The 144,179-nt window shown below is 48.1% G+C and overlaps 2 protein-coding genes across 2 annotated transcripts; one reads left to right on the top strand and one right to left on the bottom strand.

Annotated features, from left to right (window-relative positions):
- Positions 1 to 38,432: 38,432 nt before the first annotated feature.
- Positions 38,433 to 103,379, bottom strand: SEPTIN10 (septin 10). Its single transcript, XM_070068664.2, is given in 12 exon segments — positions 38,433 to 39,433; positions 41,162 to 41,178; positions 41,180 to 41,349; positions 44,689 to 44,821; positions 51,265 to 51,433; positions 52,944 to 53,040; positions 56,705 to 56,866; positions 59,005 to 59,191; positions 68,008 to 68,203; positions 68,577 to 68,694; positions 74,721 to 74,789; positions 103,284 to 103,379. Coding segments are annotated over 12 exon segments (1,404 nt in total). The 5' UTR covers positions 103,314 to 103,379; the 3' UTR covers positions 38,433 to 39,377.
- A 336-nt stretch (positions 103,380 to 103,715) lies between these two features.
- Positions 103,716 to 108,184, top strand: SOWAHC (sosondowah ankyrin repeat domain family member C). The gene has a single exon (XM_051834455.3). The coding sequence runs from the start codon at positions 103,847 to 103,849 to the stop codon at positions 105,557 to 105,559; it is 1,713 nt and encodes a 570-aa protein (XP_051690415.2). The 5' UTR covers positions 103,716 to 103,846; the 3' UTR covers positions 105,560 to 108,184.
- Positions 108,185 to 144,179: the final 35,995 nt, after the last annotated feature.

Raw genomic sequence — 144,179 nt, 5'->3', positions numbered from 1 at the left:
TTTGGGGAGTGTACTAGCAGATGGAAGAGTCTGCTTGTCTCTCCCTCTCTGTCACTCTGCCTTTCAAATAAGTAAGTCTTATTAAAAAGAGAGAGAGAGGGAGGGAGGGAGACAACAGTCCTCACCCCACAGTCGATTCTGTCTAGGGAGGCTTGGCTTTGTGTTGTTGCCACTGTCCCCCTCTGTCTTCTGATGGACAGTGACAGTGCTCCCTGAAGGCTTAGTTGGAAGCCTCCACAGGCACAGTGGACTCTCAGCTGTCCCTCTGTGGCCTTAACCACAGTGCCCTAGGTCAACAACTGTGCTCGGAGCAGCAGGCTGGAGCTGGGTGGCCCTGGGGGCCTTGTTTTCACAGCCCGGCTGGGGGAACCTGCTTGCCCTGCCTGGAGCTGCAGACACAAGTCACAAGCAAAGGCCAGTGGCTGCTGCATGGGGCTCAGGGCTGAGCTGCCCTCCCGCAATGGTGGGGGAGGAAGGAACAGAAGCCCAGAGTCAGGGGTCTGCTCTGCTGGCTTTGTGACCCCTGAATGAGGCTGGGGCTGGAGCTGCCCCCTCTGCTGTTGAGTTATCTTCCACCAAGTTGCCCAACAAATCAACATCTGATGGCGGCTGCCCCCGACGCGTAAGGAATCTCAAATGAGGAGGTAGTCAGAGAGAGTGAGGGTCCTGAGAGGGCAGGCCCCTCCCCTGCACCCATGGGAAGGCCACACTCAGCACCAGGGCAGAGTCATGACCGTGTGCTGGAGAATGCCCAGCCTGCTGCATACATGCCTTGGTGCCCCGAGGCTAGATCTGCACGGAGACACAGCCCATCATAGTTGTGTGGGCTTGTCTTGCGGGGTGGGGCGATGGTGTTCTTCGACAAGAAGTACTGGAGACAGTTTCAGTGAATATGTCCGATTATTAGGAGTTAGGCACAAGCTTTTATAGGGCAGGCAAAGGGGAGTAGCTATCTCAGAGTAGCAGCACTAATTCTAAAGGATAAAGCCAATACTGGCACCTCTAGGCTTCTCCAATCAGCTTGAAGGTCACGTAGCCCACATAGGCTTCCAGGTAATCTTATGGGTCTGGGCCACACCTGGGATCTGTTTACCTAATTGACAATCACAAGGTCCCTCAACAGGAAGTAGGGGTGGGGGAAATGTGCCTGGGGTTCCTGTCGCCTGCCAGCAGTCAGGTCATATATGGGGGGAGGGGAGTCTCAATGTGCTGATCCCTCTACCAGGGTTTTTCCAGGGAGGCATGGTGTGCCATGCCCTCTTAACCTCCTGCATGGGCTAGGCAGGCAGTCTCCCCACCAGGCACAGGGCAACCCATGAGCCTGAACACTGCACAGAGAGAGAGCAGCTGGCCCTGGCCCCTCCGTGCTGAGTGTGTTGAACACCGCATCACTGGGTATGAGACAGGTGTTCTTCCCACAGTCACCCAGGACCTTGCTGGCTGGGGAGGCCTCATTGAGGGCACAGCCACCAAGGGCCAAGCAAAGAGCTAGGCGTATTCCAGGTAGCATGGCCACATCTGGGGCCCAACTCAGGGAGCAGTGCCCCTGGCCACATAGACAGGCCCACTGCTGCCAAGGCCAGCCCTAAGAAGAGGAAGTCTCCAGGGTCCTCTGGCATCTAACCACACACTGAGTGCCCGTGAGAGAGGCCTCTCCCAGCAAGAGTGGAGCTGGGCACTGACCCTGTTCCAGGCCACACAGGAACCCCATCGAATGTGGCACAAACCTTCTTCATGGCTCCTGGGCACGTGGGCAACATCTCTCTAACACCAGACTCACTCTGGTGGAGTGTCCCACCCTCATCTCAGCTCTGGTCTGCAATGGGCCCTACTCCTTCTCCCCGAGGTGGGGTGGAGGAAGCAAAGAGAGTGGGAAGCCAGGAGGCAGGCAGGGTGAGATTCTGACTTTTCTACTCCAAGGGGCTTCCAGCTCTGAGTGACTCTGCCCAGGTTGCTAGGAGACCCCCCTAATGGTACCTGACCCCTCTCCTGCTTCCCCTGAGCCAGCAGGGGGTGGCTATGGCAACCAGCACTGTGATAGCCCCTGGTGCCGTGGTGTCCTGTGTCCTGTCCCCTGGTGTCCTTCTTGATAGCCTCTGGCCTTAGAGTCCTGGAGCCTCTTGGCCACCTCCCGGAGGGAAGCCCACAGAAACCCACGTGGCCCTCTCACCTGCAAAACGCCCGAGATTAAAGGACCCCTGTGGGGCCAATGCTGAGACGTCCCACACCACTGCTGCCTCTGTCTCCTCCCCTGGCCTCCCCCCTCCACCTGGGTCCCTGGGTCACTTCCCAAAAGTGAGCACTGACATAGTACACTCAACACTAAGCTCTGACTGTTCACGCCTGACTAAAGCACACACAGGTGCCACTCACACACACACCCCATGCATCCATGCACGCACCATCCCCCCGACTTGCACACATGCTGCGTGCATGCACACGCTACGTGCACATATACTGCACATGCACACACACACACTCACATGTACACTTCTTCTCTCCTTGTAGCACATCTAATAGATGGGGCTTAACAGGACAAGGCCGTGAGAGAGGGGGAGAAGCTGTGGTTATGCCCCTCCCCAGCCAGGGCCAGCCAGGTTTGGGGGGTCACTAGCAGATGGCGCTCTCCCCTATAGCCACCTCCTGAGGTCACTTCCTCCTGCATCCAGTGACCTGAGCACCCAATACAGGGCTCCAAGGGCCCAGAACACCACTACTGGGGGTGCAGGACACCACGGCATGTGAGTCAACCCTGGAGGATCAAGTGACCCAGGCTGAAGCCAGGCAGCCTCCCGGCCCATGTCTAGAACTCCACGGTGCCCAGTGGAGAGCAGAGCAGAGGCCTGCGATGAACCTTTATGCCCTTCCCCCAGGAAGGCAGCAGCCAGCTCTGTCTCCTCTGTCGAGGGCTTCGTGATGCTGATTCATTTGGAGCCTGAAAGCCTGGGCCAGGTTCCCAGCTCGCATAGCTCCACAGGAATTCCCGCGTGTGGGGCTGGCTGTTCCTAAAGTCTTTCATGGTAAATACAGAGTTTCCGTTTTGGAGGCAGAAAACCACATTTCCAAGGACAAGATCAGGGCTGCTGGAAACACAGGGGCCGCTCGACTTTTGCAGCTCCAATGCCGCCATGAACAGCTCAGACCTGCCCCCTGGGAAAAGGCAAAAGCTGGACCGTGTGACAGCTCCAGCCGTCAGGACTGTGCGTGAGGACTGGACAGCCGCCAGGCAGTTGCTGGGAAGGTGCAGGCTCCGGGCCGTCTGTCCCTGGTGGCAGGTGCAGTGAGAGCTCTGTCCAGCTCATCCCACACACGTCCTGGCTGCCAGCGCCCCTCCCTCCCTACCTGGAGCAGAGAGGCCACTGCAACCCACGTGGTCTTGTGTGCGGCTGCAGCCGGGCTAGAAGGCCTGTCTCAGCCCGCTGGTCTCTGAAACCCTTCTTGCACTTTTTTTTTTTTTTTGACAGGCAGAGTGGACAGTGAGAGAGAGAGACAGAGATAAAGGTCTTCCTTTAGCTGTTGGTTCACCCTCCAATGGCTGCCGCGGCCGGCGCACCGCGCTGATCCGATGGCAGGAGCCAGGTAATTATCCTGGTCTCCCATGGGGTGCAGGGTCCAAGCACTTGGGCCATCCTCCACTGCACTCCCTGGCCACAGCAGAGAGCTGCCTGGAAGAGGGGCAACCGGGACAGAATCCGGCGCCCCGACTGGGACTAGAACCCGGTGTGCCGGCGCCGCAAGGCGGAGGATTAGCCTAGTGAGCCGCGGCGCCGGCCCTTTGCACTTTTAATCACTATGTGATGTCGACAGCCTGGCCATTTTAGGGGTCTGGACGTGTGGGAGGGAGGCTGCCCAGTTCTTGGACACCATGGTCACTTCCTCGCCTGCCTCCCCTACTCCCTCTCACACACACTCTTCTCCCTAAAACCCCCACTGCTTTTAGCCAGGGGACCCCTGGAATGCAGAGCCTGGGCCTCAACTTCTTCTCCGTGTCCAGTGCCCTGCCTCGTGGTCTGAACGTGAGACAGGCAATGACCTTCAGCCGTGGCCAGGGGTTGCTGTGCTCACGGGGCCTGGATCCTGAGCCGCTGTGGGCCTGAGAGTGTGGCCCAGCAGGTGTGGGACCCGAGGTGGGAGGTGTCTCCTCGGCAGCACCAGGAAACACAGCTGCGTGTGAGGGGCGGGGGGGCAGTGACTGAGAGAAGGGAGCCTGCACAGCAGGCGGGCGAGGAGATCCAGGGGGTTTCTGAGCAGCCCGCTGGGGACAGGGACAGCCGCCTGTTGCTAACTTGCTCCAGTTATCAGAAGCCACAGTAGAGCCAAGAGTTCCCCTTCACAGCCCTCAAACCCCCCACCCCAGGATCTCTGACCTCAGGCCACCTACCCCCACCCAGGGACTCCGCGGAGGCTGCTCACTCCTCCAGCCAGGTCCGCACACCCTGGCCGTGGCAATGACCCAGGACGGGGGCACTGTGTCCTTGTTACTCCCTTAGCTGTCAGCACTCAGCTCCCAGATCCCCAGCTGAATGGGGTGGGCACTATTTAGGCGCCTGCCCCAGGCAGAGGGGTTTAGGAGCAGCCCTCTGAGCCCCCTGGTGCCTCTGATGACCTCAGAGCAGGGTGCCGGTCCCACCAGGTCTCCCACACCATCTCGCATACAGCCTGGGCCAGCCTTGTCGGATCTCCCTTCGTGGCTTCTGGGCATGGACTTGCTGGGTTAAAAGGACCCAAGCTCCAGGCCACAGACACGTCAACTAGAAAATGCGGCTCTGACAGCCGCTGCTCTCTCTCAGGCTATGAAGGAAGCAACGCCATCTTTGCAAAATGCCGGGTACAGGAGACTCCTCGGCAGCTGCCGTCCGAGGTGGACAGGGGGGCTTCCAGGCTGCAGCCACTGGGTGCGCAGAGAGCCGTGTGCAGGGGCCAAGGCCAGGAGGTGCATATTTGCAACGGTGAGTGGCGGTCACCCCAGGCCTGGTCCAGGCAGCCTGGAGGGCGAGTCTGCAACCCTGTGGACTCAGGAAAGAGGTAGACATCACGTAAGGTCAGCCTCCAAGCCTCCACCACAAAGCAGGGCTGAGAGCGAGGCACAGCTCACGGCAGCCTGGCCTGAGTCGCACGGCTCACCAACTAATTAGGATTAATCGAAATTCCCTGACTATTGCCTTTAACTGAAGATCTCTTGAACAATGCTTGCATTATCCAGCACAGAAGGTTCAGTTTTTTCCCACAGTAATTTTTTTCTCAATGCAAAATCTAGCCCATCACTGCTTTCCATCAGGTCCTAGTGTGAGGCTGTCCCCTCTTCCCCCCAACCAGCCCTGAGTCCCTGGCCTGAGCCAGTGACCCACAGCTTGGGCCCTGGAGCACACAACGCAGTAAACAGTGGTGCACACTCACCCCCTGTCATGCACCACTGAGCTTCCCTTCCCAGCCAGCCGCCTCGCAGCAGTGCTAACCACCCCTTACCTCATAGTCCCAGAACTGGCCAGAACTGCTGAGTCCTTCGGAGTTGGTTTCCCTGGGTTGGAGCCTTGGAAAAGGTGGCCTAAAATGTGCAAAGACCCAAAAGGCCCCGAGCCCATCCCCCAAGTGGAGCCATGGCTGCCGCAGCCCACCGCCCTTCCACCCAAGTGTTGGACACCCACCCTACCCCACTCCCTCACTTGTACCACCCACCTCTTGTACACCTGTTAGCAGGGAAATGCATGGTGCCTGGAACTTAGCAGCTGTTCAATAAAACGTGATAAGTTCACTGCTCATTAGCAGGTCAACCTAAGGTCTCTTGGGGCCTCTGCTGGATGCGTCTTCCTGAGGCTGCCGTGAGACCATGGCGAGGAAGATGGACAAGTCACTGGCACTGAACGCTGCAGGTGTGGTGCCCTCTGGGTGCTGTGAGTTGTTCAAGTCCTCCTGCCCTGGGGTTATTGCTGGCAATGACAGTGGAGCCCTGGGAGGCAGCCAGCTCCAACAAGACGAGGGCCCCCGGACCCCAGCGCCTGCCTCTTCACTCGCATGCTCCTCCACCTTGGCCACACCCTGGAATCCACTGAGCTGGGTTGAGCCCCTGCCTGAGATTCTGACTCAGGGGGTCTGCAGTGGAGGCTGGGGCATTTGACCTATTTGATTTAATTTTGCAAATGCCCTCTGTCATGGCCACCGTGCAGGTGAGAAGCTCAGGGAGGTTGGGTGGCTTCCTTGAGGGTCACAGGCCAACCACGGGCCCGGCTTTGGAGTCTGCACTCACAGCTCAGCCCCATGGAGGGTCAGCCACGAACCTCACCTCTCGCCTTTTCTGATGGACAGTCTGTAACTACCAAGACAGTTGGGTCAGCCAAGTTGTGTGCAAGGCAAATACGGACGAGGCTACTTCAAAAACTTGTAGGAAATGAAATTAAACTAGAAGCCTATTTTGGGAGATGGCGCTGTGGCGCAGCAGGTTAAGCTGCCGTCTGCGGTACCTGCATCCCACATGGGTGACAGTTCAAGTACTGGCTGCTCCACTTCCAATCCAGCTCCGTGCTAATGTGCCTGGGAAAGCAGTGGAAGACGGTCCAAGTCCTTGGGCCCCTGCACCTACGTGAGAGACCCAGAAAAATCTCCTGGTTCCTGGTTTTGGCCTGGCCCAGCTCCGGCCATTGTGGCCATTTGGGAGAGTTAACCAACGGATGGAAGGTCTCTCTCTCTCTCTCTCTTTCTCTCTCTCTCTCTGTAACTCTGCCTTTCAAATAAATAAATAAATAAATATTTTTACAAAGATAAGCTTATTTGGGCACAAAGAATTTTGAAGTCCATAGGCAGTTTTTTCATAATATGCTATTTCCATAAGCATTTTAAAGACCCTTCGTATGTATTACCGCACACTTCACCCAAACTTGCATCTCTAAGACCGCTGGGCCACACGCCATTCTCCACCCCTGAGCAGCCCAGGCCCACAGAGCTGCGGGAGGGGCCTCCTAAACCTGGCCCTGACTTAGTGCCCATTGGTTCTCTGCTGGGGTGGCAGAGATTGCACGGGGTTCCAGGCCACTTGTGACCTGAAAATGCTACATTTATAGCCTTGTTTTAAAAAAGAGCAGACATGAGGCCAGTGCTATGGCACAGTGGCTTGACGTCCTGGCCTGAAGTGCCAGCATCCCATATGGATGCCAGTTCTAGTCCCAGCTGCTCCACTTCCGATCCAGCTCTCTGCTGTGGCCTGGGGAAGCAGTAGAAGATGGCCCAAGTCCTTGGGCCCTACACCCACGGGAAGACCCAGAAGAAGCTCCTGACTCCTGGCTCCGGATCAGTGCAGCTCCAGCCGTTGTGGCCATCTGGGGAGTGAACCAGTGCAAGGAAGAACTTTCTCTCTCTCTCTCTCTCTCTCTCTCTCTCTCTCTGTAACTCTTTCAAATAAATAAAAATAAATCTTTAAAAAAAGAGCAAACATGTGTTGAAAAAAGCATATCCATATGTGCACAGATGCTATTGGGCTGGACACCACCCCTTAGACAGCTGACTTACCTAAAGTAAACAGCAACCAGCTGTTCACAGTTTCTGTCAAGGGTGTGTGATGGTGCTGCCCCCGAGGCCTGTTCTTGCTGCTGCTCCCTTCATGTAACATTCTTTTTAAAAAAAAAAAAAAAAAAGATTTATTTATTTATTTGAAAGTTAGAGTTACACAGAGAGGAGAGAGAGAGAGAGAGAGGTCTTCCATCCGCTGGTTCACTCCCCAATTGGCCGCAATGGCCAGGAGCCAGGAGCTTCTTCCAGGTCTCCCACACAGGTGCAGGGATCCAAGGACTTGGGCCATCTTCCACTGCTATCCCAGGCCACAGCAGGGAGCTGGATGAGAACTGGAGCTGCAGGGACTCAAACCGGCGCCTGTATGGGATGCCGGCACTGCAGGTGGAAGCTTAGCTCACTACCTCACAGCACCTGCCCCTTCATGCAACATTCTTGAAATTAAAAGTTTCAGTGATAGTTGCAGATGAATGGCTGGGGCTGGGAAGGGAGAGTAGGGTCAGTAGTGGCTATGAAAGGCTGTTCTCTGAGCTATGCTGGCGACAGCCGCCAGAACCAACACATGTGATAAGATCACATATAGCTAAATGCTCTCACGCACACACACGTGCATGAAAAACACGAGCTGCATAACGCCAATGGATCGCACCAATGTGTGGTTTCATAAGGTGTTGTCCCTGGGGGAAACGTGAAGATTACAGGGGCTCTGTGTTGTGTATTTCTTTACACCACAATGTTCTCAAAAGAGAAAGTTTTAAAAAGAGAAAGAGGAGTCGGGGACTGAGTTTCAGGCAAAAATGCACACAGCCAGTGGGGCTAAGAGCTGTGCCGAAGAATGAGGCCGTGGAAGATGCTAAGGGCATGGCAAGGACGAAGACCTTGAGGTGGGCAGGGAGGCGCACGGGGCTGCGGGTGGCCTGGGGAGGCTCTTGCACCCCTGACTGCTGACCGCTCTCCCGGGGATGGCTGAGAACATAGCCTGACAGTGCAGGCTTTCCACAGCGGCTTCGGCAGTGCAGTGCAGCTGGGGCGGGGCTGAGACGCTCCTACCCTGGGAAGCAAGTCTCCGCAGAGAGCCGGGGCGGCTGCAGGCTGAACGGGACACGGAGACAGCACCTGCCACGTTGCGCCAGTCTGTTCTGTTCCACTCTATTCTGTGTATTTCTGGCCCCCTGTTATTTGAGACTCGGCATTTTTGAAAATAACTGAAAAGAATTCCTGCGGGGGGTCCTCCTTTCCTACAGGAAGGAAACAGGGGGTATCCCCCGAGCAGATGCTGGAAGCGGCTTTTCTCCTTAGGGAACCCGCTTTGGGCTCTTTAATTACAGATTTAATCAGCTCATTACCTAAGTACCTCTTAGTAGGACCTGGTGCAGTAGGTGTTAATTGAAGGCAAGGCTTTGAAGATTACTCTTCTGCAGGGACAGGGCAAGGAGGCAGCTGCAGCCAGGTCCCCTGGCGGCATGGCCGTGACCAGCTCGGCACGGCCGGTTCAGACAGTCACCACCCTCTGCGAAGGCAGCACTTTGTGTAGTGTTTACAGTTTTGGTGGAAATACTCTTCAGTATTTCATTTTTAAAAAGAAGTTGTGGGGACTGCACTGTGGCGTGGCAGGTTAAGCGCCAGCATCCCATATGGGTGCCGTTCAAGTCCCGGCTGCTCCTCTTCTGATCTCGCTCCCTGCTGATGGTCTGGGAAAGCAGTGGAAGATGGCCCAAGTGCTTGGGCCGCTGCACCTGCGTGGGAAACATGGAAGGAGCTCCTGGCTCCTGGCTCCTGGCTTTGGATTGGCCCAGCTCTGGCCATTGCAGCCATTTGGGAAGTAAACCAGCAGGTGCAAGCTCGCTCTCTCTCTCTCTCTCTCTCTCTCGGTCTTCCCCTTTCTCTGCCTGTAACTCTAAAATAAATAAATAAATCTTTTAGAAAAATTGTACAATGGACACGTGCGAACTGAAGCTCCAGTAGTTGCAATCTGTCCAACATTAGAACATGAGTTTTGAGGGGGCATCTTTGTGTTTCCAAGCGGTCTGTCACGTGGTTCTCAGCCACAGCCACTTGTTAGCCATCTTTAAGAAAAACAAACAAACACCAGTGTCCAGCCCACCCGGAAGATTCTGTCTCGTGGACCCAGGTGGCAGCATTTCCCAGAGGCTCCTAGGACCACTAACAATCGCCAGGACTAAGAACCGATGCTCAAGGTCCTCCCTGCCACGAAAGCAGCGTAGTGGGCAGCGGCACCCACTGGGGCGGCTGCACAGCACGCCAGACTCACGCTGATGGGAACGATGGAGGAGAGAGGTTGTGCCGCAGGACCACTGAGAGTTCAGAAGGAGCTGTGTGGGTTCCAGCCCCCTCACACCTGCAGGTTGCATCGTTAAGAGCAGGTTCTACAAGGTGCGAACCCCCAGGTCTGGTCAGGAAGTGGGCCCTTCACCTCCCTCATTTTGGGACCTGTGCTGGTCCACACCGTCTCTCTGACAACAGCCCGGGGTCCTCTCGCAGTTGCTCACTTGTTCTCCTCCAGCCTCTGTGCTTAGCGGGCATCGTGTAGCATCTCTGAGGGCAGGCCTGGGGACACCAGTGTGCAGGACACGTCTCTAGTGCCTGCTCTCTGAGCCTGGGCTCTGGCACTCTGCTCTGGGACCCTGAGGACAACACCAAGCATGGCGAGTGCCAAGCTGAGCTCACGCCATCTGAGTAGCTACATGGCAGGTGTTTTTAGCTACCGAGTCCCAGGGTGGTCTGCTATGAAGTGTTAGGTGACTGCATCAAGGATCTTGGCCTGACCCCAATCCCTGGGTTGAGGCTCGACCTCTCTGTGCCAGAGAGAGGGGACAGCAGGTGCAATACCGGCTGACTTCCGGGGTAAGCCGGGGACAGGGTGGAGAGCCGCGCTGCCTCGTTTCGGAATTCTTCAAATTTACCTTCTTGCACATCTCTTCAATGCCAGCTGATCCTAGTCCTTAGAGGCCGGATGCACTATCAGAAATAAGCAAATGTCAGCAGAAGCCGGGCCCACACACACAAAGCACAGAGACCCATGCTGTGTTCTTCAGCCGCTGTCCTTGAAGTTGATTCCCCGAGAAAAGTCCCAAATGCATTTTGAGCTGGGGCTGCACCCCCCTGGAATGTTTGTGTCTTCCTTGGAACCTAAGAGCGTAGAGAAATTCTGGAGAATTCCCTAAAACCACAGCTTTTTGCCTTGCACGCGGAAGATCGACCGTCAGAATCAACACTCACAGTGTGTGTATGTTGTGCCATGGCGCTCACACCGACTGGCACAGGGGCGCTGCAGCCGGGAGGAGGCGGAGCCTGTGCTTGGCCAGCCCTCAGGGGACCAAAGAGCTTCCCACCATTGCCCTCACCCACCACGTGCCCCGCTCTCCCTCTGAGCTGGGATCCTGAGATGCCCAGTTCTCAACGAGCCACAGACCCCAGGCAGCGCTGGCAAGGGCGGCAAGGAGCCTGAGGTCTCAGACGGAAGCGTCCACAGGGAGACCTCGGTGCCTCTCAAGGGTAGGCCAGGGCCAGCCGCCTGGGGCCCACGGGCCTCAGAGGCCAGAGAGGAGCTGCCGGATTCAGCGTGCTCTGCCGACTCCAGCCTGGGAAACCCCTGTGGGTGTCTGTGTGTTTCCCGCTCGCTGCATGTCCCGGGTGCTGGCTCCACTTTCCCCTCTCCCTTCAGTTTTCGGGGTCTCCCTGTCCTCCCACTGGCATCTGGAGCACACAGAGGGAGCCACTTCCTTTTGCTCTTTGTTCTCCGAGTGGGGTCAGACGCCTTGGTGTGGACAGCCCCTAAGACCCGGTGTGCCGGGACGTGGGCTCAGCACACGGCAGCTGCAAAACTCCTTTTCTGGCTGGGGCTCCAACCCGCACGGGACCCACAGCCCTGCCCCTCAGCCTTTATTCCTAGCACAGTGGGTCACTTCCTCTAGGAAGCCCTCCCTGATGCCCTCAGCCAGCAAGCATTGCTTCCCTGGTAGGACAGGAGCTTCCCCGGGGTGTGGAATGTGCCTTGTGGATTTGCTGGTGGTTTCTCCAGGACTTGGTACACTATCTGTGCAGTGTAGTATGTGCCACAGAGTCCACCATTAAGTGGTTTCATGTGGCATACAGAAATACCTGCTGGGGGCGGGCTCTGTGGCACAGTGGGTTAAACCACCACTGGCAACACCAGCATCCCACATGGGTGACGGTTCCAATCCCTGCTGCTCCACTTCCAAGTCCTTGGGCCCCTGCACCCATATAGGAGACCTGGAGGAGGCTCCTGGCTCCTGGCCCAGCCCTGGCCATTTGCAGAGTGAACCTGCAGACGGAAGATTTCTCTCCTCTCTCTCTCCCTCTCAGTAACTCAGCTAAATAAAATAAAATACATACATACAAAGAAAAGAAATATCTTCAGTCCAAAAGCTGTCCCTGCATAGAAGAGCCTACACACATTCACACGTGTGTACACCCGCTCCTACAAATGCTCACAGGCACGTGTGACACACCACGTAACCCCTCGCTGCCACCCAACCTGCTTACACACCTGAGCTCAAGTAGGCCGGTACGTACTGAATCAACTGGCACGTGCCAGGTACTGCTGGTCCCAGGGAGGGCTTGGGACTTCAGGTGCGTCAGCTCTGCAGAAAAGCGGCCAGACCCCCAGGAAGGTGGACACTTGGCAGAAGCGACACATTTGGAGCAGGCTGGCGATGGCTTCCCTCCGCCCCTCTGTGGGGGAGAGGGTTTTGGCAGAGCTGGATGGGGCGGATGGGGAGACACTGTTGCCTGCCAAACTTTGCTTCTTCTGGAGCTGCCTCAGGGGAGGTTACACAGGGCAATGGGCAGATCCCAGCCCAGACAGGGTCACCAGCCACAGCCGGGGTCTCTGGGGAGGTGGAGGCTGGGCAGGGCCCCTGTGGTTGGGCAGGGGCAGGGCTCAGCAGGACACGACAAGGACACATTTGATGTACTGTGCTGTGTCAGCAGGTACCCTGCCCTCTCCTGTGGCTACACCAGGACCTGTATTGAACCCTGGGAACTGGAGCCACCCAAGGGGGCCTAGAGGGTCCTGGAAGGGAGCCAGGAAAGGTGGGGGGGTCTCCCTGTGCAGTGGCCGGCAGTGTCCCCAGGGACCAAGAGCCTCAGGCACGTGGAAGGACAGACCCTGATCAGTACAAAAGGTTGGTGCACCTGACTGTCCCTCCCCCGGGGTTCAGCCCACAGAGCGCCGGGGGCCACGGGGCCCTTCCTGGTGTCTGCTCTCCAGCGCCGCCCCTGCCCCACAGGGTGGCTTCTTCCATCTCAAGTTCCTCTGCAGTCTCTTGTTCATGGAATAAATCCCCTGTTGGTGGCCCCGAGGCTGTCTATCTTTTGGCCATCAGAACAGCTGTTTTCTTTTAGAAAAGAAAAATAAACAGCTCTTGCCTCTCTTAAGACTGGTGTTCCTGGGGCCACTGCCTGCAGCACTGGCATCCCATATGGGCGTCTGTTCTAGACCCTACTAGACTCTACTTCTGAACCAGCTCTCTGCTATAGCCTGGGAAAGCAGTGGAGGATGGCCCAAGTGCTTGGGCCCCTGCACCCACGTGGGAGACACAGAAGAATCTCCTGGCTCCTGGCTTCAGATCAACTCAGCTCCAGCCATTGAGGTCAGTTGGGGAGTGAACCAGTGGATGGAAGACCTCTCTCTCTCTTCCTCTTTCTGCCTGTAACTCTACCTCTCAAATAAATAAATAAAATTTTTTTAAAAAGCAGGATATTAAGAATGATGCACTACTGTAGTTCTAATGATCTGTGGTTATTTAAAAATTTTACTGCATATGAGTGAAATTGACATGTTTTCATTTGATTATTGTTTATAAACCTTGTCTATATTCCCACTGAACTATGTCTTTTAATAAAAACAAAGCAGCATAATCAATGTGTGCCTTTAGTTTTGTGTAAGAAATACTGGAATGGGAAGATTCTAACAAAATGGGGAGAGAAGAAAGAGCCGAGAGAGCGCTCTGAGACTCCTGTGGGCACGCCTCTGTCACATTTGCATCTTAACCACAAAAATACCTTAAAGATGCAAAAATAGTCAGCTTTGGACATCAAAGCTGACCACCCCACCCACTACTCTCTTCCTAATGGAGGTCACTGCACCTGTTCACCCTCGCAGACCTGCAGGAGGCAGGGCCAGGCCGGGCTGGTTGCGGGTTGCTGATGGAGGAGCTGCCAGGCCATCTGCGGAGAGGGAGGGAGGGAGGAGAAGAGGCACTGGGAGCCTGGGGATGGCTGGTGAGGGGGAGCTGCCCCGGTCCTTCCCGCAGCTCCTCCCAGCCCACACCCGCACTCACTGTAGGCCGACAGCCAGGAAACAGGGTGTAACCCCAGGGCGGAGCAGAGGGCAGAGCCACGCTTTGGAATCTCTCTGGCTTTGGTCTCGGAGCCTGCTGATGCTGCCGTGGGACCACCTCACGTTCCGCCTGGGGCCCTGCGTTTGATGCCAGCTGTGCAAGCAGCCCATACGCACTCTTTGCCCCTGCAGAGAGACACCAGCTCTGCACTCCTGGCCGCTTCTCTCTGCTCTGAGGACGGCTGCTTGGTGCGGCACTCACAAAAGGAAGCGCTGGCAGAGCCTGCATCACGGCTGAGTTATTCAGACCATGGCAAATCCCACGTCTCACCCTGAACTCAGCCCTGGAATGTGCCTCTTGGCTCCGAAGACTGCAAAGCAGTCTGGACATGACTTTTCAATTGTTCACTGGGAGCATGACTGATTTGTACTTTTTCAATTAACTCATCAAAGGACCTAGATGTTAATCAAACTTCCCATGGGGCCAAGTGGAATTACTGTCAATCTGAATGGGGGGAGCTCTCTGGCAGCCTGTCCCAGAGCTCTGTCAACAAAACAGTCTCACCGTTCATGTCAGGCATAAATATCCCATCTACCAGTTACCCAGGTACACGAAACAGCGGCAGAATCAAGGTCACGGTCGTCTCAAGGGGAGGGGCTCATGCAGCCTCATCCGTGAGCGATGGCTCCACTTGAGTAATGGGAAACCTTAAGCCAGCTATTTACAACAACTGCTGGAAGGTCGTTTGCAGAGTGGTCAGGGTTCCTCCAAGAGGATGGCACAGCTGTAACATGGCAGTAGGTGTCACTGCTCCCTACACTTGGCCGCACGTTCCGGAGGGAGTTCAGGGGTGGTGGCATGTGTGTGTGTGTGTGGGGGGGGGGTTGCTGAAGGACTCAGCTGGGGAGCCTACGGAAGGGCTCGGGGCTCAGGGACTGGACCCGCCTCTGATCACTGTCACAGGCGCATTCACCCATCAGAAGGGAGACGCTTTCTCTTCTGTGACAGGCTCTGGGACATCTATTGGCAAAAACATACAAGTGGCATCCGCCAAGCGAGTTGCCAAAGAGATGTTTTCATTCTTTAGATCTCAGACAAGATTTAGAAATCGCATGAAAGTGGGGTTATTCCTCCCGAAACCACAGGGGCCCCAGAAACCCATTTGCATGAGCCCAGCCACCACAGTCTGCATTTCTAAAGGGCTCCCGTGGAGCAGAGCTCGGAAAGCACTGTGATAAAAGACCCCTGGGTGCACCTGATTCTTTCCATTTCTCCCAGGCAAATGCAATACTTCTGTAATCCAGCCCTGACAAGGTGCCCCTGTGTCGGGTGTGACTAAACTCCTGGAGGATCTTGTGAGGATGTAGACTTCAGAAATACACCCCAGGACTGATAAGGCAAAGCTAAGCCGAGGAACAGTGGTTACGATGTGGCTCGGGACACCCAGAGCCCACATCAGAATGCCTGAGTTCGAGTCCCGACCCTGCTCCTGATTCCAGCTGCCTGCAATGCAGACCCCAGCAGGCAAAGGTGATGGCTCAAGTGACTGGTTCCTGCCACTCACGTGGGAGGCCTGGATTGAGCTCCCAGCTTTGGGGGAGTGCACCAGCAGATGGAAACTCTCTTTCTCTCTCTCTCTCTCTCCCCCCTCCCTCTCTCTTTCTCTCCCTCCCCTCCCTCCCCCCTCCTCCCTCCCCCCTCCTCCCTCCTGCCTTCCTCCCTCCCTCTCCCCTCCCTCTCTCGCTCTCTTCCCTCCCTCTCTCTCTTTCCTCTCTTCTTCTCTATGCCTCTCAACTAAATAAATGCTTTTTGTAAAAAGAGCTAAGTGTCAACCACTCAGCTGTCACACTTAGGCCTGCGTTCTATGTTCAGCCTCACGGACATTTCCCAGCATGCCCCAGGATCTGAATCGGGCCAGATCTCTCAGGATTACCCATCACTGCCTCCTGTTCTGCCACTTCCCCATCTCCTTTAGCCCCTGTGAGGCAGCTGGCAGGGCTGCATCCCCAAGCAGTCGCCACCGGCTGCCTCCACAGCGCCCACTGCTGGTGACAGCGCCTGGTGAGTTGAGCTGAGGGAGGTTTGCTCCTGCATTGCAGTGAGAAAGCCTCTCCCGGCTCAGCAGACTGCGACGCGCCCTCTGTGCCCTGCGCCCCTTTTTCCACGAGAAGAGAAGGGCCCTGCAGATGCAGGCCAGCCTGCCTGCCCCGAGGGCCGGACCAGGGTGCAGGCTGGAGTGTGGATGCACACACCCTGCCCAGGCTCTGCCCTTACCCAGGGAGTGGAGCTGGGGGAGCAGCAGGCCCTCTCTACTTTGAGCCTTTTCTTTCTTTTAAAGATTTTATTTATTTATTTGAGAGGTAGAGTTACAGACAGAAAGAGGGAGAGAGAGAGAGGTCTTCCATCCACTGGTTCACTCCCCAAATGGCCACAATGGCTGGAGCTGTGCTGATCCAAAGCCAGGAGCCACGAACTTCTTCTGGGTCTCCCATGTGGGTGCAGGGGCCCAAACCTTTGGGAAATCTTCTTTTTTATTTATTTATTTGACAGAGACAATGAAAGAGAGAGACAGAGAGAAAGGTCTTCCTTCCATTGGTTCACTCCCCAAATGGCTGCTATGGCCAGTGCTGCACCGATCTGAAGCCAGGAGCCAGGTGCTTCCTCCTGGTCTCCCATGCAGGTGCAGGGGCCCAAGGACTTGGGCCATCCTCCACTGCACTCCTGGGCCACAGCAGAGAGCTGGACTGGAAGAGGAGCAACCGGGACTAGAACCCGGCACCCATATGGGATGCTGGTGCCGCATGGCGCTGGCCCCTTTGGGCCATCTACTGCTTTCCCAGGCCACAGCAGAGAGCTGGATCGGAAGAGGAGCAGCTGGGACTGGAACCGGCGCCCAGATGGGATGCCTGCACCGCAGGCGGAGGATTAACCTGCTGCGCCACAGCGCTGGCCCCTCTACGTTGAGTCTGACCCAACAGTCTGGCCTTCCTCCTGGCACAGCAGTGCTTTCCAGTCTCCCGCAGGTGCTGTGTACTCTGAGGTTTTGTGCGGAGCCATCTGGCCTGGGCTCGGGGGCAGAGCGGGAGCAGATCTCCCCCAGAGACCGGAGCCAGTTCTGGACACGGGAAATAGCAGAGACCAGGTCTGTGCGCCCAATTTGTAGCAAAGTGCCACTGCCTGGCGGCCTCTCAGGGTTCTAGAAGACGGAAGTACAAAATGCAGGACTCGGTGGGCTGGGTCTCCCTGAGGCCACGCCCTCCTTGGCTGGCAGGTGGCACCTGCTCGCCATGTCACCGCACGCGCATTCTGTGTGCCTCTGTGTGTCTGAAGCTCTGATGCTTGGAATGACCCCAGGCGGACTGTATCGGGGCCCACTGAGATGACTTCATTTACTTGTCTCAGATACAGTCACTGGGCTTCACCAGGGACACAATTCAGGCCAGAGCATGAGGACATGCCCTGGCTGCAGCACGAGGAAGGGACCCCCAGCCAGAGCCTGAGGCTTGCTCCGCTACAGGGACAGACTTGATAGGGCACCAGGAAGCAGGGTGCTACCCAGACAGCAAGTGCCCGGGGCTCCCAGCAGCCAAGCCAGGAGTCACCCTGGAAAGGAAGGACTATCTAACTCTCAGCAGAGAGCAAATCAGCCCCAGCCTCTTTGCATAATGCTTAAACTTCAACAAAATTAAACTTTTCGGCCTGGCTCTGTGGCGTAATGGGTAAAGCCGCCACCTGCAAGTGCCGGCATCCCACATGGGCACTGGTTTGAGACCTGGCTGCTCCACATCCGATCCAGTTCTCTGCTGTGGCCTGGGAAAGCAGTAGAAGATGGCCCAAGTCCTTCAGGTCCTGCACCCACATGAAAGACCTGGAGGAAGCTCCTGGCTCCTGACTTTGGGTCGGCGCAGCTCCAGCTGTTTTGGTCATTTGGGGAATGAACCAGCGGAAGGAAGACCTCTCTCTCTGCCTCTGCCTCTCTATAACTCTGCCTTTCAAATAAATAAATAAATGTTTTTAAAGAAAGATTAAACTTTTTGAATCCAAAGAATTTAATACCTTCCAGAACAAAACTGAAAACTATTTGGAAAACAACAACAACAACAAACCAGAGTGCATTTGCGGTGGCACAGTGGGTTAAGCCTCTGCCTGCAATGCTGGCGTCTCTTATCAGAGTGCTAGTTCAAGTTCTGGCTGTTCTATTTGGATCCAACTCCCTGCTAATTCACCTAGGAGAGGGCGTCTGAAGATGGCCCAAGTACTGGGGCTCCTGCCACCCATGTGGGAGATCCCGGTGGAATTCCAGGTTCCTGACTTCAGCTGGGCCTAACCTCAGCTGTTGCAGTCATCTGGGGAGTGAGCTAGAGGATGGAAGATCTCTCTGTCTCTTCTTCTGTCTCTGTCACTCTGCCTTTCAAATAAATAAAATCAATCTTAAAAAAAAAAAGCACAGCATGTAATAAAATGTAAATTTCACAATGCCTGGCATCCAACAAGGAGTTATCAATCATACAAAGAAGTGGGAAGAAATGACTTACAATAAGAAAGATCGATCGATACAAATAGGCACAGAAAAGACACCATTTGTAGAATTTAGTAGATAAAAACATTAGAGCTGCTGTTATAGACAGATTCTATCAGTAGGGGAAAGCAGGGACACCATGGAAACAGAAACATATGGCTTTTTAAAGACAAAAATTGAACTCAGAATGATGAAAAATACGGCATCTGAAATAAAAAGTACACCGTAAAATTGTAAAATAGAATTTGAAGACTCATGCAGAAACTACTTAAAAGCAAATACAGAGAGAAAAATGACTGAGAGCAAAAATTATTGAGCTAAGACAATCTCAATTGGCCTAACACATAAATAAAGTTGAAAATAAGGGTGTAGTGGACAGAAACAGACTTTGAAAAAAATATTGACCCCCCCCAAACTTGATAAAAACTATAATGCACAGAAGTAAGAAGTGCAATAAACCCCAGGAGAAACAACATGAAACTCCAGGCCGGCGCCGTCGTGTGGCGGGTTAAAGCCCCATCCTGCAACGCCACCATTCCATATGAGCGCCAGTGCTAGTCCCAGCTGCTCCTCTTCTGATCCAGCTCTCTGCTGTGGCCTGGGAAAGCAGTAGATGATGGCCCAAGTCCTTGGGCCCCTGCACCCATGTAGGAGACCTGAAAGAAGCTCCTGGCTCCTGGCTTTGGATCAGCGCAGCTCCAGCCATTTAAGCCATCTGGAGAGTGAACCAGAGGATGGAAGATCTCTCTCTCTCTCTCTCTGTCTCTCTCTCTCTCTCTCTTTCTCTGCCTCTCCTTCTCTCTCTGTGTAGCTCTGACTTTCAAATAAATAAAATAATTCTTTAAAAACAGCATGAAACACACACACACTCTACACATCATAATCAAACTGCTAAAAACTGGTGACAAAGACACTCTAAAAGCAGACAGAAAAAAAGACACATTGGGTACAGAAGTTCAAAGTTAAGGATGAGAGCTGTCTCACCAAAAACAACACAGGCTGTAACACAGTGACCCTTATAAGTAAGACAGCAAAATACCCAAGGCTGGGTGCTGTGGAAAGAAAAGAGGTGCATTTAGCTCTCACTCTGGAGATTCGAGAGCACCACACCGGCATCAGCTCAGCTGACCCCTCAGTGATGGGAGTGTGTGTCACAGCCAAAGAGCCCACGGCCAGAGGAAGCCAGTGCCCGATTCAGAGGCGGGACTCGGGCTTTGCTAACAGCTCAGGGCTCCCATGAGAATCCCGGTAAACCCCTCTGAGGGCAGAGAGCCTGGTGACTAAGGCCCCGGCCCCAGCGCTCAGCGTCACCACGGGGACCCAGCCTGCCACTTGCAACCGCTAGGGGTCACACTCCAACCACAGCAGATAACACTGAAAGCACGGAATGAAAACAGATGCCAATGGCGTGGCATGCCAGTGACAAGGTCTTTCAGAAACAGACAAAACAGAGACCCTGAGACCAGACCCAAAAAAGCTGAGCTACGCGCTGCTGGCATGCCTGGATTAAGAAACAGGCGAAGGCGTTCTGTGGGATGAAGAAAGAGGGTACCCAGAGGCATCACACAAAGTGGGAAAGAACAGCAAGCAGTAACGAGGTGAGCAGCGGGAACACTGTTTTTCCCTTGTTTGAAAATTACTGCAGGAACGGGCATTTGGCCTGGAGGTGAATGCATTGGTTAAGAGGCCAGTGTCTCATATCACAGTGGCTGGGTTGGACCCCCAACTCTGGCTCCTGCCTCCAGCTTCCTATTTTATTTTATTTATTTGAGAGGTAGAGTTACAGACAGTGAGAGGAAGAGACAAAGAGAGAGGTCTTCCTTCCGTGGGTTCACTCCCCAAATGGCTGCAACAGCCGGAGCTGCGCCCATCCGAAGCCAGGAGCCAGGAGCTTCTTCTGGGTCTCCCACGTGGGTGCAGGGGCCCAAGCACATGGGCCATCTTCTACTGCTTTCCCAGGTCATAGCACAGAGATGGATTGAAGTGGAGCAGCCGGGACTCGAACCAGCGCCCATATGGGATGCCGGTGCCATAGGCAGAGGATTAACCTACTGCACCATGGCACCAGCCCCTCCAGTTTCCTATTAATGCAGACCCTGGAAGGCAGTAGTGATGGTTCAAATGATTGGGCTCCCTGCTCCCAGGGGAGATCTAGACTGGGTCCTTGGCTCCTGCCTCTGGCTTCAGCTGGGGGATGTTGTGGGCATTTGGGGAGTCAACCAGCATAGAGGAGCCTTCTGTCTTTCATAAGTAAATTAAAAAAAAAAAAACACATTTTAAAATACTTTAAAAAGGTAATCGGCTGGCGCCGTGGCTCATTAGGCTAATTCTCCGCCTTGCTGCGCCGGCACACCAGGTTCTAGTCCTGGTCGGGGCGCCGGATTCTGTCCCGGTTGCCCCTCTTCCAGGCCAGCTCTCTGCTGTGGCCAGGGAGTGCAGTGGAGGATGGCCCAAGTGCTTGGGCCCTGCACCCCTTGGGAGACCAGGAGAAGTACCTGGCTCCTGCCATCGGATCAGCATGGTGCGCCGGCCGCAGCACGCCAGCCGCGACGGCCATTGGAGGGTGAACCAACGGCAAAGGAAGACCTTTCTCTCTGCCTCTCTCTCTCACTGTCCACTCTGCCTGTCAAAAAAAAAAAAAAAAAACAAACCAAAAACAGGTAATCAACTGTTTAAAGGAAAAACACAATATATTATGGACTTTATAACAATGTAGAAGTAAAATGTAGCAAAATTAGCACAAAATCAGAAAATGGTCAAATGGAAATTGGAACTATACTATAATAAAATGCTTACAAAATGTGTGACTTGATATAATGTTTATTTACTTATCATGATCATTTAATTATCACACAATAATTAAAGATGGGGCTGGCACTGTGGCACAGTGGGTTAAGCTACCTTTTGCAGTGCCAGCATCCCATATGGGTGCCAGTTTGAGTCCTGGCTGCTCCATTTCGGATCCAGCTCTCTGCTAATGTGCCTTGGGAAATAGCAAAAGATGGCCCAATTCCTTGGGGTCCCTGCACCCATGTGGGAGACCTGGAAGAAGCTCTTGGTTCCTGGCTTTGGCCTGGTCCAGCCCTGGCTTTTGCAGCTATTTGGGGAGTGAACCAGCAAATGGGAGATCTTTCTCTTTGTCTCCTCCCTCCCCCTTTTTTATAAAAAGATTTATTTATTTATACAAAAGTCAGAATTACAAAGAGAGAGAGAGAGAGAGAGAGAGAGAGATCTCCCATCCATTGGTTCACTCCCCATATGGCCACAATGGCCAGGGTTGGGCCAGGCTTAAGCCAGGAGCCAGGCGTTTCATCTGGGTTTCCCATGTGGGTGCAGAAGCCCAAGCTTCTGGGCCATCTTCAGCTGGCTTCCGAGGTGCATTAGCAGAGAGCGGGATTGGAAGTGGAGCAACCAGGACTTGAACCGGCACCCGTATGGGACGCTGGTGCTGCAGACTGCAGCTTAACCTGCTACACCATGATGCTGGCCCCTGTCTCTCCTCCTCTCTCTCTCTCTGAAATTCTGACCATCAAATAAATAAATAAATAAATAAATCCTTTTAAAAAAATTAAAGATACACAGTGCAAAGCCCTAAAGCAATCACAAAATTTAAAAACAAAAAGGAGGTATGTTTCATAAGCTGACGAAGGAAGTAAAATGGAATATCAAAACTGCTACAATAAATAAAATCTTTTTTAAAAACTACTACAAACTACTTCAAAGAAGCCAAGAAGTGCCAGCGCCGTGGCTCACTTGGCTAATCCTCCGCCTGTGGTGCCGGCATCCCATATGGGCACCGGGTTCTAGTCCTGGCTGCTCCTCTTCCAGTCCAGCTCTCTGCTGTGGCCCGGGAGTGCAGTGGAGGATGGCCCAAGTGCTTGGGCCCTGCACCCGCATGGGAGACCAGGAGGAAGCACCTGGCTCCTGGCTTCGGATTGGCATAGCGCTGGCCATAGCGGCCATTTGGGGGGTGAACCACCAGAAAGAAGACCTTTCTCTCTGTCCTCTCTCTTACTTGTCTATAACTCTGTCAAATAAAAAAATGTTAAAAATAATTAAAAAGAAAAGAAGCCAAGAAAAGAAGAAAATCAGAAACAATCAATAGGTCCAACAAATTTTAAAAATCAAGATTTCATATTTGAGTCAATCACATTACTGTACTTGGTTTAAACACGCCAATATTAACAGGTAGAGATTACCAGATTAAATTTAAAAAGCAAGACTCAATGATAAGCTGTCAAAGAAGAACCTTCTTTAAATATAAAGACACATTATTGATGAAAGTATGGGGAAAAGATATGTAAGGAAAACTCAAATAAAAAGAAAACTGAAAGTGGTAATATTACTGATGGTTAGAATAGAGTTCAGAATAAGAAACTTTATCAGGGAAAAAAGATGTCATTCTTGCTTTTTTTTTTTTTTTTTTTTTTGAAAGGCAGAGAGGACAGTGAGAGAGAGAGACAGAGAGAAAGGTCTTCCTTTGACGTTGGTTCACCCTCCAATGGCCGCCGCGGCCGGCGCACTGCGGCCGACGCACCGCACTGATCCGATGGCAGGAGCCAGGTGCTTCTCCTGGTCTCCCATGGGGTGCAGGGCCCAAGCACTTGGGCCATCCTCCACTGCACTCCCAGGCCACAGCAGAGAGCTAAACTGGAAGAGGAGCAATGTGGACAGAATCCAGCGCCCCGACCGGGACTAGAACCCCGGGTGCTGGCGCCACAGGCGGAGGATTAGCCTAGTGAACCGCGGTGCCGGCAAGATGTCATTTCTTAATGAAAGGAGTCAATTAAGAGAATTTATCAATTTTAAATGTGTAGGGACCAAATAATTGAGTTTCAAGGCACATGAAGCAAAAAATGAGTAGAACTAAAAAGACAACAGTAAATTCTAGAGACATTGAAACTATCAACAATGCTTGCTCAGTAATCGACAGAATAAGTAGACAAAAGATCTATACAGATAGAGGAGATTCAACAAGGCTGTCAATCAATTTGACTGAATTGACATTTAAAGAACACTTTAACTAACAGCAGAATATACATTCTTTAAAAAAATTATTAATTTGAAAGTCAGAGTTACACACAGAGAGAAGGAGAGGCAGAGAGAGAGGTCTTCCATCTGCTGGTTCATTCCCCAATTGGCCACAACAGCTAGAGCTGTGCCGATCCGAAGGAGCCAGGAGCCTCTGCCAGGTCTCCCATGTGGGTGCAGGGGCCCAAGGACTTGGGCCATCTTCTGCTGCTTTCCCAGGCTACAGCAGAGAGCTGGATGGGAAGTGGAGCAGCCGGAACTCAAACCGACATCTACATGGGATGCCGGCACCGCAGGCGGCGGATTTACCCACTACACCACAGCGCCGGCCCCAGAATACACATTCTTTAAGTACACACCAAATATTCACAAAGATAGACCCCATTTTATTAGCCATAAAATAAACCTCAATAAAAAAGGAGGGTCGACATTGCACGGTGATCTTTCTGGATGAAACTAGCAATTGATAATGGGAAACTTTCTAAATACTTAGAAATTAAACAACACATTTATTTATAAAATGACTTCAAAAATTCTTAAATTCAGAAAACATTTTGAACTTAGTGAACATAAGAGCACCTGTCGCTCCCCCTCTTCGTGGAGGAACGACACTAAGCCCTGCCTAGGCTTCATATCCGAGTCACGGCACCATTATGTCGCTCCCCCTCTTCGTGGAGGAGCAACACAGGACCCTGCGCTGTTCTTTTTGTCTGCTCGGCCCTCCCCGGGTTTGCTGCTGGTTCTTCCCTGGTTGGCTACTATCCCTTCCACCTCCGTGGAAGGGCAGTTCCCCCTGGCCACATTCCCCACTTCCGCAGGGGAGCGGCACACCGCCGGCCGGCTCTCTCGGGGGCTGCACGGGTTCCCTTAGATGTTCCCCATAGATGTTTCTGGTGCATGCCGTCTCTCTCCTCCTTTATAGTCCTCCTCCGCCAATCCCAACTCGGCTGAGTACGCTGCTCTCCAATCAGGAGCAAGTCCTACAGTTAATTGGTTGAACTGGAGGCAGCTGTGCGGAAGCTGTTTACTTCTCTCCCAGCGCCATATTGTGGGAGAGCAGATGCATAGAATAAGTCTTAATTCCAGTAACAGTCCAGTCCGAGCTGCTCCCCACAAGCACCAATGGACAAAGATCTGCAAGACACAACTGAAGCAGTGGCTTGAGGGAAATGTACAGTGTGAAACACCTGTCATGGAACAAAAGAAATTTCTCAAGCTAACGATTTAAATTTCCACCTTTCCACCTTAGGAAACCAGAAAGAGATAGACCAAGGCCAAAGCTGGGAGCTAGGAACTCAGTCCAGAGCTCCCATGTCAGTGGCAGGAACCCAACTACTGGAGCCATCACCATTGTCTTCCAGGATCTGCACTGGTGGGAAGCTGGAGTCTGGAGCCAGAGTCAGGCACTCCACTGTGGGCTGCAAGCATCTTAGGCAGTATCTTGACTAGTAAGCTAAATGCTTGCCCCCAACTCATTCTATGAGGCTGGCACACTACTGATCCCAAGAACAGACAAAGGCACCAGGAAAAAAAAAAAAAACTACAGACTGGCACCTCTAATGAACAGACAGGAGTCTTCTCTCTAAAATGTAGCAAAGAAGTCTAATAATATAGTAAGTGGATAATATATCACAATCAGAGGCATTTATGCCAGGATTTCAAGATTTGTTTAACATTCAAAAAATCAATATAATGCACCATATTAATAAACTAAAAAGGAAAAGAAGTATTATCTCGGGTACAGACAAATCCCAACATCTTTTTTCCAGATTTTTAAAAAGCTCAAAAGATAATAACGGAAGGGAACTTCCTTGATCTGAGGAGGCAGCACCTGGGACAATCTACAGCTGACACCATGCTTAATGACGGACGTGAATGCGTTCCCCCTGAGGTCAGGGACAAGGCCAGGCTCGCCTCTCACATGTCCTGGAGACACCGAAAGGCAGGAGGCGTGAGGCAGTGGTTGCACACGGCGCTCTGGGCAAAGCTCAGCCCAGTCCACCGCCATCACCTGCAGATTCCTTCTGCTCTTGAACCAGACCGTGAGGTCCCACCATCCTGACGTTCAGTCTCTGGAAAGACAACGCACAGACATCGCCTGTAGCAACAGCTGACCCTTGGCAGGAGACCAGAGCAGCGCCGCCCAGCGCTGGGGAGAGCCCGCGGCCAAGGCAGCATGTCCTGGAGGCGTGGCATGCGTGCAGGCCAGCACGGGGCTGTGAAGGAAGCCAGGATGCTGCTAGTGCAGCTCCCTCGCTGCTGTGACATCCCAGCTCCATGTCCTCGCGCAGCCTCCGCACGGCTTCCCATGCAATGGCTTCATCTTCATCTGATCGGAAGTGGAGCAGCCGGGACTCGAACTGGGGCCCATAGAGGATGCCGGCACTGCAGGGAGTAGCTTTACCTGCTACGCCACAGCGCTGGCCCCAGCAGTTAAGTTGTCAAGCTGTTGGCACCTTGCTGTGCCCTGCCTCTTCCCTGCATGCCTCTGCCGTGCCTGGTCCTCCTCCCTCCCTGGCTGCGGCTCTCCTGTCTCCTCTTCCCTGGCTGGGGTCTTCAGCCTGCTACTCCTCTGGATTGATTCGGGGTGCAAGGCTCCTCCCCTTGTGAGTTCCCTGAGGGGCTCCCATGCTATCTCCGTCCTGACCTCGCTCATGAAGCCCCGACATGCAGTGCACAGCTCTCTGTCTCCCGCTCGGCTGCCTGTGCTCTGCACCTACCCCACCCTGCATCCCAAACTGCTCCTGCTCCTGCCTCTCTGGGGAGGACCCTCAGTGCTCTGTACCTCCTCACCCTCACGAGGCACCTCTCCCTGACCTCACTAATGTACACGATTCCCACTCTCTTCCAGGTCCAGCCCGTGTTATTCCCTCCCGGAGCACTCCTGCCACCCAGGCTCATGCCCCCTGCCCTCCCCCCACCTGGCTGCCCCTTACACAGTGGCCATAGGGATTGCTGGGAAACACAGACCTTGTCAAGACCTTGTCTCAAGCACTCTATCCAATGCCTTCTACTACCCTGCAGGTAAAATCCAGTCTCCTTTTTTCTCTTTTTAAGATTTATTTATTTATTTGAAAGGCAGAGTTACACAGAGAGAGGAGAGGCAGAGAAAGAAAGGTCTTCCATCCGCTGGTTCACTCCCCAGTTGACCACAGCGGCCGGAGCTGAGCTGATCCAAAGCCAGGAGCCAGGAGCTTCTTCCATGTCTCCCACACGGGTGCAGGGGCCCAAGGACTTGGGCCATCTTCCACTGCTTTCCCAGGCCACAGCGGAGAGCTGGATGGGAAGTGGAGCAGCCAGGACTGGAACTGACATCCATATGAGATGCCGGCACTGCAGGCAGTGGTTTTACCTGCTATGCCACAGCGCCGGCCCCAGCAGTTAAGCTTTTAAGCTGTCAGAAACCAGAGGAAGTCAGAAGACATAGTAGGACTTACGGATGAGCTAATTATTCTTACTAGGCTCTCCATTGAGCCCTGGACCACCGGTAACCAAAGCAAAGAAAGGACCACCTGGGAGAGGGCTACAGAGGAGTTCTCACTGGCTACTTAAGGAAGCAGTTCAGAGCTGGGTTACAGACAAGAAACAATCTGCTTATGAAGATCAAAAGAGGAATGGGGCTGGCGCGGGCCTGGCAGTTAAGATTCCAGTTTCAACATCCACATCCCATTTCAGCGTGCCTGGGTTCAGGTCCCAGCTCCACTCTCGATTCCAGCTTTCTGCTAATGCAGACCTTGGGAGGGAGTGGTGAGTTCTCAAGTAGACATGCTCCTGTCACCCACGAGAGAGACTTGGCTTGGATTTCCAGCTTTCAGCTTTGCCCAGCCAGTTCTGCTTACTGGGGGCAGTTGGGGTCATTTCTCTCTCTCTCTCTCTCTCTCTCTCTCTCTCTCTCTCTCTCTCTCGCCCATAACATCAAGCAACCACTACAGGCACCAGCATTGTGGTGCAGTGGGTAAAGCTGCCACTTAGGATGCCATCAACCCATAGGGAAGTGCGGGTTTGAGCCCCGGCTGCTCCACTCCCCATCCAGCTCTCAGCTAATGCACCTGGGAAGGAAGTGGAAGATGGCCCAAGTGCTTGGTCCCCTGACATACATGGTAGGAAACCAGGATGGAGTTCCTGGCTTCAGCCTGGCCTCTCTGTCACTCTGCCTTTCAGACAGATAAACCTATTTAAGAACAAGAAAAGAAGGAGAGGATTTGAAGACTACAGGGGTAGCAGCTCTATGGGGCAGCACCGCCCTGGGCCGACAGAATGCCACAGAGCCCAGCTCTGCCCCCGAGTTCTTGCTACCGGGCCCTTGGAATGGTGCAGGGCATCCACCCTGGAGAAGGCTGGCAAGCTGTGCAGAGAGAGAGAGAGGTGCCCCACGGCAGGCACTCTGCAGAGGCACCTGGGAGTCTGGACAGCCGCAGGGCCTGCTGGGAGAGTGGCTGCATCAGAGGAGGAAGCACTTTTCCCCAGGGCCCTCCATGGACAAAACTTGACATCACACCTGTGTCACATTCAGGGTGGTCTTGGAACCCACAGCGTGGGGATTCCTCGAGGGGCACTGGGTCATAGCTGCACGGCACAGGGAGAGCGGTTTGGGCAGAGTCCTCTCCTGGGATGCAAAGCGTGGGGGCTTCCTTGCCCTTTGCTGCTCCCCAGGAGCACGGCTGCGGGCGCAGTTGGACGTATCACAGCGTCCTCTCTCTCCACCTGTGCCACCCACGCCCCTTGTTTTCTCGAAAGTTCCCTCCTGTCTTCCTCACTGGTCCCAGCTGATCCAGGCGAAGCTGCCATCACATGCAGAGTTCCGGGCTCTTCCTCTACCCTCTGCACCGCTCCCCTCCCCCATGCCAAAGGTACTAACCTGCAGACTGAACTGGCTATGGTGACAAGACTATGTGAACCGGGATGGCAACTTTTGGTCAACATGACAGCAACAGGTGGAGCTGCAGTGCTTGGCACAGGCTGGGGGTGAGGTGCAATGGGGTTGAGGGAAGCAGATGGTGCCCCGGAGCACCATGGGAAGTAGATATCTTGGGCCCATTGAGCTTTATGATGCATGTGGACCACACTGGTGGAGATGTCTTACAGGTGGTTGGAAATATGGGCCTGGATCTGGGGAGAGAGATGAGGCTGCAGGTCCCTTGGCAGGTGCTGTGTGCTGAGGAGGGCAGGCCAGGGAAAGTGAAGGGGTGGGAGAGGGACTGGCAACTTCATCACCCCAGTGGCCATGGATCTGGACCACACAGGAAGTAGACAGTAGGTCTTCATGAACCTGAACCTATCTCATCATCTGCACAAGGCAGAACACCAGTTACCTTCGGGAGTATCTTGAGGATAAATGAACTAAAATAACGCACCCAGGTAGCGTCTCCCATCTAGTATGATAACCATCATGATAAAAATCCCTGTCTCCCCTGAAAACACCATGTAGAAAGTGGACACCAGAAATGCACAAGTGGACAAGGCCAGCCTTACTGGGCTGCGGGAGGTAGGGCACGCGGCAGACGTGCAGGTGGATGGTGATCTGCCCACACAAAAGCGTAAAAGAAACGTGTGGAAGAATAAGCTGGGGGCAGAGGTCCTTTTTGTAATTAATAGGCCTTTACTTTTGGTTACGAACCTCAGTCACTGTTTCAGCTTCTTCGTGATCCTCCAGCATAAAAGAACCGTGCATGTTTTTTATCTAAATGACAGATTTCTAAGAGACGGAGCTTTCCCTTATGTCAACCATCTCCAGGAATATGCCATCATTCTTTGTCGTACTCTTCAAAACCTCTCAGGGGTTTTCTGGGCAAATTCAAATGATTCGCTAAATCCTTATCTGTCTTATATGGCATTACCCACTTTGATGCTGGAGAAGCCTTATCTATGTCCAGAAATCCCCACAAAACCACTGCCACCGGCAAGGAGACAGCTCTCCTTAGAGCGGGGGTGTGACAGATGGCCCCATGTGACTCAGTGTGACTACTGAGCAGTATCTGCTGGTGACACCACCAACGGCCTGCTCTGAAAGGAAATTTGTTTCATTAGGGCAGGCCGTATGTTTTTTCATTGGGAAAAGTCTAGCACCACAGATTTTATTATTTTTTGCTATTGAATGGGAAGACAACAATGAAAGTAGTTCACACTTAAATGGATGGGTAAGAATTAAGCATCTGAAACAACGATGTTACCAGCTGACGGGAACAGAAGCTGCTGAGCCAGCCAGCAGTATTAAGAGCTGGCTCTCTGGGAGACGAGGCGGTGCCGGGAGCCAGAGTGACAGCCCATGTATGCCAGTGGGAGCCACACAGGGGACAGCAAGGCATTGACTGGTCCTTTCTGTTAGGTGCTTTGTGTCCTCACAAGGAATATTAGACACTATTTGTTTCTGTTGGAAACCACAGTCAGGTTTCACGTGCGTCTAGCAGAAATCTCCATGTGGGATTCCGTGGGCAACACTGATAGAGCTACGGGCTGTGGAGGCTGTGTTGCATTGTGTTCAGATGCAAATGTACACAGAGTAACTTTTGTAAGATTTTTTTAAAAATTTATTTGAAAGGTAAAGTTACAGAGAGAGAGAGAGAGAGAGAGAGAGAGAGAGAATGTCCTCCATCTGACTGTTCATTCCCCAAATGACCACAACAACAGAAGCTGGGCTGTTCTAAAGTCAGGAGCCAGGAGCTTCCTCACTTCTGGGTCTCCCACGTGGATGCAGGGGCCCAAGGACTTGGGCCATCCTCCACTGCTTTCCCAGGCCACAGCAGAGAGCTGGATCAGATGTGGAGCAGAGCCAGGACTCGAACCAGTGCCCATATAGGATGCCGGCACCAGAGGCGGAGGATTAACCTACTGCGCCACAGCACCGGCCCTCCTATCAGTACTTCCTGAATTACAAGCAGAAGCATGTGGCTTTTCTTTAATGTCCACGCTAGGAATGACATTAGTTAAGTGTAAGATAACCAGGTGTTGTGGCACAGGTCGAGCAGCTGCCCGGATGTCCGCATGCCCTACCACAGGGTCAGTCGAGTCCTGCTGGTCTGCTGATACTCCAGCTTCCTGATGAAGCGCACTGGGATGCAGTGGATGAGGCTCAAGTGCCCGGACCCCTGCCCCCACATGGAAGGCCTGCAAGGAGTTTCAGCCCTGGTTGTTATGGGCAGATGGGAAGTGAACCAGTGGAAGGAAAATCTCTCTCTGCCTTTCAAATAAATAAATCAATACAATTTTGTGTTTTGTAAATGTTATTTAGAGAGAGAGAAGAGAGATATCTTCCATTCTCTGGTTCACTCCCCCCCTGCCCACAACAGCTGGGGATGGGCCAGGCTGCAGTCAGAGATTAGGAACTGCATTCAAGTCTCCCATGTGGGTGGCAGGGACCCAACTACTTGGGCAGTTCCTGCTGCCTCCCCACGTGCACGTTAGCAGGAACCTGGGATCCGGAGTGCAGCTGGGACTTGAAACCAGGCACTCCAGCATGCGATGAGGATGTCTCAAGCAGAATCCTAACTAGTGCGCCAGATGCCTGCCACTGTTTAAACTACTCTTGGGGAACACGGTGGCTTTGTGTTGCTGTGTGAGCAAATTACCACAAACTCAGAGGCTTAAAGCAATGCAGACTTAGCGTTGAAGCCTCCACATCTGACTCTGGCCTCCCCGGCCTACAGTCCAGATGCTTGCAGGGCTGCTTCCCTGTGGAAGAGGCTCCAGGGGAGAATATGCTCCTCCAGCGTCTGTTGTCCCAGGTGTGTGGCCTTGCAGCTCTCTGGTTATCTTCTCTCTGCTCATAGCTGAGGATGGCTCCCAGCTTTCGAGGGCCTGAGCAGTCAGATTGGGCCCACCTAGCCATCTTAAGGTTTGCAACTGTAACATCTGCAAAAGGTCCCTAAGGCCACAGAAGGCAGCACAAGCACAGACCCAGCAATCCCGGCCGGATGTCTTTGGAAGCCTTTATTCTCCCATAGGCAGTTTATGAAAGCCTGGTTTTGCTCTTTGAAAGCTATCTTAGCCTGGGCCGGCGCCGCGGCTCACTAGGCTAATCCTCCGCCTTGTGGCGCCAGCACACTGGGTTCTAGTCCCGGTCGGGGCACCGGATTCTGTCCCGGTTGCCCCTCTTCCAGGCCAGCTCTCTGCTGTGGCCAGGGAGTGCAGTGGAGGATGGCCCAAGTGCTTGGGCCCTGCACCCCATGGGAGACCAGGAGAAGCACCTGGCTCCTGCCATCGGATTAGCGCGGTGTGCTGGCTGCAGCGGCCATTGGAGGGTGAACCAATGGCAAAAGGAAGACCTTTCTCTCTGTCTCTCTCTCTCACTGTCCACTCTGCCTGGTTAAAAAAAAAAAAAAAGTTATCTTAGCCTAACTTTACAAGATCATGATTACAGATTCTTTTGTGAAGATATTTTCTGTTTCTTCCATCAGCAAGTTAATCCTTTAAACAAGTTTGCCATTCCTTCCACATTGTCAACTTTGTTGACAAAGTTTCAATGTAAACCAACTTGTAGTGATACTTTAAATCCCCAGTTGTTTTTGGCCTTTTCACTTTTCAACAAAACCAGACTTAGGAGGGTATAACTTACACGTAGAAAGCAATGTTTTAGAGGTACAGTTCCACAGGATTTTTTTAAAAGATTTATTTATTTATTTGAAAGTCAGAGTTACTCAGAGAGAGAAGAACCAGAGAGAGAGAGAGAGAGAGAGAGAGAGAGAGAGGTCTCCCACCCGTTGGTTCACTCCCCAATTGGTCCCAACCGCCAGAGCTGCGCCAATCCGAAGCCAGGAGGCAGGAGCTCCTTCGAGGTCTCCCATGCAGGTTCAGGGGCCCATGGACTCAGACCATCTTCCACTGCTATCCCAGGCCATAGCAGAGAGCTGGATTGAAAGTGGAGCAGCTGAGACTTGAACCGGTGCCCATATGGGATGCCAGCAGTGCAGGTGGCAGCTCTACCCATTATGCCACAGTGCCGGCCCCTCCACGTTTTTACAGCTCCATGTGGTCACATGATCACCATGATGGTAAGGACTCCCTTCCCCCCACCCCAACTCCAAAAGGTTCATTGTGCACTTTCGATCCAACTGGCACACCCAGCATCCACACAACTGCTTTCTGTCCCTGCAGTTTTGTTATGTCATATAAGGAGCCATGTAGATGTCACTTGGCGTGTATGTGGGACTCAACCATGTTTCTGCATGTATTTTGCATGTTCCTTGCACATACTGGTTTGCTCCTTGTCATTGCACAGATGAAACACAACTGCTTATGGTTGGGTTGGTTCGGGGTTTGGCAGATGATGAAAAACGCTGCTGTAAATGTTTACATTGGTCCTTGTACAGCCACGTTTTTGTTCTCTTGAACACACTTCTATGCCCGGAGCTGCTGGGCTGCTGGTATTTTAGTAGGCGCAAGTTCCCCTGATCTGGATCTCTGATCCTGCGAATGGAGAATTAAGGTTGTTAGGGAGAGTACCCTGGAGGGCCCGATGTAATGAAGCCAGAAGCTGGACTGAGTGCAGGTTTGCCACGTGGGTGGCACAGACCCAACTACTTGAACCATCACCTGCTGCCTCCCAGGGTCTCCGAAAGGAAAGCAGGGAGGTCAGACTGATGCAACAGGGATACGGCTTGCCTTGCTGATTGTGGAGATGGGGAAGAGTCTTGAGACAGAGATGCAGGCAGTCTCTGCGGGTTGGGAATGTTCAGGACCTGGGTTCTCCCTGGGGACCTCCAGAGGAACAGAGAGGTCTATTAACCTTGATTTTAGCCCACGGAGATCCATGTCAGCCTTCTGACTTCCAAAACCCTAATATGGCATTGTGGGGTAGGCATTGAGGTGGAGCAGGCAAAGCCACGGCCTGCAGTGCTGCCATCCCACATGGGCGCAGGTTTGAGTCCCAGCTGCTCCACTTCTGATCCAGCTCTCTGGTAATTGCCTGGGAAAGCAAGTGGAGGATGGTCCAAATCCTTGGGCCGCTGCACCCACGTGGGAAATCTGGCTCCTGGCTACTGAATCCTTCATTTCCAGGATTTTTTTTCATTTCTCTTAAAATTCCAATTTTGGGAAAATTTTTCGTTCATGTCATGTACAAATTTCCTTTGTTCTTAGATTTGCTTCGGATTCCTTTTTGAATTCTGTTTCTGGCATCTCTTCAATCTCTCCATCTTCACATTCTAGTATTGAAGTGTTGTGCTCCTTTAGGGGTATCGTGTTGCCTTCCATATTCTTGTTTCTTGAATGGCTGTATTTTAGTCATTTGTGGAGATACTTTTTTTTTTTTTTACATTGTGATGGCTTTTTTTTTTTTTTTAAGATTTATTTACTTGAAAGTTACAGTTACACAGAGAGAGGAGAGGCAGAGAGAGAAAGAGAGGTCAGAGAGGTCCTCCATCTGCTGGTTCACTCCCCAGTTGGTGGCCATGGCCGAAGCTGCACCAATCCAAAGCAAGGAGCCAGGAGCCTCTTCCAGGTCTCCCACGTAGGTGCAGGGGCCCAAAGACCTGGGCCATCCTCCAATACTTTCCTAGGCCACAGCAGAGAGCTGCATTGTAAGCAGAGCAGCCGGGACTTGAACTGGCGCCCATATAGGATGCTGGCACCGCAGGCGGCGGCTGTACCCACCACGCCACAGCTCCCTCCCCAATGGCTTTCATCTTTGGACAATTCCTCTGTGGCTTAGTGGAGTGTCTGCTCTTTCAGTGAATACCCAGAAGCAAGTGCTGGGTGTGGTCCAAGGACTCTGTTCAGTGCTCCAGGGTGGGGGGAGTGTCCCAGGTGACACCCAAGTTGGGCATAGTATCTTTTTTTAATCAGAGGGAGGTTTGTTCTGCTGTTGATGTAGTCTCATGCTCACCTCCTCTCCTCCAAGGAGACCAATGTCTGGGTGCTAGCCCCAGTGGGTACAATATTTGTCCACATTGTGACAAGAACCACACAGAGGATCCATACAGTCCTCAGTGTGAGCATGGCTCCCACAGCAATGACCTTCACCATGGAACCAGGGAGCCCACGTGTGAGCTGCCCACAGTGGCTATCCAAAGTCCCAGCCCCACCGTGTGCCCTCCCACACAGCCAGTTTTCAGCGTCTCAGCACGAGCCTCCCACAGTCATGAGCACCCAGGCCCCTGTCAATTCTCCCAGCCAGACTAGGCATCTCCTCTCGGCTGGCTGCTGGCTGCGTGGACATGAGCTGGCACAGCTGTTACATATGTGCAAAATGGTGCTTGCCCTCTCTCCACCGGTTACAGGACACCAGTGCCAGGGGGTTGGGCAGAGAGACACATGCCCTCCCTTTTTTCTTCCCTCTAGGTTGGCAGGTACACTCCCTCACAGGGCTCCAAGCCAGACTCAGGCCAGGTTGGTCCTGCAGCTTTAAGGCCAGTGGCTTGGGCTGCTGCAGTGTCATCTCCTCACTCTCCAAAACTGGTGCTGAGGCTTTTGGCAGCTGAGTTGTGTGCATCCACACCCTCCACACAGGTCCACAGTGTCCTTCTAATTGGCATGGAGCTTCCTCTGGGGTCTTCTCCCTAACTCTTCCCTGAGAGTACACTCTCCACTTTTTTAAAACTATCTTCCCCTAGACTAGAGCAGTAAGCTCTCTCCCTTTTCCACCACCTCATGACAGTCTGGTCAGTGGTTTTCAAAATCTTGTATTTTCAAAATCAGTGCAGGAACCTGATTTTTCCTGACTGGCTGTGAAGAAATGAAAGCATTTATGATAAGGCAACCAAGGCTCAAGTCATAGCCACAAGTTAAAGGAAACCCCAAAAGGCATTTACATGGGGCTAAGTCTACATAGAAGACAAACACACACACACACACACACACACACACGGGAACTCCACTGCGATCATTTCAGAGGTGGAAAAATGCTCTTCTAAGTGCTGAGCTCTAAGGTCAGCTGGGAGGGCTTCACTGTGCGACACTCCCCGTGCCTGAGCCAGTTTCACAACCGCCCCATTTCCAATGGAGTAGCTACCTTTTTATTGGTTTCTGTTAATTGCCTTACGAACAGAAGACATAATCTGTTCTTTCAAAGGCTTGCTACGTTAGAGTTGAACGGAGCCAGTTCTGATTAATGTTCCGAGAACACTGAGACCAACTGCACCCAGCAGTTCTGGATCCACTGCTTCAGATGTGCTCACAGCGTCACGTGGTGAAATGTGTTCTTCACAACTCATAAATCATACTGAGTGGGATTTGTACATTTCTCCACGCATTCCCATCGACTTCTGCTCCAAATACACTGAGGCTACTATTCTGCATGCAGGGATTTATTTAGCTAATGTGAACTGTCCGTCTAGCAGTTTTTGCCTTCAGGTTTTCTTGACATACAGAAAATACAGCTACATATTAGCTTCTGGTTAAAATCTGCATATACCTTTTCCTATCTTCTTTTACCTTTGTGTGGAAAGATGGGAGTTATAAGACTGCTCTCAGCATTTCAGGCATGGAAAGCCAAGACACTGTGGCAAAAAATGACCTGTGAGTGAGATCCCGGTGGAAAGAATGGGCCATCAAAGAAGGAGGTACCTTTCTCTGAAGGAAGGAGAGAACTTCCACTTTGAGTATGGCCTTGTCCAAAAAGGTCGGAGTTTGTGAACTCAAGAGGCTTCCATAGCCTTGGCAGCTCGTGACAAGAGCCTCAGGTGATCACTGACATCATAAATTGTCAATTATTAAATCAACAGGAGTCACTGTGCACTTGCTCCCCACGTAGAACCTCTGTCCTTAATGAGTTGTATCGTCATTAATGAGAATTAATGGTAAAACTCGTCTTCAAACAGTATTTTATACTTTGTGTGGGTGCAAACTATTGAAATCTTTACTTAGAATAGAGTTGATCTTCTGTATATAAAGGTAATTAAAATGAACCTTAATGAAGAATGGGATGGGAGAGGGAGTAGGAGGTGGGATGGTTTGGGGTGGGAGGGTGGCTATGGGGGAAAGAACCGTTATAATCCAAAAGTTATACTTATGAAATTTTTATTAAATAAGAGCTTTCTATTAAAAATAAATAAAACAAAAAGACCATTCTCTTATAAGCTGCATATAGCTGATTCTTAACTTAAAAAAAATTAGAGCATGTAATTCTTGTAATTACTGATGTATCTGGGTGTGAATCCACTGTGTTGCTATGTGCTTCTGGTTGTCTACTACACCTGTCCTATTTTCTCCGTTTCCTCCCTCCTGTCATTTTGTTAGGCCAATTTCCCATCTACTGGCCTGGCAGTTGCACATCTCACCACACTTAGTGGCTACAATGAGCACCCCTGACTTAGCAAGTGAACTGGGACTTTGCTCCTCCCAGTCACGTAGGGCACTTACTTCACTTGGCTTACTCAGCCCTCTCAAGTTGTATGCTATTATTTTCCATTTTAATTATCTGTATATTTTTTAACTCCACAAGACATTACTGTTGCTTTATATAGACATTGCTGTTTGATTTACCCCTAGAGCTACCATTTTCATTACTGTAATTTTTTTCTATATTAGTATTATTTATTCATTTGAGGTGGGGGGGGGGATGAGAGAGAAGGAAAGAGAGGGAGAGACAGAGATAGTTCACTCTTCATATGCCCACAACGGCCAGACCGGGAATTCAATCCAGGTCTTCCTTGTGGGTGGCAGAGACCCAAGTACTTGAGTTATCACCGGCTGCCTCCCACGGCAGCAGGAAGCCAGAATGGGGGGCAGGGTGGAAACTTGAATGACCGCACTCCAATAAGATGTCCCAGCACTGCCTTAATTGGCTGGTCAAACACTTGCCCTCACACTGGTGTTTCCACAGCAGTGCTTAGGTGTCTCCATTCCCACCCCATGTTCCAACTACTAGACTGCAGTGTCTGCACAGAGTCCTCTGCCCACCCTCACCCCCCAACACCCAATACCTCTTTCCCATCAGCTCTGGAGGAACACCGCAACTTGAGAGGTCAAACCTCTCCACAGCTCCCACTGCCCGCCAGAGCAGTTTATAAATGTCCTAGTCAGTCCCTACCTGCTCCTAAACCCTAGCCCTCTGCCGTCCCTCCTCTGCTGTCTGAGCACATTTAGTTACTCCCCCAAGCACACAAGACGCTACTGAAGAAGTGCTATTTCTGTGCCTGCACTACCCTTCTTTCATACACTGGGCAAATGCTCTCGATCCCTCAAGACCCTTCACTCCTTGCCATGCTATCTCCTGCCCCGAGGGTAGACGACGTGGGCCCCTCCGAGTACAGGAGGCACACACCTGCTCACCTGGCCACACTGGCCCGACTTCCATGATGGCACGGCAGCCTGAATCCCAACTTCGTACAATATGAGAATGGAACCCAAACTGAGTAAATTTACAAAACAGGGATAATAATAATAATCCCTGAAATGCCTTATCATTTGTGTTGTTTTGAAATTCAAACCACAGTCTATGTGAAACAGCTTTTTATCATGCATATATACAGATGGCTGGCTGTTAGAGACAATTCTCTTTTACAAGCTTAATGGAAAAAAATTTAAACAAAACATGACTAGCTTTATTTTGTTTCCAGAAAATGTATAAATGCAAGCATCAGTGGCTAATACCTCATTTTCTAACCTAAATAGTCGTTTTGTAATACGTTAGGGAGTTGGGTTTTTTTTTAAGCAATGTGTTTAAATTTTATTTATCTGAAAGGCAGAGACAGAGATGGACAGAGATCTTTTACTCTGCTGCTTCACTCCCCAGATGTCCACAATACCTAGGGCCATGTCAGGCCAAAACCAGAGAGCTAGAATTCTGGGTCTCCCACATGAGTGGCAAGGACCCAAGAACTTGAGCCAGCACCCACTGTTTCCTTGCTCTGAATTTCAAATGCAAACCTGGAATTTCAAGTGTTTGTTCAGATAAACTGTGTATGAAATACAAGTCTTTATTTACAATTTTTACAACTTCATGAAAACAAAAAAAGAAGCACTGCTCAAAATCTCACATAAACTAAGTAAAATCTTTCTCTGCAAATATTGGTAAAATACCTCTGCATGCTTACATAATCTAAACACATAGTTAAATGAAGCAATGTCAGTAAAATACTGAAGATGACAGTTCACAAAAGGAGAAGTTAAATTTAAACACATTTTAGTAAATGCGTAGATAATATTTTATTTGTCAAGAGATGTCAGTTTCACTTAGAATATTCAAGTACAAAAAATGAAAATCTATATACGTATATGACTGTTCAAAAAAGTTAGTAACCATTCAAACACTCTGAGAATTCTACAAAGGCAATGAAGGCAAATATCCTTGAGATATAACATCTAAATTTTTATATCTTTAATATTTGGATGTTTATAGCTATTTTCTTTTATTTTAATAAAATAATTTGACCTTATTATTCTTCTCCTAGAAAACCATGTTTAACAGGCACACAACACATCCTAATGAAAGAGTGTGACGCACTCACGCTCAAAGACACTTTGCCACCAGGTGACAGGGCTAGGCAAGGCAGTGCTTCCACGTTTCAGCATACTGTGCCAATACACTGATGCAGTCAGGCTTCCTACAGCGCTCATGGTCACCACCTCATACCATCTGACAAGAAGCTCAGGACAGTAACAATTTGTAACTGTATCAAAAATTCAAAAAGTCCTATAAAACTATTGAGGTTAGAATTTTAGCTCTATAGTACATTCTGAAATATATTCTCAGAATTTTTCATCTAGCATATGCACAAAACCCAGCTCATCTTGGACTGTAACGTAACTGGACATCCGCAGTGTGCATGAGTTCTCTTTAACAGCACTACACTGCTCTTTGGTGCACTGCGCTGCAGAGTGACAGGAAGCTGGCAGCAGCAGAAAGATCTAGATCCACTACAAAAAGCAACCAGGAATTTCTACTAACGGTGACTGTGTCAGGAATCCTCCACTGCGGCTTCTCCTCTGACCTCCTTATATATCGACCTTACCCCGAAGGCACTTTTCCATAAACGTCAGATAACGGTGGCCATCTGCCAGCAAGAGAATGACACAGCAAATAAAAACAGCAAGAGAATCGAAGCATGCTGGTAACTTTTAATGACTTAGGCTTGTGAAGATCTTCTGTGCTCTGCAACTTCTGCATTACATAAAATTGGAGCTGGAGAGAGAGAGATAAAACCTTTTGATTAGTACAATAAAAATCCATACCAGAAATAAGAATTACTAGAATCACGTATTATAAAGTTTTTACAGAAAGACCAACCAAATATCCAATAGAGAGTACTTAGCTATGAGATTTGGAAAAAGGATAGAAAGAAACAAAAGTATCAAACCATATTTTCTTGAGGGTGAATTCTTCTAAGCTCTCAAAAAAATTTGGCTTGGTGAGTTTTTAAAAAGAAAACGTAAACCGTCTTTCACACGCTAAGAAGAACAAACAGGGCCCCTAACTGCTAGCACTCCGGGGTTAGGCTGAGGGTAGGAGGGTACAGCATCCCTCTGTTCCATCATTCACAGCAAGCTGCGAAGCAGTAATAAGCTCCAGTTCAGCTTCTGAAATCCAGTGCTTGAATACAACGTAGCTGTCATACTGGCGTATCATTCAACAAACAGCTGCAGGACTACTTTCACTCTAGGCTCTGGAGGAAGGATACATCACTGAACACGATGAAGGCCACACCCTTGTGGAGCTTCTGTTAGACAGTGGGGACCGTCTGGCCCAGCACACCGGAGGCTTGCAAAATCATCTTGCCTGGCCCTGCCACAGCCATGGCAGGTGGGCCTCGGAATTCATGAACTCTACAGTGGGCTAATTTTTAAGTTGATGAGTCTGTATGGCCTGCAGATGTTATAAATACCCAAATGGCTCTCAGCAGAAAAAAAGGCTCCCCATCCCTGCACTGAAAGATCACACATGAGAAACCTTCCTTTGTCCCCCTCAAAAATACAAAATGTATAGGCCAATTAAATCTACCCAAATAGCATGGGTTTGGTTTTCATATTTAAAAAACAAAGCCACCAAGGGCTGCTACTATCCTAACTCTGTGGAGCTGCGGTAGTCCGAACACGCTGGGCGTGAGACGGAAGCACTGAGAAATGGACCCGGGAGCGTTGCTCTGGGAAGCAGCACGGGAGGGCTTGACCGGAGGGGCCGGGGGAGGTGGAGCAAACAGACAAGGACCGGAGGAGCCTCCTCAACAGAGCCGTTCACACAGGAAAACGTCAGGACATTTTAATTAGGAGAAATGAAACGAGGGACACGAAGAACAGAAGCAGCAATTATCAACACGGAAAAATGAAACTTATTTTCTAAAACTTTGGTAACTTTAACACATACCCAAACCTACAAGCCTTGAGATTATCATCCAAATGCTACTCATGGCCGCCCCCTTGCACTGTGGCCCTCTCTACCTTCCTCTGCATCTTTACGTCCACCATTGGTTTCACAAGCTCTGACATCAAAGCACAGGAGTTCGAATCGATAGCCTGGTTCCCTTATTGAAATAAAAATTCTCACAGAATCAGTATCAGTAGAATTTGTTAAATGTTGCTTGTTAGATTTCTTATACAATACTAAGCCACGCCCACAGCACCCCAGCACGCACACACCTCCCATTCAATGACTCTCGGTGGGTCAGCGGGCACAGCTGCGTCCTGGAGCACCTACTGCCCCCTCCCACAGTGAGCAGACCCCTGACTTTCGCACTGGAATGCATTTTATTTTGCTCATTCATTCACTCATTCTTGCAAATATTCACTGAGCACCTAACACATGCGGGCTGGTGTTCCAGACGCTGGGCACAAGGAGCCGCGGGAGGCAATGCGGCAGGGTCCGGGTGGGGTGGGCTGGGCTGGGCCTCAGAGCGAGGGTGGGTGGGGGTCTTACTTCTTTCGGTCCTTGTCTTTCTTCAGGTTGCCACCCGACGCCACAAAGGACTGGTTCTGGTAAATCTCGGAGGTGGCTTTCCTCTTAGAGAAAGCGATTATTTCTTCTTCCAGAAACCTCCTCTTCTCCTCAAGCTTCATTCTCTCCTCTTGGTGAACTCTTTTAAGGTGCTCGAATTTGGCCTGCAGCTGTGAAACAGAAGTGCAATTCCTGCAGGTGACACAGTGTGGCAGCACACACACACACACACACACACACACTGAAGCTCACGGCTTAATTTTTAAGTGCGTTCCCATGCAAAAATGCTCCACTCAAATCCTATAAAAACCATACTTTTTAAAGCTTCTGAACAAGACTCAGTTTAGTTTTTAAAATATTTGATCTTTCTGTAGAGTATCTATTTTCTCTTTACATTCTCTCCACAAAGGCCCTTAAACTTCTTTGGTCCACACTCACTAAAAAGAAGGGACAGAAAATAAAGGGATGTCTCAAAAAGAAGACAAAACAAGCTCTTCTTTTCCAAATGAAGAAAACATGTGCCATGAAACAGGTTTTGAAAATTACGCTGGTGAACCCTACTGGAAAGCAGGTGCATTTATGTCAAGAACCCTGAGAAGCAGATTCAAGAAAGCGCTCTGATCTCTGCCTAAAAGCAGGACATAAATTTTACAAAGACAAAAGGTATCCTGGGGCTGGCACTGTGGCAAAGAGGGTTAAGCCACAGTCTGCGATGTCAACATCCCGCACGGTGCCAGTTTGGGTCCCAGCTGCTCCATTCCCATCCAGCTCCCTGCTAGTGCACCTGGGAAAGCAGCAGAAGCTGGCCCAAGTGCTTGGACCCCTGCACCCACATGGGAGACCCAGATGTAGCGCCACATTCCTGGCTAAGCCTGGCACAGCCCTGGCTGTTGTGGCCATGTGGGAGTGAACCAATGGGTGGACGATGTCTCTGTCTCTCCCTTTCTCTGTAATTCTGCCTTTCAAATATATAAATCTTAAAACAAACAAAGAAAAAACCAAAACAACAACAACAACCCACAAAGGCATCCTGCCCACCTCCGACCCAGGGAAAACACTTTAACACTGAGAACAACCTTGGACCCCTCTGGGCCTGGAGAAGGCACAGGAAGGACCAACTGTCAGTTATGGGCCTGATAACCTACTTAACACTTCCAATGCGCGGCTAGGAACACCAGTCACCCGGGAGCCCCACTGCCCCAACCACTGCCCCGGGGAGTTAAGGCCCCACCCCCAGTCCTCTGGCGTCCACAGGGAAACCCTCAGGACAGCACAGGACAGGGTAACTGGATGGTTCCACAGCCATGCTTGTCTATCCTCGAGTTCCCCTCCCCTGGCACAGCTCACAGAGAAGCCAGTAAGGAGATGAGACACTTGAAACACATGCCAAGTTCTGCATAGCAGATCAAACAGTCCAGGCACCAGGAAGTAGTAGGTGAACCTGGTTTAATTGTGGTTTACCTCAACACAACAACAAAAGCCTAGGGACCTGAGCAGACTTCATGTGAAATCAGCCACAGGCCACGTGTCCAACCACACACAGCATCTAGAGTCTGAGGCACGGCATCTGGAGTCTACAGCAACAAAGAGAACATTTTTTTTTTCCTGTTTTCTGGTTCAGTTAGATAAACCTCAGGTAGCATTTTCAGCTAAGGGCAACAACCTAGAAAAGATGGTATCTACTAGCTGAGGAATATTTCACTAAAAATCAGAGGTGAAACGTAGAAACCAGACAGCTAAACTCCAGCTAACGATGCAACAGATGATGGCTCAAACAGTTGAGTTCCTGCCACCCATGTGGGAGACACAGACAAGCTCCTGGCTTTGGCCTGGCCAAGTCCTGGCCATGGTGGGCATGTGGGGAGTGAAATAAATAAGTACAATCAGTTAACTTTGAAAACCTGCATGTTCCGAACATGGAACAATTATCCTTTGGGCCAGCGGGTCTCTGGGAAGTCTTCAGTGGGAGACCAGGCTGCGGGGGAACCTAAGACTGTTTTATTCCAGAGGACACCTTTTCAGAGAAGCACCCGTTTCCCAGTCTTTCCTTATTTAAACCGCTCTCCCTTTAAGACGGTAAATGTGTGCGTTTCAGGGCGGGCCTCCTGTAGCTGTCATTCAAAGAAATGGTAGCAATCCAAGGCAAGTCGGAGCTCTCTGAGAAGGTGCGCCCTGTAATCGGGGAGAGGCTGGATACTTCTTATGCATTATTCAAATACCCTGAAAGGCCTCTTCACACTTCATGCACCACGTTCACCCAAACTTCCTGCAAAACTAAAGAGGAAAAACATTTAAAAATGGCCACTTGGTGAGATTATGGTATCCCTATTAATTTTCTTAGGGTTGGGGAGGAACTCAGGTAGTCTACTTTCACTTTTCTGTTGTTTGAACCGTTTCAAAATAAAATATAAAAATTCAAATTATAAATAAAATGAGTAGACTTTTACTTTCACAAAACCATTTCCTGTGAGGTTTATTTAACAGCAAGCACTACAAAGATACTTGAAATTAAAAAGCCTGCAAAATTAAATTACAGGGACCTTTCCTGGCACGCACACCATCGAGTTCGTCTGTGGAACACTTCTGTCCTCTCTTGGGAACTCCCTTGGGCAGTCAGGTGATTCTCATCTGACGCAGCCCTTTACTCTAAGTCACCACTGCTGGTGCGTCTACAGGTCTACAGACAACAGCCTGACTCAGATGCACCTAGAAGCACTGCTTGAAGGACCTGGATAGGAGCAAACAAGCTGTGGAAGCTCACTGGTGATGTCTTCCTTGGCTGTGTCATCTAGACCGCACATCTGCATCCAAAGAGCCTGAGTTCAGCTGTGAAGACCAGCTGCTCCACAGCTCGCAGTCACCCAATCTCATGGCAAACGGCCCCAACAGTTCTCAACACAGGCTCCAACAAGCCACAGCTAAGGTTTTTCATTTACGGTATATTTAAAACATGTCTTAGTAACCTAGTTTATTTTAAGTTTCTGGCAAATGATTTTAGATGAAAGAATAGTTACTCAAAAGGCCAAGATTTTAACTTGATTCATTCACATCATGAATTTTTTAGTCTATATCCAAACACTACTTTTATATATATATATATATATATATATTAGAGGCAGAGGAACCGACAGAGAGATGAAGACAGAGACAGAGGTCTTCCATCCACTGGTTCACTCCCCAAATGGCTCTAACAGCCAGAGCCAGGCTGATGTGAAGCCAGGAGCCAGGAGCCAGAAGCTTTTTCTGGGCCTCCCGTGCGGGTGCAGGGACCCAAGCACTTGGGCCATCCTCTACTGCTTTCCCAGGCCACCAGCAGAGAGCTGGATTGGAGAGGAGCAGCCAGGACTTGAACCGATGCCCATGTGGGATGCTAGAGCCACAGGAGGAGGCTTAGCCTACTACGCCACAGTGCCAGGGCCCCCAAACACTACTTTTTTAAAGGACAAGGGCTTCCCAATGCATCTTCCACCTAAAGAACCAACGGAATCACAGCGGGCAGCCGCACTTGCCTCCTTCTCGGCCTCTTTCAGTATGGCCTCTTTCTCCTTCACTCGCTGCACAAACATCTGCTTCATCTCCTCTTCCTTCCTCTGGCGCTCACCATGCAGCTCGTGTCTTTTGGCTTCATAGGTCTCCTGAAGACTGAAGAGTTATCCGTGTTATTCTCAAGTTCGAAAGATCACGTAGCACACAGCTCGCAGCACACGGCATACATGTAAGTACTGGTGTTTTCTGACCTACAGCAACCCCAAACAGGCAATTTCCTGCAACACGAGATGAAACACTGCCAGTCCTACAGCTGACACTGACTATTACAATTGAAAAATATTGGTTTAACAGTTATTACACAAGGAATACCCCCATGCATTCAAACATGCTCCTTTTTCCATCTTTGTTAGCTGGCTTCCCTGTTATCTTGAAATCTTGAAGTGTTCCCTTGCCCTATCTAGTAATCTCATTGTGTTTCTAATCTCAATCACCTCTGGGCTGCTAGTTCCTTTCTTCCACTTGGTTCTTCTTGCCACTCCTAGATTTTACACCTACACAGAAAACAGACCTCATTTTTCCTCCTAACATTACCATTCCACTTCCTACAGAACAAGGTGCCACCTCCTTTAAGCAGGACTAAAATAATCCAACACTTTGCAATCTGGCTCTCACCAAATGCATCCAGCCCCTGCAGGTTCCAGCCACAACTTCCTCACTGCTCCAGAAGCACACCTCACCTTTCAGGCGTGATTACTGTTTCTCCCACTTCCTACACCCGTTCTCCCTTCCCACCCTCTTCTACTACTCTGCTCGATCCCTCAAGACCAAATTCAGATGCAACTGCTATAATGGCATCCTCATGCGCCCCAGTTGGAAGTAATTCCTTGTCTCACTGCCATGGCACTTACATCCTGCCCAACTCTACCTGCTAATGCGCCTGGGAAAGCAGTGGATGATATCCCAAGTGCATGGGCCCCTGCACTCATGTGGGACACGTGGAGGAGGCTCTGGGATCCTGGCTTTTGCCTGGCCCAGTCCTGGTCACGGAAGCCTTTTGGGGAGTGAATCAGTGAATGGAAGATTGTGCTCTCTCTCTCCTCCTCTCTGTAACTCTGCCTTTCAAATAAATTAAAAAATTATTTTTTAAAGTACAAGTGCTAGATTTTAATAAAACATTGTTATCATTTTTAACCCTTACTATCCTTTAAATGTACTCAAGTTAGTTTGCTCATCTGGACTTTTATTTATTTTTTTGTTTTGTAAGGCAGAGAGAAAGAGAAAGAGACACTTCTCATCTACTAGTTCACTCCTCAAGTGCCCGGGAACGAGAAACTCAACCTGGGTCTCCCACTGTGAGAAGCAGGGACCCAACTACTTGAGCCACCAGCTGATGCCTCCCGTGGTCCATTAGCAGGAAGCTGGAGCCAGAAAGCGGGCCCAGGCACTCCAATAGGGGACGTGGGTGTCCCACACAGCATCTTAACTGCTGCACCAAATGCCAGCCCCTCAAAAATTCTAAATGATAAAATATTTTTAAAGAGGTGATTATGTGTGGGAAAGAGATTAGTTATATTAATCTGAAATGATTAAACTTCAGTATTTAAAATATTATAAAACATGTTTTGTATAAACAACTAATATAAAACTTTAAGAGTAAAATGTCATTTACTCGGTCCTTATGACAAGCAATGATCAGTTCTGATGATGAGGACACCAACTCTGATTCCACAAAACCACACAGTGAAACAGGAATGGGCAACCAGCAGTGGGGAGAGCTGGGAAGTAAGGACAGATGACCGTCACCCTAACAAGGGTCAGTTTAGTTTCTTTAATTGCTAGTTAGACCTCATCCTGGGGCACAGATTTTATATGCAGACCAAATTATACTGACTAACAAAGTAAATGGCAAACAGTCCCCAGAATGTAACTTCTTGAAACTAGAAAAAAATAAAAGCTGCCTAACTTACCAGGCTATAATGATCAACAGAAGCCTTATCAAATCATTAATTCACAAATGAGAAAGCAGAGCAGGCGCCACCCTCACGATGAGATCTGGCCCCCACCCTTCTTGCTTGTCCTCTGCAAGTAACCTCAGGTACCACCCCTCCCAGTCTGCAGCCTAAATCGACAATCCCACTCCGCCTCTCTGGTTTCTACACTGCATCTCATCAGTGAGCAGATGCATCCCAAACTGAGGAAAGACTCAACAAACAGATGTGATGGGCAATCTATGATTCTTTTTAAAGATACATTTATTTATTTGAAAGGAAGATTAAGAGAGAGGCAGTGGCAGAGTGGAGAGGGTGGGGGGAGGGAGGGAGGGAGGGAGACAGAGGGAAAGGGAAAGGGAGAGGGAGAGGGAGAGGGAGAGGGAGAGGGAGAGAGAGAGAGAGAGAGAGAGGTCTTCCATCTGCTGATTCACTTCCCAAATGGCCTCAATGCCCAGAGTTGTGCCAGTCTGAAACCAGGAGCCAAGAGCTTCTTCTGGGTCTCCCACCTGGGTGCAGGGGCCCAAGGATTTGGGCCATCTTCTACTGCTTTCCCAGGCCACAGCAGAGAGCCGGATTGGAAGAAGAGCAGCTGAGACTCAAACCAGCGCCCATATGGGATGCCGGCCCTGCAGGTGGTGGCTTTACCTGCTATGCCACAGTGCTGGCCCCGATCTATGATTCTTGATTGACTTATCCCATCCTTTGGGATGCTGCCCAGTGGCACAATTCATCAGTTTCACTTCCACTCAAAAGAGACAAGGATGTGACCTAACTTGGGCCTACTGCATACTCCTGGCCTGGAGTATGAATCGTGAGCACAGAACAAAAGGGTGATTTCAGTTCATTCACTCCACTCCAGAGATACTGTCTGTTCTCAGTCTTCCCCTGAACCCACCCAGTCCTGGCCGTGTAGCCCGCCAACACTGCTCTTCTTGTTTAACACACCTCGACCTCCAGTATTTCCAAAGAACTTGAAGGCAGCATTTCTGCACTTGGGCAGCACACACCTTGTCTTCCAAGGTTTTCCTTCGCCTGCCCGACCCTCCTCATGCTCTCCTAGCTATCCACCCAGCTGACCAACACTAGGCTGTCTCAAGCCGTTACTGAGGACCTGTCTTTCCAACTGTGCTTCTCTGTCTAGGCAATCCTGTTCCTGCCCATATTTACCATCTGAACGCCCAGGACTTCTCCTGAGTACTTGATTCACAAGAAACTAAGCCAACAGACCCAAGGCAAGCTCACGCTCTCTACCATGCCTCCACTGCCACCCTTCACTGAGACCTAGCTAGCACTCCTTCAGCAATCTGCCTTGGCAGATGGGACCACCATCCTCCTCACCAACGAAACCACAAACCCAGAGGAGCAGCAGGCTCCTTCTAGCATCTTCTGGCATGTCCTGCTGTTTCCCCCATTTACTACAGCTGAAAATATCACTGCTTCAAGGATATCTAACCTAATTTTCTGGCTTACATTAGGACCCTCCCATGTCTACTTCTCTAGATGTACAGATCACAACTATAATTTACTATACAATTTGGTGTTTAATTTTGGTTTTCCAATAAGAATGTAAACTTCATGAGAGCCAGGGATATATTACATCCCCAGCACATAACTCAGAATCTTGCAAATAATAGAAACTTTAAAGATATTTATGGGCCTGTGCAGTGGCGTAGTGGGTAAAGCCACTGCCTACGACACCAGCATCCCATGTGGGTACTGCTTTGTCCCAGCTGCTCCACTTACTACCCAGTTTCCTGTTAACAGCCTGGGAACAGCAGCTGAAGATGGCCCCAGAGCCTGAGTTCCTGCCTCCTACGTGGGAGACCCGAATGGAGCTCTTGGCTCCACCCTGGCCCAGCACTGGCCGTTGTGGCCATCTAGGGAGTGAACCAGTGGAGAGAAGATCTCTCTCTCTCTGTAACTCTTTCAAATAAAACTTTTAAAAAAACTTTATGATTTTAGCAAATACTATTTACTACTGACTCCCAAATTACTATCTCACCCCTAACTTTCCTCCAAACTTCTGATTCATTTGTTATAACTTAGCCAAATTCCTTGCCAGAATTATTTAATAAACAGTTTAAACTTAACATTTCTGAGAACTATTGATTACCAGCCCAACCCCTAAAATCTCCCCTTTTCGTCTTGCTCATATCAATAAACGTTACCACCTTCACCTTGAACCTTGGGTCAAAATGGTGACTAAGGTCACCCTTGATTCCTCTTTTTCCTTTATATTCCATATCCAAAAGAATTCATCAGTAAGCCCTACAGATGACGGGTCCTAAACACACTCCACCCTCTAACTCTGCTCCCTTGTCTGACCTTCCATGTCTCATTCCTGGACCACTGCGGTGGCCTCCTGCTTGGCCTCCACACTTCCCCTTGTGAATGCCCCCTATACTCTCTTGTCCACATGGGGCTAGTTTCCTTTTCCCACCCTCACCCCAGAGGCTCTGTGTAAGCAGGTCTCTATCTACCTGAGCCATTGTACATACATACCCAGTTATTTGCATGCTGAGCAGATGGTAAACAAACAAGAATTATTTGTTGAATGAATGGGAATTTTCTTTTGCTTTTTAAATTTCTTATTTATTCGAAAGGCAGAAAGAAAGACAAGGGGGAGAGACAGAAACAGAGACAGAGAGAGCTTCCATCATGCAGTTCACTCTCCAAACACGTGGGCCTCCCAGGCTATGTAACAGTGGGAAGGAAGCTGCAATAGGAAGTGAGCTGGGACTTGAAGCCAGGCACTCTGATATGGGCATGTGGGGGTCCATGCAGCATTTTAAGCAATACACCAAATGCCCAATCTCTGAATGGAAATTTTAAAATGCAGACCCCCAGGGTGCACCCCTGAGAATTCTGCACCATTCTGAATTCTTCATGTTGGGGCAGCTGATGATGAACCTGCAAGGAAACCCAGATCCCTTTTCTTGGGGAGTCCCTCAAAGCTTTCCCACTTACTCTCAGTGTCTGCTTCAGGGCACAGGGAACCGAGAGCTGGAAGAAGGAAGTGAGGCCTCCCTGGGAAACCTCAGACCATCTTTAATGACTGAAAAAGCCGCCAAGTGACCAGAATTACTGGCCCACAACCTGCAGTATAACATGCCTGAATTTGGTAAAGGGGGTCAAGTACAAACAATTCTTAATGCACTGTACTATCAGAAATGAGAACACTAATTAAATTTGCAGCTTGAAAACATTAAAAAAAATGGACTTCATCCATGACTAAATCTTGCAACAGCAGCACTGATTCAATGCCCTTCTCCTCTTCCCTTTGTGTTGATGTCAGTGCAAACGCTAACAGCCTGGGAAATGACTGACAGCAAATAACAAAATGAAAGAAGTCTGCCTCCTGGAGTTCAAAAAAGTGTCCTGACGTTCTCATGCTTTCCTTCACGCAAAAACTGTTCTGGGACACTCTATTGAATCAAAGGTTTTTATTTTTATTTTTAAGGTTTCTTTATTTGAAAGGCAGAGAATCAGACAGTGAGGGAATGACAGAGGAGTGGGGGGAGAGAGAGACAGATCTATCTGCTGGTTCACTCTCCCCTCCCCAAAGGACTTTAACAGCCAGGACTGGATCAGGCCAAAGCCAGAAGCCAGGAACTCCATTGGATCTCACACATGACTGGTAGGGGCCCAAGCACTTGAACTATCATCCACTGCCTTCCCAGGTACATGCGCAGGAAGCTGGATCAGAAGCAGAACAGCCAGGCACTGAATGGGCACTCCGGTACGGGATGCAGTGTTGCCAAGTGGTGGCTTAACCCACTGCCCCACAACATCAGCCTCTCAACAGCAGAGACAAGAGTACAGTAAGAGAAGGCTTCTATCTGTTGGTTCATTCTCCAAACATCCACAATGGCCAAGGTTGAGCTGACGCCAAAGCTGGGAGCTAGGGACTACGCAGGTGACAGGAACACCTATCACCTCTGCCCCCCAGGGTGTACATTTACAGGAAGCTAGAATCAGGATCCAAATCTAAAAACTGAATGTGGGCTTAACTACAAGGTCAAAGGTTGAATGCCCTTTCTCACAAATCAGATTTGATTTAGTATATTAAAGACTGTAATTTCATGTATACATGTCTTAAAGTGACCAAAGGAGTTTATAACGATACTGAATGCTGTAATCACTGAGAGAGAAGGTCTTCAGGTTCTAAAATTCTTATAACCACATTGCACTGCTGCAAGATTCCCTTCAAGTGTTTTCATTCTTCAGCAAGACCTTTGGCTGAGTTCCAGGCATTCCAAAACTTCAAGAGGCTAGAAACCAACTGACAATGTTTTAATCTACTTAACATAATCTGCATTACAGTTAGCCTTGGTGGTAATAGCTAAACACACTTGCATCTATTTCAAATAAATACAAAATGAAACCTAACACAAGGGCTTTTTCTCCCTTCAGGTATGCATGCCGGCCAATACTGAAGCGGTGGGCTGCTGCCTTCTGTTCTTCCTTCTACTGTCCTCTTCTGGGCCAGACAAGGACTTCGAGACGACGGCAAGTGACTCAAGCAGCACGGCTCTTCACTGTCAGACGACTCCACTGCACGCTCTCCGCATCAGCGTGACCTTGCGGCCTTCCGCGCCGGCTTACCTGACGGGCTTGTTCCCGGGGCCGACGTCTGTAAAGCCCATCTCCTCCAGCTTGCAGCGCCGGTACAGCTCGTAGTGCCGGCTGTGCGTCTGCTCCCGCAGGTCCTCCATGTTTGTGCAGATGAGCATCTCCCGCAGCTTGACGAAGTCGCAGTGGTTCTCGTTTTCCACTAGCCAGAAGAAATGAAAAGAAAAACAAAACAAAACACTGGTTTTTATTTCCGGCACACAATCAGTGTTTGCTGAATGAACAGATAAATGAAAACACAGGTGAAATAACAAAGAATGATGGGGCCAGCGCTGTGGCGTAGTGGGTAAAGCCACCGCCTGCAGGGCCGGCATCCCATGTGGGCGCTGTTTCGAGTTCTGGCTGCTCCACTTCCAATCCAGCTCTCTGCTGTGGCCTGGGAAAGCTGTAGAAGATGGCCCAAGTCCTTGGGCCCCTGCACCCACGTGGGAGACCCAGAGGAAGCTCTGGCTCCTGGCTTTGGATGGGCGCAGCTCTGACCGTTGCAGCCAATTGGGGAGTGAACCAGCAGATGGAAGACTTCTCTCTATATACCTGCCTCTGCCTCTCTGTAACCTTGCCTTTCAAATAAATAAATCAATCTTAAAAAAAAGAGAGATTTATTTATTTATTTGAAAGGCAGGGTTACAGAGAGACAGAGATCTTCCATCTGCTGGTTCACTCTGCACATGGCTGCTATGCCGGACTGGGCCGGGCTAACAACAGGGCCAGGAGATTCTTCAGGGTCTTCCACATTACTGCAGAAGCCCAAGCACCTGGGCCATGTTCAGCTGCTTTCCCAGGTCATCAGCAGGGAACGGGATTGGCAGTGGAGAAGCCGGGACTGGAACCGGTGCCCACATCGGGTGCTGGTGTCACAGGCAGTGGCTTGATCCACTATCCCATGGCACAGCCCCAATTTAACTTTTTAAATTGGCTGACTGGTTTGTTCTGGGAAGAGTTGGCAAGACTTTGACCAATAAAAATATATACATTTACAAGACTGTCTATTCTGCCCTGTAGTTAGGTGCTTCTCACCTTCTGACATCACCAGAGACACAACTGAGTGTGGCACGACCCAGCCTCTACGACCCATTTATGTAAGACACAACCAGTCCTCCGACAAGGCGGACTCCCAAACAGCCAGCACTTTTTTTGCAGAATGTGTCACAGGCGAATTGAAACTCCCGGGCAACACAGAGACCGCCAGCCAGGGCCCGTGTGTCCCCTTTACCTTGCACAACGCCCCAGGGGTACAGGCCCATGTGTCTCCTTTACCTTGCACAACGCCCCAGGGTACAGGCCCATGTGTCTCCTTTACCTTGCACAACGCCCCAGGGGTACAGGCCCATGTGTCTCCTTTACCTTGCACAACGCCCCAGGGGTACAGGCCCATGTGTCTCCTTTACCTTGCACAACGCCCCAGGGGTACAGGGCCATGTGTCCCCTTTACCTTGCACAACGCCCCAGGGGTACTGGGCCATGTGTCCCCTTTACCTTACACAACGCCCCAGGGGTACAGGCCCGTGTGTGCCCTTTACCTTGCACAACGCCCCAGGGGTACAGGCCCGTGTGTCCCCTTTACCTTGCACAACGCCCCAGGGGTACAGGCCCGTGTGTCCCCTTTACCTTGCACAACGCCCCAGGGGTACAGGCCCATGTGTCCCCTTTACCTTGCACAATGCCCCAGGGGTACTGGCGAGCTTTGACCATCTTACTGCCGACTTTCACCTCGTCCATGCTTCCTACAACAGCAAAAGGCAAATGTCCCTGGAAGAGAACCACATCAGTCACATGTCTGCATGACAGCGTGACCGGAGACTAGCTAGAAGACAAGTAAACAGTAGAGGACACTTTATTAGGTGACAGACCAATGAAGGGCAAATGGTACGCTGTGCATTGGACTGTAAACCTCGGCAGTGAATCTGTGCTGACTGTGCTAGAACAGGCATTTTTGAGCTCTCTATTCCCTGAGCATCCCTTACATGCAAGGTCTTATCCTGCTGGGAATAGAGGAAAAAAGGAAGGATTTTAATAAATATCATTTCCCTCAGTATTTTCTTTGCACAAAGATAAAGTTGAGGAAATTACACAGAGCTTGAATGTACTTCAAAAAGTTCAAGATACTGCTTAGGAAGCCCGCATCCCACAGGGACCCTGGCTTTGCTCCCTATTCCAGTTTCCTGTTAATGCGTACCTGGCTTTGTCCTAGCCCAGCCCTGGCTCTTGCGGGCACTTGGGGAGCAAACCAGATTTGAGTTCTCTGTTAGTCTGTATGTCTCTCTCTGCCTTTCAAAATAAACAAACACGGGCAGGGGTTGAGGTGTAGTGAGTAAAGCTGCCACATCATCCCACATAGGTGCCGGCTGGAGACCCCGCTGCGCCCCTTCTGATCAGGCTCCCTACTAATGGCCCGGGAAAGGAAGCGAAAAATGGCCCAAGTGCCTGGGCTCCTGCCGCACGTGTGGGAGATATGAAGCCCCTGGCTCCTGGCTGTGGCCTGGCTCTGCCCTTACCACTGGGGCTACTTGGGGAGTGAACCGGCAGATGGAAGATCTTTGTCCTTCAATCTCAATCTCTCTTTCTCTCTACCTCTATCTCTGTAATTCTTACTTTCAAATAAATAAATAAACTTTAAAAAAAACTAAATTTATAAAGATACATTTTGGTATACAAAATTTTGAAATCCATGCATAATTTTTCATAATAGGCATTTTTCGTGAAGTTTTTTGAGAGCCCCTGTATGCATGGATTTCAAAATTTTCCACACCAAAATAAACTTACCTTTTAATTCCATCTTCTACCAACTTTTCCAAGTATTTTTGCATGTATAACCAAAATATACATTTAGTTGTGCACAGACATGCAGTACTGTTGGCATCATATTAGTACTAATAGTATGAGTCCCCAACTGGTGCTGCTGCGGGAACGGAGAGGCGAGATCACAAAGGCAGAAGGGCAGAAGCCCTGCTAGATCAGGAGGGATGGTGTAACGTGATCAGGAGCCGGAGAACGAGTGATAGGGGATAAACCGGCAGGCACAAGCCCTTTATGCAACTCTAACCTACCTGTCAAGCCACATGCCTTTCCCAGGATGCACCTGCTTCATCTGGGACCTAAGAGGGTCCTCCATGAAACTACGGATATTAAGCGTCACATGGAGCTAGTGGAAGTGTCCCATAATCCCCAGGCGGCTTCATACCTGCAGAAGCGCCATCCCTTACTCCCGACCTCATAAAAGAGGCGGACAGCAGGGGGACGCTCTCTCTCTTTGGACCAGAGCTGGAGTGCTGCACAGAGGTGCCTTCTGTCTCCTGCTCCCTTCAGGCAATCCTGTGGCTCACTCAGAATGAGTATTTCTCCATGTGTGGCAATTTAGACTCACGTGTGTATAGGTATATCCACTTTCTCACATTTTCAATACATTTTTTTAGATTTATTTATTTATTTCAAAAGCGGGGTTACAGAGAGGCAGAGGCAGTGATTCACTCAACAGATGGCCTGGGCCGATCTGAAGCCAGGAGCCAGGAGCTTCTTCCAGGTCTCCCACACAGGTGCAGGGACCCAAGGACTTGGGCCATCTTCTACTGCTTTCCCAGGCCACAGCAGAGAGCTGGATCAGAAGTGGAGCAGCTGGGACTTGAATCAACACCCAAACGGGATGCAGATACTGCAGGCAGTGGCCTTACATGCTACACCACAGTGCCGGCCCCTTGAATACATTTCGTTATCACTTTTGCACCTTCTTTGTGTCTGCTCTTAGAATGCTCATCTTTTTGCGAAACAAAAGCCTGAAGTAAAAATTAATACACCCAAGCCCACATTACTAGCCCAGAAGGAGACTGTGACCAAAATGCTAGATTAAAGGGCAGGGAACAGACAGGTCTGTCTACAGCTGGGGATTAATAACAGGGGGAAAGTATCATTAAAAGTAGCAAGTACCGGCCGGCGCCGCAGCTCACTAGGCTAATCCTCCACCTGCGGTGCCGGAACCCCAGGTTCTAGTCCCAGTTGGAGCTGTCCACATTGCTCCTCTTCCAGTCCAGCTCTCTGCTGTGGCCCGGGAGTGCAGTGGAGGATGGCCCAAGTGCTTGGGCCCTGCACCCCATGGGAGACCAGGAGGAAGCACCTGACGCCTGACTTCGGATCAGCGCAGTGCGCCGGCCGCAACGCACTGGCTGTAGCAGCCACTTGGAGTGTGAATCAACGGAAAAAGGAAGACCTTTCTCTCTGTCTGTCTCTCTCACTGTCTAACTCTGCCTGTCAAAAAAAAAAAAGTAGCAAGTACCATGCTTAAAATTTAATAATTGATATTATTTAGTTAATTATGCCTTCCTGAAAAAATTATTCCAGGTGAGCACAAGAAATAGAATTAGATGTAAAGACAATTTTAACATGTAGGAAATAAGACCATTTGGTTTACATTAGGTTTTTATACATTTAGTTTAGGCATAATAATATAAATGGCACGTGAAAAATTAGAAAAGGCATTTAACAAATGTTAGGCATTTAACAAAAGTTAAATCATTTCATCTTCACAACAACTCTTGGAAGAAGTATAATGAACTAATTTTGTAGTTAACAGCCTCAGGAAGGTTATAACGCCCACAGGACACATAGGCAAGTCTGCCGGACTTTAAAACCCACGGTCCGTCAAAATAGAACCAGATATGTAAGAAAAATGTTAGCTCAATAAAGTAAAATAAGGAACTGAGTGAGTCATCCCCAATGACATTAAACTAAAAGTAAGGCAAATGTTTATTTTTGTTAAAGAGATTTTAAAAAAAATTAAGTAATTTTTACAAAAATATTTGAACGGCATCTAAAAGAGAGAGAGACAGAGACAAATAGACTGATCTTCCATCTGCTGGTCCACTCCTCAAATTCACACAAGCACTAGGGCTGGGTCAGGCAGCAGCCAGGAGCCCAGAACTCAGTCAAGGTCCCTACTACGGGTGGCAGGGATCTAAGCGTCTGACCCATCACCTGCCGCCTCTCAGGGTGTACATTAGTAGGAAACTAGAAGCAGAGCTAAGGGAGAATGAGTATAAAAACCAGCTCTGAGAGATCTCTTCAAACACGTGAGAGTCTAAAGCATTCCAAGGAAAGCTACGTAGTTTCCTCTTGTTTCCAAAGACGGGATCAAAAGGCATTTTTCCAGGCAACTGTCCCATGAAAGGTGCATCCCCATCATAAATGTACCACTTTATGTAGGCCAAAGAACAGACGAAAAAAAAAAAAGATGCCTAAGAATATATTCTCATTATACCTTTCCCAATACACACACACAAATCGTTTTTCATTCTGAACTTTGGGAAAATTCACCTTGTATAAGGTCCTTTTGGAAAACAAACATGAGCAGCAACATTACACATACATCACAGTTTTATTTCCCCCGCAGAACAGAAGGATTAACATGCAGCTAGGAGCTCACATTCATCGCAGTGTTGACTTTGGCAATGGTGTCGTCGTCTGTCGGGAACTGGTATATCTGGACGCCATTGCTGACCAGCTCACTCATGAGCTTGATCTTAAACTTCTGCAATTCAGTTTTAGAAATCGCATCTGCTTTGGCAATCACTGGTATAATGTTCACCTGTTAAGAAAATAACAGGTTATGTTAACAAAATAACATCATTGAGGGTTTGTTTTTTAATCATGTAGTCATTTTTTTCCCCAATCATAAAACCATTCAGTCTCTAACAATGAATTTTATTAACCCAGAACAGGGGGTTGGCAAACTATGTGCATCTTGCTGTTTTTTTCTTAAATTTTATTTATTTATTTATTTGAGAGGCAGAGCTATGGACAGAGAGAGGGAGAGACAGAGAGAAAGGTCTTCCATCCACTGGTTCACTCCCCAAATGGCTGCAACGGCCAGAGCTGAGCCGATGCAAAGCCAGGAGCCAGGAGCCAGAGCTTCCTCTGGGTCTCCCATGTGGGTGCAGGGGCCCAAGGACTTGGACTCCCTTCCTCTCCTTTCCCAGGAGCATCACCAAGGAGCTGGTGCCCACATGAGATGGCAGTGCTGCAGACGACGTCTTTACCTGCTATGCCACAGCACAGGCCCCTATAAATAGATTTATTGGAACATTACTAGGCCTAGTCACTAAAGTATTGTCTGTGGTTGGTTTCATGCTACAAGAGATGAGTAGTTGTCAGAAAGACCTGTGGATGGTCTGCAAAGTCCAAAGTACTTACTCGGTGGCCCCCTGTGGGAGAGGCGTGCTGCTCACCGTAATCTACTCACTGGCTGTCACTCTCCTGTATATATCCCCATATGGGGACAATCATTCTTGCACAAGCTGGCTTACCACTCCACAACTATTCAAAAGTACACTGACCTACGTGTGAAGTGCTCTCCCAGACTTCACGCTTTCCACATGCATTTCTACAGAGGAAGCAGGGACATCCAAGATACCCTTGTATGCCGAATCTTACGTTATAAAGTTCGGAGCCATTGTTAGGAAAGCTGCGTTTCCCACATCACTAGCGGATACAGAATAAGTCTAGAGACTTTTTTTTGTATAATAGTAAGTAGTCTTTTTTAAGATTATTTATTTGAAAGGCAGAGTTAGAGAGGGAGAAGCAGAGAGACAGAGATTTTCCATCCTTTGATTCACTCCCCAAATGGCTGCAAAGACTAGGGTTGTGCCAGGAGCTTCATCTGGGTCTCCCACGTGGGTACAGGGGCCCAGGAACTTGGGCCATCTTCTGTTGCCTTCCCAGGTGCATTGGCAGGGCGCAGGATCAGAAGTGAAGCAACTGTTGCCCATATAGTATTGTAGGTGGCAGCTTAATCCCCTACATCACAGTGCTGGCCCCAGTAAGTAACCTTTAATCACCTTTTAAACAAATATAAAAACCTGTAGCAAGTTAATACAGATAACATTTTTTTACAGCTCTATGAATTTATACATAGCTCCCAGGCTTGGAAGTTTTAAATGTAAGTTTTCTTGGTACGGTCTACATTGAAATATAATGTACTTTAATATGTGAAGAAACATTAAACCTTAATCTCTGTGAACAAAGTTCTTCCTCTCATGAGTGTCAAAGTAAATTTAGTGTCAAATAAATTCAAAATACAAATGCACATAATACCGAAGTTTTGGCATACAAGTCAGTCACTCAGAAGGGAAATGAGGCCGGCGCCGCGGCTCACTAGGCTAATCCTCCGCCTAGCGGCGCCGGCACACCGGGTTCTAGTCCCGGTCGGGGCGCCGGATTCTGTCCCGGTTGCCCCTCTTCCAGGCCAGCCCTCTGCTGTGGCCAGGGAGTGCAGTGGAGGATGGCCCAGGTGCTTGGGCCCTGCACCCCATGGGAGACCAGGAAAAGCACCTGGCTCCTGGCTCCTGCCATCAGATCAGCGCGGTGCGCCGGCCGCATCGCGCTGGCCGCGGCGGCCATTGGAGGGTGAACCAACGGCAAAGGAAGACCTTTCTCTCTGTCTCTCTCTCTCACTGTCCACTCTGCCTGTCAAAAAATAAATAAAAATAAAAAAAAATAAAAAAAAAAAAAAGAAGGGAAATGAATCGTACTGTTATGTTTCTTCTTTGCACTCATCTTCCGGACTCCAAGCTGAGTTTCTCCAGAAAATAAGCTAAGCAGGAAACTTACCAAACGCTTTAAAGATTCACAGAGTAAAACTATGACACAGACACATACTGTAAAGATATTTTAAGAGTGCAATATAAATAATAAAGTTTGGTAAGTTGACTGTTTTCCTAAACACACCTTGCTGTCTAGGTTCTTCATGGTTAAGAGGTCAAGCGTCTTTAGTGAGTGGCCCGTGGGAGAGATGAAGTAGAGGCAGACATGGATGCGCGAGTCGTGGTAGTTGAAGAGAGAGCGCTTAATTTTCAGTTCTTCTTGGAGATAGGCTTCAAATTGAGCATCTATGTAGTCAACTATTGGTTGGTAGCTGGAAGAAAATAAGTAGTTAAATATTTAATGTCACATACGCATGCTACCTTACAAGATTTTCACGCAGTTCTGAAGGTGGAAGTCTATATGACTTCATAGACAAAACATACCGTGCAGAATGCGTACACACAAAGGGGGGACTTCAGAATCATCCGGACAACCTGCACTTGTCAAGCACTGAGCTTGTCACCTTGTTCCCACATCTATTCACACACTGGCTCTCTTTCTGACAAAGGTTCCCATTCTTGCGGCTTGCTCTAAGAGGCGAGGACTCTCGTTTGTAAGCAGAGTGGTACATGCACGTCACTGAACTGACAACAGGCACCGGTCACGACTTCCCGCTTCTCACGAGACTTGAAAGGCATGGACAGCACTGTCAGGTGCAGGGCACACGCCAGCTGCAAGCCTCAGCCCAGCAATGCTGGCACAGCCTCCTTCTCACTGAACTCTGAAGAAGGGAGGCCATCACCCCCTGCGCTCAGAGTTCCTGCTCAGGCCACTCCCCCTGGAACATCACCTTCCCTCTGGCCGAGCCTACTCCTCCTCCAAATCAAACAGTGCAGGTGCAGAGTGTGGGTGCTGACACTGTCTCATATGGTTTATAACACTCCACACCATTCTAATACACTGCCTATGCAATCTACTACTCCACTGTTACCTAGCTCCATTCAACAAAATGAGTTTTTGAGTGAAACAAATCACAGCAAAGAGCTCCCTGCCAAATGCCCTAGATGGCAATGAGATCATCTCTTCAGCCCTACTCAGCCGAGACCGCGCCTGAACGCGCACAGCCTCCTCTTCTTCCAGGAAGTTGCCCGAGTACTCCAGTCCTTGAGGACCGTCACCGCTTCTGCACTCTCAGAATGCCCTGTTCTCCCTGCCAGATGATGAACAATGTGAGGACAGGCACAGTACCTTACGCTTCCCGTGTTCCACAAGAACTAGCACAATACCTTGAACACTGTAAGAACTCAATCCATTATCAGAGCGATCACTATGAACATCAGTGAGTGATTCTGGAAAATAGGGTTCCCTGTCCAAACTAACAAAATAGTAAAGATTAACCCGTAAGTACAGACTATACAAAAATTTAAAACAAACTTTTAGTTATGACCTGTATTTTTTACTTCTATTTATTACCTATAAAATAGGTCAGTAATATGACTTATTACATGATCTGATTAACCTTAAGCGTTCCTCTGTCTGAATGCTTTTCATTTCTGAAAGCCCATACAAAATGTTTGCTAACTAAATAATATGCCATTAGGAATTCCTCCATAGTATTTTCCCTAGGTTTTCATTTCCAGTGAACAGCAGTCTGATCCTTCCAATGAAAAGAAAGACACTGACTTCAAATACAAAAATCACATCCTTAAAAATATCAGTGGAGGGGCCAGCACTATGGCATGGTGGGCTAAGCCCCTGCCTGTAGCGCCGGCATCCTATATGGGCACCAGTTCTAGTTCCAGCTGCTCCTCTTCTAAATCAGCTCTCTGCTTATGGCCTGGAAAAGCAGTAGAAGATGGACCAAGTTCCTGGGCCCCTGCACCCACATTAGAAACCTGGAAGAAGCTCCTGGCTCCTAGCTTTGGATTGTCTCAGCTCCGGTGGTTGCAGCCATCTGGGGAGTGAACCAATAGATGGAAGATCTCTCTCTGTCTCACCCTCTCCTTGTTTGTAGCTCTGCCTCTCAAATAAATAAATAAAACCTTTAAATAAAATATCAGTGGGCTCATAAGGTGGCAAGGAATTAACCGACAGGTAAGCAGAGGCCTAGGAGGGGTTAGCGCGCAAAGGCGGGATCCAGGCGGAGGCTTCTTTTCGCATGTAAATTTTTATTAAGACATAGCCAAGTTCATTTGTTTATGTACTGTCTGTGGCTGCTTTCCTGCTACAATGGCAGAGCTGAGCAATTCAGACAGACTGTATGTCTTGTAAAGCTTATTATCTGACCCTGGGCAGAAAGTTTGTTGACCTCTGCACTAACACCATCAGTTATCCTGAAGAATGGCCCACACAAACCAGGTGGGAGTGTACTGAGAGACCCCGCCCCACACAGAGCTGAGAGCCTAACAGCCTACACCTTTAGGGTTGGGGGAACCGAAGATAAACCTACAATTCTTCCCTTGCCCTCAAGGGTCTGTGAGAAGGGCAAATAGGGGAAATGTAGGAAAGGAGGGGCAAAAAATAACATTCTTGGTAACTACTGACCACAGCGTCAGCCCTGAACATATCAGCTAGACACACAAGTTCACTCCCCTTCTTGCTGCTGGGAACACAGGATCAATGCCCAGAAGGGCTTAGCATAAGGCAATCCACATCTGGCCAAACGAAGACCTCCTTCATCTTCAGCCTCAAAACATCCCAACAAGTAACTGTCAAAGATCATGTCAACTACGATAAAAAATAAATAAATAAACGATCAGGGCTGGCACTGTGGTGTAGTGAGTGGGTAAAGCCACTGCCTATGACACTGGCATCCCATACGGGCAGCAGTTCATGTCCTGGCTGCTCCACTTCTCTGCTAATAATCCTGGGAAAGCAGCAGAAGATGGCCCAAGTGCTTGGGCCCTGCACCTGCATGGGAGACCAGGAGGGAGCGCCTGGCTGCTGGCTTCAGATCGGCGCAGCTCAACAGCTGCAACGCACCAGCTGTAGCAGCCATTTGGCGGGTGAACCAATGGAAGGAAGACCTTTCTCTCTGTCTCTCTCTCTCACTAACTCTGCCTGTCCAAAAAAAAAAGGCATAATAAATGAGAATCAAAATAAAAAACAAGGGCCTGCACTGTGGTACGGAGGGCTAAGAGGCTGCCTGTGACACTAGAATCCCAAACTGGAGGGCCAGCGTGTCCTGGCTGCTGTTTCAGATCCAGCTCCTTGCTAACGTGCCTGGGAAAGCAGCAGAGGATGGCCCAAGCCTGTGGGTCCCTACCACACACATGAAAGACCCCTACAAGTAAGACCTGGATGCAGCTGTGGGCTCCTGGCTTCAGCCTGAACCAGCCCCGGCCATAGTGGCCATTTGGGGTATGAATCAGCTGATGGAAAATCTCTCCCTCTCTCTTTCCCTATTATTTACATAAATAAATCTTTAAGAAAGAAAAAAGAAAAAATAAACATTAGTAGAACATCTACAAAAATACTGTACACTGGAGTTACATAATTTAATTTTAAAATAGAAATAAAATACAAACTTGAATACATATTCTAAGACTAGAAAACTATATGATCCTGTGAACTTGAGGAAGCCACACACAATGCACAGATTTGAAAATATAGTAACCCAAGGGAAAAACTCAAAGGATAATTTCAATAGATTAGAAATAGACAGCTGAGGGGTGAAATGAGACACCAGGAGTTAGGTCAAAAATAATTATCCAGAATGCAATCTATGGCAAGGGTCAGGGGGAGGGTGATTAAGGGCATTTGGTGCCGTGATTGAGACACTGCTTGACCTGTATCAGACTTCCTGGGGCAGAGTCATGCCCCACTGCTGCCTGCTGTGTGTGCCCTGGAAGGCAGCAGGCAATGATTCAAGTACTTGGTGGTAAGACCTGGGTTCTCCTGGCTTCAGCCTGGCCGAGCCACGCTGTTGTAAGCATTGTGAGTGAACCAGCAGATGGCAGATATCTGCATCTGTTCCTCTCTTTGTTTCCCAAATAAAATGAATATAGACTTTTCTAATAAATTAAAAAATTTACAGGGAGACACAAAAGACTTGATGCGAAGGTTTAACAAAATGCACTGAAGTTCCAGAAGAGAAAGAAAAGGGGCCAGCGTTCATATTTAAACACGTGTCTGAAGAGTTTGTTTTTAAATATACATGTGTTAAATACAAAGTCCAAAAAGAACTAGAGCTTCATCCAAAGATTTCAAAACCAAAACAAACACAAAAATCCTGGCTTGATATCTTCTTCCAGGAAGATAAGAGTGTAAGTACACTCGTGGTTTAACAATTTTTTTTAAGATTTATTTATTTTTTAAATATTCATTTATTTATTTGAAAGAGTTACACAGAGAGAAGAGAAGCACAGAGAGAAAGAGAGAGAGAGAGGTCCTCCATCCACTGGTTCACTCCCCAATTGGCTGCAAAGGCTGGAGCTGCACCAATCTGAAGCCAGGAGCCAGGAGCTCCAGGTCTCTCATGTGGGTGCAGGGGTCCAGGGACTTGGGCCATCTTCTACTACTTTCCCAGGCCACAGCAGAGAGCCGGATCAGAAGTGGAATAGCTGGTGCCCGTATGGGATGCCAGCACTGCAGGCGGCGGCTTTACACACTATGCCACAGCACTGGTCCCAAGATTTATTTTATTTATTTGAAAGGCAGAGTTAGAGAGAGAGAGGGAAACAGGGAGAGGTTTTCCATCCCTTGGTTCATTCCAAATGGTCGTTGCAGCCATTTGCAGAGTGAACCAGAGGACCCAAGATCTCTCTGTATCGGCCTTTCAAATAAATAAATAAATCTTTAAAAAAGACTAACAACTCAATTTTAAAAAACAAACAGTATAGGGCTGGCGCTGTAGCGCAGCGGGTTAAAGCCCTGGCCTAAAGTGCCGGCATCCCATATGGGCGCTGGTTCTAGTCCTGGCTGCTCCGCTTCCGATCCAGCTCTCTGCTATGGCCTGGGAAAGCAGCAGAAGATGGCCCAAGTGCTTGGGCCCCTGCACCCTCATGGGAGATCCGGAAGAAGCTCCTGGCTCCTGGCCAATTGAGGCCAACTGGGGAGTGAACCAAAGGATGGAAGACTTCTCTCTCTTTCTCTCTCTCTCTCTCTCTCTCTCTCTGCCTCTCCTCTCTCTGTGTAACTCTGATTTCAAATAAATAAATACATCTTAAAAAAAAAACAGTCTAAGAGCAAAGTACAGGTAAAAACCTTACTTATGTACACAAATACAAAAATACTAAAAGAAAAAAATCCAATGTAGCATAAGATAAAAAGGATACTGTATTATGATCCCAGAACAGTATCCAAGATCCTTAGGTTACTTTATCAATAGAAAATAAGTTCCTGTAATTCATCTTATTAAAGATTAAACAATTTCTTCATAGGATGAAAAAAAATCTGACAAAATGACAGAAATTCCTTATTCTATCTAAAACAAAACCCCAAACCAACCAACCAAGAAAAAAACAAAGGAAGTGGAAGACACTAAAACAGAAAGCTTTCCCTCCGTGGTCAGGACACAGAGAGGATGTTCACCACCACCACTGGCCATCCAACAACACCCCAGTAACTGTCCTCAAAAACGAGGGAGGGAAATAAAGCCTGTTTCCAGCTGTGAGGGAGAAACGGGGACTGAATTCGCCCTCTCACCTCGAACAATAAGGAATCTGCACAAGACCGTTTCAGACACTGGAAAACAGGCAGTGCGGAACTGTGACTACTGGGAAGAGAAACAAATGAGGGGAGCCCTCTGATTCCCCGGCTTCTAACGCAGAGCCTGGCGTTCCTTACTGAGCTGAGAACAGAGCGACTGGAATCCGAGGGACAGAACCATGGAGAGAAAGGAGACGCTGATGTGCACGTGCAGTGCCATGGCCATGGCTGAACTACAGCCGTGGGAACTGCACTCAAATCAGTGAAATTATTTCCTGCAAATTACACACCTATGAAGTTTATTTAAAAAGAAAGAACAGAACTCAAAAAGGGTTTGGAAGACAGTTAATTCACAGGAGTGGCTCCTCTGAGGAAAGAAATGGGACTGGGCCCGAGGAGATGGCAAAAGAGGATTCCAACTGACTGGCACTTCTGGGTATTTTCATAGAAATATACCTATGCACTAACATGGTTACTGATAGAATACAACCCAATAAATAGATTAATGGAAAAAAGCAAGTTATAATTTGCTTTAGGGATAAATTTACATGGAAATTTACATCTATTGTGGGTCTTATTTTATAATACAATGAAATTTATTCAGTAGGTCAAGTATGGTGGTTAAGATGCTAGCTAATCAGAGTGGCTGGTTCCTAACTCCAGTTCCCAGCTAATGCAGACCCTGGGAGGCAGTAGTGGTCAGTCCAACATGGGACACCTGCGCTGACTCGCCAGCTCCCTGCTCAGCCCAGTTCCAGCTGTTGCAGAAACTTGGGGAATAAACGTGAGCGTGAACACTCTCAATCTCTCTCTCTCTCTTCTCAAACAAGTAAACAAAAATTTAAAAACCCCCTTTCTTTTATATTTATGTTAATTAATTCTAAGTTGATATCACCTTATAGGTGTCACTAACGTTTAAAGCAAGATGTCATAGGCCTCTACCCTTCCCACTAAGCTTCTCCTTCTAGAAGGCCCACAGAAATCATTTCTGACAAGGCTATCCACTACGGTTATGCCATGTGAAGAGGCAGGTTACTTATAATAATGAATCTACACAGGAATTTCAGAAGATTCATGGAAAATGGAATTGGAAGATGCCTGTTTTAGAGCAAACATACTTTGAAATTTATGCAGTTTTTTCACAATATGTACTTTCCATGAACATTTTGAAGACTCCACATATTATAAATAAAATTACTGTTCTACTCCAACTTATTCCCCCCTTTCATAGTTTAAATCTGACAGAGAGTCTACAGTCAATACACAGCAGAAATGCTGATAAGAAACAATGACATAGGTAAAATATAAGTTGCAATTTCATCATCAAACCTTTCCTGCAGGGGTGGGTGCCTAGTCTAGCGTTGACTCTGGTCAGATTGCTTGCCTGCCATACCCCACGAGTGCCTCGGTTCAATTCCCAGCTACAGCTCCTGACTTCCACTTCCTGCTGCTGCGGCCCCTGACAGGACGGAGGTGATGGCTCAAGTCCTTGCGTCCCTGCCACCTGCATGAGAGACCTGGGTTCAGTTTCTGACCCCTGACCCCTGTGGCAGGCCAAACCCTAACCACTGCAGGCATCAGGGGAGTGAATTAACACATGAGAGCTCTATTTGTCTCTCTTTTTTTTTTTTAATTAGCCTGCTTAGGTTTATTGAGTTTGGTTTTTTTTTTGTTTTTTTTGGACAGGCAGAGTGGACAGTGAGAGAGAGAGAGAGAGAGAAAGGTCTTCCTTTGCCGTTGGTTCACCCTCCAATGGCCGCCGCGGCCGGCGCGCTGCGGCTGGCGCACCGCGCTGATCAGATGGCTGGAGCCAGGAGCCAGGTGCTTTTTCTGGTCTCCCATGGGGTGCAGGGCCCAAGCACTTGGGCCATCCTCCACTGCATTCCTGGGCCACAGCAGAGAGCTGGCCTGGAAGAGGGGCAACCGGGACAGAATCCGGCGCCCCGACCGGGACTAGAACCCGGTGTGCCAGCGCTGCTAGGCGGAGGATTAGCCTAGTGAGCCGCGGCGCCGGCCTCTATTTGTCTCTTGATCCGCTTCTTGAATACATTTGAAAAAAGAAAGTTCTTTAACAAAAAAAGAAAGAAAGAAAAAAGAAAAATAAGCTCCAAAGCTTTTCTGCAATTTAATGATGTAACTAGCTTTAAAAAAAAAAAAGATTGTATTTATTTGAAAGGTAGAGTTACAGAGAGAGGAAGAGACAGAAAGAGAGGTCTTCTTCCATCCATTGGTTTAACCCTCAAATGGCTGCAATTGGAGCTGTGCCGATCTGAAGCCAGGAGCCAGGACCTTCTTCTGGGTCTCCCACGTGGGTGCAGGAGCCCAAGCACTTGGACCATCTTCTACTGCTTTCCCAGACCATAGTAGAGAGCTGCATCAGAAGAGGAGCAGCCAGGACTTGAACCAGTGTCCATCAGGGACGCTGCTGTCACAGGTTAGCCTACTATGCCACAGTGCCAGCCCCATAACTAGCTTTTAATGTTAGAATTTTACAAAAAAAAAAAAAAAGCAGGCCGGCACCGCAGCTCACTAGGCTAATCCTCCACCTGCGGCTCTGGAACCCCGGGTTCTAGTCCCGGTCGGGGCACTGGATTCTGTCCCGGTTGCTCCTCTTCCAGTCCAGCTCTCTGCTGTGGCCCGGGAGGACAGTGGAGGATGGCCCAGGTCCTTGGGCCCTGCACCCGCATGGGAGACCAGGAGAAGCACCTGGCACCTGGCTTCGGATCAGCGTGGTGCGCCGGCTGCAGCAGCCATTGCGGGGAGAACCAACGGCAAAGGAAGACCTTTTTCTCTGTCTCTCTCTCACTGTCCACTCTGCCTGCAAAAAAAAAAAAAAAAAAAAAATATGCATGGTGATATTTTACACACACACACACACACACACACATCTTGTATTTGTTTCTCTCAGTAACTCTTGCCTGAAAATTAGTACCAATAATTTACTGTATACTTAATCTGCATACCAGGAAATAACTGAAATCTATGCTGAAATAATGTACTTCAAATTATTATAAAGAAATCAGACAAGTGGATAGAAAATTTTAACAAAAACTAAAATACTGCTTAAATATTCTGGGAGTAAAGATTTACTTATTTATTTGAGGGCCAGAGTTAGAGAGAGAGGAAGAGACAGAGAATTCCTCCATCTACTGGTTTACTCCCTAAATAGCCACAAAAGCCAGTGCTGAACTAGGCCAAAGTAGGAGCCTGGAACTCCATCCTGGTCTCCCATGTGGGTGCAGGTGCCCAAGTACCTTACACGGCTTTCCCAGGTACATTATCAAGGAGCTGCATCAGAAGTGCAGTAGCCAGGACTTAAACTGGCTCTAATGTGGGATGTCCAGGTGGCAGCTTAACCTGTTACACCATAACACAGGCCCCAACACCCTTTAATTACTAAAAACTTAACGTCTGTCAACAAAAGTATGGATTATCTTATTAGAAAATCAAGTCATAGCTCATAAGACAAGTAGGCAAATGTTTTGAAAAAACACTTACCTCTCTTCTTTATTTATTTGGTCACCGAATCCCACCGTATTCACAATGGTCAATTTCAATCGAACATTACTTTCCTGGAGTTCATACGTCTGAGCCTTAAGTTTAACATGTGGGTAAAAATGGGAGGATTCACAGTCTTCAAAATTAGTATTAAACAACGTGTCAATCAGTGTTGATTTTCCAATTCCAGTCTCCCCTAAAAGAAACAGAAGTACCGTCTTCACTGGTGCCCGGGATGGCTGAGGAGAAAGACGAGGTCAGCTCCCAGGAGGGTTTCAAGGACCCAGATGCTTTAAAGGCACCTTGTCCATGAAAGAAGGCATGCTGAGGCTGGTCCCGGGTCATTAGCAGAGCGCAGAAGTGAGTGTGCATGTTAAGTTGCGAGGACTCTGCAGGGAGCACTGACGAAGTTAAAGGTTTAAAGCTAAGGAAAAGGAAACAGAAGTTAGATAACAGAAACCCTGGGATCACGATCTCAAAGTGACAACACAGCACCGCTCAGCGGATGACCGGAACAGAGTGAGCAGAAAGAAATACGAAGGTGCATTTGGAGGAGGAACGGCCCTTACCCACGCACAGAATATTAAAACAGAAGCCTTGCTGAATGGATCTATTGACCAGCTGATCAGGCAAACTCTCAAAACCAACATGGCCAGACATAGTCAAGGAACGAACATTTTCTCTTTTCTAAAGGAAAACAAAAACAACAATAAAAAAACTTCGACTGAAACAGACTAAAAACACACGTAAAAGTATAAGTAAAATTCATCAAAGGAACTGAAACTCTGCAATCATTATACCCCATTAGGTGTTTGTGTGAAATGTGTCCTGACTCTCTGGAGTTTTCTTTCCCAGCACGATTTTAATAGCAAACATGGGCTTTCCAAGAACAGGAAAATACCTAAGTGAACTATGGCATAGTCACTCACAGGATAAAAGGCTTAAAGTCATTAAATGCTTAAGATAAATGTTTAGGAATTTGGAGAATTCTTATATTAAAATAGCAAGTGCAAAAAGCACCACACATAATTACAGACAGTCCTAGCCCCAGTAACAGCAGAGGAACTTACCTTAAACTCACCTCCCCGCTGGTAACAATGAAAAGCAACTTTGAAATCTCTGGAGGAAAAGGAAAGCAGACAGACAGGGGAAGGAGTGAAACTCCTCAGGGAAAGGATCCTGTCAGGGGAGACGCCCATCCATCCAGCTGCCCCCTGGGAGGCCTCCCAGGTTACAGTGGCACAGAGGGGACAGACACAGGAAGGAAGGGGTAGTGTTTAAGGGGTTAAGAATCAACTGGAGTTTGGATAGGCAGACTGGCTGAAAACTAGGGGAGAAAACCCCAGAAAGGAGAAGGAATATAAAGTCTGCCAGCACACCGCCCTCAAATCCATAGTTGACCGCTGAACTGCACAGGTACAGAGGGAAACAAAGACGGGGTGGGGAGACAGGGAACTGGCAGGAGCTAATCAGAATACTTAAGAATGCCATCTTAGGGAGACAGGCAGAGCTTGGATTTTAAGTCTGCAATTTGCAAAAGCTTGGTAAACTCCTCAGGTTTTAGCCCTGGATGGGCCCACGTTAGAAGGGCGGGCCACAGTCCAGGAATGAGAAATGCTACCTGATATTGACGGCACAACTGCAACAGACTCACCCTAACAAAGTCCACAACCAAGACTCGGTATGGTCAGTGTGATCAGCCAGTAACCTCACTGCTTCTTACAGAGCTCAACACTCAAGAAGGAAGCAATCCAGCGCCTCTACCAAATCCACAGTGCAACACAAACTGCTACAGCAGGAAGCAAGCCACAGCCAACAGAAATCCTCACAATGAGCCAGATGTGGCACAGTAGGCAAGAATTTTAAATAACTGATAAGTACATAGAAGAATCCATAGGAAAAAGGTAGATACAATGGGTGACGTGATAAGGAATTATAGTAGGTATGAAGAACAGTTCTCAGACAATAAAGAGCAACAAATGGAATTCCTAGGATGGAAAAATGCAACAGCCAAGAAAAAAACAACTAACTGAATAGTTATTAACAGCTTACCAAACAGAGGAAGAAACGTTGTTAGTTATTATCTGGGGCTGGCACTGTAACACCAGCATCCCTCACTGACGCACAGGGTCGGGTGCCCACTGCTCTGCTTCCAATCCAGCTCCCTGCTAATGTACCTGAGAAGGCAGCAAAAGACGGCCCAAGTACTTGGGCCCCTGCACTCAGGTGGGAGACTTGGATGGAGTTCCAGGCTCCTGGCTTTGGCCTGGTCCAGCCCGGGCTGTTGTGGCTATTTGGGGAGTGAACCAACAGATGGAAGATCTCTTTCTCTTTCTGTCTCTCTCTCTCTCTCTCCGTCACTCTGCCTTTCAAATAAAGAAAGAGTATATTTTTTAAAAAGTCACTATACAGGCCGGCGCCGCGGCTCACTAGGCTAATCCTCCGCCTAGCGGCGCCGGCACACCGGGTTCTAGTCCCGGTTGGGGGGCCGGATTCTGTCCCGGTTGCCCCTCTTCCAGGCCAGCTCTCTGCTGTGGCCAGGGAGTGCAGTGGAGGATGGCCCAGGTGCTTGGGCCCTGCACCCCATGGGAAACCAGGAAAAGCACCTGGCTCCTGGCTCCTGCCATCGGATCAGCGCGGTGCGCCGGCCGCAGCGCGCCGGCCGCGGCGGCCATTGGAGGGTGAACCAACGGCAAAGGAAGACCTTTCTCTCTCTCTCTCTCTCTCACTGTCCACTCTGCCTGTCAAAAAAAAAAAAAAAATTAAAAAAAAAATAAAAAAATAAAAATAAAAGTCACTATACAGCTAAAAATTTGTCAGAAAAAAAGATAGAACTACGAGAGAACCTCAAAAACTTGTGTGCTAACATCAAAAGGCCTAAGCCACCTTTAACTAGAATACCTGATAGAAAAGTGAGAGATGGAGGTAGTGGTGGGGTAGTCTATGCAATAACTTAAAGAACAGTGACTGAAAAATTTCCAAATTTTCTAAACATGAATTTGGACAAACAGGAAATACTCAAAGGAACCTATATCTGGGCATATTATAGCAAAGCACTTAAAAACAAAGAAAAACTTCATGCATATAAAATAAGGCAGATTTCTCATAAGAAAAAATGTGAACCAGAAAACAGAAAGACATAAAGTTCCCCTCATACCACCACCACCAAAATACCACCTGGGATTCTACATCAACTGAAAACATCTTTCAAAGATGAAGGTAGAATGAAGAAGTCTTTGAAGAAACAAAATCTGAGAAAATTCACTGTCAGCTGTTACACCACAGGAAATGTTAAAAGAAATGAAATGACAACAGATGAAAACTCACATCAACCAACAGGAATGGCGATCACCAGGGAGGCTAATGTGTGGACAAAGACAGTTTTTCGCTTGTTTTAATTTTTTGAATACTGAATTGTTTAAAGCAGTAAAAAAAACAAGAAATAATGAATTATAAGACACATGCAGAAGTAAAAAAGATGAAAGGAGTAACACAAGTTTACTGCTTTAAGGTTGTTATATCATCCACAAAATACTACAATATTATTTGAAGGTAAGTGTGATACATTAAAGCCTAAACCAATTACTATTTAAGATAACAACAACAACAAGGACCAAAGAGGTATAGTTAATAAGCCAATACTGGAGATAAAATGGAATCATGAAATACAGGATGTATTAATCCAAAAGAAGGCAAGCATGAAAAAAATGAAAGGCCAAATGAGACATACAGAACATTAGTTAGCAGGGAAATCTGAATTAAACTAGTAACACAGCACTGAATAACCATAAAAAGGCTGACAATGTCAAGTGTGAGTGATAATGATGAAGAACAACTACAATGCTTACACATTTGTGTGAATGCAAAATGGTACAGCCACTCTGGAAGACTGGCAATTTTCTTTTTCTTTTTTTTTTTTTTTTTACAGGCAGAGTGGACAGTGAGAGAGAGAGACAGAGAGAAAGGTCTTCCTTTGCCGTTGGTTCACCTTCCAATGGCCACTGCGGCCGGCGCACCACGCTGATCCGAAGCCAGGAGCCAGGTGCTTCTCCTGGTCTCCCATGCAGGTGCAGGGTCCAAGCACTTGGGCCATCCTCCACTGCACTCCCGGGCCACAGCAAAGAGCTGGACTGGAAGAGGGGCAGCCGGGACAGAATCCAGCGCCCCAACCGGGACTAGAACCCGGTGTGCCAGCGCCGCTAGGTGGAGGATTAGCCTATTGAGCTGTGGCGCCAGCCGGCAATTTTCTTATAAAGTTTAACACACATCACTAAAACAACAAAAAAAATCCCAACGTGGAGGTACCCAGGATAAATAAAAGTATGTCCATGAAGGACATACACACAAATATTCACAATAGTTTTATTCCCAGTATTCAAAAACAAGAAACAACCCAAGTGTCCAATAAATAGTGAAAGGATAAACAAACTGTACTACAGCCATACAATGGAATACACAACATGAGTCAATCTCAAAAATTAAACATCCAAACAATGATTTATTTTCAGCAAAAACAAATATTTATACTTGCATATATTCTTTTATATATATATATATATATATGATTGTGGACAAAATTGTCTCAAGGAGAGTGACAGACTCTTAAAGAGTGTTTACTTGGGGGCCGACACTGTGGTGCAGTGGGTTAAAGCCATGGCCTGAAGTGCTGGCACCCCATATGAGTGCTGGTTCTAGTCCCGGCTACTCCTCTTCCGATCTAAAATAAATCTTTAAAAAAAGAGTGTTTACTGGAAAGTGAACTTGGAAGTTGGATGAGAAAGACTCACTTTTTACTCTATATGGTGACTAGCATTCTGAGATGGCCTCCAAGACTGATGCTTCTGGGTTCACACAAATCTTCCAGTTATTCAGCCAGACACGGATGTAGGCACTCCTGAGAGGAGACTTTGCAGATGTGACTGACTGAGGTCCAAGTTCTGTCATCCTAGAGGGGATTCACCTAACAAGGGTGACCCCTTGCAGGGAACTGGGTAATTCCTGGCCAAAGAGATCTGAGGCAGGAGGGGGACTTGCTGTGCCCACAGTTCTCCCTTGCTGGCTCTTTGGAGGGAGGCAGTCACATGACAAGGACCCGACCGGAGACGGGTCTCCAGGAGCTGACAGCAGCTCCCAGCTAGCCAGGAACTCAATCCTGCCAACAACCTGGGAGAGTCTGGAAGGGAGACCTCTGGATGACACCCTGAGTGGGAGACAGGAGCGGAGACCCCAGGTGAGCTGCTGAACTGTGAGTCAAGAAACAGGTGCTGTTTGAAGCAGCTGAATCTGTGATAACCTGTTAGCAACAGCAAGCCAGCATGGTATATTCTTGTTGTGCTCTGAGTCCCTGTTAGTCCTGTAAGCGTGTTATCATTATGGTTTTTTTTTTAAAGAGAGAGTGAGCAAGCACTATGCACCCCTGTCCTGAAAGTGTTCAAGATTCAAAGGACACTTGTGGGGAGGCAACAGGCATAGTGGTTAAGATGCCCACATCCCATTTTGGAGTGCCTGGGTTCAAGTCTGGCTCCCGTTCCAATTCCAGCTGCTTGTTGATGTGCACTCCGAGAGGCAGGCAGGTCAGTACACAAATATTTGGGTCCCTGGCACTCACATGGGATATTGGCTTCAGCCTGGCTACTGCAGGCATTTATTTGAGGAGTAAACCAGCAGTTGGAAGATCTCTTTCTCCCTCTCTCTCTTTCTGCCTTTTAAATAAATTAAATATTAAATGAAAGGCACTTGCTAGAGTTTTTCCTCTGTTAAGAGTAAGTTTATTACATAAAGGTTAACTATATGGCCTCCAGGATCCCTTGTGGTTCTGAAACCATGTAACTGCAGTGTCAAAGGAACAAAAGAAGCTTAAACAATGAGCCTGTGGTCCACAAGATGTGATGCAGAAGAGGGGCCAGAGAGAAGGAGACTGGATGGCAGCCACGACAGACTGGTGCCACGGATTACCAGTGACACTGACAGCAGACTCGACAAAGCCATGAGGTGGAAAGCAGGTTAAGGGAATTCAGGAAGTCTGCGAAGTGATAAAATAAGGATGGAACAGATTGTTATTACCAGTAAGAAAAAAAATAAAAAGGTAACCTGGTGGTCAAACTAAGATTGGGTAAACCGTGGGACCAGGGGATGTATGGGAAGAAGAGGCAGAAACAGGAAAGTATTATAGCTACTGGAGCATGAGACTAAAGGAAGATATTTAATTTACTGAATTATTCATATTTGTATTTACATGTCTTTTTATTAAAATTAACACTCCCCTCTTTTACCAAGGTTAATTTATAATTTACTACCTCTTTTTAAACATAAATTTTAACAGGAATTACCAAAAACCACCCCTACTATCCAGGTTGCTCAGAAAGGCACGCTTCAAGGGCCTCGGACACATCAGGTCTAATCTGCAGGAAAGTGCCAGGCAGGCTTGCAAACACCATGCTCTGCAGAGCGCCCAATAAAAAGCAGTGCTGGCCTTTCTACTGAATGCCACTGAAGTACTTGGAGTTTTTACTTGTTTACTGTCACAAACAAAGTAAGTAAGTAAATAACAAAAGAGAAATAGAACATTTGTTTAATGTCAAATTAGGATAGGACCATCATGGCCATGCAACTATCATTCAATCCATTATTGATTTTTCACTTCAATCACCAGAAAATTAATTCGTATTCAAGCATTTAGAGTGTGGCATGAATCTACTTAAGGACATACTCACTCTCTGCTCCTCATCAGATCCTTGCGAGGGCACACAAGCTGTTTTCATTGCCATGTGAGACTGAAAGTGCTGGAAGAGACGAGAAGAGCCTTAGAAGAAAACAGAATCCTTATCCTAAAACCTGTCTCTAAGTAATATATTTGTATTACAAAGGGGTTCACTGGAACCCTTGTTGCTATAATCAAGTTTTGACTTGTAGTCTGTATCACTAGTTGATGCGCAGTATTGTGGCTTTCTTGCTGCATAAGTAAACCATAATATATAATATTCAACATTACAGTAATGCACTCACACCCACAGAAGACTGTAAAGTGGAAAACTTCCACTTACAAGCAGGAGGGCAAAAAGATTACTTACATTTAAAAAGACTTTATAGGATTAAAAAGACAAAATAAGTGATTTCACTTAAGAACTACTCTAGGAGCTAACAAGGCCCTCAAAATGAGTATGTAGCATGCCAGGGGAACAGAAGTTTAAAGAATGCTACCATTGCAGCATAGTTGGGAAAGCATTTGAAACTGAACAAGTCCCTTAGTCATCCAACCAAAATAAAAATAATTAGCACTTACAGAACTCCTATTATGTGCCCTTCTCTGTGATAGCTCATTATTAAGCACAGTTGCTCACTTAGTTCTTGCAGTACATCTGAGCTATACAGATTATTAGTCCCTCAGTCTACATGACAAAATATGGGAGGAGGGGCAGACCTCATTTCAGGTCTGAAGCTGCCTTATCCTCCTGTGGCCTGAGCCTCTGGACAGCTGGCGGTGCGCTGACCTCCCTGATGACCCCACCTCCTGGGACCCCTGCCTCCTGTGTCCCTGATCCTGCTGGGATCTTGTGACTTCAAGTTTGCAATGTCTTCGTGGATATGGTGTGGATTCACCTAGGAGAATGGGCCCTGCGAGGTGCATGCCAGGGAACGTGTGCATAGAGAAGTGATGACATAGAGTGAAACAGCATCTGCAATCTGGAGAGAGAGAGGGAGAGACAGAGACAAAGAGAGAGACAGAGACAGAGGGAGAGAGACAGAGTTGGGGGGAGATGGAGGGGGAGAGAGAGAGACAGGGAGAGAGAAACAGAGGGTGAGAGAGAGAGAGAGAGGGAAAGAGAGAGAGGGAAAGAGAGGGGGAGAGAGAGGGTGAGAGAGTGAGAGAGGGGGGGAGAGAGAGGCAGAGGGAGAAGAGAGAGGGAGATGGGGTGGGGGGATAGAGAGGGAGGAAGAGGAAGAGGAAGAGAGAGAGAGAGAGAGAGAGAGATCGATCTTTACTTGCTGGTTTACTCTCCATATGCCATGGCAGCTGGGGCTGAGGTTGGGCCAGAGAGAGGCCAGGAGCCTGGAACTCCATCAGGATCTCCCACATTAGTATGGCAAAAACCCATATACTTGGGCCATTGTTTGCTGTCTTTCCTGGTGCATTAGCAAGTAGCTAGATAAGAAGCAGGGCAGTCAGTACTCAACCAGCACTCCAATATGGGATGTGGGAGTCCCAAGTGATGAATTAACCTATTGTGTCACAACACACACCCTGTCACAACACCTACCCCCCATCTTAACCATTTCTGATTATATACACAGTGTCGCTGTGTGACCAATATTCAGAACCCTTCGCCTCTTGTAAGTCTGAAATCCTTAGGCTGTACATCCACCCCATTCTTCCTGTGGTTTAGTCTTCTACTGTTCACACTATGGCGTAGCGTACGTGGCTACTCTCCAGACAGTCACTGTCTGTAATCACAATGAGCTGTGCTGCTCAAACAGCTCTGCCCACACAGATGATGGAAGGGAGGCCCTTGCAGCCGGGATGCTGCCTCCTCACCCTCACAATGCACACAAGTGCGCGCAGACACACTGACACCAGCATACATCATGATGAAATCTACAGAATACCAACAACCCTTCTCTGGCACATCTGCTCCTGAGGACTGACTTTCTGACATAACCTTATACGTAACAGAGTTTTCAAATCCTGAGCAAATAAATGAACATGTCCACCCAACACTAAGTGTCCGCCCAACATTAAATGGCTCTTGGCAGCTGGAAGGTGCTCACAGAGAGATAAAAGGACACCACAGAAGTCTGGCGCTGAACATGAAAGCGCTGGTCGTGTTTCCATGATGAGAGGATTGGAAAGCACACAATAGTACAAAGCACACCACGACTGGCCTGAGGCTTCAGTTTGTGACTGAACATACTCCACTCCCCCCTCTGCCATTCTGAAAGGGCCCCTCCACCCCATCACCGTGTGGCTCGTAAGTAGGGATGGGGACAGGAAGAGATGCACACCGGCATCAGGGAGACGCGGAGGAACGGGGGGCCACTGAGAGCAGGAGCAGATCTCAGTGAGGCCAGGAAGCAGCACAGCACCAGAGGACACACGGAAGGCAGAAAAAAAATACCTGAGCACGAGCAGGAGGCAGACTTCCTACCCGGAGAAAGTAAACAGAGTCTAAGAATCTGGTGGGGAAAAAAAAGGGTCCAGTGGTCTCAGGCTGGCTATGAGCACAGGGTAGGGGATACAGGAGTACAGACTGGGCTCGCTGGGTGTGTCATTTCAAGCCTGTTTGGTAAAGGCTAAGAAGCACTGCAGAACATATCTGATTAGGGCCCTGTTCAGAGCCTGCACTAGATAAACTGGGAATACGGCACTCTATGCGATTACTCCAAGTGCTATAAACAGTGTTTTTAATATTTTCCTCTGGTGCTACTTGATAGTCAAATTCCCAAAACAAGTCTTACACCAGAAACCCTTCTTAATAAATTAGTAGAACATGCTGAAGAAGGAATAACAAGATGGCAGAGCTGAGCAGACGGTCCTGCAGCGTTAATAAATCGGAAACTAAAAAGAAACAGCTGCAGGAGGAACTGTGGTCTGTTCCATCACTGCCCACCTATTTCCATATGCAAATCACGACGCTGGACCCTGGGACTGGGGGGGCATGAACGCACCTCGGACAAACAGGAACTGCCGTGGAATCACAATCTCGTTTTCAAACGCAGAATCACAGCCTAAGCTTGATCACTGTCAATTTGTTTTTCCTTACATTTTAAATGTACACATCATATACACAAAAATACACAGCTAAGTATACACATGTATACACACACACACACATTCTTCTAGAGGAAAAACCGAACACAGTAACTTGACTCCGAGTTCAGTCTAACACCTTCTTTAACTATAACAAAGTTATAGTATTTAAAGACTCATAAGAAGCAGTGCCACCACACACGGGGCAGCTGGAGAAAGACGGGTTCGCTGCCTCTTTAAAATCTCAGGAGGGGCTGCAGGCAGGCTGTGGGGCAGGGAGGGACATGACCCATGGACAGAACCCCAGCCCTTTCCTGTCAGCCAGCTCTGAGAGGATCCAGATAACAGCTTTCCTCACTCTGCTGGGAAACTCGCCTGACGAGCCTCCCAGCCTCTCCTTGGGCAGAACAACCAGCTTCCAGGAACAGAAGTGGTTTCGCCATAGTTTCACTTTAAGTTCACTCTATCTTTCTATTCGTTAATCCAAGAAATGAAAACAAAGCTTTTAAATTGTCTCCTGGCTTCTATGTGGTGTTTCTTGGGAGTTCTTCGGGACCAACAAATACAGAGAGAAAAAAATCAGAGAGTGGTCAAAATAATTGGTATCTGGCCTAGTTCATGGGTTTCAGGAGGGTAAGGATGTCTGGGTTAAAACATTACTTTGAAAGAGCCCATTTTATAAAATCTTAAGGTTAAAGAAACTTTAAAATAAAGTTAATAGTGCTAAACTAGAATTTTCTAAAAGCAGGTCATAAGTTACAAGCCAGCCAAAAGAAAACAATTCAGCTGAAATCACTAAGCCTGGGTAGAAGCTGGCCTCCTCCTCAGTGCCTGTCCTGCTTGTGTCTCCCTGGGCTGGGCCAGAGCAGAGATTTGGGTGGTCCCAGACACCAGAAATGTCACCTCCTTTTACCATCACTTCCATAAATACAAAAGTTAAAGGAAAAATACAAATCTAATATTTAGCCTAAAGAATTTGGGGCTGGCACTGTGGCATAGTGGGTTAAGCCACCACCTGCAGTGCTGGCGTCCCATATGGGCACTGGTTCAAGTCCTGGCTGCTCTACTTCCAGTCCAGCTCTCTGCTGTGGCCCGGGAAAGCAGTGGAGGATGGCCTAAGTGCTTGGGTCCCTGCACTCCCGTGGGAGACCCAGAGGAAGCTCCTGGCTCCTGGCTTCAGATGGATGCAGCTCTGGCCGTTGCGGCCATCTGGGAAGTGAACCAGCGGATGGAAGACACCCCCCCCCCAATGCTGACTTTCAAATAAATAAATAAATAACTTTTTAACAACAACAACAAAAAAAGGTCATCAAGATCTGGAAATTCTCTATATTGCTTCACATAAAACAAGGATCTCAAGCTTAACAAAATCTTGCAGTGTAACGTGGCTGCTTAAATTACAAATGCAGTTTTACTCTGAATTTACTCTGCTCTTTAATCAGAAAAAAAATTTTAAATTAGAAAATGTTAAAAGATAGTTTCCAATCTGGGTCTCAGTGGGTGATGGGGACCCAACCACTTGAGCCACCGAATGCTCCCTCCCACAGTGCACACAAGCAGGAAGCTGGAATAGGGAGCAGAGCCAGACTCTGAATCCAGGTACTCCAAGCAGCAACTTCACCACTACACCCACCACCCGGTGGCTGCCAGGTTGTTTTAATAACACTGTGCCCTCACTCAGATCTCCCTTCAAGCAACAACTTGTCCTCTGGCTTGAAATGATGCAGCTGGCAGACTGGCTCCAGCTGGAGAACCTGTAGGTTCCACGGCAAGAACCCACCAAGACCCTCGGATAGGGCAGCCTGGCCCACACTGTCAGATCTGTAGTGATTTGCATCAAGTTCCTGCACAGGCATCAAAGTAATGTTGGGGCTTTCCCTCCCTGTCCTGCTTCCTCCCTCTTTAATTTTCACCTCTCTCCCCACCCACTTCCAGAAAATCTCTTACACAGCTAGCTCCACCTCTTCAGTGTTGGCTTTCAGGATGCCAACTGACACACCTGAATTGCACCAATCATCCCGTGCATCTGATAACAGCGTCCAGATACATTCCTAGAATGTAATTCCTGGTCCAAGGTAGAACACACAAACCGCCCTTCAAACAGACTGAACGCACCTGCTTACATTGTCAGTGTTAATGTATGAAAGCGCCCATTTCATTATACACTCATCAATACGGGAATTAACAATTTTAAAATTTGTGTCCATTTGATAGGCAAAAAACTGATATGCTACTCTGACTCCAGTATTTTGAATTTTTTTTCAGGTTATTGGCCATTTCTAGTATATTTTCACAAATCACCAGTTGATGTTTTTCCTCCATTTGGCTATTATGATACACCTTTTATGTTTATTAACTAGAGCTGTTGAATACAGCTTTGTATTTGTCATTTGTATTACAAGTATCTTTTCCCGATCTTTCACTGATCTTTCAGTTTCCAGAGTCTAATCCATCAATCTCTGTTTTAAATTGTAAAGCTCAGAATATCCTTCCACACACTGAGGTTAGCAAAGTGCATCTAAATTTTCTCCAAGCACTTTTATGGTTTCCTGTCTTACATTTAAGTTTGTGAATGTTCTAGAAATTATTTTATGACTGTGAGTCAAGGGAACCAGACTTGTTCCAACAGTGAACGGAGTACATCCCACCATCTACAGCCTGTCTTACAGAAATGAATCTCCCAGGGAAAACCAGGGTCCATGTGTGGACGAGAGCATGACAGATGTCTAACCAGAGGGGAGTGAGCTGCCCAGGAAGGGCCGGGTGTGGACCCTGAGGGGCTCAAACAGCAGCACAGTCATGTCTACAGGGCAGCTCAGAGCTTTCTGCATTAAACAGAAAGTGACAACGACCTTCCAAAGTCTCTTTCAACTCACATTTTATGACTGCAACTTCCAGCCAGCAAGGAGGAAAAGGTATGTGATGTGGTGAAGAATGAAGAACCAGTAACAGAAACTGAACATACAAACAGAGTGGACTAAGGAAAGACAGAAAATTGCATCCTGGTGTGGGAAGACTTTGGGGACCAAACCTCCAGGCTAATTTAGATGAAAAGTGGATGGCATGAATTCCCAGCAGAGGAAGCACATCGCGTGCAGGCTGGAGGACAGCAAAGCCAGTCAAATTTGAGAAAAGGCACGAGGAAGGCAGAAGAAAGAATTACTCAGAGTCGACAAGGAACACTGAGACAGAGAATACTAAGGAATCAGCGTGGCGTCTATCCACACACATTGCTTTCCTCCACAAACGCACATGATACTTACGAAAAAGCCTTACCTTTGAACAACAGACCCCACACGCTGTCAATCCAAACAGAATACTACTTGGAATTTAAGCTTCAGTCCTGGAGGGACACCTGAGTGCTGTGAATCTCTGTATAGTCAAGGAAGGTACTGCTAAGACAAGGGTTGAGCTGACATCTGAGGAAAATCAGGAATTCTCCTGGCCATAAAGAAGAGACAGAGGAACCAGTGTGTGCGAAAGATGGAAGCATGGCTGGTATGGCCGGGGAGCTGCTCTTTCATTCCAGCCCAGGGAGAGGGGGAGAGGTGAGGCTGCAGGGGGTAGGAGGCTGCTGGCCCAGCTCTGCCTCACTGAAACTTCAGAAGCACCTCCACGTGTCCTCCGCTAAGCTCACTGGGTAGATGTCAGTGTGAAGCAGCACAGGAAATGAGAATAAGCACAGTTCTGATACAGTTTTGGAGACACGAGGTTTATGGTTTAAGGAGCCATGGGCACCTTGGATCCCTCAGGCAGCCTCCACCTAAATCACCAAAATCTTTAGTCGAATGCAAAATTAACCTAGGGCAAGGTTTACACATAATCAAAAACAACATACACACCCGGTGGTAATTCACATTTCTCTTAATGTCTCCATCATCCTCTAAGACTTGAGTTTTTACACATTGAGTAGCCCAGAGTCAAGCCTAGATCACTACATCAATAAGGACCAGTTTCCAGGCAAAATATAGTTACACCACACTTACTGGTACCAGGCTGGAGTTTATAAAGTATCAGCTCATTTTACATGGCAGAAAAAGATAAATCTTCTAAGATAAGGAAAGTTTGCACATATTAAGAACTTACTGAAACACTGGCAATGGGGAATTTTACTACAAAGATTAAAAACAATAAACATGAAAATTAAGATAAATAGATAAGATGTTCACTGGCTAAAGAAGAATTTTTATTATTATTATTTGTTTGAGAGAGACACAGAGAGCTCTTTCCTATCTGCTAGTTCATGCCCCAAATACCTGCGATGGCCAGAGCTGGTAGGCCAACACTGGGAGCTGGGAATCCAACCCGTGTCTGCCACAGGGGAGGCAGGATCCCGATCAGCTGAGCCGTGACTGTTGCCTCCAAGGGAAGCCAAAGACAAGAGCAGGAGCCAGCACATCAACGTGGGATGAGGGCATCTTAAGAATTAGGCCAAGTGTCTGGTAATAACAATAGAATTAAAAAGGAGAGGATGTTCCAACGTGGGAAGCAGGCCACACAGCAGACCCATAGAATGACAAATGCCCTAAACAGCATCTGACCTCAGAATCAGCCCTTAAAGCGTTTGGATCTGGCTGAAAAGCCCATGAGAGCATTTCAGGCATGGAAAGCCAAACACTGCGGCAAAATCTACGTGAATGATCTCTGTGAGTAGGATCCCAGTGGAAAGAAGGGACCATCGAAGAAGGATATACCTTTCTCTGAAGGGAAGAAAGAATTTCCACTTTGATTATGGCCTTGTCGAAATAAGGTCAGAGTTTGTGGACTCATAAGGCTTCCATAGCCTTGGCAGCTCAGGACAAGAGCTTAGGTGATCATTGATGTCATAAATAAGAGTGTCCATTGCTAAATCAACAACAGGAGTCATTGTGCACTTACTCCCATGTAGGACCTCTGTCCTTAATGTGTTGTACTATGCAAATTAACTATAAAATTTGTTTTCAAACAGTACTTTATACTTTGTGTGTGTGTGGGTGGGTGCAAACTGTTGAAACTTTACTTAGTATAGAGTTGGTCTTCTGTATATAAAGATAATTAAAAATGAATCTTAATAAAGAATGGGATGGGAGATGGAATAGGAGGTGGGATGGGAGTAGGGTGGGAGGGCGGGTATGGGGTGAAGAACTACTATATTCCTAAAGCTGTACCTATGAAATCTGTATTCATTAAATAAAAGCTTGCTTAAAAAAAAAAAAAAGAACAAGAAAGAAAATAAAAATTGGGCTAGGGGCCAATGCTGTGGCATAGTGGGTAAAGCCACCACCTGCAATGCTGACATCCCATTTGGGTGCTGAATCAAGTCCTGGCTGCTCCACTTCTGATACAGCTCTCTGCTGTGGCCTGGGAAAGCAGTGGAGGATGGCCCAAGTCCTCGGGCCCCTGCACCTGCATATGAGACCCGGAAGAAGCTCCTGGCTTTGGGTCAGCACAGCTCCGGCAGTTGTGGCCAATTGGGGAGTGAACAAGCAGATGGAAGACCTCCCTCTCCCCCTCTGTGTGTGTGTGTGTGAGAATAACTCTGACTTTCAAATAAATCTTTTTTAAAAAGTCCCAAAAGAAGAACTTAAGACTGTACTCTGACATCATGGTTACAAGTAATAACCATTTATGCATAGGAGCAAGCATATATGGAGCTTGATTTTTGGCAGGGGTTAGGGTGAAGGGATGTGGGTGATAAATAGTCCCCTTTTAGACACTGATTTTATCATTTATGTGAATTTAACAAAGACTAATACAGAAAAAAATAATACCTGCCAATCTTCCTTAAACACTACAAAAATGCGTTTATTCAGAAGACAGGTACTCAGACTCTCCTAGATTCCAGGCACTGTCCTAGGCCCTGGCTATGTCTCCTAGATTCCAGGCACTGTCCTAGGCCCTGGCTATGTCTCCTAGATTCCAGGCACTGTCCTAGGCCCTGGCTATGTCTCCTAGATTCCAGGCACTGTCCTAGGCCCTGGCTATGTCTCCTAGATTCCAGGCACTGTCCTAGGCCCTGGCTATGTCTCCTAGATTCCAGGCACTGTCCTAGGCCCTGGCTATGTCTCCTAGATTCCAGGCACTGTCCTAGGCCCTGGCTATGCCCAACCACAGTTCTTGTGGAGCTTCTACTCCAGTCAGGGGCAAGTCAGTGTCAGGCGTATGCGGCACTACAGAATGGCGAGTACAATGCAGAGAGACAAGGCAGCAAAGGGGGAAAGAAAACGTGGAGTGGCAGGGACAAGGGGTGATGTCACGGCGCTGGGTAGTTGGGGAAGGCTCACCGGAAGGGTGACAGTTCAGCAGGATCTACAGACATCAGGCAGCAGAGCAGGCAAAGGCAACATCTAGCCGGGAAGCACTGCAGGCAGGTGTCTGAGGCAGGTGTGTCCCCAGTGTGTGTGAGACAGCAAGATGGCCAGTGCGGCTACAGCAGAAGCAGGGGGAGGGAGAGAGGGTGTGGTCAGAGAAGAACGGGGAGCCAGACCAGGCTGGGTTCTTCTGGCTTGTGCTGAGAGTGGACTGACAGACGGTGAGACAGAAACAAGATCGGCTGAAGCTGCTGTACCAGTCCAGGAAACAGCCCATGCAGCACGTCAGGGGTAAAAGGGGAAAGGCTGGTCAACTTCTGGATCTACTTTGGCAGAGCAGGGGAGGACAGGCTGGTAGACAGGAGGAGGCTCAGACTTAGCTCTGGAGAGGATCGGGGTGAAGACGCCTGCCACACATCAATGCGAAGGGAGTGAGCAGGAAACTGGATAAGGCTGAGAGTGCAGAAACATCCGGACAGAAAGTACAAACTTCTTCATCTGAGAGGCAGAGGCAGACAGAGAGAGAGACCCCCATCTGCTGGCCTACCACTCAAAGGCCCACTATGGCAGATGGTGGGCCACGGTGAAATGTGGAAGCCAGGAGCCAAGAACTCAATCTAGGTTCTCATCAAGGTGGCTGGGATCTAATCCCTTGAGCTATCACCATGGCCTCCCAAGGTCTGCATTAGTAGGAAGCTGGAACTGGAAGCAGAGCCAGGTATTGAACCTGGGCACTCCAATATAGGTCACAGGTACCTTAGTCTCTAGGCCAAAACCCATGGCTGAAGGTAAAAATTCTGAAGTCACTGGTATATGGCCAGTACAGAGTGCTGTATGACAAAATGAAGTCATCCAGAAACTGAGGAAAATAAAAGAGAAGGGGTCAGAGAACTGAGCCCAACGGAACTCCAACATTATTGGGGAACTGAGAGAAATCCATTCTAAGAGACTAAGAAGGCACAGCCACAGAGGGTGACCATGCGGAGTCCTGGAAGGCAGGCAAGGAAAGTCTTCCAGAGAGAAAAGAGTACACACCACTCATTCACATATTATATTTTCACAAATCAACTGCAGAGCTGCACAGCACTAACTCGGACTGCCTGGCTCACAAAACTGAAAATATTTTCTACTGTCACCCTTTAAAGAAAACATCTGCCAATCTTAATCTAGAAGATGAGAGGGAGAAGGGGAGGCACAGCCTCAGGGCTTCTTGAGTCCAGTGGTCATGAAGTTAACAAGTGGGACTTCTCTCTGTCATATTTAGCTGTGACCGCCACAGAACGGAGTCCAGGGACCATCAGCTTCCTCAGGTGTGGTGCTATGCCAAGAGAAAACAAGGAAGAAAGAGAGCGAGCTCTTGGGACATGCAAGGAAATGACTGCAATGGTTACAATAATGGATAAAAGCTGGGTGTGATGGGCTAAGTCGCCACCTGAAATGCTAGCAACCCATACGGGTGCTAGTTCAAGTCCCAGCTGCTCTGCTTCAGATCCAGCTCCCTGCTAACGAACCTGGGAAGGCAGCGGGTCTCTCTTGTGCATACCCTGGTGAAGATGCCTGCACATATCAACATGAAGGTACTGAGCAGGAAACTGGACAAAGCTGAGATTGTAGAAATATCTGGACAGAAGGTACAAATTTCTTAATCCGAGAGGCAGAGAGACAGAGGAAAGAGAGCTCCCATCTGCTAGCCTACCCCTTAAAGGCCCACGATGGCAGCTCCATGGCGGATGCACCATGCACCTACATGGGAGACCTGAAAGAAGTTCCTGGCTCCTGGCTTCAGCATGGCCCAGTTCTGGCCATTGTGGCTATTTCAGGAGTGAACCAGCAGATGGACCATCTCTCTCTCTCTCCCTCTCTCTGTCACTATGCCTTTCAAATAAATCTAAAAAAAAGCTGAGCTAAAACCAAAGAGGACGTGAAGGATGTTAAGGAAAAGGCAGTAACATCCATACACTGGGCCAGGGACATGGGGTCTGGGGCTGGTAAGGGAGTACACAGGCAAGGCAGGAGGGGTGTGAGAGAGGAATGCCTGAAACTGGGATAAGGGAACTGCAGTTACTGGTAATGACAAGGTCAGGTATTGACAAGAGTGAGTGGCTAGGCCGGCACCGCGGCTCACTAGGCTAATCCTCCACCTAGCGGCGCCGGCACACCGGGTTCTAGTCCCGGTCAGGGCGCCGGATTCTGTCCCGGTTGCTCCCCTTCCAGGCCAGCTCTCTGCTGTGGCCCGGGAGTGCAGTGGAGGATGGCCCAAGTGCTTGGGCCCTGCACCCCATGGGAGACCAGGATAAGCACCTGGCTCCTGCCTTCGGATCAGCACGGTGCGCCGGCCGCAGCGGCCATTGGGGGCTGAACCAACGGAAAAGGAAGACCTTTCTCTGTGTGTCTCTCTCTCTCACTATCCACTCTGCCTGCCCCCCCCCCCAAAAAAAAAGAGTGAGTGGCTAAAAGAGCACAGAAAGGACAAGAATATGGAAGGGGAGGAGGTCAAAAAAATGAGAAAGCAAGTGCTGTGGTTGGAGTATGATTTAGTCCCCAAACTCATGCAGGAGTTTCCACTCCAAAGATGTAAGTTAATGGTACCAAGATGGTGGAAATTTAATCCAACAATGAATTGGGGCCTCTGGAAAGTGATCAAGATTGTGTCATCATCGTGGCGCCCCCACGATTGAGTCTTGATGGCTTTTACAAGGGGAGGAAGGCAGACACCACAGATCAACAAGAACACACAGGTACACATGCTCCCTGTCTCTTGCCTTTGCCACCCCAGGACTCTCCCAGCAACAGTATCAGATCAGTTGGCTATTAACTAAAATACCCGAGAGAGGTTCTCAGGAAGGAACGGGGTTCATTCTGGCTCATGATTTTGGAGGTTCGCAGTCCAAGTTTCGGCAGTACAATCAGACTGGTATCTAATGAGGGCAAAGGGATGATGGAACACATGGCAAGTCAGGAAGCAGAGAAAATCTAGGTTGAACTTGGCTTAAATAACCAACCCTCTCATGAGAGCTACCTTATGAAAGCATATCCCAATGACCTAAAGACATCCCCTGAACCTACCTCCTACAGGTCATAATTAGATTGTCTCGACTCTTAATTCATTAGCCCTTAACATAAAACTTTGGGGACAAGGCCCTAATACATAGACATGTGAATGATACAAAGTATTATCCCAACTATAACAAAGCCATCACAAGAGGCCAAACCCACAGGACCTGCCCAATCTCTGATTCTGAACCTCCACAACGGGAGCCAAACAGACCTCACTTCTTTTCATTTTGAAGTTACCCTGCTTCAAGTATTTCCTTACAGTGACGAAAAGCTGACTACTAAATCAGGTGACTGAGAGGTGATCTATGTGGATACTGAAATCACCAGAATTCTGGCAGGTCTAATGCTACAGAAATCCAGGGAGCCAGCAAGCCAAACCCTCAATACAGAGGAGGTGGGATGTCAGAAATGACCTCAACAGAGAGAGGCGGTGAGAATACTGAGAACAGGTGAGGTGGTGAGAACAGCTAAGATTTAGACAATGATCTCGAAGTGACACTGAGGAGTGTGGTGGTCAACTGGTCTACGTTCTGTGCTACAAGTAGAGGGTATTAGGGACACTAAGTTTGAAACATGGATCCTACATATCCCCTCTGGGAAGAGATCAGCCAGTGTGAAAACTAGCCAAATATTTCTGTATTCTGACTGAAATCACAAATACATAAGGAGGTCTGATCCACAAAAAGCAGTGGACAAAATCTTCCAGTAAGTGACGGAATATGACACAGGTAGTAAGTAATTGAATACTCCTGCAATTATCCTTCCTGCATCCACAGTTACAAATGCTGACTTGGATGATACTCTGTTCCCTCCGAGGCAATCCTTTTGCCTCACCAAGGCCCAACAGGATTTGACCCTCTCTATACCTGCAGCTTCACTTGGTTCCTAACAGCCTTTTTTGGGGACATATTTTAGACATGCCAATGCTCTACCCTACCCTAGGCCCTTTGCAACTGCCATTCCCTTTGCCTAGATGCCTCTTCACTTTTGTCCCATAAAAAGTTCCTCCTCTCAAGGGGAATGTTAGAGTGAACAGGAGCAGTTAAGTAAGTGCATGTGTTGTGAAAGACAGAATAACAGGATAGAGCACAAAGGGGCAGCTGGGGGTTGGTAGATTTTCAACAAAGACCCAAAACATTCAACAGCAGTCTTCTTAAATACTGATACAGTCACAATTAAGACTCCAACAAAACAAAACAAAAACAAAACTCAATTCATAACACACAATATTCACAAAGGTTAACTGAAAGGATCACAGATCTAAAAATTTTTAGAAGAAAGGTTGTATAAAATCTTGTGATCTAGGGTTAAGCAAAAAACTTCTTGGGTCTAATGCCGTAAGTATGACCTATAAATGAAAAAGTGATAAACTGGATTTAAGTTTAAAGAACGCCTGCTCTCCAAATGATACTAAGAGAATGAAGAGATAAAACATGGACTGGGTTAAAACACTTGTACATCATTTGCCTTATAAAAGACTTACATAAGAAATATTTTTTAAAAGTTGCCTAACTCAATAATTAGACAGTAACCCAATCAAAACCTGGGGAAAGGAGTGTGTGCTTAGCCTAAGGTTAAAATGTGCGTCCACAACCCCTATCAGAGTACCTGGGTTTAACCCCTGCTTCAGTTCCTAACTCTCGCTTCCTGCCAGCGCAGCCCCTGGGAACCAGTGCAGCAGTAGATGGCTCCAGTGGGCTAAACTACTACTGTGGGAAACCTGATGGAGTTCCCAGCTCCCAGTCTCAGCTATGCCTGTGTTGGGGGCATCTGGGGAGTGAACCAGCAGATGGGATTTTTTTCACTGGGAAAATATTTGAACTGACACTTCACCAAATAACCACAATACAAGGTGCTCAACAGCATTAATCATTAGAAAAATGCAAACTAAAACCACAATGAGACATCACTATATACCTATCAGAACAACTACAGAACAAAAAAACTGACAGTATCAGGTACTGACAAAGATGCAGAGCAACTCAAAGACTCATACACTACTGGGAAAATGCAAAATGATACAATTTTGGAAAAACCATTTGGCAGTTTCTTATCCAGTTACACATACACTCACTGCACTACTTGGCAACCCCACTACTAGAAACTGACCCAAGTGAGATGAAAATGTACATACGCGTAACAATCTGTATGTGAATGTGCATATACGTGAATTTCATTCATTACTGTCAAAACCTGGAGTCAGTCCAAGTGTCTGTTAAGTGAAGGGTAAGTCAACTGCACTGTGGCATGCGCATATTCGTATGATGGAACAGTACTCACCAATGAAAGGAACACGCAAACACACAGGTGAATCTCAAGAGCATGACATTTAGCAAAAGAAGCCAGCTCAGAGGTTACAGTGATTCTCCACGTGACACTCTGCCACAGGCAAGCAGGGGCAGAAAATTGGTCAGTGGTAGTGAGGAGAGAGTTGGGAAGAGAGACGGACTACAAAAAAGCACCAGGGAATCGGGGCAGTGATGAAACTGGTCGACTGCTTGACTGTAGTTACACAACTGTATGCTCGCATCAACTCAGAACTCCATTTTTTAGAAAAGTTAATTCATAAATACATCACAGGGTGTTTCGTCTAGTGGCTAAGACACTCACGTCGCACATTAGAGCACCTGGGTTGGAGCCCTGGCTGCCTTCCCTATTCCAGCTTCCTGCTAATGCTAATGCAGGGAGCAGCAGGTGGTGGTTCCGGTGGATGAGTCCCTGCCACCCACGTGGGAGACCTGAACTGCGTTCCTGGCTCACAGATTTGGTCTGACCCCGCCCTGAGCACTGCAGGCATCTGGGGAGTGAACCAATGGATGGAAGCTCGCTCTCTCTCTCTCCCGGACTCAAAAATAAAATAAACTTTGGGAAATTTTAAGTGTTGTTAAAAAAATTCTGTCTATTAGGTAAGTAATCAAGGCAGTAGCTATCAAAAACAAATTAAAATATTTGAGGGTAAACTAAATGATTAATAGAACCATTTGTAAATGACAACAAAAGAGAATATGCAACAAAATATGCAAATACAAGACAAAATTAAAATGTTTTCTCTAACTGTTGAAAAGCTATGCTATGATCTCTTGGCTGCCAGTGCTACGTGGAAGCTATCAATTTTAATGCTTCTCACACAAAAGAATCTCTGTGTCTACAGGACAAGCAGCCTATCGTCCACTACAACAGACCACTCCTAGAAAGCCTCTCAATGGCCCATGTGTCACAGTGGGGCAGAGTTAACATGACATCAGCATCAACGTATGGCTTAAGAAGGTTGTTAGAATGAACCGCCTATGGCGGCAACAGATGCAAGACGCTGGAACACTAAGGAACTGCTACAGGCGGGAGAGCCTGGGGCGAGGAGCACAATGACAGCACGAACCAAACAAGAGACATTATGTTCAACCAAATGTGACGAAGTTGACTCTCATCCAAATGAAAGAGATAGCAGTGGTGACTCAGCGCATGGGTCGGGAGGGTAAAATGTGATACTGCACGTAAAGGACTTGCCACAGCGAACGCACTTAAGCGTCCAGTAGCATTTAGAGCCTACACAGCCTGGATGTGCTGCCCCCGTCCACAAAGGCGTTCTCAATCAGAGCAGTATTACCCTGCCCCTTGAAGGGGGAAGAAACCGGTTCTCGGTGGATGAAAAATAATCACGTGCTTGTGGCTCCCCAAAGCTCAGTCTTATCTGAAAAAAAGCTTAGGATCAATTTGTCCCTGAGATATCAAATCCATCAACTGCAATCAACTTCCACAGCTCACACTGAAATTTTAAACTTTTAGTGGTTTTATTTTTGAGAAAATTTTCATCTCTCCCAACAGATAGACACTTATTTCAAGACATACTGCATCCTATGCTTGTCAGTGTTCCAAACTCTGCTGCCTACTTTGTAATGTGTAGTTTCAGGGGCTGTGTATAACATTTAACCTGTTTAAACCTTGATTTCCAACATGCTGAGGTTAACCAAAACGATCCTAATTTCCCTTCTGTGTCAGCTCTTGGTGTGCATGCCTAGAACAAGGGGCTCTATTATAGCACAATAGAGCAGGTATTGTGGCACAGCAGGTTAAGCCACTGCTTGCGACATAAGCATCCCATGTTAGATTCAGCTTCCTGCTCATGCAACCGGAGAGACAGCCGGCTATGACCTAAGGATTTGGGTTCCTGCCCACCATGTGGGAGACCGGATGGAGGTCCAGTCTCTTGGCACCAGCCTGGTATACCCCTGGCTGTTGTGAGCTTTTGGGGCATGAACCAGTGGATGGAAGATATTTCCTTGTCTGTTTCTCTCTCCATTGCTCTGCCTTTCAAGAAAATGAAAATAAACAATAAAAAAAGGGCAAAGTACAAGACTATGAAAAGAGTTTGTCAAAGTATGTTCAATTCATACTTGATTGAATATATGCAGTGTGACGGATTTAGAAACAATATTTTCAATTCCATTTTACTGCAAATTATCATAACAATTTCCTGTTAACAATATGATGTTTTGACTTTTGGTTTTAGTATAAACATCCAGGGACAAATTCTTCAATTGAATATATGTGAGAGACCCAGATTGTATTCTTTAGTACTGAATTCTTCCCATCTGGAAAAACTTAAAAATCAAATTAATTATTTGGGAAGCTAATTTAGTTAACATTGATCAGATCTGTTATTAACTAATTAAGTTTGCTTTAAATTTTTCTTTTTCAAAAATGTAAAAGGATTGGAAAATACTGCTCCAGATCAGTAGGAGATAATCATTTGGAAAAAAAAAATATTTTTTTTTTGGACAGGCAGAGTGGACAGTGAGAGAGAGAGAGACAGAGAGAAAGGTCTTCCTTTTGCTGTTGATTCACCCTCCAATGGCTGCCACGGCTGGCGCGCTGCGGCCGGTGCACCGTGCTGATCCGAAGGCAGAAGCCAGGTGCTTCTCCTGGTCTCCCATGGGGTGCAGGGCCCAAGCTTGGGCCATCCTCCACTGCACTCCCTGGCCACAGTAGAGAGCTGGCCTGGAAGAGGAGCAACCGGGACAGAATCCGGCGCCCCGACCGGGACTAGAACCCAGTGTGCCGGCGCCGCTAGGTGGAGGATTAGCCTATTGAGCAGTGGCGCCGGCCTGAAATTTTTCTTAAGATTTGCTTTATTTATTTGAAAAGCAGAGTTACAGAGAGAGAGGAAGAGACAGATATTCCATCCACTGGTTCACTCTTCAAATGGCAACAATAGTCAGGGCTGGGTCAGATTCAAGCAAGGAGCCAGGAGACCTAGAGGTCTCCCACATGGGTACAGGGGCCCAAGCACTTGGGCCATCTTCTACTACCATCCCAGGCATATTAGCAAGCAGCTGGATGGGAAATGCAGCATATGGGATGCTGGCATCACAGGCAGCAGCTTAACCCGCTACACCACAGCTAAGGCTGCCATTTGGGTATGTCCAACATCACTTGTGGGCCATACAAAATCATCAACTTAAAAATTAGCCTGCTATATATTTATTTACTTATTTTAAAGATTATTTATTTGAGGCTGGCGCCGCAGCTCACTTGGCTAATCTTCCTCCTGTGGCGCCGGCACCCCAGGTTCTAGTCCCAGTTGGGGCGCCGGTTCTGTCCTGGTTGCTCCTCTTCCAGTCCAGCTCTCTGCTATGGCCCAGGAAGGCAGTGGAGGATGGACCAAGTCCTTGGGCCCTGCACCTGGCTCCTGGCTTTGGATCAGCACAGTGCGCCAGCTGTGGTGGTCATTTGGGGGGTGAACCAATGGAAGGAAGACCTTTCTCTCCTTCTCTATCTCACTGTTTAACTCTGCCTATCAAAAAACAACAACAACAAAACCAGATTATTTATTTGGAAGGCAGAGTTTTAGAGAGGGAGGAGAAACAGAGAGGTCTTCCATTGCTGGTTCACTCCCCAAAGGGCCACAACAGCTGGGACTGGGCCAGGCCAAAGCCAGAAGCCAGGAACCCCATTGAAATCTCCCACATGGGTGGCAGGGGCCCAAGCACTTGGGCCAGCTTCCTCCGCTTTCTTGAAAGGTCAGCTACAGATTTACTAAATTTCAAGTCCCACTTACGGTTGCCTTGGCAGGGCCAGATCAAATAGTTTCAGTGGCCTATACAGCCCATAGGCTGGACTTTCCCACCCTTGCTCTAGAAAAACCCTGAAACAAACAAAATTGCATTGAGTCTTTTCCCACCTCCTTTTTGTAGCCCTTCTTACCCACTGAGCCTCACCTAGCACTGCCCTAAATCAGAACTCCTATCTGTGTTCCCCCAGTGTCATCAGGGTTTGGAAAGTGATGCACTGGCTAACCTGCAAGATATCTACACTTTTACAGAGGAGGAAAGACTTCATAAAGTGGATCTCACGCAGTGTACATGGGAAAATGCTGACGATTACACTGGAAGTGAGGATAACTGAATGTGTATTTATGGAGCCCTGAATCACTGTCCAGCAATCTGTTCATGAGGACATGTGCTTATCCATACATCTAGGACAACCTTTGCCAACAACTCCTCCTAAAACAAAGCTTCTTTATAGTAAAAGCATCTTTTTATATTAATTTTCAAAAACCAAGTAATTCTGACCTTAATTCATAGCTCAAAGTCATGTTTCTGCTAAACAAAACACACACAGTGCCAACAACTCACAAAACAGCTAGGACAAGTTATCAACATACTCTCTGCCTAGTATGTCACTACTCACGACCTCTTTCTATGTATCACACTCCCTAACTAGAACACAAGGACTCCTTACTATCTCCATAAATAGGACCTACACAGAGTACAGCACACAACCCACCAGGTTCTCCAGAGGGGATGTAATGGGTATCAGAGAAGATATGTCCCCACCCATTCTCCTGCCCTGTGACTCGGCTGCAGGAAACTGACTTTGGAGGAAGTGGGGAGCCTGCTGTCACAGGCGCAGACCGGCGAAGCAAACCAGTACGGCATCCACTGGGCCTCTCCCTGCACTCACGTCTTCTTCCCCCAGCTTGAGTCCCTTCTTATTACTCATGATGTATATTTTATTGTTTCACCTTATGCCACCATCTTCATGTGCATTTAAATTATATTACTCAAGTCTGACATCCCAGAGAATCACCCTATGCCTCCTATATGATTTCTACTTCTGGCAATAAACCTTTCTGGAACATATCCTTCGTGAACGAGCTGTATGATTACTGTGCAATCTCTATGAAGCGGCCATATATTTTATATCTGCCAGTTATCTCAGAGGTAGGTATCAAAATAATTAGGATTCTTAAAATGGATAAAGACTTGTGTAGCCTTAAATGGAAAGGGATGAGAGGGTCTGTCTTATGCCTCGCCATGTCCCTACTTCACAAAACACAAGCCCCCACTTCCTCTTACTACAGCCTCCAAGAACCTCCCCTTCTAACAGAAAGAAGCAGGAGTAGGATTCCAAAGCCTGGCTTCACTTCCCCCCAGCTCCATTTCCATCTATGGCGGCATTTCAAAAGCCTTTCCCATTCTCCCTTTCTTTCCTATGATCAATACTAGATTCACTTTCAAAATCCTTCCCCACTAGTACATACATTCCATAACTGGAAATCTTTTAGTGTCTGAAAAAGTATAATGAAATACACCTGTGGGGCCGGCGCTGTGGCGCAGCAGGTTAACATCCCGGCCTGAAGTGTGGCATCCCATATGGGTGCCGGTTCTAGTCCCGGCTGCTCCACATCCAGTCCAGCTCTCTGCTATGGCCTGGGAAAGCAGCAGAAGGTGGCCGAAGCCCTTGGGCCCCTGCACCCGCGTGGGAGACCTGGAAGAAGCTCCTGGCCCCTGGCTTCAGATCAGCGCAGCTCCGGCCATCGCAGCCAATTGGGGAATGAACCAGTGGATGGAAGACCTCTTTCTCTCTTTCTCTCTCTCTCTCTCTCTCTCCCCCCCCTCTCTGTGTAACTCTTTCAAATAAATAAATCTAAAAAAAAAAAAAGAAAAGAAAAGAAAGAAATAGACTTGCAATTCTAGAACTCACAGTACAGTGAGTTAATGGTTATTGTCCTGAGAGTATGCCAGTTGTGCTCTGGAAATAAAAACCTCAGTACATGGTCTGAGCATACGTGGTACTTGGAAAACAGAGCACACTGTTCCAGAGTATTCAGGACTTAAGACTAATGGGGTAAAATTTTATAATTTGTTTATATTTTAAAATTTACTTTCACTTTATTTGAAAGGCAGAGAGATAAACAGAGATAGATCTTCCATCCACTGGTTCACTCCTCAAATGCCTGCAACAGCCAGGGCTGCACCAGGCCAAAGCCAGGAGCCCAGAACTCAACTGTGACCTCCCACTTGCATGGCAGGAACCCAATATTAAGCCACCCTCACCTGCCTCCCGGGCGTGCATCAGCAGGAAGCTGGAGCAGAAGCTGAACATCCAAACCTAGGTAAAACTCTAATCACCTAGCTCCATCTGTCTATGACAGTAAGATTTGTAAGTTACCAGAAGAAACTGGCACATCTAATATGACAGGTAAATACAAATAGATACACAAAATAAACAGGGAAAAACAGCCTGCCAAAATATAACTCTGAATTTTAAGATTACAGAACAAAAATTCACCATCAAAATATGTTCTGAAATTAATCTATGATGTAATGAACTTTGGCTTCTATTGTATCTCAACTGATTCAGTTAAATCCTCACTGACAAAACTCTGGATTGCTTGAGAAACACAAAGAAAACAGCTAATTTCAAATAAGTATATATATTTAGCTGCCAAAAATATAATTTCAAAGAGAAAAAATTTTGGAGCAAAAGATACATATTTATTAAAGGTAATGCTAACAGGCCGGCGCCGCGGCTCACTAGGCTAATCCTCCGCCTTGTGGCACCGGCACACCGGGTTCTAGTTCCAGGAGGGGCACCAGATTCTGTCCCGGTTGCCCCTCTTCCAGGCCAGCTCTCTACTGTGGCCCGGGAGTGCAGTGGAGGATAGTGCTTGGGCCCTGCACCCCATGGGAGACCAGGAGAAGTACCTGGCTCCTGCCATCGGATCAGCACAGTGCACCGGCCGTGGCGGCCATTGGAGGGTGAACCAACGGCAAAGGAAGACCTTTCTCTCTGTCTCTCTCTCACTGTCCACTCTGCCTGTCAAAAATTAAAAAAAAAAAAAAAAAAAAAAAAAAAGGTAATGCTAACAAAGCATAAGGGCTTTATCCCAGGATACTAAATCACGACATTTGTTTTTATGGTTTTTAAAAATGAGAGCGTTAAATCTTCTAGTTATGTTTTTAAGACTACAGAGAGAGAAAGAAAGATATGATTTCTATCTCCATAATCTTCAAATCAGTGGTAGATAACAAATCCTAAGAGATGTTAAGTAAATTTTTAAAGTAAAGCATCCTCTAAATCAAACTTCCTATCAGAAGTAATCAGAAGACAGTGTAAGAAATCTGTCCCTGGGAAATCTGAGACGTAAGTATTTTGTAATGGGAACACGTGGTCAATAGATCTTCTTGAAGAGAGGAAATCTACCATAGATTAGGATATAAAAGCGTAAGACCACCATTCTCCTGGTCTCTCACACAACGAGATAAACCAATCTATCAGTCAACTGACTGATACAAACACTAAGCATCGGGCACTACGTTATGATGAAAATCTGTCTGAAAATACCCCAGTTCAGACTGGGGAAAGTGGAGCTTCATTGGAACACAAAGGTAGACCAACAAACAGCTCCTGACTGCCTGTGAGCACTCATAATTTATCTGTCTGACATTCAGCAAGAATAAAATCCAAAGTGAACAGTTTCCATATAAAAAACAATCAACACCTGTCCTCAAAGACATGATGGTGCCTATAGAGGATACAAAGAGTAACAAAGGTTGCTCTTCCTGAAGACAGATTACTTAATTGAAAAGAGGAAAATAAATGCAAGGCTCACTAAAATGACTTATGCAAAAAGTTAAGTAACAATACAAAACTTAAATCAGGAGCTACTGCAGGGTAGCATATGAGTAAGTGTCAAATGAGCTGTAGACAGGTAATGGAGGCTGGGGTTCCCTGGGAAAGCTTCAGGGGAGGTGGGTGGAGACTGGGTCTTTCATCACACTATAATAAGTACAGGACTTCCAGAGGCAGAGAGGGGGAATACACACAGGCACAGAGGTGCTAATTAACTCCAGGACATGAAAGGAAAGAATTAAGAATCCCAACTTCAAGACAGAAAGTAAAACAAATGAGAAAAGATTCAAAAATCATCCTCACTCACTTAAAAATAACCAAAAAGGAAAGAGAAAAAGAGTCTGGCAGCATTGCAGATATCAGGAAATGACAAGTGTGGCTAACAGCTGCAAAGATTTGGATATAACTTAAGAGGAATTTAAAAGGTGCAGGTAATCTGAAGAAGGGAGTCACAGGTCATCGGTGGATTGCACTCAACATTATTTTAAGATCCACTATCACAGCCGGCAATAAATAATTACATGGTCAAGATCACCTGAATCAACATGCACGCAATTAACAGTCGGGGCACTCTGGAGATAATGAAGACCAAATGGTACAGAGTAGATATCACCATCAACAGTTGTGATTCCTTGAGCAAAACACTAAACCTCGATAAGTTTTCATGTCCTCTTCTATTTTAAAAAACTGTTAAAAGTTCCACGTGAGGTGTGGGCTTTGTGGTGTAATGGGTTAAGATGCTGCTTATGAGGTGGAGATCCAGTGTCGGAGTGCCAACAACTTCTGGATGCTCCGCTTACCATCTAGCTTCCTGCTATGCACCTGGAAGGAAGTGGACGATGGCTCAAGTGCTTGGGACCCTGCCACCCTGGTGGGAGATCAGGATGGAGTTCCTGGCATTCACAGAGCAAAGCCCCAGCTGTTGTGGACATTCAGGGAGTGAACCAATGGATAGAAAAATCTCTCTCTCTCTCTCTCCTTTCACATGCATACATATACATACATAAACCTTTAAAATAAAAAATGTATCAAGCCAGATTTAATATCAAATTCTTTAAAAATAAAAAAAAGGTGGGGACCAGCACTGTGGCTCACTTGGTTAATCCTCTGCCTATGGTGCCAGCATCCTATATGGGCACTGGTTCTAGTCCCGGCTGCTCCTCTTCCAGGCCAGCTCTCTGCTGGGGCCCGGGAGGACAGTGGAAGATGGCCCAGGTGCTTGGGCCCTGCACCCACATGGGAGACCACAAAGAAACACCTGGCTCCTGGCTTTGGATCGGCGCAGCGCCAGCCATAGCAACCATTTGGGGAGTGAACCAACGGAAGAAAGACCTTTCTGTCTCTCTCTCTCTCACTGTCTGTAACTCTGTCAAATAAAAAAATATTTAAAAAAGAAAAAATAATAAAAAATGGTGGAATGGCAGTGGAAACAGCGTATCAGAACCTGTGGGACCCAGCCAAAGCTGAGGAAAATTTCGCACCACTAAGTGCATACATTAGAGAGGAAGAGTGTCAAGTCAACAGTCCCAGCTCCTGGGCCGAAGTCTGCGTCGCATATCAGTGCTGGGAATCCAGGCCTCCTCCCAATGTACCTGGGAGGCTGTGGGTAATGGCCCAAGTACTTGGGTTTCTGTCACCCATGTGCCAGACCTGGACAGAGTTCCTGGCACTCAGCCTCAGCCTGGCTCAGCCCCAGCTGCTGGGGGCATCAGGGAAGCAAACCAGCAGAGAGAAGACTCTGTTTCTGTTTCTCCCTCTCTATCACTTTGCCTTTCAAATAACTACATCAATTTTTTTAAAAAATTTGATCCATAAAATCATCATCATCATCTAAACTCCCTTCAAAGAACCTAAAAGAAGAAAATAAATCCAAAGCAAGCAAAGAAAAAAAAATAATGAAGGAAACAGTTCCAAAGAAAGGAAACAAAAATAAAATCAGCTATCAGGCATAGTGAAAATAGAAAAATGGAGAAAAATCAATAAAATAAAAAGCCAGTTCTTCGAAAAGATCAATGTAATTGATAAACTGCTTGCAAGACTGGCTGTGAGAAAGGCAGAAGACACAAATTATCAATATCGGGATTCAAGTGGATATAGCTATAGATCCTGAAGACATCAAGGGACAATAAAGAAACACTATGGCTCATTCACATAATTCCGCCATCTTTGAAGGAATGGATCAATTCCTCAAAAACCACAAACTACTGCAACTCAGTATGAAATAGTATGAGCAGCTTGGTAACTATTAAGGAAATTTGAATTTGTAATTTTAAAACTCAAAAAAAAAAAAAAAGCAAGCCCAGATGGTTTTGTTGAAGAATCTTACCAAACATCTACAGAGTTAACATAAATGTTTAAAAAAAAAATTTACTTATTTGAAAGGCAAAGTGACAGAGAGGAGGAGAGACGAGAGGGAGAGCGAGCGAGAGCAAGAAACATTCCCCATCCACTGGTTCATCCCCGAAATGGCTGCAATAGCCAAGACCAGGCAAGGCTGAAGCTGGGGGCCAGGAACTCCATCCAAATGGCCAAATGCCTGTGCCACCTTCCACTGCCTTCCCAAGTGCAGGAGCAGGAAGCGGAAGGAAAGTAGAGCAGCCAGGACTTGTACCGGCACTCAGACATGGGATACCAGCATCACAACACTGGTCCTAAGTGACACCAATGTCACACAATCTCTCAGAAAACAGAAGAGGAGGGCAGACATTGCTTACCATCTTATGAAGCTAGTATTACTCCTAAAAGCCTGCAGGCCATTTACCCCCAACATCAGCAACAAGGAGGTCCGTGTTCCCCAGTGTTACTGCACACGGTGCCAGGATGCAGCCAGTCTAGTCAGGCTGGGAAGAAAAGGCATACAGACTGGAAAGAAAGAAAACTGCCCCTGCTGCACATGACATGATCGTCTACACAGAAAATCTCAAGGAAACTCAGGTCTCAGAATAAATGAATAATGTAACAGGATATCAAATAAACATACAAAAATCAATATTGTGCTATTATTGAATGCAAGTAATAATATTAAAAAACAGTATCTATAGTTGCTCAAAATATTAAATACTTATATGTAAATCTAGCAAAACATATGAAGAACTTGGATGCTAAAAAGCTGTTAGACTCAAGATAATAGAGGTATCAATTCTCCCTAAATTGATCTACAAATGTAATGTAATTCCTATCAAAACTTCTAAAAGATTCATTAAATGCAGACAAAATGATTCTAAGATTCATAAGGAAAGGCAGAAATCTAGAACACCTAACAAATTTTGAAGAAAGAATTCAGTAGGGGGAATCAATCTAGCCTCTTTCAAGACTGACTACGCAGGCCAGCACTGTGGTGTAGCAGGTAAAGCCATTGCCTGCGTGCCGGCGTCCCATATGGGTGGCAGTTTGAGGCCTGGCTGCTCCACTGCTGATCCAGCTTCTGCCAATGCACCTGGCCCAGTCCTTGGGCCCCCGTGCTTGCGTGGGAGACTCTCAACAAGCGCCTGGCTTTGGCCTGGCCCAGCCGTGGACACTGCAGCCGTCTGGGGAGTGAACCAGCGATGGAAGCTCAATTTCCATCTCTGTAACTCTGCCTTTCAAATAAATAAATCTTTAAAAAAAAAAAAAGAATACAGGATTGTTCTAAACCCCTACATTTGTGCTAATTTGCTATGGCAGCCACAGAAAGGAATCTATAAGCTAAGGGTTTAAGAAACTACTATTTTTCCTAAAAGGGGCCAGCTGCTCCATTTCAGATCCAGTTCTCTGCTATGGCCTGGGAAAGCAGCCGAAGATGGCCCAAGTGCTTGGGCCCCTGCACCTGTGTGGGAGACCCAGAAGACGCTCCTGGCTCCTGAATGACCCAGTTCCAGCCATTGCAGCCATTTGGGAAGTGAACCAGCAGGCAGAAGATACCTCTCCACCTCTCTCTCTCCCTCTCTTTCTCTCTCTCTCTCTGCCTCTCTGTAACTCTGCCTTTCAAATAAATAAATAAATAAATCTTAAAAAAAAAAAAAAAGACTAGGCCGGCGCCGCGGCTCACTAGGCTAATCCTCCGCCTAGCGGCGCCGGCACACCGGCTTCTAGTCCCGGTTGGGGCGCCGGATTCTGTCCTGGTTGCCCCTCTTCCAGGCCAGCTCTCTGCTGTGGCCAGGGAGTGCAGTGGAGGATGGCCCAGGTACTTGGGCCCTGCACCCCATGGGAGACCAGGAAAAGCACCTGGCTCCTGGCTCCTGCCATCGATCAGCGCGGTGCGCAGTGCGCCAGCCGCGGCGGCCATTGGAGGGTGAACCAACGGCAAAAGAAGACCTTTCTCTCTGTCTCTCTCTGTCCACTCTGCCTGTCCAAAAAAAAAAAAAGACTGATTATAGCTATAGGACACAAGACTGCATACAATACAGAACCTAGTGATCTACCCACATAAATAGGCTCAAATGACTTTTGACAAAAGTGCAATGGATCTGGGAAAAACAGCATGGGCTAAAAAACAGCCCTTGACCTAAAATTTTCATCTTAAAGAGAAAGCAACTCCAAATGGATCACAGGCTTAAATGCAAAACATAATCTGTAAAACTTTTAGGGAAAAAAAATAACATCTTTGGGATCTAGGGTTGGGCAAAGAAGCCTTAAACTTTATACCAAATGCACAACCTGTAAAAGAGAAAAAAAATGATAAAATGAACTTGAAAATTTAAAACTTTCACCTTGCACAAGACTGTGTTGGGGCTGCAAAGACAAACTGTACATTGAGAGAAAACACTTGTAAAAAAACCATTTGTCAGAAAAAGTATCCAAGTAGGATACATAAAAAACTACATAGGAAGCATTCAAACAATCCAGTTAGAGAATGTTTTTGCTTACTGGCAAAATAGCGAAGAGACATCTCATGCAAGAGAACACTCAAATGGCACAAGAAAAGATACCACAGAATACTACTCAGTCCACTACTGATACCTGCAGCAGCCTGGATGAATCTCCTGTAACTGCCTCGAAATAACAAAACTGTAGAAATGCCAAGTAATTGCTGACGGGGAGGGCTTCTTGGGAAGGGATGAGATGAATGTGGCTACAGCGGGATCCTAGGGAGACAGAAACATCCTCTCTCCTCACTGCACCTCTGTCAACACCCTGGGTGAAGAGCACAGAGGATCTCCCCTACTGTCTCCTACAACTACCTGTGAAACCTACAGATCTCTCGAGAAACAGTTTACTCAGAATACAAAGCAAACTAAGACCAGGCTTTTTATTAAAAAAAAAAAAAAAAATCCAACATCAAAATCCCCACCCAGAGCCTATCAGCAAGCGGACAGCACCCCGCTCAGCCGCGAGCTGACTGTCCTAGGTCTGAACTGCTCCTGGAGGAGCTGCTGCAGCCAGGCCTGCGATCTGCTCCGGGTTTACACTGAGTACAACCACCGATTAAAGGAAACATTTGCAAAGACAGGGATGCACAGAGACACATTCCATCAGCCTCACCACAGCGGGGTCCCTGATCACCACAAACTCGACCCTTCGCTCCCCACGGAATCAACACGCACAGGAAATCCGAAGATGGGGGGCCGGTGCTGGGCCTTAGTGGGTTAAACCACCACCCGCTACAAGCGCATCGCATATGGGCGCACGTTCGAGTCCCAGCCGCTCCACTTCCTATCCAGCTCCCTGCCAACAGCCCAAGTGCTTTGGTCCGTGCACCCTCCGTGGGAGAAATCTGGAAAAAAGCCCGCGGCTTCCGCTGGACCTTTGAGGCCATTTGGGGAAGTCCACGGATCTGCCTCTCTTTGCAACTCCGCCTTTCAAATAAATAGCTCTTTTAAAAAGTTAAACAAGAAAAAAAAAAAAGCTGTGGCCACACTTTGAGGCTATCAAACAAGATAAACAGCCAAGAGTGACCGACCCGAAAGGTAGAAAACCCTGGACAACGTACACTCGGGACGCCGACGCGTGGGAGGGCGGGCTCCGATCCCAACGGAGGCCGCCGCCCGGACGGCCGCGCCGCCGGGAAGAGCCGGGGGAAGCCAGACCTCAGCCCGCCGGCAGTGGACGCGCGCACGGGCGGGCTCGGGCACCGCTCCGGCCGCCCAGAACCGTTACCAGGGCGGGAGCCGCGCCGCCGCTCCCCGGGGACCCCGAGGGCCGCCTCCCGGCCGCGCCCCGCTCCGGCCGGCCGCGGACGCCGGGGGTCGGGCGGGGACTCGGGAGCGCGGGTCCCGCCGGCCGGACGCGGACGGGGGTCCAGGAGGCTCCGAGGCGCCGCGCGCGCGGGGGCCGCGGCCGGCGGGACTCACCTGATGCCGCGCCACCTCGGAGGAGGCCATGGTGCCGGCGGCGGCGCACGGAGCGGGGCAGACGGCGGCCGCGGTGCAGCCCCAGAACCCGCGTCCAGGACGGAGGCGGCGGCGGGCGGCCGGGCGGGGCGCGGCGGGCGGGGCGCGGGGCGGGGCGGGTAACGGGCGGGCGGCCTCCGCGGGGCAGGGCGTGGCCAAGCGCTGGGGTAGCGGGCGCCATTGGGCGCGCGCGGAGCCCGAACGGCTCGGGAGCGCCCATGGAACTTTGTTAGAGGACTTGGGAGAGTCGGGACTGGGGGCAGGCAGGGGTGGTCGCGACGGGAGGACGCTCGGAGCGTGAGGAAGACGTTAGGTGTAAAGGCGGGAACGTGCTTGCGGACCGGAAGTGGGCGTGGCCGCCTGCCGGTGGGCGCTGTGATTGCAGCCCGCGCGGGGACCGGAAGTGGGCGTGGCGAGGGGCGTGGCGGAGAGGGGGCGTGGCCCAGTGAGGCGGTGGCGGTGTCCTGTGGTGGCCAGATCCGGAGCGGAGAGCCCGCGGAGCCCGCCAGACTCCGTGGCCCTGGATGGTCCCGCGATGCGGCCGGGCTGAGCCGCCGCCGCAGAGGAGAGCACGGCCGCGGATGGAGGGGCGGGTGTCGCCGAGCCCCGAGGCGGAGCCGGGCCCTGAGGAGGTGCTGCGTTTCCTCGCGGAGCGCGGGGGCCGGGCCCGGCATGCGGAGCTGGTGCAGCACTTCAGGGGCGCCCTGGGCGGCGAGCCCGAGCGACGCGCCCGCGCCCGCGCCCGCTTCAAGGAGTTGGTCAATGCGCTGGCGACGGTGCGCACCGATCCCGTGGATGGCACCAAGTACGTGCACCTCAAGAGGAAGCTGTGCGCTGGGGCCGCGTCCCTCGGCGGCCAGCCCCTCGTTGAGGAGACCGCCGCGCCCTCTGGGGACCCCTCCGGCTTCCAGGTGGCCGCCGCGCCCCGCGTCGAAGTGACCGCCGCGCCGGAGGTCCCCAGCAGCCCGGCCGAGCCGGAGAGCGGCGAGCTCCCCGGGGCCGCATCCCTGGAAGACCCGCCCGGCGTCCAGGCGTCCGAGGCGTCCTCCGGACAGGGCCTTGACCCCGGCCGTGGGGCGTCCCTGGCCGTCGCCCACGGGCCTGCCCAGAGCGGCGGGGCCCGGAGGAAGATCTCGCGGCGGGACGTCCAGCCGCTGTCCCGGGCGTCGGCCTCGGGGCCCAGCGAGGACCTGGAGCGCCCACTCAGCCAGAGCGAGGAGGTGGACGTGCGCGGCTCCCCTGGAGGACCCCACACCCCGCGGCCTGCCCGCCAGAGCGTCCGGGACCACGTGGCGGGCAGCTCCCCGCAGCTGAAGAGGGGCGTGTGCCCCGGGAGCGGCAGCCCCGGGGGCTCCTCGGGGACCGGGCGCAGCAGGAGCGGGGCCGACTCGGACAGCGCCTCGGTGGCCTCGTCGTCCGCGGAGGAGGAGGGCGGCGGCGGCGGCGGGGGCTCGGTGACCCTGGACCCGCTGGAGCACGCCTGGATGCTCTCAGCCTCGGACGGCAAGTGGGACAGCCTGGAAGGGCTGCTGGCCTGCGAACCTGGCCTGCTCGCCAAGCGGGACTTCATCACTGGGTTCACTTGCCTGCACTGGGCCGCCAAACACGGTCGGCAGGAGCTGCTGGCCATGCTGGTCAACTTTGCCAACAAGCACCAGCTGCCGGTGAACATCAACGCCAGGAGCAGCGGAGGCTACACCGCCCTGCACCTGGCCGCCATGCACGGGCACGTGGAGGTGGTCAAGCTGCTGGTGGGGGCCTATGACGCGGACGTGGACATCAGGGACTACAGCGGCAGGAAGGCGTCGCAGTACCTCAGTCAGAGTACCGCCGAGGAGATCCGGAGCCTGGTGGGAGCCCTGGACGACTTGGACGCCGAGAGCGCGGGCAGCGGCGGGGGTGGGCGGTGGAGGCTGTCCAAGGTGCTCCCGTCGCACCTCATCACCTACAGGCTCTCGCACGTCCTGGAGGATGGGGGCGACCACCACCACCACCATCACCACCTGACTGAGGGCTGGGCTGGAGGCAAAGCGAAGGATCCGGGTCGCAAAGCCTCCAGTGCGCGGATAAAACCCAGGCTCAACAAAATCCGCTTCCGAACCCAGATCATCCACACCACGCCGTCTTTCAGGGACCCAGAGCAGCCGCTGGAGGAAGGCGAGGAGGAGGAGGAACGGCCTCTGAAGGGTCACTCTTCCTCCTTCAAGTTGAGACCGAAGTCCAATGTATTTGGGTAAAAATCATTGCTTTCAGGAAGGCTGAGGTGTGTTTGTCTTACAAAGAGTGGAATACTGTGTGTGGATAAGGAATGAGGCAGGAGGTCCTGAGGCTGGAATGGTGCATTCTCCAGGGACTGGAGTTCCCTTGGGGCCCGACTCGGAGAAGTGGAGTCACCGCTGGGACCCGTGCCTGTTCCCCACCCCTTCCCCCAGGAGTCCCTGTTTCTGAGGACCTGATGTATTTGAATTAGGGCGACAGCTGATAACTGAGGGTCCCTTTGCTTTAACCGTTCCTGGATGCCATGCAGAGTAAGGACTATTGCACTTCTTCTATGTATTTTTTTTTACAGTGGTTACTCTTTCAAAAGCAACAAAAACAACAAAAAATGGGAATTGTAATGAAACAGGTAGTGTTTGTAAGTGTGAACTACTTGTGGCCCTGTTTTTTTCACTGATTGCATTTGGTCTGTAAGGTACTACTGAGGGTCAGGTCAGAGCTGAACTGCAAGAATACTAGAGAATAGTGTGATGAAGCATAGGAGTTCTGTCAGTATCCTGCTTGTATTATGAGTAGCAGGTCAGGGACTTTTAACAAGCAGCTTCCGTTTTAATCACTGACCTAAAAGAAGCAGGCAACAGTTCACTCTAGAGTTAATCTGTAATGTGGTTTCCAACCCTCTGACATCACCACACTCAGTATTAAGGCACGTTATTAATGATTACACACATTTCTACTTTAGAAGTGTACTTAGCAGCCTAAGGTACTTTTAATCATTCTGATTCTCACTAACTTGTTTTGCTATTGTAAAAGTCTAAATTTGCTGGTGTTTTTATCCTGGGGATCATATAACATTGGTTCTATCTGGCACAACCATATTTAATGGTGCTTGGGTCCACATTACCTGCAGAAACCATGTCTGGTTGAGACAGTTAGCAAAAATTGGCACAAATATTAGTGAGCCTATGCTTCTGTGAAGTAATTTTTAAATCAACTTAATGATTCTCCTATAAGAGACATTTTTAAATTTTACTAATAACATTGATAGTCTCTGTGGCTTGTAGCAACCTTTTGCAAATGTTTAAAATGCTAAATCCTATTTTCCTAGGATTCTTGGAATCTATTAGAGACCTAGGGTGTAGTAACTGAAATGCTGGGACTACCCAGTTAAAAATGGCACTTTATAAAAGGGAAGAGAAGAGATGGGCCTATTTCTATATTTCAATGCTGCTAGCTGTTGAATTGCTTTGTATGTAAATGAAATTTATATACAAATTTAAGACTTAAGTACAGTTCTTAATTATATTTCATTCATTTATGTTAGGGTGACTAGCTTTATAATTGCATTAAAGTTTAACTCATAGGCATATTAAATCTGTAACAAAGTTCAAAACAACTTTTTGGAGGACTAATTTGAACAAATCCATCTCCCTTAGGTTTTTTTGACCCTGAGATGGCTGAAACTTAAGTAGCTACAGCCTGCAGGAGAAAGGAATGAGTTGACACCTGCATGGCCGATGAACCTGTGTATGAACTGCACAGAGCTGCAGCATTTGGAGCTCTTAGACTTTTAGTTTTCCAGGTCATAGGAGTTTGTAAACAATTCATCACATCTCTCTAGATGCTAACTGAATTTCTTTAGAGATGGATGAAAAAATTCACCTGAAGTTTATAGGAACGTTCACCTGTTTGTGTACCTTTCCTTTTGTTTTAGGATTATGGAAATGGACTGTTTATTTACATTTGAGCAGGACTTTTCCTCCACACATGTGAGTGAAAAACTAGTTTTGTGTGAATTGAAAATAGTTTCCTTGAAAGTGAAAAGCAGTTATTTTTTCTGAATCTATATGTGTTACCTATTTCTAGTGCAGAATAAGCTATGACTTCCCACTGAGGAGCCCTAAATTTTATAGACATGGAAGCTAAAGTAGCTGTAAAGAGTAGACACTTCAGAACCTTCTAGAGGCTCTGTTGAGGTCAGTGTTAATCTCTTAAATATGTGTGTTACTAACTAATTGTACCAAATCTGTGATGCTAAGCCTTTAAAGACTGAATCAGCACATCACGTAACTTGCTTTTCACACTAAAGCCTTCAACTTTTCTCATAAAATAATGCTTTAAATTTTCAAAAATCATTCCTGAAAGAAACTACTTCTAGCATTCTTTCTCATTATGTCATTGTGTGCAGTAAGTGTAGCATTTTAAGCCACATAACTCTGCATTCCTCTTGTTTTTCAGTTTCCAATTGAGATGATAGAAAACAAGACTTGTGTAATTTGATATTTGTGGAGTTGTGCCTATCATTAATGGAAATACATATGCCAAGTACTTAGACGTTTATTGATAATGAAACTATGTGGCTAAAAAAAAAACCCGTGTATAAATAAATAATCCTAATAATAAAAACAAACCCGGATACATCCATGTGTTTGTTACAGGTACACTTGAAACTAGTGACTGTTTGTCACCCTTCACTTTTATGGTACGTGAATGCAGCTCACTTGTATAACTTGAAAATCTGGTACTGTTTTATTCATGCCTTCAGGTCTGAGATGCCTTGTCTCTTGTTTGTTAAATAAGTGAAAACTTGGGAGTTTGTAAAATCTGTTAAGTTCGTTTGTCAAAATAAAAGATTGACACTAGAATTTTTCTCTGAGTTGTCTAAATTTCTGTAGTCCTTTAGATTTTTTTTAAACATATACAGTGTTTTACAATTCACAAAGTGCTTTGGAAGTTTTGATTTTTTTAATCCCTTTTCTATCCCTTAAAGTTAGGAGCTTATATATCCCTGACTTGCAGATAATAATATGACAGTGGTGTTCGGAGTCCTGCAGTAAATGGCAGTTAGTAAGATCTTAAAGGTCAATGCTTTTATACAACATTATCTTTTCTACACTTCAAATTGCTGGAGTTTTGCCTAAACTGATGTGGTTTGGCACCAGTGATGGAGGAAGCAACTTGGAGAGAATGTCTGCTCCTCTACCTTTAAGAAAAAACAATCGTGCACACACCATCTCCCATTGTCCCTACCCAGACCCAAGACAGGGATGGGAAGGCCTTTTTCCCTTTTCCTCAACATCCATCAAATATTGGATATTAACTCATTTCCTCACCAAGCCTTTTCGCAAATTTCATCTCTGTCAAATGGCAGAGGGGTGTGGGAATCCTTCTCTAACTATCCACTTTATTTTCTTTTAGAGATGTCCCACTGTAATTGCTCCCAGAATTTTTGTTACCCACCTTAAAAATTTTTTTTAGTGTAACTAAAGAACTAGATATGTAGTTTGTGTTTCTAGAATGACTTATTTACTTAGAAGTACATGACTTAAAAGGATTCAATGGGGGTCTGTGTTGTGGCATAACAGGTAAAGCCACCACCTGCAAGGCCAGCATCCCATATGGGTACCAGTTTGTTCCTGGCTGCTTCACTTCCGATCCAGCTCTCTGCTAATGACCTGGGAAAAGCAGCAGATGACCCAAGTGTTTGGGTCCCTACTACCCGCATGGGAGACCTGGACAAAGCTCCTGGCTCTTCTCTCGGGCCACAGCAGAGAGCTGGACTGGAAGAGGAGCAACCGGGACAGAATCTGGCGCCCCAAGGAGGACTAGAACCCGGGGTGCCAGCGCAGCAGGCGGAGGATTAGCCTAGTGAGCCATGGAGCCGGCCACAGCTAGGGTTCTTTACAGCACTATCTGCTTTCTTCCCGTGAAAACCATCAAAACCATCTTCCCTTTATAAGTCAGTTTTATCTCAGGGGACTTCCCCTTTCTATTCATAGTCAGCCTTATCTTTTTGCATTAATATATTGGTGAGGAATAGGTGACAAGTGCCCCACCCATGCACAGTGACTGGCATGGTATACAATAAGCAGATCTTTTCATGGAAAACATTTACTACTTCATAGCATTGCATACTATGATACTTCAGCAACATGCATTCATGCTAGGAAAATACAAGTATTTTTCAACAACATGGCTCTAAAGTATCAGTCTACCACTTTCATCTGCCATTCAGCCAAAAGAACGGTGAAATGAGGTAAAATGAGCTTTATTAGGATTTTCCTTTGTAAGCGATTTAAGAGATTTTCAAAAATAAATTTGATTATAAGAAAGTTTTACCTTACAAGCTGACTCAAGTATATAAATCCTAGAAGAAAGTAACTGGTTTTACATAGTACTTTAAAAAAATCAGGGGGCTGGCGCTGTGGCACAGTGGGTTAAAGCCCCAACCTGCAACACCAGCATCCCACATGGTCACCGGTTCAGTCCCAGCAGCTCCACTTCCAATCCAGCTCTCTGCTGTGGCCTGGGAAAGCAGTAGAAGATGGCCCAAGTGCTTGGGCCCCTGCACTCACGTGGGAGACCTGGAAGAAGCTCCTGGCTCCTGGCTTCGGATCGGCAGCCAATTGGGGAGTAAACCAGCGGATGGAAGATCTTTTTCTCTCTGCCTCTCCTCTCTCTGTGTAACTCTGACTTTCAAATAAATAATTAACTTCTTAAAATTTTTTTAAAAATGTAAAAGAAAAAATTAGTTGGGGGAAACGGGAGGAGTGGCTGGCACCAAGGCATAGTCAGTTAAGTCACAGCCTGAAAAGTTGCCATCCCACATGGGCACTGGTTTGAGTCCTGGTTGCTCCACTTCCTATCCAGCTCAATGCTAAGATGCCTGGGAAAGCAGCAGAAGATGGCTTAACTGCTTGGGCCTCTGTACCTGTTACCGGAGAAATTGCAGGGTTCTTGTCTTCATGCAAGAAAGAATTCAGGCGTGAGACAGAGAGTAGTGGGAGGTAAAATAGCAAGGTTTATTAGGGAAGGGACATCCGTAAGGATGGATGGGCACCTCTCCAGACAGGGCCTGAGAGACTTGGGGGAGGGGGGTGGAGGTTACATGGTTGAGTGGAGAGATTATACCTGGCCAGACCAGGCGGGCGGCTCAGCAAGAGGCAGAGGGCTGAGCACGCTGCCAGGTTGAGGCCAGGGGTTTTTTAGGAGATGGGTCTTGCTTCCCCACCTCTGCTCCTCTTGGAACAAAGGGCTTTTTGGATGTAACTAGAAAAACTTCTATCTGAGTTTTCCCTTGAAGGTATCAGACAGGAGGAAGCCTAGCTGGGCCATCCTGAGTTTAGGGGAAGGGTGAGCAAGACCCCTGGAGAATGTCCCTGGAGCAGGGTGTTTGAAATGCAGATACTGACCTGCATCTGGGAGATTGTGGAAGATTTGTCAGGCAGAAGGGGCAGGGACCTCCACCTGGCAGGTTATCAGGTAGAAGGGGGTAGGGCAGGATGTGAATACCGGGCTGCCCCTGAAACATTGTCAGCAGAAGCATATGCTGGACATAGATGTCTTCTCTTTAGGCCTTTATGTCATGCACACATAAGCTCGTAACTGACTTCCTACCTAACATACCCATGTGGGAGACCTGAAGAAGCTGGCTTCAGCCTGACCCAGCCCTGGCCATTGTGGCCATCTGGGGAGTGAACCAGCAGATGGAAGATCTCTGTCTCTTCCTCTCTCTGTCTATGTCTCTGCCTTTCAAATAAATAAAATAAATAGGAAGGAAGGAAGCTCTCCTAGAGCAAAGTTTTAAAAAAAAAAAGTTAGCAGAGGGGCTGGTGTTGTGGCCCATGGATTAAGCTGCCCCCTGTGACACTGGCATCCCATATGAGCCCTGGTTGGAGTCCCAGCTGCTCCACTTCCAATTCTGCTCTTACTAATGCGCCTGGGAAAGCAGCAGAAGATTGCCCAAGTCCTTGGGCCCCTGCACCCACATGGGAGATCCGGATGAAGCTCCTGGCTCCTGGCTTCAGCTGGCCTAATCGAAGCCGTTGCAGCTATTTGGGGAGTGAAGCAGCAGAATAAAGATCTCTCTCTGTCTCTCCCTCTCTCTTTGTAATTCTGCCTTTCAGATAAAATAAACAAATATTTAAAAAAAAGTAGTGGAAAAATTAAAATAAGTTTATTTTGGTGCAGAAAATGTTTGAAATCCATGCATTTTTTTCATAATACACATTTTCTATGAATTTTTTGAATCTATACAAATAATTACTTACTCCATGAAACCCCGAACATCAAATGACTATGAAGTTTAGTTTAGCAAAGAAAACTTTGTAATGACCATTTGAACCTGACACAGACTGCCCCATGAGACAGAGCAGTTTTTGGAAATCAAGGGTCAGAAATTCCATGAACGCTTGAGAAGTTGGACTAGACCATTTCAAAGCACACTTATAACAATTCTATCTCAAGAAACTGCCCTTAGGCCATAGCGATTCTGACTGAAGATTTAAAATCAAGCCTGTAGCTTAAAATCAAGGAAACCACTGGGCTGAAGTAGAATCTTTTTTTTTTCTTCTAAAGAATTGTTTATTTATCGACCCTGGGGCATAATAGATACACAGCCAATTTTAAATTTACATCTTTTAATTCAACTTTGAAATGTAATCTTAAGTGTTGATTTTTTTTAATCAACTTCATGCTTGTTCTGGCCAACTGCATTCAAGAGGCCACTGTTTGATTGTGACCAGCAGTTCAACACCATAGCTATGTGCTGAGTCTGCACTGAAGAGATTACAACCCCAGCGAAGGATTTTCTTTGGATTAAAAAAAAAAAAAAAAGAAAACCAACAATGGCTAATGCTTCCAGGAAGCTTACTGTGTGTGACAGCCAGTTTTAAGCACTTTATAAAAAGCTGTCTAATTCTCACAGGACCCCTCCCTACCTGATTCTAATAGTTCTGTTCTGTTGTTGGGAATTCAGATGCAGAGACCCAGAAGTTGCTGCTTGTCCAGGTTCACATAACTAGTTCTTTTACTTATTTACTTTTTTAAAAAAAGATTTATTAATTTATTTATATGAAAGAGTTACAGAGAGAGGTAGAGACAGAGAGAGAGGTCTTCCATCCGCTGGTTCACTCCCCAGTAGGCCGCAATGGCCAGAGCTGCGCCAATCCAAAGCCAGGAGCCAAGAGATTCTTCTGGGTCTCCCACGTGGGTGCAGGGGCCCAAACACTTGGGCCATCTTCCACTGCTTTCCCAGGCCACAGCAGAGAGCTGGATCGGAAGTGACGCAGCCGGGTCTTGAACTGGCGTCCATATGGGATGCCAGCACTTCAGGCCAGGGCGTTAACCCTCTGTGCCACAGCACTGGCCCCACTTATTGTTAATACTTATCTTTTAACTTTGTTATCCTTGAATTTTTAATTTTAAATTTTTAAAGAAAGAGCTCTCATCCTCTGGTTTACTCCCCAAATATCTTCAATGGCAGGGCCTGGGGGGCCAGTGCTAAAACCAGGTGCTGGAACTCAATCCAGGCCTCTCCCCTGGTGGCAGGAGCCCACTTACTCAAGTTCTCACTGCTGCCTCCTAGCACCTGCATTGGCAGGACGGAAGCTGGAGTCAGGAGCCAGAGCCAGGATTTTAACCCAGTCTCTCCAATATGGGATGTGGGCCTCTTAGACCCATCCGATAAAACACTCCCTAACAGGGCTGGCTTGGAGCTCAAGCACCTTGGCTCACAGGCTGTGGAAAGCACTGGACTCTGCCACTTCTCTGAGAACAGGAGACAGGCAACCGACCAACGCTTACAAGGCTATCGCCTCATGATCTGCAAATAACGTAGGAGAAACTACCACGGTGTAGGAGACCAGAAGCCCTGCTGATTGAGACAGACGATGGCATTTATGCACTGATATTGCTGAACAGGAATCGGACTAGAACTGGATTTTTAGATCCTTGAAAGTCTCAGGATAAAATTAATTTGGGTCAGGGAAGGATCTTCCCTTAGCTCAGAATGGCGGAGTTGTCCAAATGTGTGGAGTAGGGTTCTGTTTCTTTCCTTAGGCTCACCTCCCCTCTCCTGCCTGCAACCGACGATGTCTGACCCCTAATCATTCAGTGGAAGGGCTCAGGCCGCGGCCACGTAACCGTGAGACTAGAAGGCCAATGCAGAAGAAAACCAGGAATACAACATCCATGTTTCCTACCTTGCAAATTTGTAACTTAACACATCTGAATTTTGATCCTTTATTTTGTAGCAAACAGGAGCTTACTTTACAAAGATGACTGTTATTTTACATTCTTAAGGAAATAATCTTTAAGGATATTAGCTCATTGTTTGCAAAATATTCTTACAAATAAATCACTTGGTGTCACCCTTGATATCCAATTAACTATGCATGCAATTCAAATGAATAGAAATACCTTGTTTTAATTTGTTAATTGGCTTTGCACTAAAAATGTAGCGGCAGTACAGAGACAGATGAGTTGAAAAGCAAATATCTCTTCTTAGTTACATTGCCCAGAAGAACTAACAGTTCCTTCTATATTTGGGAATATCAGACTTTTCTCTGAGTGAAGCTGGCCTCTTTCCTTGACTTTGAAATAAGATACTGAAAAAGGCGGGAGGGGGGCTGGTATGTAGATTATCATCTAAAGGACACCCAGCCAGACTGTTGCCATGACACAACAGGAACACTGCCACTTGGGACACCAGTTCCAGTCCCGGCTACTCCACTTCCACTCCAACTGCCTACGAGTGTGCGTGGGAAGCAGAGGCTGATGGCTCAGGCACTTAGATGCTTGCCACCCACATGGGAGACCCAGAATGAACTCTGGGCTCCTGGCTTCAGTCTGGCTGTTGCGGCCAGTTGGGAAATGAACCAGTGGATGGAAGATCCCTGTCGTCCTGTATTTCAGATAAAGAAATAAATCTCTAAGAGCATTTTAAAACATGTGAAATAAAGGACACACAAATGTAAATCTTAAGACGAGAGTATGATCTGTTCCCAGCTAGTTGTCAGGAGCCACCACTCAGATCCTCAATCCGTCTGGACGTGTCCACTGCCTCCTGAACCCACGTATGTGCATTCCCAGAGGGAGAAGTTCAAATGAACATCTGCCCGTGTCCTTCCCGTGCCCTGAATAACCCGGAAGCCTTCTGCAACTGGCCTGCTCTCTACCTCTCATCCCGACGTGCCCCAGGCTGAAGTGTGTGTTCTTTCCATTCCTCTCATCCTTTTCTTCCAAACTGAGCTAGCTTGGGCGCTACTGCCCGTGAGTCCCTGGTCACCTCCTCCCTGCCCTCCGCGACCACCTCAGCTTCCCACACAGCCCTCTCTGCTGCTCCACTGGCTTCCTTGCCCGTTGGCCTCTGGCCACGAGAGTAGATGATGTAGGTCTCCCCAGCCAGCCCTGGTGTGTGCATGCCCTCTGGAGCCGCTTCTCCACTCAAGGCATGGATGGTTGTCCCTGTCACTGGCTTTCTGAGGCTTACGCTTTGTGCCATAGTCTTGGATCTCCGAGATGGGGACATGGCTGGAGCTTCCTTTAACCAAACCCAAAGTGGCCATAGTGGATGGTTTTGGGCAATTTAAAAGCAATTTAGGGGGCTGGCATCATGGCACAGCAGGTTGAACCACCACTCAGGTCACCCGCATACCCTATCAGAGTTCTTGGGATCACGTCCTGCCTCAGCCTCCTGCAAGTGTGCCTGGGAGGCAGCAGATAATGGCTCGAGTACTTGCATTCCTACCTCCCACATGGGAAACCAAGAGGGAGATTCTGCTTCACTGGTTTGGCCAGGCTCAGCCCTCGCTGTTGTGAGAATCTGGGACATGAACCAGTGGATGGGAGATCTCTCTGTCTATTTCTCCATCTCAATTATTTTGTCTTTCAAATATATACATAAAAAATCTTTAATGGGGCTGGCGCTGTGGCGTAGTGGGTAGAGCAGCCGCCTGCAGTGCCGGTATCACATATGGGTGCCGGTTCAAGACCCACTTTCAATCCAGCTCATGCTATGGCCTGAGATAGCAGTAGAAGATGGCCCTAGTCCTTGGGCCCCTGCACCCAAATGGGAGACCTGGAGGAAGCTCCTAGCTTCTGGCTTCTGATTGGTGCAGCTCTGCCATTGAGGCCAATTGGGGAGTGAACCATCACTGGAAGACCTCTTTCTCTCTCTCTCTCTGTGTATAACTCTGACTTTCAAATAAATAAATAAATAAATCTTTAAAAAAAATCTTTAAATAATCTTGAAAAAATAAAAAGGCAAGGTGAGGTGCCTGCTATCTTCCAGCTGTGATTTCTGAGGGCATTGAGCCAGGAGGCCTTTCCTGGGCCAATGGTGGCCTTCATTTGGCCCTTCCTTGGTGTCTAGAGCAGCACACAGCACCTAGTCTGCTGGTGTGGACTGGGGCTGGACAGTGCAAAGTGTACATAGTGCAGCCACAGTCATGGAGTAGATATGACTTGAAAAGCTAACAACTCTTACGGAATTATATAAAATACGTACACAGATTCTGCATAGAAAATGATGACTTTTCATGAATGGAACCGGGTGTATAACAGCACCCAGAACAGGCACAAAACATTGCCAGTTCCCAGAGGTCCCTCTCATTCCCCTCCCCACTATCCTGACTTCTAGCATCACTGCTTAATGTTGACTATTTTTGTTTGTCCATATAAAAGGAATTATATAACATGTACTCCTGTGTCTTTCTTCCATTTTTTTTAAAAAGATTTATTTATTTATTTGAAAGTAAGAGTTATAGGAGGGAGGGAGAGACAGAGAGAGAGAGATCTTCCATACACTGCTTTGCTTCTCACATGGTCACAATGACCAGGGCTGGGCCAGGCCAAAACCATGAGCCAGGAGTTTTCTTTGGTTCTCCCACATGAGTGCAGGGGTCCAAGCACTTGGGCCATCTTCCACTGCTTTCCCTGGGCACATTAGCAGGGAGCTGGACAGGAAGTGGAGCAGCTGGGAGTTGAATCAGTGCCCATATGGGATGCCAGCACTGCAGATAGAGGCTTAACCTGTTACTCCACAGTGATGGCCCCCCTCACTTTCTTTATTTAAAGATGTATTTACGGGGCCAGTGCTGTGGCATAGTGCTACTCCTGTGGCACCGGCAGCCCATATGAGCTCCTGTTAGAGTCCCAGCTGCTCCTCTTCCAATCCAGCTCTCTGCTATGGCCTGGAAGAGTAGCAGAAGGTGGCCCAAGTCCTTAGGCCCCTGCACCCACTTGAGAGACCCGGAAGAAGCTCCTGGCTCCTGGCTTTGGATCAGCCCAGCTCCACCTGTTGCAACCATTTTCAACCGAAGTGGATGGAAAACCTCTCTCTCTGCCTCTGTAACTGCCTTTCAAATAAATAAGTAAACCTTTTAAAAAGTAATACAATAAAAAACTTTTAAAAAATCTATTTGTTTCAATGGCAGAGTTACACACACACACACACACACACACACACACACACACATATGGAGAAAGAGAGATCTTCATCTCCTGGTTCACTCCCCAAATACGTGCAACAGCCAGGGCTGGGCTAGTCTGAAGCCAGGAGCCAGGAATTCCATTTGCATTCCCATCTGCCACATGAGTGATGGGGCCCTTGAGCCTTCATCTGCTACTTCCCAAGTGGATTACCATAGAGCTAGACGGGAAACAAAATAACCAAGATTCCCACTACCCTCTGAGGTGGGCTTCACCTACTACACTGTGCTAGCTGCCCCTGTGTCTGACTTACTGGCTCAAAAAGGTGCATCCGATTCATCTACACTGTTGCTCATGGACATTGCCTATGTGTGACTATGACACCATGTGTATCCCTTCTGTTGGGAGTCAGTGGAGTGGTGCATTCGGGGGCTCTTATGAGTAGTATTGGTGAGTATACGCTTGAGAATGCTGGGCAGGAGCTGGGCCATACATCTAACTTTGGAGCTGGGAAAGGGAGTTCCTGATGCTCCATCTCCAGGATTGCACTAGAGGAGGCAGCTCCAGGGCCCACCTCTGGGGCTGTGTTCCCGAGAATCCCTGATTCCAGGCCGACAGAAACCTCTCTGACACACACAGGCATGTTCCAGGCACCAGCTGGAGGGCAGGAAACTCCTTCCCTCACTTCTGTTACAAGCAGCTGGTTAGTCACCATTAACAGATAAAGTTCCCACTGTTCCGATATGGTCACATTCCAAGTTGGCTAGTTTCAGTCTCTGTCATTTATATCCTCGTTTGTATTCCTTCACTTTCCCAGCTCGATTAGTTTTCTCTTTTTCCAGCCAATCCACACTGTTTCAAGGCTTCTCACCCGTTTCAATGATGTGCTACCCTTTCAAAGCTCACCTCGGGTAGCAATTTAATCTACATTCAAATGGTAGGGGTTTTTTCAGACTTACAAAAACATACTGAAGTAAATTCCAGTTATTTTTCCTTTCCCTCTCAAGGAAGCTGACTTCTAACACCAAGCAGGTTCTGGTTTTGTAAGTTGCAATCATTTGAAATGTCCATCTAGCACATAAACTATTATTGGATAGCCTGCAGGAAGCAGCAGCGGCATCTGGCCTAAAGAATGAAATCTATCTGTATATAGGGGCTGGCACTGTGGCACAGCAGGTTAAACTGCAGCCTCTGATGCCAGCATCCCAGATGAGCACCAATTCACATCCTCGCTGCTCCACTTCTGATTCAGCTCCCTGCTAACGTGCCTGGGAAGGCAAGAGAAGAGGGCCCACGTGCTTGGACCCGCGCCACTCATATGGGAGAGAGACCTGTCTGGGCTTCCCAGCTTCTGGCTTTGGCTTTGCTCAGCCCTGGCCATTGTGGCCATTTGGGGAGTGAACCAGCAGATGGAAGATCTCTCTGACTCTCTCTGTCATTCCTTCTCTCTCTCTCTCTGTAACTCTGCCTTTCAAATAAATAAACTTTAATAATACATATATAATTATATATATGTATACAACATGCATATATAAAATACACACATACACATAATTTCTTGGGCCTATTTCCACAAATTTCAAAATTGATAATTCTATCTTAATATAGAAATTTCTTCAACTAGGAACCATTATGCCTAGTGAAATAAGTCAGATCCAAAAAGACAAATAGCATATGTTTTCTCTGATATGTGGTAGTGAATATAGAATACCAAACAGAAATGTATAGGAATGAAATAAACACCTTGTGATTTGCTTGTTGTTGTTTTTAATTTATTTGACAGATAGAGTTAGACAGTGAGAGAGAGAGAGAGACAGAGAGAAAGGTCTTCCTTCTGTTGGTTCACCACCCAAATGGCCGCTACGGCCGGAGCTACGCTGATCCGAAGCCAGGAGCCAGGTGCTTCTCCTGGTCTCCCATGCGGGTGCAGGGCCCAAGCACCTGGGCCATCCTCCACTGCCTTCCCGGGCCACAGCAGAGAGCTGGGCTGGAAGAGGAGCAACCGGGACTAGAACCCGGTGCCCACAAGGGATGCTGGCGCCGCGGGCAGAGAATTGACCAAGTGAGCCCCGGTGCCAGCCCTTGCTTGTTGGTTTTAGCCATTGTTTATAGTCCCATGGAACTGTGGTCTTTCTATTTTTTACTTGTTAAATATTATGGTTAGTGATGTATTAAACCTGTGATTAAAGAGTGGCTTGAACTTATGTTTTTGCAAAACTTAAAGAAAACAAAAGGAAGGAAGGAAGGAAGGAGGGGGTGGAGGGAAGGAGAGAAAGAGGGAGGGAAGCATGATTATCTTTTAGAATTGTACCCATGTAATACATGAAATCTATTCTCTCTATATTAATACAAAGAGGAATTTCCTTAAAATATTAACTATACTGAGAATTTATTTTTAAATCCTCATATCATTCTGTTGTAATTTGAGTAAGTATGACAATATGTGTATGAATATGAATTCATGTGCATTTGTATAATATACTTTGTTGATATGTATCCAGTAAGAAGTAACTCCAGGGGCTGGCATTGTGGTGCAACAGGTCAAGCCACCACCTGCAACACCAGCATCCCATATGGGCACTGCTTGAGTCCCGGCTGCTCCACTTCCAACCAGCCCCCCGCTAATGCACCTGGAAAAACAGCAGAAGATGACCCAAGTGCTAGGGCCCCTGCACCCCTTGTGGGAGACCTGGAAGAAGCTTCCACTTGGCCCAGCCCCAGCTGTTGAGGCCATTGAGGGAGTGAGCCAGCAGATGGGAGATTTTTCTCTCTCTTTTCTCTCTCTCTCTGCAACTCTGCCTTTCAAATATATAAAATAAATCTTAAAAAAAAAAAAAAAGCAATTCCAGCAGCAGGCATTTAGGATAGTGGTTAGGACACTGGTCAGGTTGTCTGCAGCCTGCACTGCATTGCCTGGGATTCTGCTAGTCCAAGAAGGGAAGCAGCTGTGTGGCTCAAGTACTTGGGTCCCTGCCACCCACATGGGAGACCTGCACTGGACTCCCAGCTCCTGGTTTCAGTCTGGCCCAGTCCGGTGTTGTTGGCATTTGAGGAATTAACCAACGGTTAATTCTGTCTGCCTGCCTGTTTCTCCCTGTCCCTCTCAGTGATCAGTCTATCTTTCTTTTCACATAAAATAAACAAAGCCATGTTTACAAAGCAACTCCAGAGTTCACTTACGGGGAGCAGCGGCACTGTGTGCTTCCTTCTGCAGAGAAAGCACTGATGGCGCTATCCCAGGCTCTGCCCTCGAAGAGTCAGAACTAAGACAGACCATGCCACAAACAGCTGCAGTGCAGGAAAGCACAGGAAAACACCATGTGGACTGGGCAGACACGGCATCCTCAGGTTTACATGGGACAAGAGCTCAAACCCGGGTGGAGGGTTGTAATTCTATCTATCTATCTATCTATCTACACATGTTATGTGTGTGTGCATATATTCATGTATGGACATATACACTGTATTATTATAATATTACTACAGGCACATAAGGGCACTTCAAAAAGTTCATGGAGAAGTGAAATTAAAAGATAAATTTATTTTGGTACACAAAACATTGAAATCTATTTCTAGTACTTTCATTATATGCATTTTCTATGGGCTTTGTACAGATCTCTGTATGGTAGGCTGCTTTTGGTGAAGGCTTTCTGTGTGACAGGTAATATATGTGTATGCTATTACAATCCTTTAGCCAAATTTTATATATTTTATATACATATATATTTAATTTGATGTATGATTTTTTTTTAATTTGAGAGGCAGAGAGAAAGAGGCTGAGATATAGATAAATAGAGAACTCCCATCTGGTGTTTCACTATCCAAATACCTACAATACCTGGGGCTGGGCCAAGCCTGCATTGGAGCCAGAAGCCAGGAATGCAGTCCATGTCTCCAACCAGGTAGCTATTTGAGCCATCACCACTGCCTAACAGGAAGCTGGACTCTGGAGCCACAGCTGGGACTTGAACCAAGAACTCCAATGTGGAAGATGGGTATCTTAACTGATAGACCAAAGGCCACTCCTGTTACGTTTTGATGTCTTAAAAAACCCTTCCTTGCTGGGAAGGGACTGTTCCCTCCTTGGCCAGCCAATTCTTAGAGATAACAAAGGGCTCTGCCTGGAACAAGCCTTTGATGTGCAAAGCCAGATCTCCCTACGGCCCATGCACACCAAGAAGCAACTGGTGGCCATCTCTACAGTTTAGAACCTGCAGAAATTATTCTAACCAGCCACTTCTAAGCTGTCCACCCCGGCTCTCCTGTGGAAACCCCAGTACAAGGGTTTCCCTTGCTCCACTTCTGCCTCGTGACCACGTGGTGTCCTCCCCACATAGCCCTGGACAGAAGTACATACAAAAACTTCGCCATCCTGAGCCTGTTGTCTGTCTCCTCTCACTCGCATGCCTGAGTGATCGTCTCATGAAAGAATACAGAACAAGGGCCAGGGAAGACCAGGACGCCACAATGCAGGATGTGCAGTATAAGTTTAGAAAGTTCCCTAGATTAGAATCTTGAAGAACAGTTATTGACGCGATTCCCCGAGTGCTGGGATGGGGTGATGAAGCAGCTTTGACGTTACTGCTGTGTGGCTGTAGATGCCCTGTTGCCAAGCTCCTGGTGTCCTGCACAATGCAGCACAGATGGGCGTGAGTCAGCGGTGGCAGAGCCAGGACGTGGGCCCGCAGCTCCTCACTTCCAGTGCCGTGGCCTCCACAGGGACTGTTGTCTAGGACATGGACAAACTGCACTTTCTTATCACCATGGAGCATTTTGAAAATCAGCCTTCTTCGTCATTCCAAATCTTTTTGGAAAGTGAGCTAAATATCAAGTTCGCAGTTCATGGGTGTAATGACAACATCTAGCATAACTTATCACATCCTTAATTTGGGAAACACTAATTACAGATAATGTCCAAGCTTAAGTAGTATACTGATTTGTGTCCTAAGACCACACCACTAATATAAGGCTTGAAAATCAAGAGCGCTTGAGAGAAGCTACAAGTTCATTAGCGCATCTCATGATCATGGTCAAGTATCGAAGTGGTCTGGTCCTTGTCCTGGGTTCCTGGCACAGAGCCTCTACAAGCCCTTAGAATTTCCGGAGGACTGGCACTGTCCTTGGCATGCTAACGGGCAGCTCACAGACTGCTTCCAGACAGAGGAACTGACCGCCAGAAAGATCAGCCAGGCCACAGGAGGGCTGAGAACTTTGAACCGCTTGACCCTTGAAGAGGGAAAGGGGCTAAAAGTTGAGCTGGATCACAAAACCAAAGACTCAATCAGTTGTGCCCACACAGTGAAACCCTAGGAAAACTGGGCAGTGGGAGGGTCAGGGCAGCTCCCTGCTTGGTCAGCGCTTTGGTGTGCTAGGAGGGAGCTGGGGGCGAAGCGCCCCAATTCTAAGAGAAGGCACAGAAACTCTAACTGGGACCCTCCCCTCTGGGTTTGCTCTACAGTTAAAACTGCAATAGTGCTTTCCTGAGTTCTGTTAGTCCTTCCACCGAACTACCGCACTGAGGTGCTGCTGGGAGCCCCCAGATTTGCAGCCAGTCAGTCACAGTGCAGGTGCCCTGGGGAACCTCTGAGACTTGTGACTGACTCCCGAAGAAGGAGCCAGCCTGTGTAGAACTTTGCTCCGAAGCCAGGATCCTTAGCATCAGAACTGACCTGTAGGACGCCCCAAGGGAGCGGAGAGCAGTTTGGGTGGAACCAGAATACCATGTAATGTACTGAACACTTGATGAAATTCACAATTATAATTTGGATTTCTTTCCCTCCAAATGCCTTCTACTTCACAATCCTCTGTTACCACGCGTGTTGTTGTTGTTTTCATTGCTGTCACGCTCTGTGGGAATTTGCATGGGGGCGGGGCGCTGTCTCAGGGTAGACCCTGACAGAAAGTAGAAGAGACACCCTTGGTTGGAAATGTTAAGGAGAGTTTTGAATGAAGAGAGAAGTTTACAAAGCACAGTCAGGATTAAGGGAACCAGCAGGAAGCGTTGGTGGTACCCAGGGAGGCACGGGCACCCTCAGACCTGGGTATTGCCAGTACCTGTTAGATAGACAGCTACGGGAGGAGCCCTTTGTCACAGACAGCCACAGCCACCACAGCAGGGAGTAACCCCAACCTTGCTCCCCCTACCCTCCCAAGAGAAGGCCAGAATGAAAAAAAGACCCAGACTGCGCACTTCACAGGTGGCAATGACGGATGGGTGATACGTAGCATCAAAAATGAGCACAGGGAGCAGAGCTGTTGTGGCAGAGCTGGTGAAGCCGCTGCCCGCAACGCCAGCACCCCGTATGGGCGCTGCTCCGCACCCCAGCTACTCTGCTTCTGATCCAGCTCTCTGCTAACGGCCTGGGAAAAGCAGCAGAAACAGCCCAGGTACTTGGGCCCCTGCCACCCATGCGGGAGACCCGGATGAAACTCCTGTCTCCTGGATAAAACAGCTCTGGCCATCCAAGTCACTTGGGAAATAAAGCAGCAGGTGGAAGATATCTCTCTGTGTAACTCTGACTTTCAAATCAATAAATCACCAATCATAAAAAAGAAAAGAAAGAAAATGAACATAGAATTCAAAAAGTCAACGGACAGTTGTTTTCTCATGAAACCAGAGCTGCTTCTGTTTAATCCCCTTGAAATCTCGTGCCTGGAGTTGCTGGGATCTGAGAGGAAAAGGGATTAACTGCTGAGCTGGCTTGGGATTGGCAGTCGCTCTTCTTTTCCAGGAAGCCCCTGAACATAGCCATGTTCCGTGATCTCTTGCATTCCCCCTCACGACTACAGTTCTCTACCTGTTTGCTTTGCTACTTCACTGAATACTCAGTACAAAAATGTGAGCACGTTTCCAATGGCTGTGATATATTTCATGAAGAACCAGAGAGAGGAGATTTAAGGCCTGAATGTAAAGAAATGGTTAGGAGACAGAAATGCGAATACCCTCATTGGTTCATTACGCCTCTGTTATATGTATTGAATTCTTGTATTGCATCCCATAAATAAGAACACCTATCATGTGTCAAATAAAAACAGAAATTTTATGAAAAGTGAGCAAGGAACATGAGTACAGGTTGCATAAGGATATTTCAGAAATAAACAAAAATATTTCATAAATGAAATGTGTACTGATTTATATTTAAAACAAATGCAAACTTAATGGGCAGGATTAATACCAGATAAGACATCTTAGAAGAGAGAAAAAATAAAATGGAAGATATATTTGAAGAAATGATCAAAAATGCGACTCAGAGAGACAGGATTTTTTTTTTTTTAATGTAAAGAAAGAGTTTTGGACAGGTGTTTGGCCCAGCAGTTAAAACGTCAGCCTCGGGGCCGATGCTGTGGCATAGTGGGTGAAGCTGCCACCTGCAGTGCCGGCATCCCAATATGGGCACTGGTTTGAGTCCTGCTGCTCCACTTCCAATCCAGCTCTCTGCTATGGCCTGGGAAAGCAGTAGAAGATGGCCCAAGGGCTTGGGGCCCTGCACCCGCGTGGGAGACCTGGAGGAAGCTCCCGGCTTCAGATCAGCACAGCTCTGGCCATTGTGGCCATTTGGGGAGTAAACCAATGGATGGAAGACCTCCCTCTCTCTCTCTCTCACTCTCTCTCTCTCTCTCTCCCTCTTTCCCTTTCTCCCTCTCTCCCTCTCTCTCTCAGCCTCTCCTTCTCTCTCTGTGTAACTCTGCCCTTCAAATAATAAATAAACCTTTAAAATAAATAAATAAGACGTTGGCCTCCTCCATAGTAGTGCCTGGGTCAGTCTCAGCTCCAGCTCCTGGCTCCAGCTTCCTGTTAATGCAGACCGTGGATGGCAGCACTGATGGCTCCAGAACTGGGTTTCTGTCATTCATGTGGGAGACGTGGTCCAGCTCTGTCCTTTGTGGGCATCTGGTGAATGAACCAAGGGCTGGCAGTTCTTTCTCCTTTTCTCTCGCTGCTTCTCAAATAAGTTTTTAAAAATAGCTTAAGACGCATCAAGATAGGATGAGATCAGACGTGCTTTTGAAATTCTAAGTGACTCCTCCTGGACTTAGATTCATCTCCTTAAAAAAAAAAAGAAACCAGAGAGCTTCCCTCTCTGCTCCCACCATGTGAGGGCACACAGAAAGATCACTCTTATGTGCCAGGAGTGGGGGAGGCCCCACCAGATGCCGAGTCTGCTGGCTTTTTGGTCTTGGACTTCCAGCCCCCAGAACTGTGAGAAATCCATTTCTGTGGGTCAGACGGCCCCCTGCCTGGGATGCTGTTGGTACAGCAGACCCATGGACCACAGCATTAAGAATCAGATGATGACGGGCTGGCGTTGTGCTGCAGCGGCCTTGACCTGAAGTGTCGGCATCCCATATGGCTGCTGGTTCGAGTCCCGGCTGCTCCACTTCCAATCCAGCTCTCTGCTATGGCCTGGGAAAGCAGTGGAGGATGGCTCAAGTCCTTGGGCCCCTGCACTCACATGGGAGACCCAGAAGAAGCTCCTGGCTCCTGGTTTCAGATCGGCTCAGCTCTGGCTGTTGCGGCCAATTGGGGAGCGAGCCAACGAAATGGAAGACCTCTTTCTCTCTCTCTCTCTTCCTCTCCTCTCTCTGTAACTCTGACTTTCAAATAAATAAATAAATCTTTGAAAAAAAATCAGATGACGGTTTGGAGGCCCTGTGGTTTTCCCCTTCACTGGGTTTTCCCACGAAAAATAATGTGATTCCTGATTTGATATCCTGAAAAGAATACAATACTGCTATGAAATCTCTGTCAAACATGCATAACCTGAGTGGAATAAACAGGAGCATCTGATGATCCCAAACAGAGGGACTGTCTATAATACATCGGCAGGTAGTCTTTAAAAACTCCAACACCGGGAGAAGGCATTTGGCCTAATGATCAAGACACCCGCCTTCCACATCAGAGCACCTGGGTTTCATTCCTGGCTACTGATGCCAGCTTCCTGTTCCCGTGAGACAGCAGGCAATGGCTTAAGTGGGTGGATCCTTGCCATCCACACAGGACACTTGGATTGCTCAGCTTAACCCTGGCCCAGTCCCAAAGGTTGCAGGTCTTTGGGGAGTGAACCAGCAGAAGGGTGTGTTCCCTCTCTGTGTCTCGAACAATATTTCTGTAAATGCTGATATCATAAGAGACAGAGACTGTAACTGTTCCAAGTTAGAGGAAATCCAACACATATGATGACCAAATGCCACCCATGAGTCAGATTTTGTTATAAAAGACATGAAGATCCATGGAAAATCTGCACAAGGTCTGTGGATCATATTAGTCCTGTGCGGATGCTGGTTTCCTGATTTTGGCCATTGTTCTAAGGCTATTAAGAGAATGTCCTTGCATCGCGGAACTCCACACTGATTAGCTGGGATAAAGGGCATCATAATTACTTAACCCTCAGATTGTTCAGGGGGAAAAAGCGAGAGAGAGAGAGAGAGAATGAATAAAGAAAATGTGGCAAAATAGTAGCATTTGGGGAAGCAGGATGAAAGCTGTATGGGAGTTCCTTGTGCTAGTATTGAAACTCACACTTAAAACAGTAAAGAACAAAAAGATCCTGGGGCTGGCACTGTGGTGTAGCAGGTAAAGCTGCCGCCTGCAGTGCTGGCATTGCATATAGGTTCCGGTTCGAGTCCCGGCTGCTCCACTTCCGATCCAGCTCTCTGCTATGGCCTGGGAAAGCAGCGGAAGAGGGCCCAAGTGCTTGGACCCCTGCACCTGCGTAGGAAGACCTGGAGGAAGCTCCTGGCCCCTGGCTTCAGATTGGCTCAGCTCCGGTTGTTGTGGCCAACTGGGGAGTGACCCAGTGGATGGAAGACCTCTCTCTCTCTGCCTCTTCTCTCTCTGTGTAACTCTGACTTTCAAATAAACAAATAAAATCTTTAAAGAAAAAAAAAAGAACTAAAAGATCCTGCAGGAGTTAAGATGGCAGCTCATTCGAAGGAAGCTGAGTTCATTGAAAGGAAGGTAAGCACTACCTTTGCTGTCTGAAAATAGTTTCAAAATGAGGTGTAACTTTTCCCTGACACTTTCATTTCTGTGTTTCATAAAAGGAAGCCCGAGATCCAAATGCCCCGCCAGGTACTGCTTGTTCTGTGTTTGGACTGGGTAGGCTCTTCTTGCTCTTCCTGGGAGAGACCTGTGGGGTGGATCCGAGCTGTTTCCAGGTGAACAGTGCTCTCCTTGTGGGCCGTCTGTGTCTGTGACCGCCTCCCTTTGACTTCTTTAAAAACACATGTCAGCCAAAGGAATTCCTGGATCCCCGTATAATATACTGCCAAACAGTACCTTGCACAGTAGTTCCCCACTTTTTTTTTTTGAGTGGGGCCCCAGTGCTGGGCAGGTCTCTTTCAGATTCTTCGAAGGGCTCACGCAGGAGCTCTGGGACTGGGGAAAGCCCTCCATAGTTTGGAATGCCTTGGAAATCGCCTCGCTGGAAGGATTCACTGGTAAGACTGTCTGGCTCTTCTGCCAACCCCCTGAGACGATGTTTTTTTTGGAACAAAGAGCGACTGGAGACTTCTTCCCACCTCCAGTAGAGTCGTGGCCATGATCCAAAACAAAGCCTGGCCCCAACAGATGCTGCTACCAGCGAATTCTTCTTTACCGGTAGCAATCTAGGAGCCATGGCCCCAGCATTTTCCATCCCGCGTTCTCTGAGCTAATGCTTACTTAGAATGCTTCCTGTTGCCCTATCTTCTCGCACACCTCAAGGTGGATTGGCCTGCAGCCCCTCCTTGTTCACAGCTGTTCACTCATGTTTCTCAAGTGTTCTATTTTACTTTTTGAATTAGGAAGCAGGTTGTAGTCAGTGATGGATGGGTCCAAAATCTGTGCTAAGAAAACAAAAATGTGGGGCCGGCGCCGTGGCGCAGTAGGTTGATCATCCACCTGTGGTGCCAGCATCCTATATGGTTCTAGTCCTGGCTGCTCCTCTTCCAGTCCAGCTCTCTGCTATGGCCTGGGAAAGTAGTGGAGGATGGCCCAAGTCCTTGGGCCCCTGCACCTGCATGAGAGACCTGGAAGAAGCTCCTGGCTCCTGGCTTCAGATCGGTGCAGCTCCAGCTGTTGTGGCCATCTGGGGAGTGAGCCAGCAGATGGAAGACCTCTCTCTCTGTCTCTCCCTCTCACTATCTGTAACTCTAACTCTTAAATAAATAAATAAATAAATAACCTTTAAAAAAAAGAAAGCAAAGATGTTTCTCCATCTCACTGGACATTCTGGTACAGAAGATTCCTCCAACATCTTCAGCGGCTTTAATTGTTATTTGGCTCTAGAAATCACGTGAGGAGTATGGTTGCTGTCTCGAGGCCTTTTACCAAAGGTTATTACTTGGTCATTTGTGTTTTCCAATGATACTAGATAAGAGCAAAGAGAGCTCAAGTCGTTTTCTTCTTGAAAAGTTTGGGAATTTCTCTTTCCTTTGTCGGCCTTCTATTTTTCTTTTATCTGGAGGAGTGTGCTGAGTGGAATGCTTGGGAATTCCATGACTCCCCTCGTTCTCAGAGCCCGGATGGCCTTTAATTTTTCATCTTTTCTCACAACAGCTCTGAGCTCATATCATGTATCCCAGGATGCCTTGTGTGAGCACAGGTGAGTGTAAGCTGCACAGGGCAGCTTCTCCACTGAGGACCACACAGACAGGCCTCATGACAGTGCCAGCTGTGCTAGTTCAGGACGACTGCGTCAGTGGCCCCCACGGTTCCTGAGCACAGCCAGCCCTTGCTAGATGGTAGTTCTGCTTGCACCCTGCCTGGCGGCTCTGTGCTTCTTAGCCCGGACGCTGGGCCTCTGCAGTTCTCCATCAGGCCCACCCAGGTGCAGCAGGAAGGAGGCCATTAGAAGACAGCGGCCCTGGGGCCGGCGCTGTGGTGTAGCGGGTAAAGCGGCCGTCTGCAGTGCCGGCATCCCATATAGGCAGCCGGTTCGAGTCCTGGCTGTTCTACTTGGTATCCAGTTCTCTGCTATGGCCTGGGAAAGCAGTAGAAGATAGCCCAAGTCCTTGGGCTCCTGTACTCATGTGGGAGACCCGGAAGAAACTCCTGGCTCCTGGCTTCAGATTGGTGCAGCTCCGGCCATTGTGGCCAATTGGGGAGTGAACCAGGTGGATGGGAGACCTCTCTCTGCCTCTCTTTCTCTCTCTGTGTAACTCTGACTTTCAAATAAATAAATAAATAAATTTTTTTAAAAAAGAGGCAGAGGCCCATAAATCAGTCACAATGAATCAGCTACTGTATGACTCTACTTATACGAGGTACCCAGAGCAATTACATTCATAGAAACAGAAGTGGAATTCACGTTATCAGAGCCGGGGGAGGGAGGGTGGAGAGAAGTGGGGAGCTGTTTTTAATGGGGATACTGGATTTTCAATGTGGAAAGATGAAATTCTGCAGACAGAGGGTGGTGATGCCTGCACAACAATGGGAGTGTTCTCAATGCCTCCAAACTGTGCACTTAAAAACAGTGACGATGATAAATTTGATGTTAAATGGGTTTGGAAAACACCCGTATGCATTGTGGTCATGTCAATGGCAAAGATGGACCATTTCTCAAATGATCTTTCCTTTTTCCCCTTTAGCAATTAGAAATGCATTTTAGTTTTTAAAAAGGTTTTATTTATTTGTGAAGTTGAATTATAGGCAGAGAGAGGGGGAGACAGAGAGAGAGGTCTTCCATCCATTGGTTCACTCTCCAAATGGCCACAATAGCCAGAAGTGGGCCAATCTGAAGCCAGGAGTCAGGAGTCTCTTCTAGGTCTCCCTAGGGGCCCAAACACTTGGGTATCTTCTATTACTTTCCCACGCCATAGCAGAAAGCTGGATCAGAAGTGGAGCAGGCTGGCGCCACAGCTCACTAGGCTAATCCTCCGCCTGAGGTGCCGGCACTCCGGGTTCTAGTCCCGGTCGGGGCACTGGTTCTGTCCTGGTTGCTCCTCTTCAGTCCAGCTCTCTGCTGTGGCCTGGGAAGGCAGTGGAGGATGGCCCAAGTGCTTGGGCCCTGCACCTGCATGGGAGACCAGGAGGAAGCATCTGGCTCCTGGCTTCAGATCGGCGCAGTGTGCTGGCTGTGGCGGCCATTTGGAGGGTGAACCAACGGAAGTAAGACCTTTCTCTCCATCTCTCTCTCTCACTTTCTAACTCTGCCTGTAAAAAAAAAAAAAAAAAAAAAAAAAAAAAAAAAAAAAAAAAAGAATAAGAAGTGGGAGCAGCTGGCACTCGAAGTGGTGCCCATATGGGATGCTGGCGCCACACCACGCCAGAGTGCCAGTCCCCAGATTTCTTTTTTCTTTACTTTCATATATCATCATCTTTTTCCTCCCAAGCTTTTAAAGCTCCATCACTACAATTTTTTTTTTTTTTTTGACAAGCAGAGTGGACAGTGAGAGAGAGAGAGACAGAGAGAAAGGTCTTCCTTTGCCGTTGGTTCACCCTCCAATGGCCGCCGCAGCTGGTGTGCTGCGGCCAGCGCACCGCGCTGATCCAATGTCAGGAGCCAGGTACTTATCCTGGTCTCCCATGGGGTGCAGAGCCCAAGTACTTGGGCCATCCTCCACTGCACTCCCTGGCCACAGCAGAGAGCTGGCCTGGAAGAGGGGCAACCAGGACAGAATCCGGCGCCCCGACCGGGACTAGAACCCGATGTGCCGGAGCCGCAAGGCGGAAGATTAGCCTAGTGAGCCGCGGCGCCGGCCATCACTACCATTTAATTGATCACTGCCACTTAATTAGACCATATTTACCAAGAACTCATGGTGGACCATGGTATTATGTACACCAAAAGTTCTAAGACAAGGTTCCTGCTTTCAGAAGTTATAATTCATAGTTAGGAAAAGCCTACACCACAGAAAAGCAATTGACAATATCATTGCTGAAGATGAGATAAACTTTGGTGAGTTACTGATGATCAGAGAACGGAATTTTTTGTAAGGTGGGAAGTATTACAGGATGTGAGATTTGGCTAACTTGTGAGTGGTACCTAGGAAAAGGGCTCGGTTCCAGCACAGGACAGTTCAAGTCATATATTTAAAGTCTGGAAACTGCATCTCACATCCAGATGTAAAGAATAATCTTCCAATCTGGCTGGGTCAATAAGTAGTGGAAGCTGAGGTTGGAAACAGGACTTGTCAGAAGATTGTGAGTCTTGGTGCTGGCTTAGTGGTGTGGTGGGTTAAGTTGCTGCCTGGGATGCCAGCATCCCATTTCACAGCGAGGGTTTGAGTCCAGGCTACTTTCAGTCCAGTTTCCTGCTGATGTGCCTGAAAAGGCAGTGGAAGATGGCCCAAGAACTGGGGCACCTGCCACCCATGTGAGGTCCTGGCTTTGGCCTGACTCAGGTCTGGCAGCCTGGCTATTGTGACCATTCGGGGAGTGAACCAGCAGATGGAAGCTCTCTCTCTCTCTCTCTCTCTCTCTCTATATATATATATATATATATATACACCCTGCTATGTGCTACCTTTCAAATAAATAAGCCTTAAAAATAATATTGTGAGTCTTAGGGACTAAGGACATTATCCTTCAGGAAATAGTGAACCCTTCGTGGTTCGTTGTGGGTTTTAACTGTTCACTTTAGAAAGTGTCAGCAGCGGGTTAATGCCCTGACCTGCAGCGCCGGCATCCCATATGAGTGCCGGTTAGAGACCCGGCTGCTCCACTTCCGATCCAGCTCTCTGCTATGGCCTGGGAAAGCAGAAGACGATGGCCCTAGTCCTTGGGCCTCTACACCCATGTGGGAGACCTGGAAGAAGCTCCTGGCTCCTGGCTTCAGATCGACACAGCTCCTGCCATTGTGGCCAACTAGAGAGTGAACCAGCGAATGGAAGACCTCTCTCTCTCTCTCTCTGCCTCTCCTTCTCTCTCTGTATAACTCTGACTTTAAAATAAATAAATAAATCTTAAAAAAAAAAAGGAAATTGTCAGAAGTATGAAAAGTGCATATGATCCACAAAGCAGCTTCCACAGGTATCAGCATTTTAGTCAAACATTTCATCTATTACCCTACCCACCCCTCTCATCTCATCTGTTTTAAAGCAAATCCAAGACATCAAATAGTCTCATCTTTAAATATTTGTTTGTGGCTCTAAAAGACAAGCACCCTAACACACACACACAACCAAAACAACGTTAACACACCTGAAAAATTAGTAGTGATTCCTTAACATCATCAGTTACTCAGACTGTTCAAATTCCCCCATATTTTAGCATCTTTTTTATATTAAAATCCAAATTAGATTCATGTGTTGCAATTGGCTAAAATGCCTTATAAGTCACTTTTGATGGATAGTTCTTCCTCACCCCATCAATATATTTTTAATACACATGGTCACTAGTCTTCAATAGCTGTTCCCATCACTCTTAGACAAATAATCACAGATGCGTTTCTCTCAATAACAATGCACAACAGTATGCAACACTTTTACTTATGTGTTGAAGATATCAGGTAAATTTCAAATATATATATATATATAATTATTTATTTAAAAGGTAGAGTGACAGAAAAAGCAAGAACGAGAGAAGGGGAGAGCGAGCGAGCCCTGAGCTTATTTTATTTTATTTTTTAGAATATGCCTTCTTATTTTAAGATTTACTTATTTACTTTCATGAAGGTGTTACAGTGGCAGAGGCAGAGAGAGAGAGAGGTCTTTCATCCTCTGGTTCACTCCTCAAATGGCTGCAATGGCTGGAGCTGTGCAGATCTGAAGCCAGGAGCCAGGAGCTTCTTCCAGATCTCCTGTGTGGGTGCAGGGGCCCAAGGACTTGGGCCATCTTCTGCTGCTTTCCCAGGCCACAGCAGAGAGCTGGATAGGAAGTGGAGCAGCCTGGGACTGGAACAGGTGCCTATATAGGATGCCAGCACTGCAGGTGGTAGCTTTACCCACTAAGCCACAGAGCCTGATCTAAGGGGATTCTGAATACTTAGAAACAAATGGTGTACTTGAACCCGCAGATCAACCGTGGCTTCACTAAGGCTGGTCTGTGGATGTGTTGTGCCCCTTGGCGGGACAAGAAGGGAAGTTTCCAGCACCACCTGTGAAGCATTCTTGCTTTAAAAAAAAAGCACTTAAGTCTCATACAGTCTGCAGAACTAGCTACCAGCTGATAGGAAATAGCAGGGGACAGTGAAACAATTTAAATGAGACCACAAGGACGCTAGCAAAAGTATCTGGAAAACTTCATGAGACAAAGGACCAAGTGCACCCACAATCAAAGACATAAATAGGCAAGAGCAAGTGCAGGCGTTTGGTTAGCGGTTAATCCACCTGCATCCCACACTGCGGTGCCTGCTGAGTTCATGTCCTAGCTCGGCTCCTGATTTTTAGCTTCGTGCTAATATGCATCCTGGAAGCAGCATGTAATGTCTCAATATCAGGGTCCCTGCCACCCACAGGGGAGACCTGGATGGAGCTCCCAGCTCCTGACTGGCCTGAGCCGGCCCAGGCTGCTGCGGGCATTATGGAAGTGAACCAGTGAAAGGAAAGGTCTCTCTGGCTCTGTCTCGGTCTTTATCTCTTTCCATCTCTCAAATAGTAAAATTTAACATTTTTTTAAAAGGGGGGGAAGAATGAGGCATATAAAAGAGATTTAGGAGAAACATTTACCAAATATGATGCATAGAATTTATTTTGATACTATTTCCAAAGAGCAATTGTGAAAATAAGTTTTAAAGACAGTATGGTTTATCATTAATTTTGTCAGATGTGATAACTGTATGGTGATTATGTTTCTTAAAAATTGCTTATCAGGGGCTCGCGCTGTGGCGTAGCAGGTAAAGCCACCACCTGCAGTGCCAGCATCCAATATGGGCAACCATTTGAGTCCCAGCTGCTCCACTTCCAATCCAGCTCTCTGCTGTGGCCTGGGAAAGCAGTGGAAGATGGCCCAAGTCCTTGGGCCCCTGCATGGGAGACCTGGAGGAAGCTCCTGGCTCCTGGCTCCAGATCAGCGCAGCTCCGGCTGTTGCGGCCAATGGGGAGTGAATCAGTGGATGAAAGACCTCTCTCTCTTTCTCTCTTTGCCTCTCCTTCTCTCTCTGTATAACTCTGACTTTCAAATAAATAAAAATAAATCTTTAAAAAAATTCCTTATCAGTCACAGTTGCCAACTGCAGTATTTACAGGTAAAAATAACATGATACAAGGAATTTGCTTTAAAATAGTCCAAAATGAAAAAAATGGGTAAAAATTACATGGGCAAAATCATGACAATTATAATTTATTTTTAAAATATTAAAAAAAACACCTTTCTGCGTGGAGGCCTTTGGCTTCCCCCTAGTACCCACACTTATTTATTGAGAGAGAGTTAGGCAGAGAGAGGAAGCTCCTGGCTGCTGGTTCATTTCCCCTTGGATATCTCCAGCACCCAGAATTGGGCCAGGTCCAAAGCTGGGAGCTGGGAGCTCAACTCAGGTCTCTCGTGTCAGTGGAAGGAGCCCAAGTACTCGAGCCACCACTGCAGCTTCCCAGGTAGGAAGCTAGGATGGGAAGCCAGCGCCTGTAGCCACAGCCAGAAGCCTGGTACTGGGCTCAGGTATCCACAGCAACACACCTACTCTGTGTTGATGATTTTTAAGGTCAGTGATGGATTTATAGAGGATTATTATACTCTTTGCTCTATTTTTATATATTAGACATTTTCCACAATAGAAATTTATTTTTACAGATTTCTTTATTTGAATATATATATATATATATAGAGAGAGAGAGAGAGAGAGAATGAATTAAGAATCTCCCATCTGCCGATTCACTCCTCAAGTGGCCACAACCTGGGGTCTCCAACTCTGGTTCTGTGTGTGGGTTGGTGACAGCTGAGATTTTTTTTTTTTTAAGATTTATTTATTTATTATTTGAAAGGCAGAGAGAGAGAGAGAGAGCGCGCGCTGGGCCAATCTGAAGCCAGGAGCCAGGAGCTTCTTCCAGGTCTCCCACACAGGTGCAGGGGCCCAAGCACCTGGGCCATCCCCCATTGCTTTCCCAGGCCACAGCAGAGAGCTGGATTGGAAGTGGAGCAGCTGGGACTTGAACGGTTGCCCATATGAGATGCCAGTGCTGGGGGCTGGGGCTTTAACCTGCTTCGCCACAGCACTGGCCCTAACAGCTGAGGTCATTTTTTGTGGTATTAGGACTGGGAAAGAACAATTAGGGATTCTAGATTTTTGGCTTTGGGCAGCTGGGAGGATGGTTATGAACTTATGGAGGGGAAGAAAACTGGGAGAGAAACCTGGGAGAGGTAGGCAGCACTCGGAAGCTGGGTGAGTTTGAGCTGGGATTAGAAGGCCAGGTGGAGCCGGCGCCGTGGCTCACTAGGCTAATCCTCTACCTTGCGGTGCTGGCACACCGGGTTCTAGTCCCGGTCAGGGCGCCGGATTCTGTCCTGGTTGCCCCTCTTCCAGGCCAGCTCTCTGCTGTGGCCAGGGAGTGCAGTGGAGGATGGCCCAAGTCCTTGGGCCCTGCACCCCATGGGAGACCAGGAGAAGCACCTGGCTCCTGCCATCAGATCAGCGCGGTGCTGCGGCTGCAGCACACCGGCCGTGGCGGCCATTGGAGGATGAACCAATGGTAAAAGGAAGACCTTTCTCTCTGTCTCTCTCTCTCTCTCACTATCCACTCTGCCTGTCAAAAATAAATAAATAATAATAAAAAAAAAGAAGGCCAGGTGGGACTGTCCAGGTGGACAACTAGAGGAGAGGGGAGGTGCTGGATACAGCTGGGCATGGACATTTAGAAGTCATCAGCCAATAGACGGTGTTGAAAACCACAGCCTCGGCCGGCGCTGTGGCGGAGTGGGTAAAGCTGCCGCCTGCAGTGCAGGCACCCCATATGGGCGCCAGTTCGAGTCCTGGCTGCTCCACTTCCCACCCAGCTCTCTGCTATGGCCTGGGAAAGCAGTGGAGGATGGCACAAGTCCTTGGACCCCTGTACCCACAATGGAGCCCTGGAAGAAGCTCCTGGCTCCTGGCTTCAGATTGGTGCAGCTCCAGCCATTACAGGCATCTGGGGAGTGACCCAGCAGATGAAGACCTCGCTTTCTCTGCCTCTGCCTCTCTGTAACTCTGCCTTTCAAATAAATAACAAATCTTAATTAAAAAAAAAAAAACACAGTTTCATATAGGTCACTAAGGGAGAGAGTGTGGTTAAAGAAAAGACATTTTGTGTTAGAGTTAGACTTTTCCAGAATTTAAAGATGACTATCAAGAAATCATCTGCAAAATTTCTCTAAGGCAACAAAGGAGAGCAGTCTTTTGTAGTCTTTTGCAGCAACCACATTCAAGCTGTGAACTGGCTCCTGTGGTCTCTTTATTCCCGAGGGCATCTATGCCCTATAACGCGGTGCCAGGCAGCACCTGGGACTGGAATGTACGCCTGCAGCCCCCGCTCTGCTTTCCCAAGACGTGGGACTGTCTCTCAAACCCGGACCTTGTTTTCTGCCCTGCCTGCTGGGACTACTTGTCAATATTTGATTTCAGATCACAAGATCATTGGTTGCCAAACCCCAAGGCCCATTACTTAAAAACAAACAGATGAGGAAGTCAGCAAAAACCACTCAAGTGAAGCTGTGTACTTTGAGAGATGGTCCCCTGGTTGGTTTATCCCTGCTGCCCCGTGCCCCCCGCCCGAACGCACTGCCCTACTCACTCTGAGCCTCTCTGGTTGGTCTCCCAGGCTGTGTGACCCCGGAGGACAAGCCAGGATTCACAGCCAGCAGGTTACAAGTGTCAGAGTGACTGCTGGCAGCAAGGTTCCCTTCCGCGTTGGCAAAGCCTGGCTCAGCAGTGGACTTCATCTTTGCCTGCTGTCTTGGAGCCTTGATTCCCATCATAAAGTAAATGAGTTGACAGATTAGAGGCAGGGGGTGGGAATGCAGGAGGAGCATTGTAACCCCTCCCCAGGCCGTAAGTAGACCTAGCTCTCTGGATCTAGAGAGGGGAGTACCCAGCCCCTTCTGGCCAAATCCCCAGTGAGTGATGCCTGAAATTCACCCTTTCAGCCTGAGATTTTTGTGCTCTCTGTGAGGTTAAGGGTTGCTGCCATTAGTAAGCAAACTCACACCTTATTCAAATAAATGCGAATCCTCCCAAGGTTATATCTGCAAGGAGATTTTCCAGGTAGGGGTGGCGTGCCAAGCTCCTGCAGCCTGGCTCCGGCATGAGGGATGGATGGCCCAGAGATGGGCTAGCTGTGTGGCTCTGTGCCTGCCCCCAGGAGCCAGCCTGTCTCCATTGGAATCCCTGATCCGCCACCTAACTATGTGGCCCAGCCTCATCCAAGCGCCTACCTGGTAGAGGCATCTGGAGGTTGGAATCTGGAAACCCAGGTAAAGCTTTCAGAGCTGCGTCTGCACACAGGAGGCCTGGTGCTGAGAGCTGGTTGTGACTACTGGATGAGAGCCATCACCTGCGCTCTGGCTTCCACAGGTGCCATTCCCATTTCCCATACTCCCTGCTCAGAGCATGGACAAAACTCTCATTTTCTCTCTGCTCAGCCGAAAAAGGCCACAACATGCACAAAACCTTCACTGCTGAAGCCTGACACCAGCAGAGCACAGCAAGAGACCTCAGCTGCAGAATGTGGCTGGGGGGGAGGGGGAGAGAAGGTTCTAGAAAAGCAGTGATCCTGAGGAATGCTATTTTGATGCAATATTTTTAAAAAGTCAAATTGTCACCCACTAATACCCTAAAGAGGCTTAAAAGTCTCTCCTGTGACTCATTTCTCATTGCTTCCAAAACACCTGGAGTTCTGTAAAGTTGTTTTTCAGGTTGTCAGTTAATTCCGGGTAGACACACAATCACTGCTGGCCGAGGCTGGCCCAGACCCCACCGCAAGGGCAATGCCTGTGCAGAGGGACCTGCAAGTGTCCAAAGGGCGACCTGCGTTCCATTTTATTTAAAGATTTATTTGAAAGGCCGAGTTACAGAGTGCGCGCGTGACGGATCTTCCATGCTCGCTTCATTTTAATACTAGATCTCTGCCCCAGAGGGAACCCAAGCCTGATCATCATGACATGAAATGTGTGCCGGGGCATATTTCTGATCCGTGCCTGTGTGAGCTTGTACCCACTCCTACATGCAAAGACAAGAACTCCCCTCTTCCATTCTCAATAATTGTCCCTTAATTAAAAGATACCTGGTTCCCTTTGCATGGAGAACTGTGGATTTTGGAAAGATTTGCCTTGGCCTCTTTATTTGCTGCAAATACATTACTTTGTGTGATAATGCCCGATGTTTCTTGATTAAACACGCACCAGAAGCCAGCTGAGAGTATTGGGTGTGTCACGAAATGAGTGCCAGAAAATCTGTGACAAATATAAGATTACAAGTTTAAGGGAAGACAGGGTCTACATTTACTGGAGACTAAAGTCAAAGGGATCCTGGGGGCTTCAAAATGTTCATGGAAAAATGAAATAAAAAAATAAGTCACTTTGGTTTCAAAAATTTGAAATACATGATTTTAGAGAATATGCTTTTTCCATGAACTTTTTGTATGTGTGGATTTCAAAAGTTTTTGCACCTAAGTAACACCATTTAATTCCACTTTCCACGAGCTTTTTCAAGTGCCCTCACACGTATTTTCATGTCCCTGATTTTCTTTTTCCTTTTTTAGAAAGCTTTTATTTAATAAATACAAATTTCATAGTATAGCTTTAGGATTATAGCGGTTCTCCCCCCCCCCATACCCTCCCTCCCACCCACAAACCATCCCACCTCCTACTCCCTCTCCCATCCCATTCTTCATTAAGATTCATTTTAATTATCTGTATATACAGAAGACCAACTCTATACTAAGTAAAGATTTCCACAATTTGCACCCACACAGACACACAAAGGATAAAGTACTGTTTGAAGACTAGTTTTACTGTTAATTCGCATAGTACAACTCATTAAAGACAGAGGTCCTACATGGGGAGCAGGTGCACAGTGACTCCTGTTGTTGATTTAACAATTGACACTCTTATTTATGACGTCAGTGATCACCCGAGGCTCTTGTCATGAGCTGCCAAGGCTATGGAAGCCTCCTGAGTCCACAGACTCCATCAGTATTTGGACAGGGCCGTAGTCAAAGTGGAAGTTCTCTCCTCCCTTCAGAGAACAGCATGTGCTTGATTTTCACAGTCATCATGGGTTTGTGTCTGTCAAATCTAGGAAAGCAAAACGTCGATAACTTCTGGTTTGGGTAAGAGTGAAATGTTCATATTCAAAAAGCCGCTTGCAGCTCAGCTCACAATAGTTAAGATGTGGAACCAACCCAAATGTCCATCAGCTGAAGACTGGATAAAGAAATCGTGGGATCATGGGACATTACATACAGTAAAAAAGAAAAATGAAATCCTGTTGTTTGCAACTAAATGGATGAAGCTGGAAAACATTATACTTACACAAGCCATTCCCAAAAGGACAAATACTGTATGTTCTCCCTGATCTGTGGTAACTAATGAGTACCTAAAAGGTAATCTGTAGCAGTGAAATGGGCACTTTGAGATGCGATGACTTTGAACAGCCCTTGTCTCAACTGTTGAGGAACAAGCTTTTTTTTTTTTTTTTTGACAATTTGTTTAACTCTTTACTTAGAGTTAATCCTATGTGTATAAAGTTAATTGAAAATAGATTTTAGTAAAAAAAAATAAAAGTGGGAATAGGAGAGGGAGGAGGGAGAGGGGTGGGGGTGTGGGTGGAAGGGTTGGTACAGCGGGAAGAATTGTACTTATGAAATGCAAGATGTTTGTATTCCTTAAATAAAAGGTTTCTGGGGGAAAAACTGCTGGAAGTTTTCATGAACTTACTTCTCAAAATCTCAGTATTTTCTTTTCTAACTGAGAGACAGAGCTCCCATCCACTGGTTCACTCCCCAGACGGCTGCAATGGGCAGAGCTGAGCTTGAACCCAGGCACTCAGGCAGGGGGTGCTGGTCTCCTGACTGGTGTCCTAACTGCTGGGCCAAACACCTGCCTCAAATGTTCCTGTATTTTTTATCTATTTTAGTGAAATAAACGCATACAAACCTGTGGAAGGAAGCAGCATTTCCTGGATCTGGCTGGCTGGTCCCACCCCTGGGGTGGCCCTGGGAGCCCCCGTCTGTGTCCCATGACCCCCGTGACCCCCTAAGCACCTTGGACTGAATGTCTGATGGCGACTGCACGAAGCAGAGTAGATCTCACTTGGATCGAGGAACGGGGCCAAGAGAAGCTGGTCTGTGTGCAGGCCTGGACTCCAGGGGTTAGGTAAGCAGTCCCAAAGACGGAGAAAACGGGCAGATGACAGTGGAGACCAGGAGCCCAGCTGCACAGCTGGGGAAGTGGATTTCTGTGACACGGAATCAGAAACCCCTGAGACAGAGCTGTTGAATCACACAGCAAGGTGGAGCCCGGACAACACGCCGGGGCCATCAATGCCACAGACTCCTGGGCTTACCGTGTGCAGGTCAGGTGGAGGAGAACACTCGTGGGTCCATGAACAGATTCAGCAGAGTAACAAAGGGCAACACGGTGGGTGGCTGCTTTAGGCAGGCACAGAGAACGCGAGTCACTTGTCTGTGTAGTTAATTTTCCGTTGCTATAATAAACCACTTGTGGCTGGCGCCATGGCTCACTAGGCTAATCCTCCACCTGCGGCGCCGGCACCCCGGGTTCTAGTCCCGGTCGGGGCGCTGGATCTGTCCCGGTTGCCCCTCTTCCAGGCCAGCTCTCTGCTGTGGCCCGGGAGTGCAGTGGAGGATGGCCCAAGTGCTTGGGCCCTGCACCCCATGGGAGACCAGGAGAAGCACCTGGCTCCTGGCTTCAGATCGGCACAGCATACCGTCCGTGGTGGCCATTTGGGGGGTGAACCAACGGAAGGAAGACCTTTCACTCTGTCTCTTTCTCTACCTCTGCCTGTCAAAAAAATAAAAATAAAAAAATAAAAAAAAACACTTGTGAACAGATAATTTATGAAGAATGGAAGTTTCATTGGTGCTGGGTCAGCCACTGCTGGGGGCACTCTGCTCATCATAGGGGGTGGGGGGGCGGATATCACAGGGTGAGACACATCATGCTGCCAGCTCAGGTCTCTCTCTTCCTAGGAAGCCATTAATGCATCACTTGGCCTCAACTCACCTTAATTACCTCCCAAAGCAACCTCCCCCACCAAAACAATCAACAGATGAATTTTGGGATTGAGTTTACAACACATGAACACATTCACACCAAAGCACTGACCTGTGAATCCAGGTTTGAATATGACTTCCTCAAAGAAATGAGTCTCCCCACTCATTTAATTCAAGGTTGGTATTTTTCACTTGAGAAGCAGAGAGCACTTTCATCTGCTGGTTCACTTCTCAAACCCTTGTAACGCTGGGGACCCAAGAACCCAATCCAGGTCTCCCACGGGAGTGGCAGGGCCCCACGTTCTTGGGCCATTACCTGCTGCCTCCCCACGTCTGCCTTAGCGGGCAGCTGGAAACGGAAGCAGGAGCCAGGTGTTCTGAGAGCAGACACAGATCTTAACAGCGAGACGGAACCCTTGTCCCCAGTCCAATATTTATAAGGAAGGTTTAATCTCCATCTGCTAACCCGGAAACTCCCTGAGGGCAGGGGCCTGTGTCTGCTTGCTTTCCTGTTCCACCCATCCCCAGCACCGGAGGCAGCAAGCAGTCAGCAATGCCAGGGGCTGAATAAACAATAGCTCAGGCGGTGGACATCTGCACAACCCTTACGATGTCTCTCTCTGTCTCTCTGCCTTATAGTGGCCATTTGGGGGGTGAACCAACCGAAAAGGAAGACCTTTCTCTCTGTCTCTCTCACTGCCTGTCAAATAAATAAATAAATAAAAATTTAAAAAATGTGCTCTTCATTTAAAAAATAATAAATAAATAAATAAATATTAGTTTGCTAACAAAAGGAAACAAATACTTTGGGCAAGAGAGCCTCTTACTGTAGTATCATGACCCCAAAGCAACCTTGTTTAGTCGCAAATGCCTGGTTACAAAAGGGTCCTGTTATTCACAAAATAAACTTTTGGTGCTAGATCGAACAGAAACAGTTGAAGCTTAAGTATGGCTTATTCTGTACCAGTGATTGCAAGAGCACTCCGTAATGGTTGAGTCATCTCAGATAGCTCCACGCGGAGCGTCTGCAGCCCCTCCAGCTCCGGGAACTGGTTGGCCTTGCACACGGAATGAATGAAAGTGTGCTGAGACAGAAAGGATCGTGCTGGTACTCCCTCCTGCCTGCCTGAGAGGCTGTAGCAGGGAGCAGGGAGACTGGGAAAGGCTTTGCAGGCCCCAGCCTGTGGGACAGGTGACAACACAGAAGTCACCTACACAGGGCACAGCAACTCATCAGCCTGCGTCGCGAGGGCCAGAGAAGAAAAACTATGGTTGTCAAAGACTTTGGCAGTCAGGTTGGACTGACCCAGATGCTCATTAGTGGCCTCGATTTGCCAAGAAGCCAGGCCTCCTGCTACAGAGTGTGTGACACACCCCAGCCCTGCGCCCCTGGGTGGTGTATGTGTAATCTGAAAATAAGCACCTAGGTGGGAAAATTAGTAATAATCGCTTCAGGAGTCACTGGAGAAAACAGGGCATAAGAACAGAGGAGCCCTGTGGCCCCCTGGGGCGGGGAGCAGCTTGCAGAAAAGTTGGGAGAAGGGGCTTTCCCATACCAGTCCTGGGCTGGGAAGGGCTGGAGGGGGCTGGGAGGTTGAAACGCAGAAACCATGCAATTGCTGAACCCGAAGCAGAGAGGCTCAGAGGGAGGAAGGAGGGGAGGCCAGGCCCCGGCTGGCAGGTGCAGCGGGAGCCCGGGGGCCCATGCATGATTTTCAGTGGTGGAGTGATATCATCTTATCAACACCAGACAAGAGGTGCTGATGGCTGCTGTGCAGAGAATGGGATGGTGGAGGGCAGGGAGGAGCCAGAGTGGAGATGGGATGGCAGGCAGGCAGGCGGCGACAGTCATAGGGGACTTGGGCCCAGGCAGGTGGGAGATGTGTTTTGAAGGGGGCTTTGGTCCTGACTGATGGAGGTTAAGGAACAGAATCAGGAATGAACCCCAGTTGTGTGCTCAAGAGCAGCCCCTATCTTTTACAGATGGCTACCAGAATACTTTGGAATGAAGTGGTATCCTGGACGGGAGGGGAGATGGTGTGGAGGTCTGCATGCAGAACCAGCTGTGTGCTGAGGACGCCTGAAGCCTGCTGGTGCTGTGTAGGGTCCTCTACACGAGCCCTTCTCACTTTGTGCATGGAGAACTTTCTTTCATAAAACTTCTCTTACAAGAAAGGAATATCTAATGCTTCTGTTACACTGGATCGTGTGGAAGACACCATTGTGAAAGGACATGACGGCATCCAGATAGCTCTCATCACTGTGCCCATTTTACAGGTGGGGAAGTGGAGACACTGAAGTGGCAGAGCCAGGGTTCACTCAGGCAGCTCAGCAAAAGACCAGGCTCTGCACGAACCTCTGTCTGGTTTGAAGAACTAGGTTCAAAGTCATTGAAAAATCATCCTAACATTTTCGAGACAGCCATAGAATATGAGCATAGAACAATCTCAGGCCATGTTAAAAGAAATTTTCTACTTAAATATCACAAACATATACACACAGAAAACACAGAGGGGCATACTAATGTAAGGTATTCTTAATATTGATACATTCTATGGCAGGCCGAAAATACCCTTGAGCTTGTTTTTCCTGACACAGGGGTGGAGGGTGAGCCACTACAGCTCAGTGAATCACCACAGAGTGAGCACATCTATGACTGGAGCCCAGACCAAGGCCAGGGGGAACCTCCCAGCCCCCCCCAGTGTCTGTCCCAGCCCCACCCAGCCTCTGCCCATCCCTGCTCCTTAAAGGGAGCCGCTCTCCCCAGTTCTCTCAATGTCAGTTAATTGTTTCTGGCTCCAATCATAGAGCCATTTCAAAAACAATGATGGCCGGTTTCTGGCTTGAACAACTCGGTGCCTTCTTGAAGGGAGAATAAGTTGTGTTCGTGGACAGCAGGGGTCTGTCCACTTGGGGTGTCCCCAGTGGGAGTGGCTGGCAGGAAGGTGTCACTGGAGACAGTGGGAAGGTGTAGTTCTTTACGGAAACTCCCTCCGGTAAGGGCAGCTTGCCAGGGCTTTTACAGCATGGTAGGCGTGGCCACGATGGAGGAGAGGGGGAGCCCCGGCAGCACCCCTCTTCGCACTGACGCAGCCTGGCCTCTTGTAGCCTTGCTTGTCTGCGGTGGCCTGGCCCCCTCTGTGTGTGCAACTTCACAGCATAAGCTTTCCTGGAGCTTGCTCTGGAAAACAAGCTCAGCTAAGGCGACTCTTCCATACGGTCTGCCCACGGTCCTGGCCCGCTCCGTGCCCACATCCTACACTCTGGGGGAAAACTAGGGGTTAAACGCTGGGATGGGTTAGGAGTTGCTGCTGGTGAGTTGGGGGCCAGCGAAGGGGTGGTCAAGGCCAGGGTGGTTTGCCAGCC

The sequence above is a fragment of the Oryctolagus cuniculus genome, chromosome 2 (assembly GCF_051225735.1).
Source record: "Oryctolagus cuniculus isolate XC-2025 breed Fujian yellow rabbit chromosome 2, ASM5122573v1, whole genome shotgun sequence".
Taxonomy (NCBI): domain Eukaryota; kingdom Metazoa; phylum Chordata; class Mammalia; order Lagomorpha; family Leporidae; genus Oryctolagus; species Oryctolagus cuniculus.
Note: the sequence above shows the minus strand (reverse complement) of the source record. Positions and strands in the feature narration are given on the sequence as shown.

What these genes read in the sequence shown, in the direction of transcription:
- SOWAHC (XM_051834455.3), top strand. Translation starts at nt 103,847, where the DNA reads ATGGTCCCGCGATGCGGCCGGGCTGAGCCGCCGCCGCAGAGGAGAGCA.